The sequence below is a fragment of the Poromitra crassiceps genome (genome assembly GCF_964638095.1).
Source record: "Poromitra crassiceps genome assembly, chromosome: 6".
Classification (NCBI taxonomy): domain Eukaryota; kingdom Metazoa; phylum Chordata; class Actinopteri; order Beryciformes; family Melamphaidae; genus Poromitra; species Poromitra crassiceps.
Genome location: NC_139627.1, coordinates 4,959,635 through 5,101,155, shown reverse-complemented (window position 1 = coordinate 5,101,155; position 141,521 = coordinate 4,959,635). Strand labels below are relative to the sequence as shown.

Sequence of the window (141,521 nt, the reverse complement as noted above, 5' to 3'; positions counted from 1 at the left end):
CCACTGAAAATATACGCTACGCACTTCCGTGCATTGTTGTTGTTTGCAATCAACAAATGTAGCTAAAGAGGGGAATATGTCCGAGTGAAAGATCATGGACTGACAGTGCAGCGCCCCGTGTGGTGATTTTAGTGTTGCAGTGAAAGAGGGGTCCACATGATTTTGTAGTACCCTGGGGTTTATGGGATGATCATGATGGACTTACTGAGTAAAATAATATTCGTTGTAATTGATTTGAGATTGCAGGGGGGGGGGGGGGGGGGTGACAATATCTACTATAAGAATGATTAGAAAATCACCACATGAACTGCCTCCACAGAATGGTGGAGTTCACTTGAATGTCTGAAAGTGTGTGTGTGTGTGTGTGTGTGTGTGTGTGTGTGTGTGTGTGTGTGTGTGTGTGTGTGTGTGTGTGTGTGTGTGTGTGTGTGTGTGTGTGTGTGTGAGCAGAATTTTATCCGGCCACAGCTATGCCGTTTTATGTGCGGTCGGGTTGTGACATCATCAGTGACAGTGGGACAAAAGTTGAAACAGACACGCCCACTTGCTCCCTTTTATATAAAGGATAAATAGATAGATACCCTTATCAGAATAAGTGCTTATTTGTGGTTTTAAAATCTGGGGGAATGTGAGACAATTTAAAACAAGTGTATGAATACTTGCAGTCATACTTCTGTTGTCATCAGATTTACATTGAATGACTGCAGATTTATATTGAAAATCAAGAAAGAAAATGTATATCCAAAATAGGCATATATCCCCCCTAAACATTCCTTTTATATAAAAGGGAGTGAAGTGGTCATGTTTTTGGTTACACTAGTGCAATTGTGATGTCACTCACTGATGATGTCATAGTTGTGACATCATCACTGATGATGTCAGACATTGTGAAATCACATTGTGACATCATCAGTGATGATCACAATGTATAAGACATCATCAGTGATGTCACTCAAGCAATTGTGATGTTTTGATGTCATTGATGATGTCACAATGTCTGGTCACTCGCAAATGTGATGTCACACGAGATCCCTAGTATGTGTGTGTATATATTGTGTGTGTGTGTGTGTGTGTGTGTGTGTGTGTGTGTGTGTGTGTGTGTGTGTGTGTGTGTGTGTGTGTGTGTGTGTGTGTGTTACTTGGAATTATGAAATATATATTATGGAATTATCCTTCTGCTACCCTTTCCTCATATTGTGAGAGTTGGAGTAATGATCAATTGAGTTGACTCCACATCAATCCACATGGTTGTGCTATCTGTAGTGTAAGTGGTAAGCAGAAACGTGACACCGTGTGATTGTGTGACCCCTCCGCTCGCCCTGCCCTTGACCACAGCCAGCCAGCCAGCTGCCCGCCACACCTAAAGATGCTCAACTATTTCAGCTGAGCTCTTCTGCTCATGCTTATAAGTCATAATGTTCTCTGTCCTGCGCGTGGAACCTACATGTTCTGGGTCCTTCTCTGTCCTGCACGTGGAACCTACATGTTCTGGGTCCTTCTGTATCCCTGCACGTGGAACCTACATGTTCTGGGTTCTTCTCTCTCCCTGCACGTGGAACCTACATGTTCTGGGGCCTTCTCTGTCCCTGCACGTGGAACCTACATGTTCTGGGTCCTGCTCTGTCCCTGCGCGTGGAACCTACATGTTCTGGGCCCTTCTCTCTCCCTGCGCGTGGAACCTACATGTTCTGGGCCCTTCTCTCTCCCTGCGCGTGGAACCTACATGTTCTGGGCCCTTCTCTGTCCCTGCACGTGGAACCTACATGTTCTGGGCCCTTCTCTGTCCCTGCACATGGAACCTACATGTTCTGGGTCCTTCTCTGTCCCTGCACATGGAACCTACATGTTCTGGGTCCTTCTCTGTCCCTACACGTGGAACCTACATGTTCTGGGTAACTTATCTGTCCTGCACGTGGAACCTACATGTTCTGGGTCCTTCTCTGTCCCTGCACGTGGAACCTACATGTTCTGGGTCCTTCTCTGTCCTGCACGTGGAACCTACATGTTCTGGGTCCTTCTCTGTCCTGCACGTGGAACCTACATGTTCTGGGTCCTTCTCTGTCCCTGCACGTGGAACCTACATGTTCTGGGTCCTTCTCTGTCCTGCACGTGGAACCTACATGTTCTGGGTCCTTCTCTGTCCTGCACGTGGAACCTACATGTTCTGGGTCCTTCTCTGTCCTGCACATGGAACCTACATGTTCTGGGTCCTTCTCTGTCCCTGCGCGTGGAACCTACATGTTCTGGGTCCTTCTCTGTCCCTGCGCGTGAAACCTACATGTTCTGGGTCCTTCTCTGTCCCTGCGCGTGGAACCTACATGTTCTGGGTCCTTCTCTGTCCCTGCGCGTGGAACCTACATGTTCTGGGTCCTTCTCTGTCCCTACACGTGGAACCTACATGTTCTGGGTCCTTCTCTGTCCCTGCACGTGGAACCTACATGTTCTGGGTCCTTCTCTGTCCCTGCACGTGGAACCTACATGTTTTGGGTCCTTCTCTGTCCTGCACGTGGAACCTACATGTTTTGGGTCCTTCTCTGTCCCTGCACGTGGAACCTACATGTTTTGGGTCCTTCTCTGTCCTGCACGTGGAACCTACATGTTTTGGGTCCTTCTCTGTCCCTGCGCGTGGAACCTACATGTTCTGGGTCCTTCTCTGTCCTGCATGTGGAACCTACATGTTTTGGGTCCTTCTCTGTCCCTGCACGTGGAACCTACATGTTCTGGGTCCTTCTCTCTCCCTGCGCGTGGAACCTACATGTTCTGGGGCCTTCTCTGTCCCTGCGCGTGGAACCTACATGTTTTGGGTCCTTACCAGCTGCCCTCATAAACACACTGGCATGCTAATGCTGCTGAATACTCACGCGTGCACACGCACACACACACGCGTACAGACACACATGCACACACGCGTACAGACACACACACACACACACACACACACACACTCATCCAGCTTAATGTTGGACAATACACGTGCTCGCTCTGTATTTTCTTGAGTCACACAAGTAGTGAGAGGATCATGCTGCTGACAGAGGAAATCTGATCTTATTATCTACTTAGTTACTTTTTCTTTTTTGAGCATGTGACGTAAGGCCGGCAGCCCATTGGACATGGGATATCTGTAGCATTCCATGTCTAGTATCAGGCGATAGATAGATAGATAGATAGATAGACAGACAGACAGACAGACAGACAGACAGATAGACAGGCAGACACACAGAGGACAGACAGACAGACAGACAGACAGACAGACAGACAGACAGACAGACAGACAGACAGACAGATAGATTGATAGATAGGCTTGTCGTTCAGGTCTTAAAGTTTATTGAGTAAATCTTTAGGTTCTTCTCTACAAAATATAAAGATAATATAAAAATGAATTTGCATTGACAATAATGAGTGCAAAAATGGGATTTTCATTGACTTTGAACATGAGCATGGTGTGTTTCCATGTCCTTTTCTAGTACATGAAATACGGTTAAGCTCATCTCTCAATAGAGATGAGTGTTGCATGAATTTGCACCAAAAGAAAATATAAGGATTGACTAACCCACACAATACACACTCCATATAGCCTGCCACCTTCTCCAGTATGCCAGACTCTACCCTAACATATCAATCAGCCCGACACTTCGTACATCGCTCTCATCCTCTGCCTTCAAAACATATCACTAAAATTACATTTTCAATTCCCTTCCCGTGGCTCAGAAAGTCCCAGAGTCAGACTCCCCATCAGCTGTCCAGCGGTGTCAGTCCTCCACCCGCTGCACCTCCTGGTCCTGCCCTTCACTCACAGTTGGAGTCTCCGGCCCCGCTGACGGGTGGGGTTGTTGGGTGTCTGTGTCGGTGTAGCTTGCTGCTGTGGCTCGAGGCCTGACGCTGGGCGGAGCGAGACGGCCGGGCGAAGCAGAACGTCAAGGTGCTGCTGGAGCTGCAGCCGTAGTTTCCTTCCTGGCCGGTGGGAGAGCAGAGGAGGGTGAGAGGCAGCGGGGATCAACAGCAGGTACTATATATTGCCTTAAATAATTTATAATAATAATATTTGCCTCCTTGCCTTATTATTAAATAATTAATAATAATTCATAAAAATGAATGTTGAACCGAATGTAACATCAAATAATATTATCTTAAAACGTTATCAATTTAGGCAGCAGAATTGTGTGTTACGATATCCCAAAATCACCATATCATCACCATAGATCCCACGGAAAGACGATCATTGAATGATTGCTCAGCGCTACTATCCGTGTATGAAAACTATCCACATATCCAACAGTGGAATCAGGGATGTGTGTAGGATTTGAACCGGACCACGCGTGGTTCCACTTACCTCTGTTGTGTTGGTACTCTGGCTGTGTTCCCTGCTGACGGCTGCTCTGGCAGCTTGGTTCAGACTCGCCTTCTCCTCTCTCTGGACACGCCCCGCCTCCTCTCTTTGGACACGCCCCGCCTCCTCTCTCTGGACACGCCCCGCCTCCTCTCTCTGGACACGCCCCGCCTCCTCTCTTTGGACACGCCCCGCCTCCTCTCTCTGGACACGCCCCGCCTCCTCTCTCTGGACACGCCCCGCCTCCTCTCTCTGGACACGCCCCGCCTCCTCTCTCTGGCCACGCCCCGCCTCGTCTCTCTGCTTCATGAACCTCTGGTTGACGATCCGGGTCACGCTGTCGTTCCTCTGCAGCGGTGCGGCCGGAGGTCTGGTGGGAACACGCTCCAGGCTCTTCAGTCCACTCTTCCCCTTCGGCCCAGCCGCCGGTGCCGTTGGTGCCGGTGCCGGTTTCTCTGCCCGGCCGCTCACTCTGCGCAGGAACTCTGTGACCAAACCGTAACGGTTGCTTCCCGCAGCTTTGCTGGGGGGCTTCGCGTTCCGACCCGAAGCCTCACTGCCGAGAGGGCTGTGGTTCTGGTTCTGCCCTGCTCCGCCTGCCCGGCCGTTTGTTTGGCGGGCCCACGTCGCGCCGGTGGTACCTTGATGAGACAGATTCCACAAGGCCCGTTCTCTGGAAGCGGCCACGGGCGACGCCGATGGCGACGACAGGGAGGTGCCAAAAGAGGGGAGAGAGGATGAGCCGGAAGAAGCGGAGTGTCTCCGGTATAGTTTCGGGGAGGTGGAGGTGGGTTTGGGCCTCTCCACCCTGCCCGTCACCCTCTCCAGGGAGGAGGAGATGTGGTGAGTGCGGGCGGAGGCCAAGGAGGAGCTCAGCACCCGGGAAGGGCTGTTTCTCACAGTCTGTGGCCCGTCTGTCTGCAGACCAACACTCACCATCTGTGGCTTCATGTGAGTCTGAGTGCCTGAGCAGGCCACATCCACCCAGCCTCCGTTTGACCTCCCTCTCCTCTCCAGAGACGTGGAGCTGACTGGCTGCCTCCAGCCGGCTGTCATCTCCTTCATGTCGTCGCTCAGGTTAGCAGACAAGCCCAGACAGAGCGGCGAGAAGGAGGTGGGCGGCGTGCACCAGGGAGAGGTGACGGAGGTGACGGAGTCTCCGTCTGTGACCGGGCACTGCTTCAGCTGGGCCAGCCGGACCCGGCGGGCCGACGGGGGGCTGTAATAGATGCGGAAGGTGGTCTTCTCCGGAGCGGTGTGGCTTCTGTCCACGGAGATCTGCTCAAAGTCGAGATCAGGAAAGCTAAGCGGCATGATTAGATGGTCCCAGGTCTTCACCGGGTCCTCTTGGACCAGCTGAGCAGCTTCCCGGCTCAGATAACACCAGTTCTTTCTGTTGGAGCCGCATGGAGAAAACTCTGGCCTCGGTCTTTTCCCTTTGCAGTTGGACGTCCTGTGAAAACAGCAGGTGATATGTGTGTGTAAAGACTTCAGTGACGGCATGGAAAAGGAGTGTGCGGAAGCTTGCGGAGAAGACTGACCTGTCAGTTTCAGCATATCTTTCCTCATCAAAGATGGCACCGACACACTGGGCAAAGGGAGAGAGAAAAATCACTCATTTGGCAAATAATGACTGATCTTGTAAATGATGTAAATTCAGAAGTTATTTATCGTGGAATTTATAAGGCAAACAAATGACGTCTACGAGGAAGAGAGATCGTCAGTCAGATCCTCGTGCCAAGCAAACATCATTCACTTGTTGGCTCAGCTGTTCAGTAGCAACAACTCAAACATGAAATTAAAACTCTTATCTGATGTGAATTAAGAGTTGTTTTTCTATTTGCAGAGATGGAGTTACAGGGGGAGAACCAAGAGCGAAGGATAAGGAAATGCGAGAAATTCACATTCATGAGACAGCACATCAATGGCAATGAGAAACGATGGATGAAGAAGCAAAATGAATATCTAACAATTTCACAACAGTCCGTACATTGAGGCAATGCAGTGAATCGGTGCAGCGTTTGATGCAGTAGATGCAAACTTGCGTGTCCCGTTTGGCTGTAGCCCCGCCCCCTACAAGAGATTAGCCTAAATACTGTGGCACAAGTCACGACTCACGAGTCTCTTCACAAGTCCCTTCACGATGTCTGTTGAGCTGAGTATCAGAAGGAGGCCTTGCCACAGACAGAGATCATCAGCTGGGCAGCCCACTGGATCACATCCTCACACTCAGCGAGGCGAGGCGAGGCACCCACACGCCTGGAGGGTAAACACCTTCCTCACCCACACACCTGGAGGGTAAACACCTTCCTCACCCACACGCCTGGAGGGTAAACACCTTCCTCACCCACACACCTGGAGGGTAAACACCTTCCTCACCCACACACCTGGAGGGTAAACACCTTCCTCACCTCTGTTGTCCTGCTCCTCCGTCTGTCAGCCTTGGCCTCGCGCTCACATTCAGGTCCTCCACCCTGAATCTCTGCTCCAAGATCTTGCAACAGTCCGCGCAGTAGAGACATGGTTTCATCTCCAGTCTGAATTAAAAACAAAACAAAACATAATCTCCATCACTTTCAAATATATTTTTTTAGATATTTATAGAATAATGCTGTTGTCGAGTGTAAAACGTATAACTCCAACTTGATTGGTGATTTTCATGTTTTAACTTGAATTGAAGATTACAATCCTTTACCGGTTGAGAAAATTCTATGATCTGTTGAAACCTTTTAACGTCAAAAACACAAAATATTATATCAAAACCTGTTTTTCTTAGTTGACATCTTGGAGATACAAGGTTTGCACCAGAGATGCTACCAGCAATGATACATAACTTAGTTCTCATAATGCAATGTGTCATTTTATTGGTAAGTCAATTGTCCTTATCTTTGCGTCAAAAGCACAAGCACAGGTTTATTTGAAACTCAATGAAACTCAATGAAGATGTTCAACAAAAGCTTCATTTTTACCTCTTTTCCCTCCAGGTCAGGACATCCTTTAACTTGACACCACCGATGGAGGATCTGCAGAATCTGCAAGGTGAGTCGCATTTTCGGCTCCCTGCAGCTGGAGGGAGAGGGAGGTCCTTGTCTTGTTTGCTTTGCTCCGTCCTGAGCCTCTACGGTGCGGAGATCTTCCACAGGCTTAGCCTCTATGGTGCGGAGGTCTTCCACACTCTCTTGCTTATGTGGTGACTCTATGACATAGTGAGTGTCCACATCACGCGCTGCACAGCCTCCAGAGAGGAAGGAGAAAAGGTACGCATCCCAAGCATGTCCTTCCTTGTGAGGGGAGAGTCTAACTAAATCCCCTCCAGTTAGAAGCTTCTCCACCCTGCCAATGAGAGCTAATATCATGGTCTGCAGCAGCTCCAAAGCCTCCTTCAAAGTCCCCTGCTGGGACAGGTCCTGCTGTGCACGGGACACATCCGTCTGAGAGACCAGAGCAGATGAGGGCGAAGAGCAATGGCCATTTTTGGGCGGTGCCGTCAGGAGCTGGATGGCTGAAGTCACGATGCAGGAATGGTCTCTCAAAGCGAGCAGAGTTTCGTAGTCTTTCCGAGTCATTCCCCGGAGAACTTTAACCACTTTTTTCTCTGCGTCTTTCTCGGCACTGTCTAAAGGATCCCGCTCGCCGCCCACAGGACCCTCTCGAGTAATGTGGCAAACACCGGTCATCCCCTCAGTCTGCGCTTGGTCGTTGTCTCTAAGCAAAGAGGCTTCGACGACCCCTTTATCTGTAGCTGCTTTCTCCTCTTCGCCCTGTTCATACGCCGCAAAGCCCGTTTTCAAGCTCTGTTCCCTTCCCTCTCTGTCCGTCACTTGGCTGGAAGGGAACGGGTTTTCTCCCGCCACTTCCTGTCTCTCCTCTTCCTCATCTTCCTCCTCCCCTCCTCCTCCTCCTCCTCCTCCTTCTCCGACTTTCTCTCCGAGGTCGCTCATTTCCGCTCGCAATCCGCGGTTCTCCACCTCCAGCTCCACGATGCGCCGGCTCAGCAGGGTGGCCTCCTCCTCGACCAACTTCAAGTGAACTTTGACCTCGGCCTCCCTGGCGTGGGCGGAGTTTGCTTTGCCTTCGGGCGATTGGGTGGCGTCGACGTCGCCGTAGGCCGAGTGGTATTTGGCCAGGTCCTCGCGCATGCCCTCGCTCTCCGATACCAACTTGGTCAGCTTCTTGCACATGAGCGCTAGTTCCTCTTTGGCAAAGTGGAGTTGGCACTTGAGATCGGCGCTGTCGTCCTTGGGAATGGCAAAGAAAGCACATTTAATATCACGTTGGTGCCGTCTTTCATGTTTGAGATCAGCCATAAATTATGATCATATCAAACCTCAATCTGTTGAGAGAGCCTCCTCTCAGCCTTACTGGCTGGCGATCTGACCGCTTTCCTCCTCAGAGAGCTCTGGGGAACAAAAGGGAAATAATTAGACCAAATCTGTAACAAATAACCTTCCCAATAACACATGAGAGATCTTCCTATATAGTTGTTGAATATTTAAAATGTGCTTGGCTCATGCCCCTAGTGGCATGTACCACAGAAATGAGTCAAATGTGCAAAATGTCCATGGCTTAGAATGCAAAGTAGACTACAATTCACAAACACACACTCGTGGTCCATTATTGCAGGGAAACGTTTTCACCCTCCGAGCGCATCCCTACCCTCCACGAGTGTGAGAGTATTTGTAAGTCTGAGTATGACAGGAATGTAAGCTGAAGTCTGTCTGTCTGCTGGCATTGTCTCCCTGGTAGACACTAGGCAGGAGGTCACAGAGTTATAAATAGCCGTCTTCCAGAGAGGCTAGGAATGGGAATCATGAGGAGTGGGTTACAGCCTTCTCAATTCAAGGTCTGTGGATGACTGGGCCTAGTGGCCATGTATGTAGATATAGAGAGCCAACGTGGAACATCACTTCCTGCTTCAGCACTGTACCAGAGATTTTCATCCGCCATTTATTTTCCCATAGACATTTCATAAAATGCTTATAAAAATTGTTTGACTTGTTCAAACCAAACGGTTCAGATATATTTAGAAACAGGAGAGATCGCATAACATTTCACTCGGACCAAAACGTTAAAAAAATGCGGGTTTAAAGAAAATATTTTTTCGATCTTGTTTTTTTTAAAGTTTTGGTCCGAGTGAAATGTTCTATGGTCTCTCCCGGGCCGATTCTAAATAAATAAATCTGAACCGTTTGGTTTGACCAAGTAAAACTCTTTTTATAAGCATTTTACGAAATGTCTATGGGAAAATAAATTGAGGAAGGAAATCTCTGGTACAGTGCTGAAGCAGGAAGTGACGGTCACTTTGCCTCTCTATACTGTGACCTGCTATGATATTATTCAGACAGACACTACACCGTATTGTGGCGATGTGTAGTGTTACTGTGCAAGAGCCACAAACAGGGTCACACAGACAGGCTAGTTGCAGCGCAGGACTAGGCTGCGTGGTCCCAGATTAGGTATTGTAAGTGGATTTCCATGTTGGGATCAAAGGGACTAGCAGATGAGTGGACCAAAGTGGACCAGCTCATGCCCAAAGTACCGAATCCTGGATTAAAGCGAGCACGTGTCACGGGACGGCACCATCGCTATCATGACAGGTACACTACGGGCAAAGACAAAGAAAGGCTGGGGATTCAGTTAGAGCTGCAACGATTAATCGATTAGTCGATTGACAGAAAATTAATCGACAACTATTTTGATAATCGATTCAACGTTTTGAGTACAATTTTAAGAAAAAAGGTCTAAATTCTCTGATTCCAGCTTCTTAAATGTGAATATTTTCTGGTTTCTTTACTCCTGTATGACAGTAAACTGATATTATCTTTGAGTTGTGGACAAAACAAAGACATTTGAGGGCGTCATCTTGGGCTTTGGGAAACACTGATCGTCATTTGCCACCATTTTCTGTCATTTTATAGACCAAACAACTAATGGATTAATCGAGAAAATAATCGACAGATTAATCGATTATGAAAATAATCGTTAGTTGCAGCAGATTCACTCACAGCAAGGCTGTAGCAGCGACTGTGTGATCAAACCCTCAAATGATGTTGAGTGATGCTTATACTGTAGGTCAGTGTGTCAGTGTGCAAACCCAAGGCTGTTTGAATACCATAATTAGACATGCTGATCCAGATTTAGCCTAGCTTAAAACCAGAAAGAGGGGAAAAGGAGAGAGCTCTATTTTTGTAAATCTCTCACCCCCACACTTTCCTCTGTCCAGTCTACTGAGAATATCAGCTGTGCCTAGAGTTCAGGCTTCAGCATACCACACTGCTTCACCCCACCCAGGCACCAGTCAGCTGCTATAGCCGTGCCCTCAGCTCAGATCCTTGATCTGCAGCAGGGTCGTCTGTCATCTGACATGGATGAGGGAGACAACTGGCTGAGATGGGGCAGCTGTGTGTCGACTAACGCTGGTAATGGAGAAGGCGACTCTGGACCAGAGCGATGGGGGTTTATGGGGGGCACATAGGTGGCGGCAGCTGATAGCTCTGTCAAGGTGACGCCTGAGGCTGTCCTGCATAATCTAGACCCAAATACGCAGATTTATTATCTCACGTATTGTTTTAAAGTATTGTTGTACCTCTCTGACTTTGTCCATCTCAGTCTGCAAGACCTGCTTGGTTACTTCCAGCTCCTGGGTCTTCTCGCGCAGCTCCTCGTTCTCCCACTCCAACCGGGAACTCTTCTTCTGCACCGACTCCAGCTCACTGTGTAAGCGGAGGGACACGCTCTTCGCGACCTGCAAGCAAAGCCAATAGCTTATTATTATTATTTATTATTTATTGTATCCCTAATGCCATTTCCTTCATTCAGGTCAACTGAGTGCAGTGTGATCTCTGCAACAGTTGGCTGGGCTGAAGCTGAGGAACTTCACAGGGAAACGCTTTTGATAGGAATTCTCCAACTAAGAGGATGGGGGGTGGGGTGGGGGTGGGGGGGGGGGGTAGGCACTTTGGCACGGGTATCAAATTCCTGTCTATGCTGCTGGAAATTCTACCACCACACCCCTTGTAAAGAAACCGAGAATGGCGAATGCCACCACAGAGTCTCTTATAACAAGTGTGAGTGGTTGACCTTCCGTGATGCTGATGGAGATGATTGTGTCTTTTATGTCTCTTTCTCATAGAAAACAACGGACCACATAATTACACCGCGGTATGACGAACCAATAAACAGGACGCATGATGAAGACATTTAGAACTAATAAACTTTTTTTGTGGCACAGAGCAACAGCAGGAGTTACTTTACAGGGCAGCAAACAGCCATGAGTCATGGGGCTGATTACAGTGCTTGGTGCTTAGTGTACTGAGATGAGATGAGAAACGCCATCGGAGCTCCGATCGAAACGCTCGCTTTGACGTCGATGACCGAAAGAGCGGTGATTCACAAAGAAAGCCAATTTTGAGCAAAGGCTCTTTACTGGTTGTCGGTGGTGGTGAGTGAGCTCTATAACAAAACCCACAAGAATGCACAGGGAGAGAGTAAAGAGAGGCCTGACCTTGATGTCATGCTCCAGGGTCCGGACCAGTTCCCCGTCCACCTGTCCGGTTTGGGCCACCCTGAGGCTGCGGCGCTCAGCCTTGCGGAGGCGGTACTGCAGGATGCGGCAGGTCTTGTTGGCCTGCTCCACCTGCAGCCGCAGCTCCTGCAGCTGGTACACCTCGTCCTCCTGGAACATGTCGCGCATCTCCAGCATCTCACAGCGCAGCTCCTCCACCTCATCCTGGTTATGGGCAATATTGAAATACTGATTAATTGACCAGGAATTTGGGCATTTTGATATTAAGCAGATTCTGAAAAGCTTTTGCAACTATATGTTCCTGTAGCCTACATATGAATGTGTCCTCCCAAATAATGAATTGACACATAATACACTTTAGCTTCTGTAAATATGAGAAAAGTAAATCAATTATTATTTCAACTTAAGTTCACTTTTCACCTCAAATTAAAGGCTGAGAACCTCTGTATTTCCATTGGGCTTTCTGTGAGGTTAGTTTCTACTTTGTTGTAATGTTGTTGTTATTTTTTAAACTTCTAACTTACTCGTTTTGAGCAAGAACAATGATTATTTATACTCAGCTGGCATATTAGCTTACCAGGACATGTTTACAAAACAGGCCAAATACATGAATGACAATACAAGGCACAGCCATAACGGTTTACATCAGTATTATGTGATGCAACTTTAACCAATGAATTGCACCAATACAAAATAATTGGAAAAGGGGAATGTGGTTATAAATGTTTCCTCCCGTTTGTTTGTTTGTTTGTTTGTTTGTTTTTCAAATAAATAATCAAATATAAAGTGGATTTTGTAAAGCAAACTTTTATAGACTGAAAATCAGCTCTCTTTAGTCTGTGAGTTACAGCACTGATAAGGAGGATAGGCCTAAATGATGATACAGTATGGCAATTTAAATGCAAAAACACCCTGGATATGAATTAAATCGGACAAATGAAACTCGCTTACTTTTAAATACTCGTTCTCTGATCTCAGGTCCTCCACCTCTTTGACGAGGTCTTCGGTTGTCTCATCCATTATTAGATCCAAAAATGACGAATTTAGCACGCCGAGAGACGCTCCGGGTCGGGGGGAATTGCTCCCAATGCCTGTGTCTTGCGTGGCTCTTGGTCCCGGCTTGCCATCCTCTTCCCCGCCTGTCCCGTCCATCCAGCTGCACTCCGTGTCGCTGCTCTGAGACTCGGGCTTGATTCCCTCCGAGGGGCAGTCTGATATTTCTGAGCTGCTGTCAGAGGAGAGTTTCCCAGACGCGCAGCCGGAGTCCTTGCTCAGGTCCTCTGAGGCATTGCTGGCATCGGACAGTTTCCTCTGCGCGCCCGGGCTCCCTTTGCACTCCGCGGTGGCACTACTTGGCACTGGTTTTCCAGAACGCTTTCCCTCTCCTCCCACCGTTTTCACCTCCCTCCGCGAGTCGCACTGACCGGGCCGCGCGTCCCTGGAGTGGGAAGCACCGCCGAGAGCATCTTTTGACAGTAATGAAGGTGGATCCCTCCTGCTCTTCTGAGCAGCACCCAGCTGTTGCGCCTTGGGTTGTTTCTGGCACCGCAGCGCCTTATTAGCGCTCTTGTCTCCTCTGTTCATCCCGCGTGTCCCTGACTTAATTCTTTCTCTTCTGTCTTCAGGTCGGAAAAGGCAGCTCTTTCAGTTCGGTTGACCACGATGCTCTCAGAAATCTGACGACATTTGTCTTGTTCTAAGTTGACTGACTTCCACCGCGCAGGAATCCTACAGGCTGCTCCCCATCGTCCAAGTCAGAAACTTTGCCAGCATGCCATTGCCAGCCAGAGAGGATAGGGGGCAGATCCCCGTTATGTCAGCAGCACTGCAGCAGCTAGCAGCAGTTTCTAAACTTCCGGTTTAGTGATTTTGCTTTCAAAATAAAAACCCATAACTTATGTGCTGTGTGCTGTGTCCGTGTAGTAGCCTAGTTTTGAAGGTATAGTCTGTCCTTTAAAACCACAAGTACTTAGAAGTAGTAGGTTAGAGAGTCTGGTTAGCTTAGTTGGTAGGGAACCTGACTATCAACCTAGGGCTGTGGGTTTGAATCTCACCCGGAACAACTTTTGTTAGTAATGATTCAGTGCTCATTAACTACTCTGTGATGTTTAACTTTACATTAGGGTACACACATGGACAGGTAATGATTAAGTAATGATTCAGTACTCATGAACTACTCAGTATGATGCACCACTTTACAATAGTGTAGTAAGTAGGCCTAAATGGACAGGTAATAATTAAGTAATGATTAACTACTATAGTCACAAACTGATAATTAACTAACCATTAACTATGATTAACAATGATTAACTATACTCACAAACTGAATTTAACGAATGATTAACTAATAGTAGTTAGTTCCTCATTTGTTCCTCAATTAGTTCCATATTAAAACTACTGTAAATGTTGTGTACCCAGGGGTTAACGGAACATCTTCGTCTCCCAGCTGCGATCTGATTGGCTGGCCGACCTGTCAGTGACGTTGTCCTTACCGCCCACTTCCGCCAAGGTTGTGAAACAAACACTCGATTGTTTATGTTTCCAGAGCATTACAGTGGTCTCACTTCTCAGGTATTGCTTTGTAAATGTATATTATCTATTTGATTCGCGCCTCTCTGTTGATATTTGTGTGTCGGCCCCTGTGTTGATAACGTTAGATAACCTCCAGCTCCATTATACAGCCGTCAGCTGACGTTTTTCACTCAGTGCAGCAGCGATGCTAACGGCTAGCTAGTTAGATAGCTAATAGCTAAGGCTCTTCTGGGAATAAACGAACTGACAACTAACCTAGCTAGCTAGCAAGCACGATGTTTTCCCCCCTGTTATGCATAACAATATTAGCATGCGACAACAGGCAGTGTGTTACCTAACCACCACACCGAGCTGCCGTGTCCTGCGTGCATGGTGTAACGAGCTGTTCATGCATTGCAGGTTGTGTTGTTTGCCTGGCTGTGATGCTTGCAAAGCGGCTGGGGGGCAGTGACAGACAGGCCGATGGTGGAAACATGACTTCTGAGTAACATTGACTTTCTCTGCTCAGTATGAACAGCGAGGAGGAGTTTTACGACGCTGAGACAGGTGAGACAGAAAAAGTTACGACTCAATTAATGAAGGTAGTCAAATAACTAAGTGTGGCTGTTGGGGGGGGGTCATATAACCAAGGGAAGACCCCCCCCCCACTTCCCACAAAGATAATTCCTTCCTTTACTTCCTCTTGTGATTGTCTTTCAGGGCTGGAGTCAGATGACTCCTGTGAGGTCAGTTTTAAAGATGCCCATGACAGCAAGCAGGTAACCGATGGCAGTACGACACAGGAGAACGGAGTATGGAAGCGCAGGTAAGAAACAATGCAAAAGTATGTTACTCACATTATCACATTCCTATACATTATGTAAGGCACATTATGTACATTAGGAACATACATTATCACATTCAAATGAATGTGATAATGTAACTATTTACTATATATTTCTTATCTGCCACAGTGGGCGAGGGCAGCAGGAGTCTGAGCGTTTCATGCATGCACACATTGACATGCATGGAAGTAGACCAGAGCAACAACATTTTTATGCTGTTGCCATTGAGCACTTGAACTGCAGTATTTGGTTATTACGATTATGCTCAAGGGCACTTCGATGGAAGCTGATGAGGAGGGGAGACTGTTTGTATGGCTGTAGTAGACTGTGTTCTACACCATAATCAATATATACATTTTCATGTAGAACAATATATTGTGTGATTATATACTGGTGCTTGTTTGCTGTTCTGAGACAATAATTAACAAATCGGCCATCACAAGTTTTGTGTTTTATTTAAGTTTTATTTTTGAAATGTCTCTGGCTTCAATGTGTGCTAGGAAAGCCCTGCCTGCTGAAATGATCTCCAGAAACAACTTCAGTGTGTGGAGTATACTGAAGAAATGCATTGGCATGGTGAGTGCTCCCCTGGTAGCTACTGTAATTAACTCATCTACCAGCATAGTTGGCTATATGAGAATTTAAGATGCTTAAATTGCAACTGCTCCCATACAAAATGAATCCTTCATTCCTGACCACAAAGTTGCTACAAGCAAGCTGCAGGTCAGGCTTGATCTAGTATGAACTTGGAACTTGACATGGATTTAGTTAATGAATGAATCCTTAAATGTGTCTGCACTCACCTGTCCTCTACAAGATCATTTAGAACTAGACTGGCTTGGTCGAAGCGCTTTTTCTTTGGAAACAAACGGTTTTCTCACATGGCAGTGCAGTACTGTAGCATGAAAGCAGAACCATATAGTGTACACTACAGTATGTGCTTGCAGTTGCAACATTGCTTTGTGGTTCCTTCCTTGGTTGGTCCTTCCGTTTGTTTTTGCTTATTTGTCTGGTCTATTCTTCTCACTTCACTGACTTTGTGTCTTTGTTGTGGTGACACAGGAGCTGTCCAAAATAGCGATGCCAGTGGTGTTTAACGAGCCGTTGAGCTTTCTCCAGAGACTCTCGGAGTACATGGAACACACTCACCTCATCCACAAAGCCTGCAGCATGTCGGACTCCATAGACCGCATGCAGGTATGGATGACAGACCACTCTCACTGTCTAATTTTCACTGAATTTCATCTCATCTTGATTATCTTCTCTAAAGGTCTTTGCACACACAGTCCGATTGTTTTCGTATGCGTGTTTTTTAATCCGTCATCTGAAAACACAGACGGGTCCCAGCTCGCAAAAATCTATTGACTGATGCGAAAAACGCAGAAAATCGAACCTCGTCCGAAAACTTAAATGACGGACGTAATGGGCTACATGCACAACTCCACTACTTCCTGAAATTAGTACAGCTTCTTTATTTCCTGTCATCACTATTGGATGAAGTGATTAATGTCAGGTGTGCTGCAGTCACAACAATGATCAGGCACACCTGATTAATCAGTTCATCCAATAGTGTAGGACAGGAAATAAAGAAGCTGTACTAATTTCAGGAAGTAAAGAAATTGTGCATGTAGTGTATTGTCGGACTCGGTGTGTCAATGATGATTGACACAAATGAGGTCGTATTCTTTCTTTTTTTCGTGCGTCAATTTCGGACGAAAATACGGACTTGGTGTGCAAAAGCCTTTACAAATGCATTTCTTGTGGTTGAACATCATCTAAAACATTTATTTTTGGACATTTTCATCCAACTGGACTGTCTTCAAACCCGCTTTGTTTCTCTGTGACAGGTTGTCGCTGCATTTGCTGTTTCATCTGTGGCATCTCAATGGGAAAGGACTGGAAAGCCATTTAATCCTTTACTTGGAGAGACTTATGAGCTCACGAGGTATTAGAGCAAGTGCTGACAAAAGCAAAATGGCAACTTAAATTTCGGCGGGGAAGTTTTGCCCAGAGGAATCGAATTTGCTGCATTTTATCGATTTATTAAAGTGAGTTTTGTATGTTGCTTTTCTAGAGAGGAAGAGGGATACAGAATGATCTCAGAGCAGGTGAGCCACCACCCCCCTGTCAGTGCCTTCCACGCCCAGTCTCTGAAGCAGGAATTCGAGTTCCACGGCTCCATCTACCCGAAACTGAAGTTCTGGGGCAAAAGTGTGGAGGCCGAGCCCAAAGGCACCATGACACTGGAGTTACTGAAGTAAGTCATGTGCCCCCATTTCTGGGTGCATGTTTGTGCACAGTATTCCACAAGATACAATTTCAATACAGCGCCCTCTTTTTCAGAGATCATTTCACTGAGCAATCTTTAAGATGCTGTGAATCTGTTGCAGACATAAGGAAGCGTACACGTGGACAAACCCAATGTGCTGCGTGCACAACATCATCTTGGGAAAACTTTGGATCGAGCAGTACGGAACCGTAGAGATAGTCAACCACAGGTATGACGACAAATCCGTACGCACACATTTGACAATATTTGAGGTTGAAGTGTGTGTGTGTGTGTGTGGGGGGGGGGGGGGGGGTGGCAGTGGTAGCGCTATCACCTCACAGCAAGAAGATCCTGGGTTCGATTCCCACCTGGGATGCTGTGGGCGCTGAGGGTGTGTCCCCATCCCCACGCTCTCAGTGCCGTACTGCCCAGGTGGGGTCGAGACATTGAAAGGGCCTTTCTGTGTGGAGTTTGCATGTTCTCCCCGTGCTCCCCTGGGGGTTGCTAATAACAGAAAAATGTGTTATGTGTGTTTATTTATGAATTGATTTCTTCTTCCTTCTGCATCTGCTCGGTCAGTACGGGAGATAAGTGTGTGTTGAACTTCAAACCATGTGGCATGTTTGGAAAAGAGCTACACAGAGTGGAGGGTCATATCCAAGACAAGAGGTGAGAGCATGGCTGACAGCAAGACTGTGGCTATGAAGACGACTGATATTAGCACCTTTTATCTGGCTATAATATAGACATTTTGACTGAAATGATTGTTACGCTTTTGAACTAGTAAGAAGAAGCGGCGGGTGATCTATGGGAAGTGGACAGAGTGCATGTACAGCGTGGACCCCAAGGTTTACGATGCAAACAAGAAGGCAGAAAAGAAGGGAGGAGGTGATTCTAAAAAGCCGAAACAGGTGAGTGATGCTCAGGTTTACTGTAGACTTTGCTTTGACAGACTACTGTCTCTTCCACCCAGATTATTAAATGTTGCCTGGGTTTTGTTCTCACATTTGTGCTTGAGAGATGGTACCTCTGTTTTAAGACTTAAAAGTCTGTGCTCATCTTAAAGTTGAGCTGCAATGAAAAATGACTTTTTAACAATTCTAGATCACATCCCTGCCCATAGAGTTCACCTATTTAACAATATATGCAAAACAAAATCCCCAAAAATCAAATTTCTTTCTTTTCACATCAAAAGTCAACCATGCTGTCTTAATTCATAACAAAATATATAGTGTGTGCTGCTTACGTCATCGACTAGTACTATCAAATTTCAACCCAATTTGATAGGACATGACAGCTGTCAATCAATCTTCATGGCTAGGAGCATCATGGGCAGACTTTTCGAACTCCTCCACACGCTATGTCCTGCCTCTCTACCCTGTTTCAGTCGGAATAGGACACGATAAGGAATCGCATACCCCGGGAATGCCATTTCAGCTCGACTTTAATAGTCTGTCCTTGAAGAGTAAAAATCAAGCTAGAAACTTTGGTCTTATCCTAGATTCAGACCTGATTTCAGTAATCACATTAAATCAATAACAAAATCAGACTTCTATCATCACCTTTAAAAATATTGTAAGGATCAGAGACTTCTGTCAAAACATGACCTAGAGAAACTTGTGCATGCTTTTATCTCTAGCAGGCTGGACTACTGCAACAAACAGTTCACAGGTCTAAAACAGCAATCAGACAGCTGATCTAGAATGCTGCTGCCAGGGTTTTAACAAGGACCAAAAAAGTTCAGCATATAACTCCAATTCTCAGATCATCGCTACATTGGCTACCAATTTCTCACAGGATCAACTTCAAAACTCTATTGCTTGTCCATAAATCACTGAATTGTTTAGGTCCAAGTTACTTATCAGATCTCCTGACCCAGTACAAACCTTGCAGACCTCTGAGGTCGGCTGGTTCTGGCTGTTCCCCAGCGTCAAAACTAATTGGCGAAGCTGCCTTTAGCTTCCATGCTGCTCAAATGTAGAACAAATTGCCAGTAGAGCTAAGACTTGAGACAATGCTGACTACTTTCAAATCCAAGCTAAAGACCTACCTGTTTATCATTGCTTTAATTAATTTTCTTTTAAATCAAATTTGTGTTAGTTTATATATATATATATTTTTTTTTTTTATTCTTTGTGCTTTTGTATGTTTGCTTTTACTGTCTTTATTCTATGTGCCTTTGCTTGCTTGCTTGCTTTTATTGTTATCATTTTGTTTCCTGGGCTTTTCTCTTTCACTCTGTAAAACACTTTTCGGTTGCCTTTGGGTATTAAATGTGCTATAAAATACCTTTGCCTTGCCTGTTTTACGACGTAATCTGTGTTTTTACTGATCACTCACTCTACATTTGTTTCTCAAATGGTATCTTTTTCTTTCACGGTAACATACAGTGGCATTAGCGGAAGGTAAGGTAAAAGTGTATTTGATATGGTCTATCTGTACTGTGCTACTGCTGTTGTCTAGTTCCAGTTATGTTAATACATAATGCCTTGCAGTGACATGCATTGTTGCTTGAGAGACATGTCTTGAGTTTGTGGCAACTAGTTTTGTAAGTCCTATGTAACGCATATGAACGTACTGTAAGCTTAAGCTACTTACTCCGTGTCTAATAATGTCACATCATGTGGATGGATGTGTTTGTGTGTAGGAACATAGTACTGAAAGTGACGATGCAGATGAGCTACCAGAACTTCAAGAGACTGTGATTATGATACCAGGAAGTGCCTTACTGTGGAGGATAACGCCGCGACCTGCTTACTCGGCACAGGTAACACACACACACACACACACACACACACACACACACACACACACACACACACGGGGGGGGGCTTTCGCTTTCTGCAATCATTATTGTAATAACCTGAAGAGGAAAATTAGGATTGCCCTTTGTTTGTCTGTTAGCAGGATTATGGAAAAACTACTCTGCCGATTTTCATGAAACTTGGTGGAAGGGTGTAGCATGGGCCAAGGAAGAACCCATTACATTTTGGCCTGGATCCGATTTCGGGTCAAGGGAGGGGGCGTGGCTAGGGATAGGAAAGTCGTAGAGAGTCGGGGTTCAAAGGGTGGGTAGGGGGAGTGGCTAGGTATATCTGGGTGGTTGGAGGGGGCGTGGTCAGGAAAGGGGGCAGGGATAGGGAAAAGGCCATAGGAACCTTCCCATACCTAGGTATAGGAAGGTCATAGAGTCTGGGTTCAAGGGGTTGTTGGATTAGCTGAATAATAGCCCACAAAATCTGGAGTTTTAGATTGCACAAAAAATATGAATGGACAGAAAAAGTTCATTCAGATAATCAGCTCAAAGGCAAAACATTATTTTAAACGTGGCTATATAATATTTGGCCAGAATGATTCCAGACTAGTGTAGGGTGTAGGATAGATGCTGTCAAGCAAATCACTTCTCTTCTATAGGAGAAATCCCCCAAAAATGAACTGGAGATGCTGCATGGTGTCTCCAGTGGCAATGTGAAAGCCTCTTAATTCAATTCAGGAGGCTTGAGTTGACACTGAAAAGGGCCTGAGTTCACTTGAGTGTGTGTGTGTTAATGTCCACTGTAACCTCTGGTGTGTTTCCTCCTTTTAGATGTATAACTTCAGCAGCTTTGCCATGACACTAAACGAGCTGGAGCCCGGCATGGAGAGACTGCTGGTCCCGTCAGACTGCCGGCTGCGGCCTGACATCAGAGCCATGGAGCATGGAGACATAGGTAATGCTCACGCTCATAAATATGCATAATAATAATAATATAATGCTCATAAAACACACACAAGTGTATGTTCTGTCTGGCCGTACATGCACACAGAAGCTAAAACGTTTCCTTTTAGACACACAGCTACACCAGCGCGATCCTCATGATTCTGTAATGACTCCTCCGTTTGCGTTCTGGTCTTTTGTAGACACAGCCAACACAGAGAAAGAGCGGCTAGAGGAGAAACAGCGAGCCGCACGCAAGGAACGCTCCAAGGACGAGGAAGTGTGGTCAACCAGGTGTGTTTTCACAAATCATCCCAGTTTTACTGTAAGAAATGGTCTAGTCTGCTTAGCAGCTACAGTATGTCCCCTACACTTTTATTCCAATTAGATATAGAACCCCCCCAAACTGAATGCAAACTGAAGATGACTTTCAGATGTCAGGTTTTCACAGCATCCTGACAGAACAGAACTGTGCATTGCTCGCACAATCTGATTTCACCAAGTAACAGAGTTGTTCCTGGGCCAACATTTCTTCCTAGTATGGGCCGGGGAAACCCCACCCCCGAAATAATTTGATTGGTTGCCGAAATTGCATCTTCCTTAAAACGTGCGGCAAGGGAAAACATGTGGTTAAGTTTAGGGTTAGGGTGTGAAAAAAGTGCAGCTGTCGGCGAGCTCGATCCTATGGCTAAATGGATAAGGTGCGCACCTTCCAGTCTGAGAACTGGGGTTCGACTCCCAGTCAAACCACACATATTTTTATAAAACATTAGGGTTAGACATTAGGTTTAGGCAAGTACAACAATGTGGTTTGGGTTTGGGTCTGGTCGTCGTTAGATAAGAAAACCCTAATCTTAACCACATCTTTTTTACTTGCCGCACGTTTTCAGGAAGAAGCAATTGCGGCGACCAATCAAATTAGTTCGGGGGCGGGGTTTTCCCGGCCCATAGACCCTTTTAAAGTTTGTAAACAGCATGACGTATTTTGTGGGCAGAGCCAAATTCATTGCAGAAAGTTACAACTTTACAACTAAATATGGAAGATCCCGACGACGCCTCCACGTATTTTAAAGCTTTGTATTCTGGGGATCTCCCTTGTTTCGGCTTGAGTTCTGCTGAGTTGTGCATACCGCTATGCGTGCGCAACTACCCCTGTGACGTCGGCTGTAAAAAGGGTCTATACTAGGAAGAAATGTTGGTCCAGGAACACAACTGTTGCTTGGTGAAATCAGTTTGTGCGCATTGCTCATAATATGCATTGTTGTTGGTCACCCTGAAAGCGTGTTAACCAGTTTCATCTCTACTCAGGTGGTTTCAGATGGGAACAAACCCTCACACGGGGGCTGACGATTGGCTCTACACGGGCGGATACTTTGACAGGAAGTACACGGACTGTCTCAACATTTATTGACACGAGATGCTGAGAGTCCAGCTCACTCTCCGGCTCCTCCCCCGGTAGATTTATTTTATTTGTCTCGGCATCTAAGATTTGGGTCTTCATGGCATCCAAACCGTCACTGGTACTGTTTCTTCATTACATATGGAACGCTCATATCAACATGTCAATTATGTGTCGGATAGAAATTCTTTATCTGCAGTAGACCCGTGAAAGTTTGTACACAAGTGAAGTAATATTGTATTGAAGTAATATTACTTTAACGTCGGCGACATGTCGGCCATCTTTACGTGCCCTAATCGTGATTCTGACAGTCATGTTACTCACCTCACAGATGATACCTACTCTGCTGCGGGATACAAAACTCTGACTTCTCATTTAGAAATTATTTTTGGCAGTTTGAGTTTAGGTACTCCGCCACACTCTCATACCTAGATGTACAACACACTTCTGTCAAGGTACATTCAAATATCAGGGGTTATTTTACACACATCCGCTACTTTTATATAATCTCTTTGAATATTAGATGTCTATTTTTAGATAGCACTAAACCATCCCTAAGGTGTCACAAGTGTGGTCATTTTCTGTGACTAGAGATCTAGAAAGAGAAAGCTGCTTATAACACTGTTTACTTGCTGAGTAAACAGAAATATTGTTGGTAAATTATGTTGTTGACAACTGTAACATAATGTGCTTAATATCTCGGTGCGTGTACGGTTGGTCTGCACTGAACAAAAAATACTGTAAATGCAGTTGTCTAAATTGCTAAGCAAAGGGACAATATGATACAGAGTGCATTGATGGAAATCTTCTTACCCAATTGTTTATAGATGTGGACAATACAGTTGCTCTGACTGTCGTATTTTATTGGCTGAGTTTTTACGAGGCATACTTTGATTTGCTAAAAAAAGATACCTCCTGTGATTGTGCCTCCAATTTGAGCTGCTGGTCTATTTTCTACAAAACGAAACGCTCTGGTGTTGAAATTAAAACAGTGGCAGCAGATGAAAACCAAACACCTTTTTACACATCATAAACCTATGCAAGCAACCATCTCCATTCAGTCTTCCCTCCCGAAATGTGAAGAGAGAAAAAAACAAAAACTGCTCCTTTTTAACTCGTCTCCAATGTGTGCATCAGATGCCACCTGTTGAAATGAATGTTTTCTAGTTTTTTGTGCTAATCATGCTTAACGTACAGTATGGTTGTTAGAGGGTAGAGATGCTCCTTTTTGGTTCCAAGCACTAATTTTGCATCAAGCTGCACATTTGTATGTTCATAGTCCTACTGTATGCACATACCGTGTATAGTGATGATGTATCCTCCATTTACTCTGTAGATTCAATGCACTTTGCAGCTGCTCAGAGCTTCAGGTCCCTGGGTCTCATGGTTCCTCTAATACTCTTTGTCCTCTTGTTATTGTCTGCAGTTCCATTGGAAATGTTTACATTGTATGTTCTTTACCTGTCCTTCTTTTCATTCACCACCCCCCCCCCCCCCCCCCCCGATACAGAGCACCTACACCTTTAGCAACGTACAATAGTACAGAAAGCATACCTCCTGCCATTGTATTGTATAGGCCATATGCATACAAAGTGTATTTAAAAAAAATAAATTATGGACTATTACAATTGCCAGCCTCGTTATTTATCGGCATGATTAGGTTGACTTTCTCACTCTCTCTGTCTACCCCCGTTTTATCGACCTTGCACACGCAGAGTTGTGTCAGATTACTTTGAAATGTAATCAGTTACTGATTACAAAATTACATGACTAATAATAATGTAATCTCTTGGATTACAAAACAATTGTGATCTAATCTAAATCATGTTTGGATTACTTCAAAATCAAACATTGAAAAGATTGCACTTTATACTAAAAAAAGAATTGACGAAGTCACAAAAATTTGAGTTCCACAAATACGATTTCCCCCTCTAAGCATTTCAACATGTGCAAATAAAACCTTTTGCTTATTTAGCATTTACACTTGGTCAAATCAAATTATACTCAAAAACATTCTGGCATAAAAGTCTACAGGTATACTGTAGCCTTTGTTTTGATGAAGTCTTTGTTGCTGATGATTTTAAAGGTCTCAATTTAGTGTAAAACCTTACTTCCTTGATTATAAAGGACTTTGCATGCTACATAAACATGGAAGCCTCAAAACACTGTCCCCAAATGAAGCCACACCAGTTGACTTCCGTGACATTGTGACGTCACAACGCAACATTACATTTGCTTGCTTACAGCACCGACCCATCAACTGAATACGGAAGACAAACGTCTGTAGCATAGCTGTGTAGAATGGAAAAATGTCCAGAATTTATTTAATGTATTAATTTATCTGAGATCACTGCTCTCAGACCAGCCAGAGTGGGGAGGGGGGTCAGAAGATGAGGTGTGGATTGGGACAGTGGGGTCTACTCTATTGAGAAAGGGGAACCAGACTGTCCTGCTGAGCACTCGAGGTGGGGGTTGAAAAGTAATCGAGCTTCCTTGACAAATGTAACTATAATCTGATTACACATTTTACAAATGTAATCTGGTCTGAGTTACTTACTTTTCATAATCTGATTACGTAATCCCGATGACGTGTATTCAGTTACTACCCAACCCTGTCCACACACTTGCCCCTTGTGCATCCTTTTATTAATGAAATCATGATTAAGCATCAGTTTGGTTTGTACCCTTTTAGCTGGTCAGTTTCCCTGAGTTACCAACAGACTGTGCTTCACATTTCCACCAGAAGGTGACAGCACATGTTATAGTGGTGGCTACCTATTGGAGATCTGACAACTAGGCTATGTAGATGCCAATCCTTCTAAAGGTAGGAGGTCAGTACTACATTTTGTATGTCATTAGACCGCCATTAAATTCATATTTCTATAATCACTGATTCATGATGATGACAGTGGTCTGTCTCTTGGTTTCAGTCGGGATTTAGCGGTGGTGGATCTCTCTCTCGCTCTCTCTCTCACCTACCCTCCCTCGCCCTCCATCCTCCCCCCTCCCTCTCTCCCACACGCATGCAGACAGACAGACAGGCTGCACGACCCCCCTCCCCCCTTCCATCATTTTCCCATCTCTCCTACTCACTCTCTTCTCTCTACAACAAACATGGCCGCTAAATCTGATGGTGCACCCGTCTCTCTACGAAACGAAATACCGGCCGAGTCTCCCCAGCGGTCCCCCCGGCGCCGCCCCGCAGAGCAGCGCTACTCCCTGGCGGACTGCTGCTGGACGCTGTGCGCCCTTTTGGTCTTCTTTTCGGACGGGGCCTCAGACCTGTGGCTGGCGGCGGACTACTACCTAAGGACAGACTACTGGTGGTTCGCACTGACTCTGGTCTTTGTGATAGTTCCGTCCGTGGTCGTGCAGGTGCTGAGCTTCAGATGGTTCGCCTACGACTACTCGGACCAGACCGCCGAGTGTGTGGAGGAGGAGAGCGACTTCAGCACCAAGGGCAGCGACGAGCGGGGCGCTGGCCGCTGCACTGCTGCCGCGGCCGGGGTGCTGCTGCCTGGGACGGGCACCAGCAGGGGAGGAGCCCGAGCCCGGGGCTGCTGCAGAGCCTGCATTTGGCTCTTCCAGGCCGTCGTGCACATCTTTCAGCTGGCGCAGGTCTGGAGGTAAGACCCGGTCACTCATAACGGTATCTGACAGACACACCTGTCTGTCTCTGCCTTTCTCTCAGTGTGAGTGTGAGTGTGTGTGTGTGTGTGTGTGTGTGTGTGTGTGTGTGTGTGTGTGTGTGTGTGTGTGTGTGTGTGTGTGTGACACTGTGTGTGTGGGTGTGTGTGTGTGTGTGTGTGTGTGTGTGTGTGTGTGTGTGTGTGTGTGTGTGACACTGTGTGTGTGTGTGTGTGTGTGTGTGTGTGTGTGTGTGACAGTGTGTGTGTGTGTGTGTGTGTGTGTGTGTTGCCCGTGCATTCGTCTTCAAAGCCCCAGCAACACACACACACGCACCCCGTGATTAAAATGGTTTGAAACGTGATCATTCAGAGACTTGTACGCCCCAAAATGCCAGAATGTATTTTGTATTGTTTGATGTCTCCCCCGCTTGGAGAAGGAGAAGTATGCTCCACCTCCCTTTCCTGACGCGCTTCTTCTAGGTCAATAATCTCCTGGGGAAAATCGTCAACTCATCCACACCATCGCCTTACAAATACAGTCCAACCTTTGGGTGAGGGATGAGCTCTATGCATTCTGCTGAGTGGGTAGAGGAGCTATTGGTCCCAAGCCACAATGTTGTGATGTGAGGGAGATGTGTGATGTAGTCATACATGTCAGGAGTGTCACCTCATATTTTGCACAGTGACGGATGATCTGTGTACTTGATTTCCTAATCGCTCTCACTGTTTGTGTCATGTCAGTCCTTAGCCGGAGGCTTGTGCTTTGATGTGTTCAAAACCCACAACATCCTCATATCTCCCCGGCTTCAGTATCTGGAGATGTTTGTGTCTGATCCTGTCATCTGAGAGTCCAAACACGTTTAATTTGCAGGCACACGCTGTGAGGCTGAAAACAAACTCGAGCAGCGTACACGTTCACATTACTCTCACCCGGATGCTAGTAGGTCTGTAGGTCAGCTACTCAGTCAGCGATGGCGAGGCGGCCCTCGAGCTCAGAGTGCGCTGATTCATTTTGACAGGCTTGAACTGCTGCCAGGCAGGAAGAGGCACCCAGCTGAACTGTGGTGGGAGGGAGGTTAGACAAATAATCTGTGTGATATAGAGACTTAGAGAGAAATAATGTGTTTATACAGATACTGTGATGATACAGAAAGATACATACTGTGTTTATACAGATACTGTGATGATACAGAAAGATACACACTGTGTTTATACAGATACTGTGATGATACAGAAAGATACATACTGTGTTTATACAGATACTGTGATGATACAGAAAGATACATAGTGTTTATACAGATAGTGTGATGATACAGAAAGATACATAATGTGTTTATACAGATAGTGTGATGATACAGAAATACAAATAATGTGTTTATACAGATACTGTGATGATACAGAAAGACAAATAATGTGTTTATACAGATACTGTGATGATACAGAAAGATACATACTGTGTTTATACAGATACTGTGATGATACAGAAAGATACATACTGTGTTTATACAGATACTGTGATGATACAGAAATACAAATAATGTGTTTATACAGTTAGTGTGGTGATACAGAAAGACAAATGATGTGTTTATACAAATAGTGTGATAAAACAGAAACACAAATCATGTTTATACAGATAGTGTGATGATACAGAAAGACAAATAATGTGTTTATACAGATAGTGTGATGATACAGAAAGACAAATAATGTGTTTATACAGATAGTGTGATGATACAGGTCTATCTATATGTAGACCTACAATCTCTCCCTCTGTGGTCTCTCTTCCTGCCTCTTTAGACACTCCTATACTTATTGATTCCTTAGAGATGTGTGTGTGTGTGTGTGCGTGTGCGTGTGCGTGTGTGTTCGCTCGCGTGCGTGCGTGCACGTCAGGAGCATGTTAAAGCAGCATGGGCAGAGCAGAATTAGCGGTTAATGCCATCAAAGCTGTCGTCGTGTGCGCTCTGGTCATCGCTGCAGCTCTCAGACCGCCGTGTGTCGGCACAATGAAGAGGATTAGCGACGTGTGTTTTACCCTCAGCTGTTAACTCCGGGAGGATCTGTCACTGATACACAGTCAGTCAGTCAGGTGAACCGGGGATCAATTTGTGCCGGCTATTAGAATTAAACGCCAATGGGATGTGAGCTGTGATGCAAACACAATGGGATTGTGTGTGTGTGTGTGTGTGTGTGTGTGTGTGTGTGTGTGTGTGTTTGCGTGCGTGTGCGTGCGCACGTGTGTGTGTGTGTGTGTGTGTGTGTGTGTGGCTGGATCTTTGATCCTCATTACAGCACGTACGCACGCTCTCTTTTCTCAGTGTGTGATATCCCAAGGCACACTTTAGTGTCGCAGCAACCAGAACAAAAAGGGTTACACAAACGTCCTCGCGGTTCACTGGGCTTATTGACATGGGACCCTTCTTCTGACCCGTCTCCTTCTGACCCGTCTCCCTGAGGCAATATTGCTGAGACATTTTTAGCTTCAGTCGTCGTCAGCGAGCGAGCCCCAGTCTTTTCTCCAAAACACACACAGTTAGGTGGTGTTGTGTGTGGTGATGAAGGTAATGATTTACACATAGTGTATTATACTGTATGTTTGCCTAGTGCCAATAGATGTTACACGTCACTACTTCATATCTTCAAAGCAAACACGTTTATGTGTGTAAATATGTGTGTTCACACACACACACACACACAGTGCCTGGGAATGACTTTGCGTGTGTGTGTGCAAAGTCGTCGTATGTGTTTGCTACACAAGGTCATATATGGATTGCGTTGAGACGGGGGCGGGGCTACGTGCCAGCTGAGCTCAGGAGCAGGTGTGGAGTGCTATCTGGAGAACTGGGGGAGTGCACCTATATGAGGAACAACTCCCCCCCCCTATTTTACTATTGTAAAAAACAAACCTTTGGAGAAAAAGTGTGGGAGCTCAAAACCCTACAACCCAAAGTCCTGAATGAGTGCATTTATATGACGAGTCTGGTCTTATCTTTGATGGCAAAAATGTTTTTGAAACATAATAATATCATGACATAGTATCATGACGTAATATTATGACATATTTCATCTCATGTCTTTCACCCCCTCTCCAAAAAAAATAGCTGAATTTCACAATGCACTTTTCCGAATTCTGCTCCGTTTCTCCATATCCCCTGACGCTGTTCGTTCCACAGGTACGTCCACGCTCTCTACTTGGGGGTGCAGAGCCGCTGGCGTGGCGACCAGGAGCAGCATCACTTCTACTGGCGCCTGATGTTCCAGAGTGCCGACATCAGCATGCTGCGTCTGCTCGAGTCCTTCCTGAAGAGCGCCCCTCAGCTGGTGCTGCAGCTCAGCATCATGCTCCAAGCCAGCCAGGTGCTGCCCCTGCAGGGTGAGTCCTCACAGACACGTCGATAGGGCAAAGATATGATACTGAGTAACTGATATATAGAGATCAGTGTTGGAGTCAAGCCCCCGGTGTTCGAGTCCAAGTCCAAGTCACCAAAGAACAGTGCGAGTCCAAGTCTGAGTCCGGAGTTAATGAGCATGAGCGTTAGAGATGCGCGGATGAGCTTTTATGCCATCCTAATCCGCGTGTATGCATGAACCGTCCGCCCGCCATAAATCCGCACAAATTATTTCATACTATTTATAGATCCGCGCCCGCCATTCACCCGACATTTCACAACTATAAAACGATCGAACTTACGGTTTCTGCTGCCGTTGGTGCGATCGCTGCAGTCCAAGACTCCAAATAAACTTCCATGCTGTACTATGTCCAGTCCACCACTTGCCCTCATGTAGTTTACTCGGCTAATGCTATAGCTTTAAGTTTAGTTTACTTGATTGCCTCATTGTATGGGAAAATATGAACGAGCCTAGCGACCTAGCACATGGCTATTGTTTTGTTTACGGCCATGGGTCCTTTGGGGGATCTACAATAGGCGACTAAGAATGTGCCTGACGAAAAATGTAGCTTAAAATACGTTCATAGACTAGAGACCGTAATTCATATTATTTTTCCTCATTAATGATACATCGTTTCAACTGCCTGCAACCCGCCCGCATTAATCAGAATGTTTATTTTTATGATCCGGCCCGCCCGCGGGTGGGATATCCGCGGTCAGCGCGGTTATAACTGCGGCCCGCGCATCACTAATGAGCGTGAATCCACATGTACGTGGAATACACGTGCCTGCCCTCGCATGAAATTGAAAAATGTCACGATATTAATATAACGATCAATATCTTAATAATATCTGACAAATTATTAGGGGCTATTACACAAAAATGAACAAAAAGAAGAAGAAAAAAACAGTCTTTATCCGTTAAAAAGTCCTGAGTCTGAATGCATGAATGCTCGAGTCCATCTCCGAGTCATAAGTGCTCAAGTCCAAGTCGAGTCACGAGTCCTGAAAATGAGGCCAGGACTTGGACTCGATTCAGAGTCCAATTGGACTGGACTCCCACACTGCCTGACGTCACTCCATCACACATCTCTAGCCCACACTCTGCGCCACTAGTGATTAGGGCCTTACTGAGGCATCCACAGAGCAGGAGAAATGTGTCCCATATTCTTGCTGCACTAAATGGTAAGAGCGCTCCCCCCGAAGTCATTTCCTTCTCTAATTTCTTCCACTCCCTCCCCCTCTCCATCCTCCATCTCTCTCCTCCCACCTCCCATCCTCCTCCTCTCCCCAGGGATCTCAGCCTCTGCCTCGCTCGTATCCCTGGCCTGGATGATTGCCTCCTATCAGAAGGTCTTGAGGGACTCCCGAGATGACAAGCTGCCCATGACCTACAAGGCCGTCATCGTTCAGATCCTGTGGCACCTGTTCACCATCGGCGCGCGCACGCTGGCCTTCGCGCTGTTCGCCTCCGTGTTCCAGCTTTACTTTGGCATCTTCATCGTGGCCCACTGGTGCATCATGACATTTTGGATCATCCAAGGCGAGACGGACTTCTGCATGTCCAAGTGGGAGGAGATCATCTACAACATGATGGTGGGCATCGTGTACGTCTTCTGCTGGTTCAGCGTGAGAGAGGGCCGCACCCGCTGCAGGATGCTCATCTACGGCCTGACCGTGTTGGTGGAGAACGTGGCGCTCACCGCCGCCTGGTACGTGTACCGCGGCCCGCGCACCTCAGACTTCTACGCCGTCGTCATGGTGTGCGTGGTGGCCAGCAGCTACGCTCTGGGCACCTTCTTCATGTTTGTGTATTACTGTCTGCTGCACCCCGACGGCCCCATCTCAGGATGGGGCTATATGGTGGAGAAGGAGGGGGGGGCGGTGGATCCCCTCGCCTCCCCGGCTTCCACCCTTCCCCCCGACCTGGTCGTGGGCAGCCCCCCCAGGACCCTGCAGAGAACTAAAGGGGCGGACAGGGAGCAGGGCTCCGCGATAGACGGGGACGTGTTTAAGATCCGACCGGCCCGGGGGGCTCAGGCGCCGGTGCCCTGCCTCACCCCCAGGACTGAGGGGCCGGTCATCCGAATAGATCTCCCCAGGAAGAAGTACCCCGCCTGGGACGCCCACTTCATCGACCGCCGGCTGCGTAAAACCATCCTGGTGCTCGAAGGTGCTGCGCCGGTCACGCCCAGGATCCAGTACCGCTGTCTGGGTACGGCCAAAGAAATGATGGAGTATGAGACCACCGTGTGATGTGACTCTGACTCAGCTCGCTGAGCGTGCAGGACGTCCCGGCTCTAAACGGCACCGACCGCGACGACACTCCCCGAGTCGCCTATCTCCACTCTGCAGCGACTCGATTGCTCTCTGTACCGTCGAGCACCAACAGAGGGAAGGGATGGTGTGTGGTTTCCTTTTTCACGAGGCGAAATCCTGACATGCTGTCTTAACAGCGGTGTGTATTTAGGTTTCTGTATCATTTCTCAGGTCAGGTGGTGCAGAAAGACGTTGTGGGCCGAGTTGACAGGTTCTGCAGCGAGGCTCGCCCGTCCGTCCAGTGAACTTGCCAGAGGAGCCCCGGGCAGAGGAGTGGAGTTGTACGTTTATCAATCAGAGGTCGAATGTCCTCAGTCAAGGTGCTTCAACACTCATCCTCTCAAGGCAGTTTACCAGAGCCAAGTCTTCAACATGCATGAATATTTATGGCAGCTAGGGGGCAAAGGTGTAGCAGGGTGAGGAAGCCAGGCTCTTGAAGATGGGCGACTCGCGTCCTCATTTCAAACAGGATGTTCACCAAATATAAATAGAACACAGGTACCACCGATCTGCAGCACCTCCATGGCTATTCACTCATGTTGAAGTCGTCTCGAAAACTGCCGTCTCCAAGCCGGAGGGCGGTTTAAAAGCAACATGTATTGAGTTGAATGTAAAAAACAGTAGGAAAATGTGATATTTGTGACAAGGCTTTGAGCATTTTCATGCTGTCAGTGGGATATACAACATTCCTGTGGTAATATATTTGTTTTTGTTTTTTTAAGGTAAGCTAGAAATAAATAAATTAAAAATATATAGATTTGTGCGTTTACAAACAACCTGTTTTTGGGCCATACCATCGATATTATTCTAATAGGATGCACCTTCCTCCAGAATGTGTAATTTATTGAACAATAGTTACATTATTATTTCCATTTACGTTTGTAGGATGTATTCTATCGATATGACTCGGCAGTTGTATTTTCCACACGCATCCGTCTTGCACTGCAAAGGCAAAAGAATGGACGTTCATTTCCACGTAGACCCATTGATACCTGATGCAGCATTTGCGCGACGCGGTTCGCAGTCTTAAAGGGATACACACGCAAATGCTGCATCAGGTATCAATGAATTAAGCTGCACAAAGAAGAGGGGTGGTTACAGAATAACAGCGCCGTCTGTAATTGTACTGTATCCATTATTCTTTGTTGTCTAGAAAATGTGAAAGAAAAAAAAATCGATCGTCTGCAGACTCCTAAGAGAACAGCTTTGATATTATTGATGGTTCAGGCATGTGCTATTTGTTTAATCAGGGTGTGAGGTTGTTCTATAGAATAGTCACAAGAGGGAAGTGTGTGTGTGTGTGTGTGTGTGTGTGTGTGTGTGTGTGTGTGTGTGCGTACGTGTGTGTGTGTGTGTGTGCGTGTGCGTGTGTGTGCGTGTGTGTGTGTGTCTGTGCGTGTGTGTGTGTGTCTGTGCGTGTGTGTGTGTGTCTGTGCGTGTGTCTGTGCGTATGGGTGTGTGTGTGTGTGTGTGTGTGTGTGTGTGTGTGTGCGTGTGTGTGTGTCTGTGCGTGTGTGTGTGTGTGTGTGTGTGTGTGTGTGTGTGTGTCTGTGTCTGTGCGTGTGTGTCTGTGCGTATGGGTGTGTGAGCTCCCATACCAGCATGCACATAACCAGTATGGATGGTTGGATGGGGGGGGGGGGGGGGGGTTGAGAGTGTCTTGTCATGTGCATTTGAGTCTATATGAAATGGTGTCATTGAAATATGACAGCTTTGTACTAAACACTGTCCAGACAACTCATTTTTTCCAGACGGCACTCACTGAAATAAATCACCCACAAAGCACCTCTGCCACCACCACTGTCGCATAACGAGGCCAGAGGCTTTGATCATGGTGCTAAACTGTTGAGTCTATCATGTAACAACAACATGGCAACACCATAACATCTGGTGTTCTGGAAAGAGTTTGGCTGGGCTGTACCTCAAACACAAACACAAAGCTCCAATCAAAGCCTTAAACTGGTCGTGCCAGACTGTTGCTGTTCACAGCACACACAAAAAAGAGGGACAAAGAGGGTGATTTCATTGTTGTTGTTGCTAAAATAAAGAGCAATGTGTTTACCTGATTTGTGCCGAGTTGGTGTCTTTACAACACACAGAATCACCGCAAGACAGAAAGAGAGTCCGAGACAGATTGTTCTGATTAGATCCCATCTCGTTGCAGCGGATTAGTGAACTGGGCCTGCTTGCCTGCAATACCTATCCACAGAGATCACTGACCACCACATGAACCTGTTCTCTAACTTATTTCCCACAAACAGCATTTTTGGACACAGTGCTATCATCGTACTTCACCACCTGTAAGCAATTTCCAGAATTATAGTCTAATCTATTGATCATGACTGAGTCATGACTAAGACCCCACCTGGGACATGCAGAAGCTCTCACACTAACTTCAGCTTTTGTTTGGATAAATTGGCTTCATCAGCCTCATGGTTGCAAGTCAATGGAGTGAAACAAGAATACAAATGGCGCCTTCTGTTGCTGTAAAACAAACAGAACAAGTAGTAGAGCACAGAGCAGTCTGCCAGAATTTGTCTTTGATCTAAATTATTTTATCTCAATTCCCTGATTGCCTTTACACACAGCAGATATGGTACTAGGCCACTGTCGCAAGACTTGTAGACATGCAACAGATAAGAACAACATGGCGAAACTGGTTTTAAATATTATGCCCATATAATGGAACTAGGGATCTCACGCGCTCGATTCCTAGACTCGCCCTGCAGCTCGCTGAGCTGGCCCTGCAGCTCGTATTTGCCTGCAACTCGGCTGCTGTGTGGCCAATGAGACCAGCATCACTGATGATGTCAGATTTATGACATCACTGATGATGTCATCATCAGTGATGATGTCACAGTGGGCGTTATGACATCACTGATGATGTCATCAGTGGGATTTATGACATCACAGTGGGACAATCACAGTGGGACAGAGAAACAAACAAACAGACAGAGCCCCAACTCCCATTTATATACTGATGATGATGATGACACTAGGACCATTTGGAGTGTCTCGTTCCCCTGGATGATCACACAATTTTGACCTATTTTACATAGATGTCGGTTGTGATTGTCTCCTTTAATCTGCATGTTTGTCAGTCGTGTTTTTATACATTGTCTGTGGGAAGTGCTTTGTGTTTTGTATATGTACACAGGTCTGGAAAAGAGCTATCGATCCCAATGAGACTACCTGCATATTAATAAAAGGACAATGGTAGGGAGGGACTATAGATCAGGTGAAGTTGGTAACAATCTGGTAACAATGTATTTTCTTTGTTTCCAGTGCACCGCCCATCTTCCCCACACATCCAATCAACTACCAGCAACACGAATAATTTTGCATAATAACCATCGTATCCAGTCAGCTAGGACTATTCCTCGAAACTACTTTGCATGATGAACACGGGCCAATCAGCTCCGAGTGGGCGTGGCCAAGGGGCTCGCACCGGCCGCTCGTTTCCTTTGCGCTCAACTGCCACATTTCAGAGTAGAATGGCGACCGCTGCTGCCTGTGGTCTCCAGTGCACCAACAACAACAACACCGCGAAGACGCACAAAGAGCAGCAGAGGAAATCCCGGGACTCGAGACGGAGGCAGGCGGCTCTCCTGTTCCTCAACAACATCTCCCTCGACGGACGGCCCCAGTGTCAGCAGCTGCTCAGCAATGGAAATATCGACCAAAAAGCAGCGGCCGAGGAGCCCCGACTCAGCGCACCGGCTGCTGTGCCCCAGCCAGCGGGTATCCAGGGAACGCTCGCCCAGGTGACACCCGCCGCCACCGGGAGCGCTCCTACTACTTTCCCGGGGACCGGAGTGACGAGCCCCGTCCGACCTTCTTTGGTGATATTTCCGGGACCCGGGCTAGCGAGCGCTGTCGTCGGGGCCAGTGAAGTATTTTTGGAGGGCGGTGGTGGTGGTGGCGGCAGTGTAGCAGACATGTTACCCCCCGACAGCCCTCTGTCACCCGTGCCTCCCGGACACCCGTCCTGCTCCTCACGTGTCGTTTTCAGCCCGGTGCCGACCGCTACTTCACTGCCCCAAAGGTGAGCACCTGAGTGGGGGTAAACAGCTGGCTGCTCAGTGCCCACTGTGGTCCTTTCTGCTGCCTAGTTTACTTCCTTGTTTTGTGAAACCATCTGGCCTCTAACGAGTAGTGTGAGTCTATAGTGACACCTTAGCCTTTTTCTAATCTCCTGTGTTATTGTTACAGCATTTCCCCTCAGGTATAATCTAACGTTATAACAAGACACAGTAGCTGCTGCTGCTGCACTCAACTTTTGCTATTATAGTTTAGAAGTATACAATTTAGGCTACTATATTCTTATATATTTGCATTGTTTGTATTATATTCGCTTCTCCTAAACCCTGCTACTTGGTTTCCTGTGTTTAGATCTAATCTGTGTTCAGAATAAAAGACGTAAGTCTTAGTCATATCAGTTGCCAGATTTATAATTTGACAAGATATTTTTGGCCACCATGAGAAGATAATCCATAATCCGTGTCCCTCTTGCATACGGTCAGATGCTTGACCGACCTTGTAATTTGGCTTTGATTCCAAATCTGATGTAAAGGGATTTGGATGTGTTCAGCCGGCTAGTCCAGAACAAGACAAAGCCTGTTAACATCCATTGTTTTGGTTGATGTTTAGGTCAATAATAAGATGGCCTTTGTGTGTCTCTTGATCTCTGCCCAGATCAAGGAATGTCTCTGGTTCCCCTGGACCACCCAGGGTGTCTAAGAAAGTCCACTTCATCAAGAGTATGAGGCAGTATGACACCAGGGGATGCAGGTTCGTCTCATTACATACCGAATGAGTTGACTAATTAATGAGTGGAGACAGTACAGGTTTAGATTCTTATCTTCGTTCTTGTCGGACAAATCTAAAAAAAAAAAAAACAGGTTGTTTTCCTTTTGGACTTTGAAGTAGGCCTTTCATTTACCAGCACTGTTACTCTCCTCTCTCTAGTATATTGTAATAAGCTGCTTGATTCAGCTTGGCTTGCAGAAGCATAACAGTGTGCAGCTGCTGAGCGGTGATTGCAACAGTAGGAAGTTAATCACCCGAGTTGGAACGTTATCAAAAGCCAAAAAGAGGTGCCGTGTGGAAATGCAACACTGCTACCGCTTTGCAACAGCCCTCCTGCAAGACTGAAATATCACACTGAAGGCTGTCCGTCTGTCTGTCTGTCATTACTGTTACATGTGTTAGAAACCAGAGTATACGGATGTATTTGTTGGGCTCTAGACACTAGAAACCAGTCAAACCACGTTAGATTTTTTTTGGGCACTTTATTTAAGCTAAACCAGGATTTTCTAACTCCCCTTAAACTAATTTCTCCTCAGCATTTACAAATATGTCTCCATCTGAGACAAGCTCATGTTCATGGTCACATGGTGTCTGTGTCATGTGTTCTCTGGTCTCTGTGTAAGCTTCACTTTTTTTGCTGATGCGTGCCTTAGCATGACTTAGCAGAAATCCTAAATTAACCCACCGTTCTGAGTGACGTTCCTCTCTATTTAAAGCCATCGCATACGTTCGACTGAGTTGGAGGCAAAAGGTGAAAAATCCCAATTAACATTCAGGCCTTCAGTTATATTAAGCTCGTTAGTTTATGCCGGCAGATATTTAGATATTATATTGAGACATTGTCACACTTAAGATATTTGATATCTCCCCTCAAGGTCTGTCCAGGGTGTTTTCTGCTGAGGGTCCATGCCAGAGACTGCTGACTATATGTTCATATTGATTGGTGTTTTTTTGAAGCCTGAGGAGGACTAGAACTGAGGCCCCTGGTGTTTGTGAAGGTTTCGTTGTTCAAAAGACTACTTGCAACAAATTCTGTCGAGTTTATTGGTTGTTTGTGGTGGAACAATGTAGACCTTTGATAGGTTTATTTGTCCGTGCATGTTTGTGTCAGCAGACTAGAGCTATATTGAGTGTGTCCTGTGTTTACCCGTTGCTTCTCCTCTCAGAGATATCCCCTCCCACCTTTAGCTTAGATCGTCGCTGACCTCTCAGTAGAGTCCGTAGCGACGCTGTTTGCAGATCACCAGGTGTAGCCATGCAGATGAGTGTATAGACGTGGCTCTGTGTGTGTGTGTGTGTGTGTGTGTGTGTGCGACTGATCCCCGTACCGATACCGACGAACGCTGTATGTGGCTTAGGGGTGCTCCGATCCGGCTAAGCCACGATCCGATCCGATTCCTGGGGTCACGATCCGATTCCAGAATCGATTCTCGATTCCAACGATTCTCGAATCTAGAATCGATTCTCAATTATGTAGTTTTATATTGCAATAACACACAAAGGTAAATCTAAGACAAAAAATGACAAATGTATTAATGCTGAACTTCAAATTCAACTTCTGAAGTATTACAGTCAGGGCCTAAATTCATTTTGCAAACTAGGGGGGAATTCTCCCCTTATGTTCTTCAGATAAAATGGATTTATAGGCTGGGGGGGGGGGATCTGTAGACTTTGAGAAGGATTTATAGATTTTGGGGGGAACACATTAACCAGAGTTCTTAAGTGCAAGAGGTGGTGGCACCGTGGCAGTACAGTACACAAATGACATGAACATTTGGACACTTATTCAGCCGGTATCTTGCATGTTGCGTTCAGGTGCACTGTAAAAAAATATTATATATATATTTTTTTTTACAATTTTAACACATTGAATGCCAGCCATGTTTTCATTCCTGTAGGTAAGTTGTGCCAGGGGTGTTTTTGACGATTCTGGCTCATTTTAGAACAGCCGAGGATTCTTTTCTGTTAAGAATTCATGAACATCAATCATCTAAAAATAACTAATAGAATGTGTGCTTTCTCTGTCTAAAAGAGTTAGTTTGCAGAGTTAGTAGTTATGTAGATATTAGCCGTTGAGTACAGCATGGTTTCAGCGTCTGGAAATTTATTCAGAGATAAATGGCTTTTTGTGAAACAGTCACTTTAACCATTCATTTTTGGCATCAGTAAGACCGTCAGACATTCTAAACAATAGTTTTGAACAGTAATTTCCTCCATAACAACAGGAAACACCCCTCTCATTCAAACTCCTCCCTCCGTGTGTCTTCTCCTCCTTCCTCCTGGCTCTAACAGCGGGCGTGTCAGAAGCGCGTTGCTGCTGCCTGCCTGCCTGTCTGCCTGTCGGGCAAGACGAGTCTGAAATGGATTACTGTAAAATCGCGTCGCCATTTCCTTGAATGGCTTGCTTCCGCGGTGTGTGTGTGTGTGTGTGTGTGTGTGTGTGTGTGTGTGTGTGTTCGCGCGTTGCTGCGCGGCTCTGGGGGGAAGGGATCTCTGTCCGTTCTGTGTGTGTGTGTCCGGGCTTCTGACTGTAAAATCGCCAAGCCATTTCCGCGGGAGGCGGCTGCTTTTGTGGCTTTTGGGTCCCGTGGCTGTGACTTCTCTCGGTCTCTGTCGCCACTTAGTGGTCGGTAAAATAGATTACACACATGCTCTTGCTCCAAATAGTTATCTCGAAGATGTAAAAGGGGTTGATTGATGTCCCACTGTCAAAAAAAAAAAATCTTTATGTAAGACGAGTTAGTCCGTCCTTGGCACTTAAGCGCTGGATTATGTAAGACGAGTTAGGTCGTCTATGGCACTTAATGAGTTAAGAATCGATTCTTGGGAGTTTGGAATCGATCCAGGAATCGTGGCATTAAGAATCGCGATCCTTTCAGAATCGATTTTTTGGAGCACCCCTAACCGATCCCGACGAACGCTGTATGTGGCTGTTGTTGTGTGTGACTGTAGTCGTTTGCTTGTAGACCGACTGACACTCCCATTTGTTTTGTCTGCCTGTACTTGCTGTGTCCTGCAGGATTATGCTGATTTGTGCCAAGCGGTCGCTATATGCTGCTTTCTCAGTGCTGCCCTATGGAGAGAGTTATCACCTCAGGTACAATTTAAGCACCGGAACAACTAGAGACTAGTCCCCACTTTGATGTTTGACGTTGTGCTGATCCTGGTGTATCATATCATTCTCTGCAAAGGGACTGGTGTGCAGCGCGTGCTGAAAATGACACAATGTAACTCTTTCTGCCCAGTGATCTTAAGCTGGACCCTCACAGACAAAGGCTTTCATCTGTGGTCACAGCTGACATGCTCCCTTCACTGGAAGGCATGGAGCTGGAGCCTTATGGCAAGGTAATAAATAATATGTCTTCTTGAATATTGGTTATGTGGATAATATCTGCCAAGCCACATACCATACCGGAATATACTAACGTGCTTTCAATGTGCATTTTGATGCAGACGGTTTTCACGAGGAATCTTGTTTGTGTTTACGGCCCCCCCGTTTCCCCTCCCCAGACCGTTTCGTACGCCCAGTTCCTCTACCCGACCAACGCCTTGGTGAGGCCGAAGGGCGGCGGCGAGAACGACACTGCAGCTCACACCCCTCAGTCGCGTTTCCGTGGCAACAACGGGCAGAGGAGCTTCACCACCCCGGCTCGTCTGAACAGCGCCGTGGCACAGGACCTGTGTACGGCAAACACACACAACAACACACACACACACAAACAAACACACACAACAACATGCACTCTCCCTCTCACGCGTTCTTCTTCACTGACTAGACCCTAAAATACCATTTGTTTACCTTCAAATCTTGTGTGTGAACAGGTACAGACGAAGTGGCAGACTATGATCCCAACCTCCTCAGTGACCCCCAGTGGCACTGCGGGAGACACAAGAGGGTTCTGATATTTGCCTCATATGTGGTGAGCGTTTATTTATTCTCGTGTGGCGACAGGGTGTGACTGCACTTATTTGTCGTCGAAATCAGGCGCTTGTTTTGATTGATATTCCAAGTCACCGTAGTCAACTTGAATTGAGTTTGAATTAGCGGTTCCCACACTAAGCTGAATTTGAATTTGATTTTACGTGAGTAGAAGTCAATTCAGACAGATTTCAGATGCATTTGTTTGTGGAAAGAGTTGCAACATTTTAGCATCTGAGGTGTGATTGGAATCCCAGTGACTCACTTGAATTCCCTCCAGTTTCAGTGAAGTGCAATTCTGCTTCCTTCGATGAAATCCAAATTCACGTTGTATTTCCCGTTTGCCCTTCAATTCAAGTTCATTGATTTGATTGACTTTCTGAATTGACACCCAAGCCCGAATAAAGGCCAGTAGATTAGATCACAGCACTCAACAGTAGCATCATTGTGTGTGAAACGATTCATACCGAAAGCAAAACAGTAAAGTTTTATTGCAGCTATAAGTCGTAATAAAGGAAGTTTGTGACACTAGACGATGGCGCCGTGTTGATATGCAGGTGTGTTGTCTTTGTGTGCCTGCAGACAACTGTTATCGAGTATGTGAAACCGTCCGACCTGAAGAAAGACATGAACGAGACGTTCAAGGAGAAGTTTCCCCACATCAAGTTGACACTCAGCAAGATCAGAAGGTACAGAGACATCCAATTGATCTTGTCTTCTCCCACTTGGTTCCTCGAGCTTATTCTTATGCTCGTATAAATGAATAGGTGTTTAAAGGATGGGTTTTCCATGGGGAATATGAATATATATTAAATCTCACGCCCCTAAGGTTTTCGAATCCGTTGAAATTTTTGAAATTGGATATTCACTGCCATGCCTATCAAGCATCTATCACATTATTTCCATGTCGCTCTGACGCAAAACGCGTCAGAGCGACACCCCCCGCCTTGCGGAAGTCGTGCACCTATGAACTACAACTGTTGTTGGCCATGGTCCCGCCTCTAGAGGTCCTCCACGCCCCTTCAGAGGCCTTGACAAAAACAAAAAGGCAGCCATCTTTTTCAACCGCCTAGCCTGCTGTAGCTAATATTAGCTTCCCATAGTTCCTTGCAAAGAGACCATATCTCGGGAACGGAAGCACTAATAGACACGGGACTGGCGGCATTGGAAAGATCGTCAAATTTTACATCTAGTAGTAGGTGGGTTGAAGTAACGAAATCAACGCTGAGCAATGTACCCGTTTTTACACATTTTTACAGAAAATAGTTACAACATCAGATGCGCGTAACTCCTACGAAAATGCCTTAAAATGCATGAAATTTTTTTTATGAAGACATCTCCCGACATATATACTACCGTTTACATTTGGTGCAATTTGGAGGCAATTTTATTTTCGATTTATTTCTTCTTCTTTGTATCTTTTATTGTCGAAGCCTTCTTCTTCTTCTTTGAGTTTTATGGCGGTTGGCAAACATATATGTGCATTACCGCCACCTACTGGAGTTTGATATCAGCCAAATGCCTGAGGGGTGGGCATGAAAACGAAGGCCACGCGAGCCCAGTGCATTGTGGGAAATGTAGTATTTCGAGTCCCCGCACCCGCACCTCCCGCCCACCACCCCCCCCCCCACACACAGAGTGGATTTCGGTTGATATCTCTGTGAGTAAACCACCAATTTCAAAAATTTAAACGGATTCGAAAACCTTAGGGGCGTGAGATTTAATATATATTCATATTCCCCACGGAAAACCCATCCTTTAAGCATGATGGTTTTGACTCTGGTTTGAAGTTTGCCTCCTGTGAACTCAGTCAAAGAAATTCTAATCCGTGACACTTCTCCCGCTGTCCACTAGCCTGAAGAGGGAGATGCGCGCCGTGAGCGAGGAGTGCACCCTACAGCCTGTCACCGTGGCGATGGCTTTTGTTTACTTTGAGAAGCTGGTGCTGCAGGGTCGCTTCAACAAGCAGAACAGGAAGCTGGTGGCTGCGGCGTGCGTGCTGCTGGCTGCAAAGATCAGCAGCGACCTGCGGAAACCCGAAGTCAGACAGCTGATTGATGTGAGTGAAGTTTCCTCGACGACACGCGTGCATGGCAGCTCTACTCCGCTGATCGAGTTTAAAATAGAAACACAAAACAACACTCTACCCCAGGGGCGGTTTTAGCATCAGAGCTTTGGGTGGGCTCAGCCCACCCAAAGGTCATGGACCACTGAACCCCTAGGATGGTCCGGGGGCATGCCCCCCCGGAAGAAAATTTTGTACAGTTTCAAGTAAAAATGGATCAAACTGGCGCACTTTGAGATCAAAATGAAGAGACTAGATCTATGAAGAACTACACACATCAATATCTTCTTTACCGTTCTGTGGTTTTACAGCGATGAAAAAATAATTGTTTCCCTATATATATATTCTGCATACAGGTTACTATATGGTAGAATTATGCTTGCATAAATAATACCAAAATCAATCAAAATCAAGTAAAGTAACATTTTGCTTTGTAGGCAAAACAAAAGTAAAATTAAATCAAAAGGGAACTTCCTAACTTATTGGCTGGAATAATATTCCGACAAGATAATAATATACTGTAAGCACTAAAGCAGGAGTTTGCAGTCAACTAGTTGAAATTAATATGTGGCATTATTTGTGGGGGTCAAAATCTATGTAAACACTGACTATTAAATTGTGTGACTAGAAAGACACCAATAAATCTGAGAAAATGTACTTTAATTTTGAACAACAGCACTACAACGGTGGCATTACAAATGGTATTATGAAATTATTGTGGGTAAAAAACAAGAATGCCACTTTTTTTCATGAACTTTAAGCAGAAAATTAAAAAATAGTTTTAAAGCAAAAATAAATAATAAATAAAGATCATTTTAACAGAAACTGCTACTAATGACCACCATGGATTTGGAGAAGGGGGAAAAAAAAAATTGGGTGGGCTGAAACTATTTTTGGGTGGGCCCACCCAAAAAAGGCCTAGAACCGCCCCTGCTCTACCCTCAACCCTCTTTATAACTAATACCTGCAAAGAAACAAGACTAGGCAAGGCGGTCCTGGACTTCTGCCGCTGCAGAACGGACTGCCTAAGAAACGTCTCGGGACTGACTGACTGACTGACTGACTCATTTACTCACTCACCCAGCGACCCACCAACCAACCATTGTTGAAACATGCATGTGTGAGTGTTGAGCAGCAGTGGCAACAGTCCGGTCCGGCTTAACTAGGCTTGCCACACATACATATTTCAAACAATGGGGGCGGTCTGTAAGCCCCTGAGACGTTTCTTGGCAGAAAGTAAAAATCTATAGAAACCCATGTTGTCACTTATGGAAATTTTTCTTGAAAGGTCTCTATTCAGTTTTCAAATATACTGTGGGTGAGGGCGGACATATTGTTTCCTCATGAGGTTTTGTGAATCGGTGTACTTTAGTGAAAAGCTGAATTGAATTAGTTAATCAATGTCTTCAATATCTTTGATCATATGTATACACATATTTGGATACATCTGATTGAATGGACTGTTTTTCATTATCTTAAAGCCATTTTGATGTGAAGGCTTGTGCTTAAATGCCTCCTTGTAATTAGTGTAGGAAATAAAATAAAAAATGGGGGGGGGGCAACTTTTGCCCCCACTGTCTAAAGAAATGGGGGCATTTCCAAAAATTTGGGGGCACTTTAAAAAAAAAAGTAATTCAGGGTTAGAGTTCAGGGTTGCCACATGTCTGGAAAGTGCTTGGAATTAGATTTAAGAAAAAAGAATCAATGACTTGAAAGTGCTTGGGTTTAGCCTACCGGAATCTGTGATCTTGAGCCTTGTGCTCTCCGTAATCTCCAAATTCACAGATATCATTTTTATATGTCATCAGTAGTGCCGGGCCAGGCCGGTCATTGGCTGTTGTGTTCTCTAATAGGCATTCTTAGCTCAAATATGCAGCTGGTCGCCTAGGTAACCTGCATGATGGATACATTTTTGTTTTAATCTTTTTTCTTCTTCTTTTCCCCCGTTTTATTGCTTGAAAAGTCCTTGAAAACTATCATTACAAAACTGTGGCAACCCTGCAGTTGCTAAAGCGTAGTGTGAACAACAGCGCTGTTTGTGTGAGTGTGTGTGTGTGTGTGTGTGTGTGTGTGTGTGTGTGTGTGTGTGTGTGTGTGTGTGTGTGTGTGTGTGTGTGTGTGTGTGTTCTTCTTCATCGTCTTCTTCTGCCAAACAACTTGCAGGTGCTGAGTGTGTGTTAGAGATGGAAATGGAAATTAAATTAATTTAATGAAAATAAAATTATCCAAATCTTGAGGGCCATTTTTGCTCCTAGATCACGGTTTTTAGGGGCATTCTGAGATTTCTTGGTGGATTTTTGCCCTGGCCCCTGGCTAATTTCCTACACTGCTGCTTGGAATTTGTTTAGACAAATATAAATAGTGAAATGTTTGCCCATGTATTCATCTATTCCCAAATCTTTGCCTTTTCTCTCTCTCCGTCTTGTCTCCACGGCGGAGCAGAAGCTGGAGGAGCGTTTCCGTATCAACAGAGGGGAGTTGATCCCTCTGGAGTTCCCGGTGCTGGTGGCCCTGGAGATGGGACTTTACCTCCCCGAGAGCAAGGTCATGCCACACTACCGCCGACTGGTGCAGCAGGGTTAGCGTTAGCGTTAGCCTGCCGCACCGGTCTAAAGGAAGTCAATAGTGGCGCGTTGAATGCCCCGAGGTGAGTCACGGAGCGTACTGGGACGGTAACTGGGATTTGAATCGGAGCCAGCCGGTGGATGGCCTTTACCTGTGGTGTAAATTGTTTAAAAAAAAAATAATAATAATTCACACAGATATATGAACTTGGTATTATTTATTTTCTTTCAGTCGTGATGAATCGGGATAATTGTCATTTTTACTTTTTGCAAATGTTCTCGACTTGATGGCAATGTGTGTCTTTCTGAATGTCTTTTGAAGCGTTTTGTACGTGTTGTTCTGGTGTTAATCCAGCCAACAGCTCTATGTTAGAGATGTTCAACCGGCACATTGATGGTGCTTTTATTTCATTTTTGTTTCTCCTGGTTTTTCGTTTTTCGTTTTTTTTATCAACTTTCCTGTGCATAGCATTCTTAACTTAAACTCTATTTAAAGGACGTGTTGGAAAACATACAGTGTTTAAATGTATGTTTGCTGTGCTGTGATGTTGCTCAGTTTTGACGTAACTTGTTTGTGTCTGTGGAAGTCATTCACCTGCACTTTTAACATGACTATACAGCCTGTGTAGTAGGCTACTGCTTACAAATGACAGCGAAGACCTGTGCTTTTTTGTTTCCTCTAGACACCAGTAAGCCACTGTGAAGTCAATGCATTTTAGCCATTAGACTCCAATAGCATCATGCTATTATTAGCATGGACTGTGGGTATTAACCATGATTTTGTCTGTTCTTGGCTGCTTCCAGGCTGCCCGAACGTTCCAGTGGGAGAAAGTGGCCTTTAGGTTTATGACTCGTTTGAGAAGAAGGATTTGTACGTCCTTCAATATTCCAGCCACATTGTCTTGTTCCTGAATAGAAAGAAAGAATATACATGCAGTTCAGACATGTGCCTGTGTCACTACTTCCTGTTATAGATGTTGGTTGAAAACACTGTGCTAAATGTAAAACCACTATGGCGTCACGGGCTGGCCAACAGAATTATGGAGGTGGATTATTTAAACTAAACGTGTTGCAAGGGATGTACCGATGTGTGTTTTGAGGTAGATATCAACAATCTGATATTTTCCCACCCATACCAGCTGATATGACCAGACAACAGAAGACCACGCTAGTTTCACTCTGTTGCTAATCTGACAGTTGTATCAAGCGACAAAATCCGTGGCCACAAAAATGCCACAATCGGCCAAATAGCAGAAGTAAAAAAAAAAAAAGTCAGACCGATACCAACATTGCTATTTGTTGATATCGGCTGATACCGATATATCGGCGCATCCCTAGACAATCCCCAGTGATACATTGTGTCAAACTTTACAATGCACTGGGCTGTATTCCTCACTGCATAGTTGTCACATTTTTCAGTTCTCAGGAAATATGTTATTTTTTCCCCCTCTTCTTCCTACTTTTGAATGGCTCAAAATATCTGACCAAAAGAGTTTAAATGTTAACCACCATCTTGGGTGTGATGTTCCATCATCGTCCCTAAGATCATCTGTATCGCATTGTAAGTCAAATGGAAGTTGATTGTAGTGTTGGGGCACAACATGGTGGACTAACACCCTTAGGAGGATGGATGTATAACCGGATGGAAAGTTGCTTCTATATTTACCAAAAGCTATTATCCTAACTGCAGTATTTATGGCGTAGCAAACTCTTTTAGGTTTTGGATGCCATAAGACGTTCAAGTGTGAACAAAAGTGCCTGAAACTACAGTTGCAGGGAAATGGTGAACCATCATTTCACAGTGATATTTCACGTTGACATTTCTCGGGTCTCGCTGCTGTAGAGATCCTTTAGATGTTGAGATCTGGAAAAGAGAATCGCAAACACTTTCTAGAGGGTTCTTGTTGTAGTTTGTCATTTCAGTGATTCAAAGTGACGTGTCTTGAGTGTAGTGGTGTTAATTGTATTATTACAGTACACATCCAAATAGACCTCACAGAAAAAGCCTGTGCAGTTTTGACCTGTATAACTGTGTTGTACTTGTATGGTTGGTGTGTCAATTTTGTAAATAATCTTGTTTTCATACTATAAAATTGGAATGTTTTTGAAATATATTTTCTGATTCTGAAAAAATCCAAGTGGTTTTAGTTGTCTGTTTTTAAGGGGGCTTTATGAACCAGTTTACGGATGCTTTCCAAAAAAATTAGAATATCATGGAAATACCATGGATGACCGTGGGCTTCAGCGGATTGTCAAGCAAAGACGAATCAAACATTTGGCGGAGATTCCGATTGGAGTCAGTCAACTGAGAAGTAACTGCTGATTTTCTTCACACTATTCTAATTTCTTGAAATACTGTTTTGGGGGTTTTCTGGAGCTGTAGGTCAAAATGATGAAAAATGAAACAAATAAAGGCTAGACATATTTCACTTTGTGTGTAATGAATCTATAATCTATGAAAGTTTCACTTTTTGAAAGGAATTATGGGGAAAAAACTAACTTTTCCATGATATTCAAATTGTTTGGAAAGGATCTGTACCGTATATGCAGTGTTGGGGAATCTACTTTGAAAGCATAGCTTAGGAAGCTAACAACTACTTGGAACATGGAAGTAGTTTGAACTACAGCAAGGTTAGCCTGCAGAAAATGTAGTTTAGGAAACTACAAGCTATGCAGAAAAAGTACAAACTACTAAAAAAGCGTAAAATTGACAATGTACATATGTGATATGAAATAAAATATAATAGGCTACGAAAAAGTCAAATGCCAGCAAAAGATATTAGATAGTAGATCATTAGATAGTTGCTGATTAGTCGGTCAATTCCTGAATAGAGTGGTTAATGATTAGTAAATGTGAAAATAATATTAATAATTGAAAACAATATATTTAAAAATATATATATACCCCCCCCCCCTCCCACACACACACATCAATTGGGTTAGGGTATGGTCGTGGTTAAGAAAACCCTAATCTTAACCACATCTATTTGACTTGCTGAATGTTCTGTGTGTTTGAGCTGGGCTGTAGTCCAGTGGTGAAAGACCATGCCTTCCAACCCAAAGGTTTGTGGTTTGAATCCCGGTACGGACACAAAAACCTTTTCAAGTCTTTCATTGGGAAAGCCATAACAAAACTGCCTAGAGATCCATTGTAAGTTACCTAGCTGATGGTCTAGGGGTTAAGGCGGTCACCTTAACAACCGCATTGTAAGCGGAGAAGTGCAGGTTCGATTCCTGCAGGGGATTTGAAGTCGTCTCCCCACCCCTCCCTCCCCCCCACCCCCTCCCTCCTTCCTTCACCCTGCTCTCCCCTCTGGCATCTCCTGGCTTCCTTCCTTCACCCTGTTCTCCCCTCTGCCATCTCCTGGCCCTCCTCCCCCCACCCCTCCCTCCCCTGCCATCTCCTGGCCCCCATCCCCCCACCCTCATCCCATCCCCCCACCCCTCCCTCCTCTGCCATCTCCCGGCCTCCTTCCTTCACCGTGTTCTCACTCAACCACTCTCACCATCTCTGCAGGGACTGTGCCCGCTCCCCTCTCTCCTCTGCGGGTCAGTCCCTGCAGAGATGGTAGAGTGGTTGAGTGCGAACAGGGTGAGAGGAAGGAGGCTGGGAGATACATAGAAAGATGGCAGAGGAGGGAATTTTGTTGGAGGAAGGGAGACAGGGAGTTAGGGGGGTGATGGGTGGACAGGTTGGAGGGGAGGTCAGACAGTGGGGGGTGGTGGTGGACTGGTTTGGTTGTCCTCTCTCCTGCCTTGTCCTCTCTGCCTTGTCCCCTCTCCTGCCTTGAATTCCTCTCTCTCCCTGTCCTCTCTCCTGCGTCCTCCTGCCTTGTCCTCTCTCTCCTGCCTTGTCTCTCCCTGTCCTCTCTCCTGCCTTGTCCTCTCTCCTGCCTTGCCCTCTCTCTCTCCTGCCTTGTCCTCTCCTCTCTGCCTTGTCCTCTCTCCTCCTCTCCTGCCTTGAAGTCCTCTCTCCCGCCTCTCTCCCTGTCCTCTCTCCTGCCTTGTCCTCTCTCTTGCCTTGAAGTCCTCTCTCCTGCCTTGCCTTGTCCTCTCTCTCCTGCCTTGTCCTCTCTCTCCCTGTCCTCTCTCCTGCCTTGTCCTCTCTCTCTCCTGCCTTGTCCTCTCTCCCTGTCCTCTCTCTCTCCTGCCTTGTCCTCTCTCTCCTGCCTCTCTCCCCCTGTCCTCTCTCTCTCCTGCCTTGTCCTCTCTCCTGCCTCTCTCTCTCCTGCCTCTCTGCAGACAGTCAGATGGAGATTTAAAATGGTGAGCAATTTTTCTTTTATTTATTTTTACTACTGTGGGAGCCTGACGCCCCTGAGCCCCCCAATAACTCCGGCAATGCCAACACTTTTTTCCCTCTCTCTCACAGGGACACATATGTCTCTCACCCAGAGGATACCCACGTTGCATTCAGGTACAGTCCGTTAGATTCAGCTTGAGGGTGGTTGCTTAAACCTGCGCCAAACCTCTGGTGTCACTCCACATTTACTCTTTAGGCTTTAGGCAAGGTGCCACAATAGTCTACTTATCAAAACTGTGTGATTTGAAAAAGACAGTTGTGCTTCACAATTAGGAAGTTATTTACCAGACTTAAGAGCCTGAAAATCTTCAGTAAATATCCTGCAGTCTTTTTTTTTAAGATGATTTTTTGGGGGGCATTTCTGCCTTTATTTAGAGAGGACAGTAGGCAGACAGGAAAGGTGAGCAGTCAAATCACCTGGCCTAATGGACAAGGTGTATGGTTTTGGATCAGATTGTAAACTTTTTAGTTCAGCAATTCCAGACTTTTCTTTTAGAGCTTCAGGCATTATAACTGATTGGTAGTAGTTGTCAGTTTGTGACATGGTTTTTCCACGAAAAAATTGCACATAATGCATAAAAGCTGGGAGAGCGCGAGACGAGAGACAAACAACGTTACATCATATTTGTCTGTCATGCATTAAAATTAAAGTAACTAGCCTGTTTTGTAAGGATGTAAGGAGTAGAAAGTACAGATATTTGTCTTAAATTGAAGGGAGTAAAAGTAAAAAGTTGTCAGAAAAATACTCAGTAAAGTACAGATACCTGAAAATCCTATTCAAGTACAGTAACAAAGTATTTGTACTTAGTTACTTCCCATCTCTGTATATACTGTATATATATATATATTTATTTTATTGCCCAAAATTGTAGTTTGAGTAGTTAAAACTACAAAAAATGCCCAAAAAGCAATTGAACTACTTGACTCACTACACAAATCTGAATGTAGTTGAACTACCAGCAAGTTGCTGCAAAATGTAGTTCAACGAAGTAGTTCAACTACATGTAGTTAACTACTCCCCAACACTGTATATATGTACAGTACTGAAGTCAAATGATCATGAGCAGAAACCCCAGACTGCAAAATAAATTCACAACAGAGAACAGGCCACTGTGATTATGAGCATTTTACTGTTCCCTTGTCTTCTCTGGATAGGTTGGGCTATACTGTAGTTGACATGCAGGCAGAGTACGTATTGATTCAGTTACACCAAACTCCATGAGACTTTTTGCAAACATTAACTTAACACAATGTCGGAGGATGAACACGTGGTGTCTTAGTCATAATGTGTATTATTAGTACTTCTAGTGGTCTAGTTATGTATTGAGTAGAGAACATGTACCGTATTAACATAATCTTTATCCTCAAAATGAAATGGTTAAAAAACAAACAACACAAGCAGCTAAATAAATACAAAGAGCAATAATGTTAATTTCCTTGGAACAGTTCTTAGTCCAAACTCATGTCTTCGTCGTCGTCTTTCTTGTCTTTGGTGTCTTCTTCCTGGTCCGATTTGTTCTCTGTCTCCATGGCTTTGGCAAAAGCCTCCACATCTGTGAGGAAAGACAGAAGGGTCTTTCACACCGGCCGTGAAAGCCGAAAAATGCCCGGAAATTAGGGTTCGCGGCTCCGATGTGAAAGGCATGAACGCGCGTTGGTGGGTAATTCTTGTACGCCTTTTATCCCGGCACCAAAGGTTGTCACATCGCCGTATTGGCGGACAACCCGCCTCCACTTGAAAGGTCGTCGTAGCGAGCCGGAAAAGGTGCGAATGGTCAGCTCATTCATAAAAAAAATTACAGGGGGATCACCTCATGTATCAAGAAAGTGATGTGAAAGTAAAAAAAGTAGACTGATAGACAGACCTATCTCCACACACCACACTTTGCACTGTGCGAGGCAGCGCTTCATACGGATCGCTCATAAGATCGTGGTGTTTTTGCAATGTCAGCGTAGGTAATTATTATGTATATTAACTTTATTACAACTTTGGCATGGCAGTATCTGCTGATTTACCTTAACACAGTGTGACTGTTACAGTTACAACAGCCAACTAGTCCGCTGCTCTCGCTTCAGGCAGCCTCGCACTGTCCTCCTGTCTAGTGCAGGCTGCGCTGAACACAGAGCACTGAGGTGAGGTGTCAAGATTTCATCTCTGAGCCCTCTGATAGGCTGTTGCTTGATGTGTAACCAATCAGATAGCGCTGTGGGCGGGACATTGCTCCAGACACAGAACTACTGTAGGAGAGGATTCTTCCAGGTGCAGCAGCCGCAAATTAGCGCATTTTTTTATTAAGTTATGATATCGGCAAACAGCCAATGAAAATGCCGATACAGATCTCCTCAGCGGACTAGGAGAAGGAGGAAAGTCTGATGTTGAATTGAATTCGTTCATCATACAGTAGCCTAGGCTACACTAACCTATGAAAATATTAATTTGGGCTAGGAGGAGCTGGAAATCCCTCTGCTCGCCTTTCAATGCGGGAGCGGGGGATTTCACCTGAAAGTACAGAGCAGCACGGTAATGTGGCCGTGCTGCTTGGCTCGTGTGAAAGCAATTTCTGTGGCGAGGCGGCTCGCTTTACGGGACTCCTAAACGGCAACTTTTCCGCGATCTGTGTATGAAAGAGCCTAGAGAGAGAGCCAAAGTGGAACGTCACTTCCTGCTTCAGCACTGTACCAGAGATGTTCATCCACCATTGATTTTCCCATAGACATTTCATAAAATGCTTGTAAACATGTTTTTACTTGTTCAAAAACAAACGGTTCAGATATATTTAGAAACAGGAGAGACCGCATAACATTTCACTAGGACCAAAACGTAAAAAATGCGGGTTTAAAGAAAATATTTTTGATGTTTTTTTTTTTAAGTTTTGGTCAGAGTGAAATGTTCTATGGTCTCTCCCGATTCTAAATATATCTGAACCGTTTGGTTTGACCAAGTAAAACTATTTTTATAAGCATTTTACAAAATGTCTGGGAAAATAAATTGCAGAAGAAAATCTCTGGTACAGTGCTGAAGCAGGAAGTGACGTTCACTTTGCCTCTCTATTTCCAGAAAAATAAATCAATGTTTGCTTTATCTCTTTAGCTCACAGCGATCAATAGACTCGGCAGACTTCACACAGCAAAAAGGGGAAAAAAAGGCTCTAGAATCTGTGACTGCGAAAATCTGTGAAAGCCTGTGACTTGCAGTTCGATCTCCCGTCTTTATACCACCTCTGGGCTGATGAAAACAGAGAACCTGCACTCTGGAAAGTAATGGCATTATTTACATTTTAAGGAATTCTCGAGCACCGACGCGTCGATGTCTGTCCTGTAACATCTACGTGGGCGAGACACTGACCTCCTTTGTTGGCCGCTTCGACAGCCTCTGCAGGCAAACCAAACTGGTTCATGAGAGGCCCCAACTGTCCTGATGCCAGAGCGCTGCTGAACATACTCATAGCCTGCAGAGAGACAAACACCGGGATCACCAGGAAGAAGAGCTACTCGTGAATATCATTCACTTCACGTGTTATTCTTGTGCTCGTTGTTACAGGCGAATGTGAAATTCCTTCGCAAGTTGGAAATAAGAGAGGCAAGACTGATGTGTTTATCGAGATATCTACACCGGTGGTTCTCAAAGTGGGGTCCGGGCGGGCGGGGACCCCCAGTGGTCTTTGAGGGGGTTCCAGGGGGTCCCCAACAAAAAGGCGAAACATTTATTTTCATGACTCCATCCGTAAGTAACACACTTATAGAATGTAGGACTATTTTGGGTCATGGGTTTCATGCACTCTGTCATAAAACATCTAAAAGCTCAAATATATCACCCTGGGACAAAATCTGATCAAATGGGGGTCTAATTTGTGTCCGTTTAGGGATCCTTGATGTGAAAAAAATTACACTACAACTAAACACTACAATTAAACTACAACTAAACCAGAAACTCTATTCATTTATCTAAAAACAAAACTCCCCCAAGTGCTCTCACAGTCAGAATTTCCACGATTCATTCCCAGTAGAGCTGTGCACCCAGTGTGCACAGCTCTGTTACTTGATAAATTATGCAGTTGGGAAAAAAACATTTCTACTTCCACTAAAACTGCAACGGAGGAAAAACATGACGGCAGAGAGAACGTCCACAGTTTTCACTTCTTTTTCGAATGAAACTGAAATCGCTAAATGTGACAAAAGTGACAGGGAGTTGCAGAGGGCGGTGTGTGTGTGTGTGTGTGTGTGTGTGTGTGTGTGTGTGTGTGTGTGTGCGTGCGCGCGCGCGTGCGTAATCTGCTACCTGCTGAAACTGAGGAGAGCTGAGTGTGTTGTGGAGCTCCTCGGTGCTCTGAGGCAGCGACTCTCCAGAGGGCAGGTAGGGCATCAGCCTCTGCTGCACCTCAGCGTTGGCCAGGATGGGAGTCATGACCTCAGGCGTCAGGACGCTGGACAGGTCCACTGCAGAACACAAACACGGCGGGCGGGCTCAGTCAGCGTGCCGCCACTACCGCTCCAAACAGAAACTATTCTCAGGCTGAACGTGCTTCTGTTTGAGCTGGTTAGTCTGAAAATGGATTTCACTGGTCAAATGGTAATCGACGTATTCCATAAACACAAGTCACAAGTTGTTCTTTTGTTGTTCTTTTGTTTTTGTTTTTTTGTTCTTTTGTTAGCCTATAAACTTTAGGTACTTCTCTGCCAGGCTTGGTTCTCATGATGTAGTTTCAGGCCCGATCCGATACTATCACGATACCTGAGGGCCTACAGTATTAGATAAGTATTGCAATTCGATATTCTCGTTTGCTTCTTTAACACTATAGATCGTGGGAAAAAGTTGAATCATACACTTCTAGAGACTGTATATGAGTCATATTTGCAAAAAGAAAGCACATCGCATGTCAGTCAGTCTTTCTGAGATTGAGCAGCACCATTGCTATACTGCATAAAAGTGATACATAAAATGTACTATCAGGTACCCCGTGGGGTCTTGAAAAGTATTAAAAGTTGATCAATCAATTTAGGGGAAAATAAGGCCCTTAAAAAGTATTTTAAAGTCTTAAATCGCCATTTGATGAGGTATTACATTTTGTAGCTATTGTGCTGATTGTGTTTAACGGGCATATGATATCGTCTCATATGGATCGCAGAATCCTGAATTGATTTGAATCGAAATCTTATCGTGGCAGACTTAGTGATATCAGCAAATATCATATCGTTGTCCAAAAACAATCTATATAATATCGCATTGTGATGAAACTTGTGATTTACACCCCTATCGCTGATGTGACAAAAGTGGCGTTGTGTTAAAATGGTGTTAAAATATATTGAAAAGGTCTGAAAAAATGTGCAATTTAAAGTTTTGTGTAGTGTCAATCCTGAGTGTAGTTTATGACTGCTCCACCCTGCTCACCTCCTTGCCCGCTGGCAGGCACGTTCATGGTGGCCAGGATGCTCTGCAGGTGGCTCAGCTGGATGGGCTGCGTGGGACTGGCGGCCCCCGCCCCCGCCGTGGCCAGAGAGGAGGAGGCTGCAGGAGGGGAGGGGCTAGTGGCCGTGGGGGAGGCGGCCGAGGTGGCGGAGGGAGTGATGGGCGTGGTCGGCACCTGGGTGGAGCCCAGCCGACTGGCGGTGGAGGTAGAGGTGGGGGTGACCGCTGTCGACGGACTGAGAAAAAAGAGAGGGAAAAACAGCGACGGTCTATGTAAGTTCACTGGCCAGGCTAAAAACGCTTTCATGTTCAGTTATTAAAGGACAATTGATACAACTGACACTGTTATTTTTTTAATGAAGTGTTTGAATTTAACTCTTTTGTTGTATCTAAAATCCCCCAAAAAAGTTTGTAAATTTGTGTTTGGTCGGGTCATTTCTCTGTGGTGCCAGGCTGTTACAAGGGAGCGGGAAGGTGGGTGCTGAGGGTGCTGCAGCACCCCCTAGTCAATAGTAGTTCCAGCGCGCCGGGGCTGTTGTGTACGTATTGTTCTTCCACCCGCTACTGAGGCTCCTGACTGTTTGTTCAATGAATAAAGTGTAAAATTGTTCAATCATCAAATCCCCAAACAACTCAAAACAATAGAGTCAATACCAACAGGAGAATACACTGTGTGAAATTGGTAGGGAAATTTGGCACATTTCAGTTGGGACCCCACCCACATAATCAGCTGTGCTGCTCCACCCACATAATCAGCTGTGCTGCTCCACCCACATAATCAGCTGTGCTGCTCCACCCACATAATCAGCTGTGCTGCTCAGCCCACAAAATGCACGATCCTTACAAATAGGACATCACTGTAAAGAGAAATCAAAAGGCGTTCCAATCATTATAAGATACGAGGCTAATAATACAGTAACAACAGAGATATGATTGACCAAAAACACATTTTCCACTTTTTTTTTTGGAGGAGTTGACTTTCCCTCAACCCGCTTCATCTATTTCTTCTTCGGTTACAAATTTCCTACATTTCCCAGAATGCCATTCGACAACCCCCAGAGAAGGGGTCGCCTGGACTTGTGGCATAGCAAATAGCATACAGTAATAATAATACCTTTCATACATACACTACCAACCAGAGAGAACCCGTTTTTCCAGTCGAGTCTCGCCCCCAAAACACAACATGTTCTTGTAGCTACATTGTGTTCTGGTCTGTTCTGGTCTATTGAGGCGACTGTTCCCTTGAACAACACTGGGGCCTTTGTAGTATTAGCAGTCACATTTCATAAGGCATGTGATGTGAGGTGGTGAGGGTTCTCTGTTGATACCTTGTGGAGGAGTTGCTGGCTGCAGGAGCGCTGCTGCCCAGCAGACTGGCCAGGCCCGGGCCGGCCAAGGCCCCAAGCCCCCCTGGATCAGTCAGTCAGAGAAACAGGCATATTATTCTGTGGCTTAGATCACATTCTGAGGACAGCATGTGTGTGAGCATTTATTAACACATTCCTCTCCTTGTATGTGGCCTGTTCTATCATTTTCAGTCGGATGTCACAACGGCACGTTTGTGGATAAATGTTGGTCGGATTCTCTATCCTAGTCTGAGCAGACGCCCTCCTCTCTCACCACAAGAAGAGAGGCATCATTACGCCAAATATTTAGTTGCCATGCTGCCTTGCCATAGAATGTTGCCATGCCACTTGTGAATAAAGCTCGCTTGTTAAATTTTACCCGCTGGTCTCTCATGATTGAAACGTGGTTTTATGAGAAAAGATTGATTCTTGCCGTTTTGGGGTTTCATCAGACTTTTAATCAAATAAAGCCTTGGCTGCCTTTCGATCTGTGTAGAGATGATTGTGTCATTTAAATGTTACACAGAGATTTACAGCTCATAAGGGTAGGGTGACGACAAGCAGAACTACTAGCTAACTGGTTGTTTGTCAGTTGTCAACACAGCTCGCATTCCTCATGTTGCCAGATTTGCGGTTTTTAATGCTTTTTTCCCTCAAAAACACAGCTTGAAAACTGTCAAGACATCAAGGGGTGCATCGCACTCGATCTTTTGGAGTACAAAGATTTTGACATCGCCAGAAAGCTTTACGCTCTCATCTTTCCAACAGTGTGTTCAACTCAAGATGGTTTGAGTGGGGCAATGTGACGGATACATAATGTGTGTCAGATCAGCATGTTCTCAAGCCGTCAGCTCAGGGGAAACGTTGCCACTAATCAGTAGTGTAATGTAACAAAGTACAAATACTTAAGAACAGTACTTAAGCATTTTTTCTGAGTATCTGTACTTTACTTGAGTATTTATATTTCTGTCAACGTTCACTTTTACTCCCCTACATTTCCCAAATAAAATGGATACTTTTACTCCACTACATTTCCCAAATAAAATGGATACTTTTACTCCACTACATTTCCCCCAAGCAACTTAGTTACAAAGTAAAATCAGAAGAAATTGCGTAGCCTGCAAGCAATCAGGGCTCCTAGTTTGCAAGTTACGTTAATCACGATCCACACGCCATTCCATTTGGTGGCTGTAATGCAACATAACGTTGTTTGCCAGCGGCTATAAAAGTCAAGAAGAAGAAATAGACTTCCACTTAAGCCCAGGCATGTCTTTTACTTGATTTTTTTAACAGCATTTACTTGTACTTTTTACTTTCAATACTTAAGTACATTTAATATCAGAAAATTACTTTTGATACCTAAGTACAGAAAATATCAAGTACTTTAAGACTTTTACTCAAGTAATATTCTAATGAGTGACTTTGACTTTTACCAGTCTTTTTCTGGGAAGATATCTTTACTTTTACTCAAGTATGGTTTTCGAGTACTTTATACACCACTGCCACTAAATTGCCACATGCATGGTCCATTAGTCCACTATGTGTTAAGCAGGGACTTACCAAGTCCCCCCAGTCCAGTTGGTCCAATCAGCTGCATGAGCTGGTTGTGGCTCATGTTACCGAGCAGGCTCTGCAGGCCGCCCTCCCCTGCAGAGGAAAACACACAGAGCTTGTGACACCCAGCAGGAGAACGGCGTTGAGTTTCTAAGATTGTTCTTCTGATAAGAGGATCTTATCGTCACATGATTGTGATTATGGTTATGTGAGTATGATGACTCTGATGCTGCTTGGCCTCACCTCCCAGAGCAGACAGGTCGTGGCCCCCGCTGCCTCCGCTACCAAGTGCTCCAGGCATGGGCGGGTTGTTCAGATACTCGTTCACTTTGCGGCAGAACTCCTCGTCCTTCTCCGTCTTGGGCTCCTGATATCAGAAAGGCAGACAAGAGAGTGGAGTCAGGTTCCATCCAGGTCGCGATCAGCTAACCTTACCTAACAGGGCGCTGGTTTCTTGGTAATGACTTACTAATTGGTGGGATTGGTTTTCAATAAAGACACAAAAAAATCCATTAAATTGTAATGGACCTCTAAGATAAAGTGAGACATGCACTACCTACCCATTCTTTTAAAATTTTCCATATACATTCAAGCGATGTCTTGTCAAAGACGCGCCGTGGTCAGCATGGGGGAAATCCCCCATGGTGTTTTGTGGGAGTTCCCCCACACAGACTGACTGTATCTATAACTAATAACACAGATACCACCCAATGCTACACTGAAACAATATTAATCAAATTAAAACCCAATCCCCTTCTTTGTTAAATAGCATGTTTTTATGCATGTATTTATTTATAATACATATTAAGCAATGTTTTTAAATAAGCTTTACTACATTGATCAGTTACATTGTTAGTGAGGCATGGTCTTGTCTTTTTCTGCACTGATCCCATGTTGATCTGGACATTAATCTTAGAGTTGATTAGACTCTACATGTCTGTGGTGAAGACTGATGTCTAAATGTCTGCTGCACAAAACAGTGCTACCTGCTGGATGAACTTTCCACTGCAAAAACCAGACAAAGTATTCCGAGCTACCAACCAGTGCTTTTAATAAAATACCCTCGGAAAAAGCAATAGCTGTCAATATAAATGTTACATTACTAACATAATAAAAGTAAATTTATCGAGTGAAAACCAAAGGAATATCATGCATCATATACACAGTATTAGAAGATCAGTCTGGGTTTGATAGAGATGTGATGATCACATCATCTAGCCAGGTACATACCTGCATCCAGAAGAACAGTCTTTTGGAGCCGGCTTTGAATTTCAGCACATACACCCGCCCAGTGGTGCACTGGTTGACCCGTTTGAATTCACAGTCATCGGGGAAGATGATCAGGTCCTGAATCAGGACAAGAAGCGGGTGAAGATTGAAATGCAAAAGGCAAATAAATTAAGCGAACATAGCTAGACGCTAACGCAGATAGAAGATACAAAACAAGAGAGATGGGGGAGAGAACCAGACAGACAGAGTCACTTACATCATCCACGTTTGCGGTGGTCCGATCCTTCCAGCAGAAGTGGATGAGGGAGTCGTCAGTCTGCTGGATGTACACCTGACCCTTGCGCTTGTCAGGAGTCACTGTGCTGCCCTTCATCGTCATCTTACCGGCCCGAAACTCCACCAGGTACTTGCTGGAGGAGCCCCGGGACCCAGACACCAGGCTGGGGAAGAGCGCTCCAGAGGCCATGCTGAGTGCTGAGCAGGATGGGCTGCTGAACACAGAGACCAAGGCCTCAGTTAAGATCATGTGCCTATATCCATCTAACTCTTGTCTTATACCTGGGAACACTTGGGCTCTGGCCTGCATGAATTGTAGGCTTTTGTTCCAGATATCAGATATAAGAGGCTATTTTTCCCCAATACTGTGACACTCTTCTCTCTGTTTATGACAGAACAGTCAACATTATGTTTTATCTTTACAATGACCTCTAAATTAGACTTCTTGTTTGCATATTAATTCTATAATTCTTTCTGCATTCATTGCTAAAAAAAATGTTTACTGTACCCAAGGGATAATAATTAATTGGCTCTACCACACGCACGCACGCACGCACGCACGCACGCACGCACACACACACACACACACACACACACACACACACACACACACACACACACACACACACACACACACACACACACACACACACACACACACACACACACACACACGAATATATAATCCTGAAGACCGATCTGATCTGGAAACATTAAATCATACAGGAGGAATACACATCCCTAGCCTGATATCCAGACCCCTATATGAAGTGTGCTGACAACTGAGATGCATATGCGGCTGCTGGCTAACAACGCATCCCATGAAGCTGAGCAGCCACTGGGACATGACAGCACCACCATAGAGGCGCTGGGCGGGCGGATGACGGTGCATCCTGGCTGGCTGCAACCAGCAGCTGCGTTCAGCTCACTAGACACACTACACTTGACACTGCGCACACACACACACACACATGCTCTCATGTTACAACCCCAACACGCAGCAAAAGGAAGACATTACTTACATTTCTTTCTGAAATATCACTCTGCTGCAGGACGGCCAAACACAACGAAGAAGGCGAGTGTGATTGGCTGAGTGAGTGCCACCGCTGCCTCACTGTGATTGGACGGACTGTGTGCCAATATGCAGGTCTTCGTGCGCATGTTCGGTAGAGAGGGCGCACCGGACAGCCAGTTATACTTAATACTATGTGCCATAACGTGCGATATTTAGATCTACGTCCTACGAGTGTTTTACAGTGATAAGTAGTACAATTATATGTGGGTATAAATTTGAATCTAATATGACGAAATATGAAATAGGTTATAGATTCAATGAGATCTCATCTTCAAATAAGATCGTCACCTGCAAACATGGAATGTTTTTGACTCGACAGATTAAAACTAACCTGGCTATAACCTAGTAGCCTACAAATGAAGGCAGTGGTTCTTAAAGTGGGGGTACGGGGACCCCCAGTGGCCCTTGAGGGGGTCACAGGGCTCTGATGCTTAATTTAATTAATACAAGAATCGGATGCACAAGGGTTAAACATTCAGTTGTCCAAAATTTATATTCTGCTTTTGTTGCACTCATTTCTCTCTGCTGCTGAGAGCCTGGGCTGAAGCCGTGGACACAAGGCTCTGACCTCTGCTGCAATTAAACTCACCTGAAACTTCTCACACCTGCTGTTTGAAGCTTCACTGTGGTTTATCCCCTTTGACAAGGAAAGCTTATGGCATTTGCTCTGAAAGTTGCTGCTAGGAGAACGGCTTCTTAATTTGCCTTGTTCGATCTTCAGGTTTTTGGAGACTTTCTTGGAAATAAACTATTATTGCTCATCATTGCACAAAAGAGATGGCCTAGTATAATCTGTCGATCTGAATAACTTCAGCCATGCATCTTACAAATAACACTCTCAATAAGGAAAAAACTAAGACCAAAAAATAATGAAAATGTACTAAAATTTAATCATTCATAAAAGCTGGAAAATCATTTATGACAGGGTAACACAAAAAGCAATATTAGAGTTGGTTTAGTACAATATATTTTGAGCCTCAAGACAGAAATCAAAATGCATAATTTCCCCCTCATCAGTCTATAAAATACTAATTTCCTTAGCTTTATTATGCAAAAATGGAATTAGAATATATTATGGGAAATATGAAAGCCTTGCAGCTCTCAATATAAAACAAAGTCACTTAGGAAAGATGTTATCTCACGAATACACATCCTTGTAAGTATAGGAGCAAGAAACTTATGGACAATAATGCATTTTTGTTGACACCGTTAGTGCACAAAGGTATGCCAAGGCCAACATTTCACATGGTTTCTTTTGCAAACGTATAGTCACAATATGCCAAAGATTTCTGTTACTTTCAATAAAACAAGTTTAGTCCCCATATATGGATTTACACCCACGCGCTCTTTTCTTTTAAAGCGATATTTCCAAAAGAAAGACACGTTGGAAAAGAAAACACAAAAACAAAGAGTTGTCATCACACAAGGCTGACAATGGCAAATAAAAAAAAAGGAAACAGGTGGATTTCCTTGCCATTAAAAAGCAGAGAAGAAGATCTTGAAAGTATGTGCCATCTCCTCGCATTTCAAGAGTGGTGAATTATCTGTTGGCCTTTTCAAAATGTTCTGGAGAGGGCTGGGAATGCTGGCACGTTCCAACTGGGCAGCAGGTGACCATTACAAGGTCCTGCACACAGGAAACAAGAATGAGTACACATTAGGGTTGTCAAAAGTATCAAGAGTATCGATAAAAGTAAATACTAAAAATTTGAAACGGATACAATACTTATTTGCAACTGTATCAATCAATATCAGCAGTGCGTTCTCTTAATGAAAAATCAAACATACCACTGATTTCTCCCTCCATTGGTGGGTATCGTTTGCTTCAACAAGTTCAAAACATTCTGAGAGGCTGATGACTAGAGCAGGGGTAATCTGCTATGTTATGATAGGCTGATGACTAGATCAGGTGTAATCTGCTGTGTCAGGTCAAAGTTTTGAATGAGTTTTATCGGGCCTAGATTATGGAGAAGCGTGCATCTGTCTGTCCGTCCATCTGTCTTTGTTTATTTTGTATGCCTCTTGATGTGTTGTCATCCCGCCGCGTGGTATCGAAAATGGTATCGAGTATCGATATTTTCCTGGGTATCGGTATCGAAGTAGAAATTCTAGTATCGTGACATCCCTAGTACACATCACTGAAAATGCTGGGAGCACACTAGCTGTTTGGGGGTGGGGGGGAGTCTTAGTTGGGGGCTTTAATTTGCACGTGGAGTTTATCCCAGAGAGATCACCAAGACTGTGAACCAGACCTCAAAATATTCCAAACCGACAAGAATAATGTCCAGAATTTTACCAACCCCTCAGTGGCTCCAGTACAGTTTGGACAATCTTATTGAACATGTCCACATATATGTTATTATGTTAAATCACTTTGGATATGCTAGTGATAAAGGGTCATATGAATGACTTGATCCACAAGTCCAAAGGCCAATGCACGGCACTGTGACTATTCAAAGATAGGAGTAAATTGAAAGAGTAGACTAGTTTGTTTTCAGTCTCAGTCTGGTAATTAAACATGTTTAGACTCAGCTGAGAGTATTAGACTATAGAGTAGACTATACATTATTTTAAAGGCTATTGAAACAAGAGGCAATGCTACAAGGTTCAACAGCAGATGGAGCCGCAGGATGCAGCAGAGGCTCGCTGGCTTCCATTGAATCAACTCCACATAAAACGAGGCAATGCTTCTAAGCACATTTTTCACTTTCACATTTGACCACAGTTCCTGGGGTTTCCAAAAGTTCATCACTTGATCTGAAACTGCTGAGGGCGCACTTTTCACTATCGTTTCCCGTTTCTCATGAAGTCAATGAAGAAACTGGATAGAGATATAATATAGCTAGGGCATAATTGGTTGATACTTTCAAAAATCCCCTGATGTTTCATGACTATGAAACATCATGACTTCATTTTTTTTAATGTTTTGGCTGTTTTTCAGCTCAGAAAAGGTCTAAAGGGATATAAAACTTGTTGCCACCACAGAGCAAAAATTTACTTTTAATTCAAACTTTGATCACTCTTACCATCTTGTTCCCTACAAATCCAATGGTATTTTCAATCCTATGCACTGTGAATTTACCCTGGCAAACCAAACGTGTCCTTGCTGTGAAGAAGTGGCCGCTGTATGGGGAGAAACAGCTGATGGCCGCTCAATGTGCCGACAAGCTGTAAAATACATTCTACTAGATCCTCTAAAATCCCCCGAAAATTCCAAACCCCGCCCATTCTATGACATCAGATTCATGAACTTGCTTTCCTTATCCACAGATTCCATGAGCAGTGGACTCCCTTGCACATAATCTGGATTACAACCTATTTGACCTGCCACTCACCTGGCCTGGAGCTGCTTGTAGGAGGAGCATTTAGAGCAGTGTGCAAGACGGCTTCTTTTTCGGCTTCTTCTCCATCGGCGTTTTCCTGTTGATCTGCCGCACCAGGTCATAGAAAATCTACAACAGAAGGAGCTCAGTGGTTAGAAGAACATCTCGCTGCAGTAAATCTCAAAACGAATGCTTTGCAGTGTGACGCTAGTAATTGTGTCATTTCTACGCATTTCATTTCCTTTGCATGTGAATTCCATTTCACTTTATATTACCACCTTAATTCTTCACTCAAATCAATGGCATTATGCAGCATTTGGAACATACCTCATTAACATTGATCTTTGATTTAGCTGAAGTCTCTAAAAAGGCACAGTTGTTCCACTGACGGGCCAGGTTCTGGCCCTGCTCCTTGCCAACCACGCGCTCGTCCTCCAGGTCACACTTGTTTCCCACCAGGATCATGGGAACCTGATCAAATAAGAGGGTTAGTGTTAGGAGCTTTTCACAGCAATATCTTACTTTGGTAGAACCTTTTTTTCCCCCATGTTAACCAAAGTGAAATATTGCTTTGACAAACATATACAGGCAGCATCAGGCAACCGGCTATGATTAATAAATAAAGCACAGACTCAGCATGCTTCACATCCTCTCTCTAAATCAGGAGCAAGCAAGAGAGCAAAAGTGAAAGTGGAAGATAGCGTCTAACAACAGCACTGACATTTTCATCCCGTTACACAGATGCTGCCCCCCTTTGCTTTGCCCTCTGTCCCACAGAGCTGCCTCTAATGAGCGCAAGATGAACAGGGATCAATGGCCGCCACAGAGGTTGCACAGACGGGCACATTATATAGTGTGACACAGAAGAAGTTGCACAGACAGGCACATTATATAGTGTGACACAGAAGGGGTTGCACAGACAGGCACATTATATAGTGTGACACAGAAGGGGTTGCACAGACAGGCACATTATATAGTGTGACACAGAAGAAGTTGCACATTATATAGTGTGACACAGAAGAGGTTGCACAGACAGGCACATTATATAGTGTGACACAGAAGAGGTTGCACAGACAGGCACATTATATAGTGTGACACAGAAGAGGTTGCACAGACGGGCACGTTATATAGTGTGACACAGAAGAGGTTGCACAGACAGGCACATTATATAGTGTGACACAGAAGAGGTTGCACAGACAGGCACATTATATAATGTGACACAGAAGAGGTTGCACAGACAGGCACATTATATAGTGTGACACAGAAGAGGTTGCACAGACAGGCACATTATATAGTGTGACACAGAAGAGGTTGCACAGACAGGCACATTATATAGTGTGACACAGAAGAGGTTGCACAGACAGGCACATTATATAGTGTGACACAGAAGAGGTTGCACAGACGGGCACATTATATAGTGTGAAACAGAAGAGGTTGCACAGACAGGCACATTATATAGTGTGACACAGAAGAGGTTGCACAGACAGGCACATTATATAGTGTGACACAGAAGAGGTTGCACAGACAGGCACATTATATAGTGTGACACAGAAGAGGTTGCACAGACAGGCACGTTATATAGTGCGACACAGAAGAGGTTGCACAGACAGGCACATTATATAGTGTGACACAGTAGAGGTTGCACAGACAGGCACATTATATAGTGTGACGCAGAAGAGGTTGCACAGACGGGCACATTATATAGTGTGACACAGAAGGTTACCATCATTAAAGACATGAGAGACTCACTGTACAGATTCATCGAGAATCTAGCTCATAGTACCAATAGGGCCAAAATGAATATCACAATAATCGTAAAATATTCTGATATTGACATATAACTGCTAACATATGCAGAATAATGTTAAACAATTAAATTCATGCTCACCAAATAATTATTCTATAATTTCTGTTAGTATTCTTTAACTTAAAATAATTTCACAGATGTGATTACTAGGGATGGCGAGAGTACTCGTGTACTCGTTCATAACGTTACTATTCGAGTAACGTTTCTACCATTCGGGTACTCGCACACACGTTTCTCCATAACGCAAGCCCGATAAAACTAATTTAAAACTTTGCACTAGTTTACTGACTCCACTGTCGTTTGTGAGAGCAAAAGTTTTACCATTACACGTTTCCCATAACATTAGCCACAACAAATAATGTATGGAGAAAGAATCACTTTTTGGGAGACAATCGCTTCATGGCGACCACTATTTAGCACTGCAGCTAACGTTAATCACTTGTTTGCAGTTAGCACTTTTGGGCAGAACACCAGACGTTGTAATCAGTGGATTTACGTTTCTGTTACAGTGATCATAAAGCAGTATGGATTATACCGACATGTATTGGAAATACCTGAACCTTCTCTTGTATCACAACAACACTATTGTCTGTTCGAACAAGGCAGTCAACCACCAGAGTTACTGAGGCAGGCTAACAGCTGCTAAGCTAACGTCAGATCACTTTATCATGGTCCGTCCGTTTATTTCTCCTCACACAAAAAGTGCTCCAGGCAGCGCTTTTTCCATGAAAAAATGCTAACGTTATGTGTGAACAGCCCCTAGACAGCAGATCACCCCTGCTGTCATTACCATAGTAATAGATATTCTTAGGGGTATATGGCTTATGCCAAATTAACTGCTTAACAGCCAAACTTTGGTTCCGCTTGTGTCTCCACATGGACCCCACGCACCCCGCATTTTTTCTTCTTCTTCTTTCCTTCTTTTGAGTACCCAGTTACTCGATCATAGTAAGAGAGTGCTCAAATATTGAAATAACTTAAAATGTCCATCCCCACTGATTACCAACTAAGACATCAGTCTAGTGCACCTATGCCCAAAGTGGGTCCGTTTTCTTAGGGGTGCGCCCAAAAATGTTCTATATTTCATCTAGATAACCCCTCCTGTGTCATCTGATTTTGCAATTCATAGATTGTAATTTACACATCTGATGAAATCACTTACTTCACTACTTGATTGAACTGAACAGAAAAATAATGATTAAAACAATAAGCAAAAAGTATGACAGCTTTTTGACAGGTGCTGTGTGTTCATTGGAAGTGATACTGTGACACTCACATCCTCAGTGTCCTTTACTCGCAGGATCTGTTCCCGGAGGTCCTGTAGGTCATTAAATGTCGACTGTGCTGTAATGGAGTAGACCAAGGCAAAGCCCTGGCCGTTCTTCATGTACAGGTCCCTCATAGCCGTGAACTGTTCCTACAGAACGAGAAGAAGGGGGGGAGAAGCCACCATCAGCCTGGTTGGTTTTGTCCTGCACGTTATAATCCATCTATAATGGACTTGACTTACTGTTCCGGCTGTGTCCAGGATTTCAAGCATACACTGCTGCCCATCGACCTCAACTTGCTGTTAGAGACAAGGAAGCAAGGTAAATATGATGATACAGGTAAGGGTTCATGAGTTCGCTGCACACAAGTCGATGCAGTTGTATGAAATGTTGAGCACATTTTGTTTTTTTCTGCCTTTACCTTTCTATAGGAGTCTTCTATTGTGGGGTCGTACTTTTCCACAAAAATTCCTTGCACAAATTGGACTGTCTGGAAGGGACAAAATGAAGGGAAGGAGAGCGTCAAAGAGAGACATCACTAATCAACAGAAAATGACACAGACATATTTGTAAATGACAATCGAGCTCACTGCACGAAGAATAGGCACATGAAAAACATGGTATGCATTCAAGTAAATATTTCATCCAGGTCTGCTTCCAAACAAAAACAAAGAATAAAAGACACTTAATAATTGTGAAATTGAATATTAGGATTCTTCATCTCAACTTAACATTGTATAAATTTGGTAACGCTTAAAAGAAACTGATTTAAAGTCATAACAATGGCAATAGTAATTGTTATTGCAAAAATAAAACTTGGTTTCTCTTGAAGGATAATACATATAATAATATAAAATATAATTTAATGTTCTTTTTCAAGCCAAGATACTGCAAATTGCGTAATATCAAATCAATAGTATTGTTCAAATTGTAATAAAAAATAAGATCAATATGGGTGCAGATTATGGGCCACGGGGTGACTCTGAGCCCTACAAGGTGGCAGTCATCACTCACCAGTGCTGATTTCCCCACGCCTCCTGATCCCAGCACCACTAGCTTGTACTCACGCATGGTGGGGCAACTTCACTGGACAGTACAAGGGTCTGTAAGAAGAGAGCGCAAGGATGATGAAGTGAATCTGATGCCAGCACAAGTCATTTCATTTACAATTACAGGAAAAGCTCCTAAGACACAGAAACAGGGCTCTTAACTAACCTTTTTCACCATCCTCCCGGAACTGTCCCGAAATACAATTTGTCGTCCCCGAAATGAATGTGGGCCACCCACAATATAACATTTTTGTTTTGTTTTTCTACATGATCAGTTAGGTATCAATTAAAGTCACCATTGGAGTCTGAAAAGTCGCCAATTTGGCAACACTTTGTGCGTGTGTGCTACACAAAACAAAATGTGCATCAGCTTCATTTTCACCGCCATTCATTGTAACGTTAGCATTTATTTTTAAACTTTCGTCCCAAAATTAATTTATATCCTCCCCAACCGTATGTTTATCGTCTCCCGGGAGGACAGGAGGTCCTAGGGGAGCTAGAGCCCTGACATAAAGCTAAACAACTAGTATACTTTTCCTAAATACTCTGTGTAGATTATTTCTCAAAGGAAAATAACAGTAAAATTATGTTAAATAATACATCCATGAGCTCATTATATAAACCTCACCCATAATTACCAGCTATTACAGCAGGGTTGCATCCAAAACAAGGCATCGACAGAAACGCTTTTCGACCCTCCCCAAGTACAGTATCTATGACAATGAATAATCACTGCTGACATCAGCAGATTAAACTTTCCTTCGTCTGCCAAAAAAATGTGCTTTCTTTCCCACCCACTACCTTGGGACTTCAGCTGTCATGATGGCGGCGCCCCCTCCTCCTCTCTTTTCAAACAAAGAAGCCAAGATGAAGTGAAGGAAGCCAGAGGCACTGAGGCAGGTTCCTCTCAGGTTCCTCCACTCCAGGGATTCAAACCTACTTTTGGCACTGGTGGCACTGGCACCAAATAAACAATCAAGTGGCCCTACTGGAGGGAAAAAAAAGGACTTGCACAGTCAGACCACATGGTCGCATTCTGGAGCGCCGCAGCACTAGATCCTGAATATGGCAGTGCTCTGTGCAGTCTCATTAGGTAAGAGCACAGTGCCACAAATAACTTCATCTCATTACAATATGGAGGAGAAAGGCCACAGAGAAGTCACCAATTCCATCAGTCTGGCCCAGTTTCGAAAACCGCACTGGGCCTCGACAACATCGGCAGTCACAGAAAACTGGTCACAGCCAGGCGGAAATATTTTAAGACAAAGAAGGCACTTTTTTCTTTAAGTGATCCTTCAACTTGATAAGAGACCATGTCCCTCCCAAAGCAACCGAGTGGTGGCAACAACAGATATGCGGGGCAGTCATAATGAATGAATTACTTACATACACTGTGCTAAAAGGTGAAGCTTGTTTTACTAAAGCAACGTAGTGATTTAATAAGCTCTGCTCAATAACATCTAATTGTAAAATGCAAATATGTTCATTTGATGCACCAACGTCAAAGAGGTGGGAGGGGGCGATACACAACAAAATCTCATTTAAGAGCCTCTTTGAATGGACTCATCATGCTGCTGGGGTCTGGCGATCTGTGGGACCTTTGTCAAACGCTGAGACAAACAATACAAAAAGCACTCTGTCACACTCGGTCGGCATTTGCAATTCTAACTAGGACGTATGAAGCCGCAGCAGAAGCCCACAGTGAGAGACGGGCACATGAGGCACTCCACAAAGAGCCATTGTCATGATCCTCCTCTACTCAAGTGCACCATACAAACAGAAAATAGAGATCAGAGAGGAGCATGCATGATCACTGCTCTGAAATCATTACCAGGGTGAGGTGATGCGTCTATAGGTGTGATGCAACATGTGTATTATGCCTTTATTAGCCCACGTAAAGGCAAACCAAATTGATTAAAATGTAAATGTGGGTGTCACAGAATTTGCTGCAAAGCCTTTATATCAGATAGGCCAGAAGCCTATAAGCCTTCCACTGATTAGATATGTACCTAGTAGCCACACACATCTCAAGTATCAAGCACCCAAGCTGACAACCTTGACCAATCCCAGTCAAGAATTTCTGCTAGCTTAGCCGCTGACAGACCTTGATGTTAACAACTAATGATGACCAAACACTTTATTGTACAGATAATGATCAAGAACCAAAATATATTATAAACAAACATTCACCACTGCGTCTACAAATGTGCAAAGCCTTTATTAACACAAGTGTACTTTGCACCATTGTCAAACAGACAAAAACAAACCACTCGGGCTGTGAGAACAGCCTAACCTACCGTGTACACGGCTGCTGTAGATGACAACTCCCTCTACATCTGGCGAGGGGGGGCCAGCAGATCCTCAAATGGACTGATGTCGGCAGGCAGGTGCTGAGGGTGTGTTGGGAGCCAAGGGATTCAAACAGGAAACTGGACCTAAAGCATACCAATATCGAAGCATGTGCATTCAGGTCAACACTACATTATTGGTAAAACTGGAATAATTTACTGCAAAACCTATACTTTTGCTCACCTGTTAAACATAATAATAATAATACAAATTGCACCTTTGGATGAATAGTTTGGCCCCTTTTTTAACATTATTATTATTATTTTACATTTTAGATTATGGATGCAAAATACACTGGAGACCTTTGGTAAAACAGCCAATAAGGAACACTCATCATATTCATACATGGAAGTTTCAAGTTTGCTATGCTGCATGTACAGTCATAAAGTGAGTTGGCCGGGTCATATGCTTTTGGTGATGACTTTATTGGTGTAGCCAAACTGTGTGCTGCATGGGCCTATGTGTCAACAGGTTAGCTCTGTCTAAAACACAAATAAGATAAAATATTGGCTAGCTACATATATAGGGTACAATAGTAACCTAGCATTTATAAAACCTATATAATCTCACTGTATGAAAAATGTCCAAATGTTTGATAATAGCACACAAACCAGTTTCATATCTTAAAACCTAGCTGATCAACCTAAATTGCAATTATGAACATTTAACAAAGGCCCGAATGTTTTCCTTCTTAACAAATGAATAAATTCAATAAATTAATTACAAAGTTAAATGATCCATAGACAGGACTTGCTATGATTGAATGTAGCTACGTTTGTGCGTGCCTGTTGGAGCCAGAAGGGGGCAAAATGCGTTTTAATTTCACTGAAGAGCACAAAATGCTAAACTTCTGATTGAGGTCGATTTATAAAACCTGGAAGCGTTTGATCTTGTCAAAGTATTCTTGAAATTACCTATGTGGGGCGCTTTCGCGTTAACGTAAGATACATTATCAACATCTACACAAAGTTATTTTCATGTCTACTTGGTGCAGTTGATTTCGAAAGGAAGGGTGGGGCTATTAGTTAGTTTCCCAATGGAAGTAGCGTTTTAAGTGCTTGTGGAAGAAACTGTTACAACGTTTAACGATAACATAGACACAGTGAAAGTCGGTATCGTTAACAATGGCTAGATAATGTATATTTGGATAGAAAGTTAATTTAGCAGTTTAGCGTTAGCTAGCTCTTGGCTGACAAACTTAGCCTCCCTACCTAGCGGCTAACGCTAACTTTAGCTGTTTAGCTAACGTCGGCAGGCGAGAAGTTAGCTAGCCAGCTAGCAATTTTTCTATGCTCACAAACCAGCTTTTGTATTTGGCCTGGGGCTCAGAGCAGCCAGCTGGTTTGCCGTTAGCTTGTGTAAGCTACTATCGAACTAACTGACGGCGAGAAAGTTAACGTTAGTCGGTAAATTACTTGAAAAACGAACCCATGTTACGAACTCGTTAGTTAGTCATTAGCTAACATTAGTCAATCCGGGTACGTTAGCTAGCTAACGAGTACGCTATTTTACACCCCAAATTCTTCTGCCACAGTGAACTCGTCATTTTTACCATCTAACCGGAAATAGGCTAATATTTTGTGAACTAATTATTAATTATCCAATGTTACATCTTGGATAATTAGCTTAGCTATCAAAGTGCCAATTTTACACAGGAGCAAAGCTGTACAAGGCACTTACCGTGTTCCGCTATGTGTGCGCTAAATCACACTGGGCGAATGTACGGAAGGGTCGGGACAGCAGCTATTGATTGGATCATGATCAGCCTATCAGAGCTGTCCAGGTTAAGATCCAATATAAATCAATATAAATAATACACCTCTTCAACTCAAACATATCCCACATCTTGATCATAAAGTATTGTTCTGTTCTGCCCTTTGCACGTTTCTTCATAAACTCGGACTACCAGCTACAACATCAGGATATTAGTGTGGATCTCTTTCTCTTCACAGTTTACTGCACTGGTTTCAGTACAACCCCTTTATTTATTTATGTGGATGCTTCAGACTGGTCCAAAGATCCAGTAAAGAGATGATTGGGCTACACTGACTCCAACATACCAGTGAGTTGCATAAACATGATGTGGGACTGGTTTGCATCAACAATGATTTTTGCTCCAACTCTCTCATTTACAAACTCTCTGTATTTTGAATAGTGAATTTCATACACGGCCCCCTATTGCATATTTCAAACAAAATGTAGGCTATAAATTAATTTAAAGGTCAGTGATGAATAGGCACAACAGTGATTGTTAGAAATGCAGCACTAGAGATTAAAGTTTGTGACAACTGGGAATTGAAAGGATGTTCCATTTCCAGTGCTGGGATGTCACCTAATTGGTGAACTTGTCTTCCTGAGGAGGTACACACAGTTCAATAATATAATTTACAACTATCCACACACTGACTGACTTCATTACCCTGTGAGAAAAAGTGTGTATGTGTGTGTGTGTGTGTGTGTGTGTGTGTGTGTGTGTGTGTGTGTGTGTGTGTGTGTGTGTGTGTGTGTGTGTGTGTGTGTGTGTGTGTGTGTTATGGTGCTGATGACAGAGCATGTACATTATATCATAAAGCAGTGGTTCTCAAAGTGGGGTCTGAGGACTCCTAGGGGTTGTTGAGGGGGTTCCAGGGGGTCCCTAGCAAAAAGGGTAATACTTATTTTCACATGAATTCCAACCATAAGTAACACAATGACAGCATGCATGACTAGTTTAATCATGGGTTTCATACACTTTCTGTAATAAAACATCTAAAAGTGTGACGACCCTCCCACTCTCTTGCCTGGTCTTGGGGTCATTGATTGGGTGCAGTGCAGTGCACTTGCAGTCCTTGCAATCTAATCACAGGTATGTTTATGTTCTTGTCAGAAATAGTTCATGAAATTGTTCTGCTCCTGTTGTGTTGTATTTTAGCATGAAAACAGACTGCTGACATCCCCCTTGTATTGTTGTTGAATGGATTATGAAAGCACTGGCCTGGGAAACGATCCATCGAACATGTGGGATGCCACCATTTGGTGTGGACTCACTCCTGAGCTGAAATACGTTGGAACTGCCATCTGAACTGGATCCTTTTCAAGTGCTGTATCTGATAAGGCGGTACATATTTCACTTTTGTGATCACATGGCGCTGGTGAGAGGAAGTGCCTGGCAGTATTTAGTGGACACAGTGATAATAATGCACCAGTTACCAATAAGCGAGATGGTCTCCACCACAGACGTCAGTTCCAGACGCTTTGAAGCTGCATCTGTCTTGCCGGCCTTTTCAGTCTGTTCTTTAACACTGTCTGATAACACATCGCAGAGGGGAGTGTTGACTGCTTAAGCCTTTACACCACCAGGGGGTCCCAACCTTTTTTTGCATGTGACCCCACATTGACATTGCAAAAATCTAGGGACCTCAGACACGAAACGCCACCCTATTATAGTTAGTAGTAGTAAACGCCACCCACCGTATAATGGTAGTAAGATTGTAATTGCTCGAGTGGCATCACTGGGGACATCGTCAAGATGACATCACTCACTGATGACATCACAATGACTCGAGTGACATCAGTGATGGCATCAATTCTACAAATTGTGTGTGGTGTTAAAAAACAAAAACAGGCGACCCTACTTAGGGTTGCGACCCCAAGGTTGGGAACCACCGCCTTTTTGTTTCCTTGCACGAGAGGCTCGAGTGAGCTCAAGGCAAACACAATAATGAATTCTAATAAGAATTCACCCACCTCAGGACCCGTGTGGTTTGTGCATCTGTCCTGTTAGGGTGTGCACCAAGATAGAGGGTTTTACGTGCACACGTATAGGCACCACAAAAGAGTGAGAAGAGTGTCTTCACTCTCATTATTGAGCATTCAGAAACTTTCAACACACTAGATTTGCTGTTTGTGAAGCACTCAAATTGTCGGTGTAACTAAACACCAGATTTTAGTCTCAGAACAGCCAGAAGCCCAGTGGTCTGTAGGCTATAATCGGTCACACCTTAGCCACCATTTTATTTGTTTTTTAAACACATCTTTAACTACTGTATTAAGTGGGTCACAAAATTGGTAGTGTCTAAATATTTCCCTCCATTTGATCTTCCTCTTTTTTGTTGACATAATTTCCACTGGGACTATTCTTCATTTAGGTATCCTCAGTGTTTATCAAGTGAACCATCTCCAGACTGGATTATTTGTTCATTCATAGTTCCTTAAAAAGAGACCTTCCCCCTTTTTTTCATGACATGTTTGTATATAGTTACCAATTTTATAATTACTCCTCCACACGCAGCTCTAGTCTCCTCAGACCACTGTACTTCTCAATCCCAGTTCAGTATACTCTACAGAGGGTCCAAGATATGGAATGCTTTGCCTTCACATCTTTTGGATTTCTCTTCACAGAAGTTCAAAAGTGCATTGAAATCACTTCTCCTAGCTAATACATACAGTATTTTCCATATGGGCTGCCTATACAAACTGTGGTCTAATGGTTGTCTCTAAACATAGCTTGTTTTATTTTTGTCGTCTTTTGTTCATTTTCTTGTCATTTTTTGTGAGTATTTTTTTTTACTCTTCTTATGAAAACTTGAAGCTATACAGCATACAGTAAGTGCCCACTTTAGTGTTTAGCGTTTATTCCACTTGTTTGCATTATGTGCGTGTGTGTGAGTGTGTGTGTGTGTGTGTGTGTGTGTGTGTGTGTGTGAGTGTGTGTGTGTGTGTGTGGGGGGGGGGGGGGGGTGGGTGGAGGGATGAGGGATGAAATACTGATGAAAATCTGATGATAATACGCTACCTGGAGAATGCCACACCTAAGCCCCTGGAGGGTTTTTAGGCAATTCTCCTGCACATTCAATGCTGATTATATATTGTATTTTTTTGTAATTGTTTTTATATGTGTAACTAAACAACAACAACAACAACAACAACTATTCTCTGTGTCACTGCGGGGCTGAATATTCTCTGTGTCACTGTGAGCCTGACTATTCTCTGTGTCACTGCGGGCCTGAATATTCTCTGTGTCACTGTGAGCCTGACTATTCTCTGTGTCACTGTGAGCCTGACTATTCTCTGTGCCTTCTGGCATCACGAAGCCCATGAGAGCGAGACGCCCAGTTGGCTATGGCCCAATAATTGAATGGATTGGATGAGTATACTCTTGCTGCGTATCTTCCTCATTACAATGGCCAAATATGGATATAGCATTCATGACAGATAGGAGGCAGCGCATCACAAGACGACTTATGGTTGTGGGTATCATCTTGATGTGTGCTTAAGAGCAATCTTACTATGTTAGTCAAACAAAATGTTCCAGCCTTTGTTCAAACAAACTAAAGTTGAGGAATGTAATTTCAATAGAGGTCCACAGTCATAAAAGTTATAAACCATAACCTAACTTCATGCACAACATTTGATTGTAACTTCTTTAAATCGAATTGTATCTCTTCTTTTTTCACTTTGTAAACCTTTTTATTTCTCTATGCTCTTTTCTTTTATCTATTTTATGTAAAGCACTTTGAATTGCCTCACTCTGTCTCAGTGTCGGGGGTAACTCATTACAAAAGTAACGTATTACATGTAATATATTACTTTTAGCAGTAACGCAGTAATATAACTTATTACCAATAGGATTTCAGTAATATTATACCAGTTACTTTGTCAAGTAACTCAAGTTACAAATTGAGTTACTTTTTTTTTAATCAAAGCACATATTTAAATAAAGATACAATCATTTCCTAATCAAACTGTGTGTTTTTACTCAAATAACCACTACAGATGACAATAACAAAGGAAAAGAATAACATTTAGAATTTTGGATTGTTTACACTGACTTCAAGACGGTTGACATTATTTTTCGGGACGGTCATTCTGCTGCTGCTGTTGTTTTGGTGAAAGTAATGCAAAAGTAGTGTAATAAGTAAGGAGTTACTCTACACAGACAGTAATATTGTAAAGTAACTTATTACTTTCAGATGAAAGTAACTAGTCATATGCTGCTCTGTCTATGAAATGTGCTATACAAATAAACTTGCCTTGCCTATACTTTCCTTTAACCCATTGATACCTGATGCAGCATTTGTGTGTGTATCCCTTTAAGACCGCGAACCGCGTTAACGCGGTTCGCGGTCTTAAAGGGATACACACACAAATGAGGGATTTACACGCAAATGCTGCATCAGGTATCAATGGGTTAAGCAGCCTACCCTTGTAGTACACACACTTGATTGTGATCTCGTGATCTTGTGCAGATCCAGGTTAACGCACACTCACTCCTATTTTGTTCTCATTCTTCAGAGTAAAAATAAAATGGTGCACCGCAACACAACATGATAACATCAAAGAGAAAGATACATCAAAGAACAGCTGTGACGTGACGACAGACCACAGGGCGTGGAGCGTGTGTGAAGACACTGTTGACTGTCGAGTTGCTCCAAGAGTCATCCGTCCACTCATAACACAAACACAAAACAAAATCGTTGATATTTGCAGACATTTCATGTTCATAAAGTACAGTTAGTCAGGCACGGTTCAGTTGAGCGCATCTCATTCCTTAGCGAAGACGCTTTGGAACATCAACCTGCAGGAGAGAAAGAGACTTACTGATCATTTATTCACCGTTAGCCTACATGTGAAATGTAATTACACCGTACAAAAATCCAATTTACATGATTGAACGTTTGTCTCATTTGCAGGCCCTGAAGTTATAGCCTACTATTGTTAATTGTGTAATACATAATGAGATCATATCCTTTTTCATCAGTTCTTCTAACCTTTTTGAAAGCTTTCAACGCGGTGTTGCGAATGGAGTCGAGCAACTGGCCCTTGGTACTTCTCCCTCCCGTCTGTCGTGAAGTCTGACGGTCCAGTTTGCTGGGTGCCAGGCCTTCCAGCACGGGAGCAGGTGCAGCAGCCGGTGAAGAAACCTGCCCAGACCTATTCGACTTTGGTGCCACCTTGACGCAGGGCCCAAGTGAGGGGTCAGTGGAGGAGGGATTCTGTGTCTTAATGATGCGTCCTTTCTCCTTGAACAGAGGGAGCGTGGTTTTATCCTTGTTGACCTGCTGCACATCTAGATGACTCTTCAGTGTCGCGTGTCTGGATGGAGGAACGTGCTGGAACGAGAGGGATTTCAGGCCAGATTGAGCTGGAGGGGTTTGCTCGGCCTGCTTCTTCTTCTCCAGCATCCGTCGCTGGCGCTGCTGGTCCAGATTGCGACTCAGGACGCTGGTCATCGTCATCCTGGGCCCGGCCAGCTCAAAGTGATAGCCCAGCTTGAGCAGTGCGGTGTTGCTCTTTAACATCTGGGCCATCTCCATCTCGGTTTTCCCCCCACATATGTGCCGCTGGTTGTGGAAGCGAAGCTCGGTGACGTTTGCGTTGTCCTCCATTGCGTGGATCAGAGCCAGGATGCCTTTGCCAGTGAGGTGGTTGGAGTCCAGATTGACGCTGGTCAGACAGGCGTTGCCCTGAAGGGTGTCGGCGAGGGCATAAGCGACACGGTCGTCGGCCCGGGTGTTTGCCAAAGCCAAAGTCTTGACGTGGACGTTGTCCCGAAGTGCTTCTGCAAACTGGACCAGCGTCTGAGTTTGGATGGCGTCCGAGTTGTTGACGTTCAGCTCGGTCAGCGACGGGTCGTTTCTCCTGACCCTCTCGAGGAGCTCATCAAACATACCGGAAGCATCACCCTCGCCCTCCTCTCTTTCACCTGCTGGGGATGCTTTGCTATTGTCGCTCGCATTGTCAGTTTCACATTTATTACCGGTCCCTGTCTTTTCTCTGGACCACGCTTTCTTGTGTGACTTTGTGTTGTCTTTGTGATATTCCTTCTCACTGATCTTATGGTCTTCCACTGCAGATCCCCCCAGTTCACTTTGCTTTTCCTTCTCAAGGTGGAGGCCTCGAATTTTGCTATCCTTAAATTTTTGTCTTTTTTCATGTCTGTCCATCCCCCTCCCATCCTCCTCTTTCTCCCTCCTATCCTCTTTGTCGCCTTGGCCCTGCAGCTTTGAAATGAGTTCTTTGGTTTTGCAGTCAACTCTCTTTCTGCCCTCCTCTTTTCGGCCCTTCTCTGCTTCAGTCTCATGTTTTCTTTGTAGTTTTGATACGAGCTCATGTGTTTTGCAGTCACGCCTCTTCTGGTTTGTCGCCTCTTTGATTTCCTCCTTCACCTCTAGTGTACCCTCCTCAGCCTCTGTTAGCTTTACACTCTGACGTTCTCCTCTGTCGCCGTCTTGAAACACACCGGCAGCAGCACACTCCTGCTGTTTGTTCTCTTGCTTCTCTTTTGCGTCCTCAGATCTCTCGTTCTTATTTATATCCAAATCGGTGGCGTCCGCTTTTACTCCGCCGCTGCAGAGATCTGGCATTGTGGTTGGGGTGTCACAGCGGTCACAGGCTTTCTCCACCTCTGTCATCGGTTGGCTTCCTCTTCTCTCACTGTCGGGGTTTGGCTCCCCCTTCAGTAAGAAGCAGATTAAAAGCAGTGAGTGATCAAGATATTCTAATTGCGCAATAACATTGTCAACAACAACTTCGACAAAATGAATGTTCAGGGGAGGCTACACCACCCATTAGAAAATCCATTTCTGATTGATTGATTGATTGATTGATTGACGTGTCATGCACTCTAGGTGCCCAACCCCCATGGGTTTACAAGACACAAGATCGTTATGCTTAATGAAAAGTCAGGGGGTTATCTGTTTAACCATTACAGAACTTAAAACGGCAAAATAATATGTTGTGCTTGTGAACACTGCCCCGTTGGTCAGTGTTTGGAGTCTAGAAAGCAAGCTGTTGTAGAAAACACACTGGAAGAGATTTACAAGAGTGCGTTGGAAGAAACTCTGACTGTCCAGTCCTTAAAAGGCCGTCTGGCTTGGCAGCAGCCTCCTGCATGAGCAGGAATTTAATTTGTCCTGCACATTACGAGCCTGCTGCAGAGTCCCTGAGCTCCCCTCCATGCTGCTCAACCAAACTCACTTTGGAAGTGAAGGAAATTGAGATTTGAGATATAGCAGTGCAAAGGAATTGTAGTAACAGTGTATTATAACAGAACTTGTTTTGTCAACTAATTTGTATGGTTGGTTTCTATTACAGGTCTTTAGTAGCTCCATTCTGAGTGGCTATGCATCGGATAAACATGCATGCAGGAAATACCTGAATGATGACAAATGTGCTCTGAAATAATAAATAAGTCCTTGCTGTTTCACGTTGTTTATGTTATGGCAGATTAGACAGGGGAGCTTTGCTCTCTTTTATAGGCCTTGCATGTTTTTTTGTTGATTTTGTTTTTGTGTGAGATATGCAACCCATAATGGAGCATTATGCAATAACATAAGTAATGAAAATGGTTGTAGGCTATGTTTGGTTCCTAACAATTGAAGAGATTTGTTCCAAAATTAGACAATGCAAGCAACTGGGCACTCACTTTAGCATCTATCGCATCCTTTTTTGCTTGCCTCAGTTCTATGTAGATCTACACAATATGTCAAAAGAAACACCGCTAGACGTTGCATTTACCCTGCAGATAAAGCATGACTTTAGATCCTACGGGTTACTAATAATTTAGAATGGAATAATTCAAACACAGCTTGGGGATAGGGGACAAACACAACAACAAACCTCAACAGACATTTCCCTCTGAATGAGCTTCTTGGTCTCTTGTTCACAGAAGTCCAGCATGGCCTCCCTGTCGTACTGGACCGATGGCTTCTTCTCGGTCTGGTTCCTCTGCCGGAGCCCGACAGGCACGGCCAGGTCGGGGGCCATCTCCATCAGCTCAGTGCCCAGCTCCTCCACCTCCTCGGCCGACAGACAGGCCAGCAGCAGGTCAATCTCCTCCTCGTCGGCGCTCTCATCATCCTCATGCACTTTGGACATTCTGGACCGGGTTTGTTTTGTGGTGCTATTTGGCCTGATCTTCACTGGAATAAACGGTTGAAGTAATGGACCTCCTTCTGGCACTAACCTCCATTAGCTTTGCCTTCCTCCTCCTCACACCCTATTTTGGAGAAGAGCGGGGCCATTGGTTTGTCAGGTGGGACCATCTGGACCGCCTCTCTCCAGCCACACACGAGTTTGGTGGGGGAGAAGAATCAGAGTGGGAGTACATTAGAGGCTATGGTGTGTGTATGCCTTATGTCTCTAGCATAGACTCCACACAGTCAACAGTTGGGGATATCAGGGCCTGAACACCGCTCCCCCCCCGGTACATAAAGCACCTTCCCAGATTACTGTAAATAGTTCATCACAGTACATTAAAGAAAACTAGAAATGGCAAAATTTCCGAACGAAAATTTAATTGTGCTTGCTGCCCTTGCGACGCCCCGCCCCTTTGTAACGCCCCTGCCCTCGACCCCGCCCTTCCATCCAGTATAAACACAGCCCCAATCGGCAATGTGTAGCTAGGAAATCTCTAGGTGGTCGCAAGCGTGTACTAACTGGTTGCTAGGGTGTTTCTGGCTGGTCACTAGGGTGTTCGTAGATGGTTGCTACGAGGGTGTACTAAGTAGTTGTGGGCAGGAATGGGTGGGCCTATGTGAGTAGACGCAGGAGGAGCCAAGGAAATCCAAAGTTATGGACCAAAACGTAAAGAGGGCTGTTATAGCGCCACCTAGTGGTCAACTAGTGTAATCTTTCCGCCCATAGTGAAAGGTGACTGTGAACCTACCTACCAAGTTTGGTAGCAGCAGGTCTTATGGTTTCTGAGCTGCAGCTAATTTAATGGAAACGATTTTGAAACCCCATTCAAATGAATGGGGGGGCAAATCACACGTTATCACGAAAACTGTGCAACAAAACTCTTAGCAAAGTCTGAGCACACGTGTCGTCAATGAGCGACACGTTTTGATGTCTCACATGTCTATGTAGTGTGAAAAGTGTAGGAGCAATGGCGAACACAACTTTTGAGCAGAAGAAAGGATAATTAAGAAAGACAGAAGAATAAGTATGAGAGATCCCAAGGATTGTGTTTCCAGCAGCAAGCACGATAAAATGGTTCAGCTACATATGGCATGCAGGAAATGTCAACTAGATGTGTAGACCCAAGTAAAAAGGCTACAACTCTAAATGATACTCTCCTGAGGACATCTAGTGGTTTCTTTCTATCATGATCAAGGGAAAGGTTGAGACTTGTTCATAGAACAAAAGGGTTTTTATTCCACAATATAAACTTGCAACGTCTCTCGAGGCCCATCTCGAAGTATCCTAAGCCCACTCACATGCTGTGGCAGCGAAATGTAAGCGGTTTCATTCCTTCAGCCTTCTGCTACATTGTCGCTCCACAGCTGTAAGCCATCCCATCTATTCAGCATTCTGTACACCACACTCCATTTGCTAAAACACCAACACAGTTCAGCGGGAGACCAAGCCATTTAAGTCAATTCAGACAAAAATTATTGCTCAGATAAATAAAGCTATTCTACAAAAATTCAGGGAATAATTATATTAAGATGCATTGTACTAAACACTGGGGTTTCAAAGAAAGAAAAAAAAAGTTGTAATAGTCTTTTCCTTGTAAGGGGAGAAGGGGGGACGGGGTGAAAAACTGTACTTTCTCTCCCCTGATCTCTGGTTTTGCATGCAAGGAGGTTCCAAAGAAGATCATATGAACCCTGGATCTTCACAGGGTGCATCGTGTTCGTTAAGACTCCTCGGCACCAACGTAACGGGAATCCCATGCAGCGCACACTCCACATCCGGGTTTTTCTTTTAGACAACCACAAACAACTCATGGGAAGAAAGAAATATATATAATATATATATATATGTAAAAATACAAAAAAATAACTAAACAGTATAGTTCTGGACAACAAGTCAATAAAGGAGGAGATAGCACCGTTGTTACAAAAGGCTTGGACAGACAGACAGGAACAGGGGGGGTGAAGGATCAGTGACACGTCCAGACTGCTGGCTTTGCTATAACGGGTCGACGGAGCAGAACCTGTGCAGCCATCCTCCCAAAGAACGAAAACAAAAACGAAAAACGTCAAAATCTCCTCTTCACTTTCTCATGTGTCCATCGCTTATTGTACAGCCGACACAAATGTAGTCCTCCTTCTCCGCCAGCTCGGGCGTGACGCCCACGCAGACCTGGTGGAACCACTGGTTACAGCTGCCGTCGCACTGGACCCAATACACCTGGAGGGACACACACACACACACACACACACACACACACACACACACACACACACACACACACACACACACACACACACACACACACACACAAAGTCATTTGCACCTGATAAAGAGGGAACACAGTCTGAAATAATATGATCTGCACACTCCAGTGCTTCCTCTGGATTGAGTCTCCACAAGGTTTCGCAGTGACCTTGATCTAGAGAGGCGCTCGCATTTCACATTTACCCTCCAGATGAAGTATGACAGAAAACGGAGACTAGAGGGGTTGGGGGGGACACCCAGGCGTTGAAGTAAATGGTGCAGGTTTGTGCATGTCGGACCCTTCTCCCCCACCGCCTCCCCTCTCTGTGGAACTGTGTGTGCGTGCGCGTTTCACCGGCTGTGTAGGTCGGACCCTTCTCCTCCCACCCTTCTCTCTCTGGCACTGTGTGTGTGTGTGCGTGAGTGCGTGTTTCACCGGCTTTGTCCCGCCTCCTCCTTGCAGAGCCCGGGGGGAGGGGCCTAGGCTACACATCCCGGCGCACTGCTCAAATCCCGTGCTCACATCTCGGCCATAACGGACGGACAGACGCACAAAGTCACTTATAGAAGCGACTGCGCCGCTTAAAAACGGACTTCCAGTTGACGATAATCATAAGGAAAACAACAGCAAAACCAACAAAAACCTGTGATTTCTGAAAAACGCTTTCAAGACTCTATCCTCAGAAGACATCAGTTTGATACTCCTTACTACGATGTGTATACCATGTATTTAAATCTATGTTCTTATCTATTTAGTCGATTTCAAGTACATTCTGTGGAAAAACACCCTCCACGTGTCATCCCTGCCTACTGATGCGAACCTCAGCGACAACCTGAATAAGGTGGAGAGGAGAGGATGTCTATTTGAAGCCATATCTCCCTCACCTCCTCTCCCTCTGGCAGCTGACACCTCTCCGCCGGACACATGGCCATCTCCTCGTCCGAGTCCGACTGGGAGAAATCGGAGCGCGGGGAGGAGGAGGTCGAGGTCGCCCGGCGCTCCAGGCTCTTGTCTTGATTCCTCTTCTGTCTCTTGTGATAGTGCTGTTTGTCCTTATTTCCCCGGCGCTCCGCCGCGACACTCTCCCTCTCCAGATGCCGCTTGCTTTTCTTTTCAGAGCCGCTCGTAACCTCCTTCACGCCGGAGAGCCCATCCTGAAAACAAGAATAAAGAGGGTCAAATATTCAATTAACACATTCACTGCCAGCCGTTTTTTTTTACTGTAGGTAGGTTTTGCCAGAGGGTTTTTTTGAGGATTCTGGCTCATTTTACAAGAGCCGAGGATTCTTTTCTGCTTTGACTTTGTGAACACAAAGTTCACAAAAGTACTAATAGAATGTGTGCTTTCTCTGTAGTTTGTAGAGTTAGTAGTTATGTAGATGTTAGCCGTTGAGTACAGCATGGTTTCAGCGTCTGAAAATTTATTTTGAGATAAATGGCTTTTTGTGAAATTCGATAGAACAGTCACTTTAACCATTCATTTTTGGCATCAGTAAGACCGTCAGACATCTAAACAATAGTTTTGAACAGTAATTTCCTCCATAACAGCAGGAAACACCCCTCTCCCTTCAAACTCCTCCCTCCGTGTGTCTTCTCCTCCTTCCTCCTGGCTCTGCAGCGGGCGTGTCAAGCGCGTTGCTGCTGCTGCCGCTGCTTGCCTGCCTGCGACGCTCCTTGTGCGAGTCAAGATGGGCCGGGGAATGCGTGGGCGATGGGCAGATGTTGATTCTGGCCTTTCTGCGGTGTTTCAAAGTGTGTTTCACCTATAATCTATTATGCAAATCGCTCTCCGCTCTCTGTGCTGCTGCTGCTGGCGCGGCCGCTCGGGCAAGTCTGGATGACTGTAAAATCGCCAAGCAATTTCCTTGAGAATGGCTTCCTCCCGCCGCTGTTTTTTCTTTGCTTTCGCTCGTCTGGGGGGAGCACTGTCAACACTTAGTGGGTCGGTAATATAGATTATACACATTCAATACCTCCAATAATTGTATAGGAGACGTAAAAGGGATTGATCAACGCCCCACCGTCAAAAAAAAAAAATCAATTTTTTTTTGACGTGTTAACACGTCGTTGGCAGTCAACAGCTGGATTCTGAAAACGTGTTAACACGTCATTGGCAGTGAACGTGTTAAAAATAGTAGCATCGTAGCAGCTTTTGAAATGCATCTCATCAGCCACTTTCAGACGTGAACTCTGGACTACGTCTGTTGAATCATGTCTGGACATTCGCTGGAGTCGTCCTTTCATATAACACACATGAGGAAAGCCTCTGTGTGGTTTAGCCGAGGGGTGTGGCCTGAGTCGAGAGTGCAAGGGGGTAGGGCATGACATAGGTCGAAAATAAGCATAAAACCTGGAATTATCGTGCGTTCCTTTATCGCAAAATAACTGGGATGTGGAGGCTAAATGACGTCACATCCGTTTTGTTAGCGTTCCATTTGCAGAAAAGTTGAGCTGGGAAGTTCACTGTTCACTGGTCAGATCCACTCGCTAGCCATTGTTAGCAATAACAGTTGATAACAAGGCATTTCGTGGCATTTTGCGCATACAACACTGCAGCCTCATGTCCACACAGATAGAAGTAGGCCGTGCTGTGTGTACAGCTGATTTAATGAGACACAAACAAGACAGAAGTGCTAAATAGCATGTATACGATTATAACTACTGTTGTTGCGCGGATCAGCCATCTTGGATTTTTTACATCGGGGCTGCTGAGGCTCCTACGAGTTTGGAATGGGAAATACCAGCTCTAGTGACGTCACGTCCCAGCTCATGAACTTTGAACTGGTAAGATTACCAGTTCCCAGTTATAAAGGAATGCACGATTACTACTCCAAGAGTTAGGGGGCGCTGTGCACTGCAGGCACAGTGTCTGGGATGACCTACAGGTCAGAGGTTATAAAAGCTTGCCCAGTCTAGTGTTCCAGGTCATTTGCCAGCTCAAGGAATAGGAGTAAAAGCAGCAATGTCCCGGATCCGTTTCTAGACTTTTGTGTCTGTAAATAAACCTTTGTTACAATTTAGTAGATTGGACTTATTTAAGGGTAGAATGAAACTTCTCAGCACAAATAGTAGAAAGTGTGCCTCAGAAATCACAGTTTTTTATGCGAGACAGACCTTTAATTATGTTTTTCAACGTAGACTACGTAAGATATTTTTTCCAGAAAGCAATTCTCCATGAAAAAACCTTCAACGCATTATTCTGCCGACAGGGTTAGAAAACGTGCGGTCCCCGCCGGTGTTGTGCCAAAAAAGTGAGCTGCCAAAAAGGGCTATTACATTGCATGAGGTGGCAGGTTTATTATGAACCTCTTTCTGTGGCAGAGTTTTTCCCTGAGAGTTGTCACAGTCTGTGGAGTCGTCTTGCGGCGGCGACATGCATCCGTTGGTGTGGTCGGTTGTGACCCGGTCCAGTAAAGCGTGGTAGAGGTTCTGGATCTCGGGCAGAGACACCTGCAGCAGGAGACCCTCCACCATCAGCTCCTCGAGGTCCCGACTCAAACCTGCCGCAAAGAAAATGACAGAGAATATAATCCTGCACTGCACGGTTAACCAAAAATGCTGTTTTCAAGATGCGTATACTGTATATCAACACTGTACAGAAATGTGTTTCCCCTTTGAGTTACTAGTACAGTTCAGAATAAACATGACACTGACCTTGTAGAGGTATGCATCTCTGCTCTGTGTAAAAGACAGTCTGAGCATGGCTTGTCCTATTCCATTCTGGAGTCAAACAAGGAGCCTGGATCAAAAACATCAAAATATTATTTTTATTATATATATATTTATATATATATATATTTATTAAAAATGTCAAAGTAAATAATATATATGTTTTCAAATGAAGTGGTACAAAAACTGGGACAGGTCAAAGGAACTGCCGGTTGACCTGGGCGTTGTTGTCCGCATTGTGGCTGCCCGACGCCCAGCGGGTCAGAGTCGGCGGGGTTCCGGGTCTCTCCTCGAGCTCCGGTCCGATCAAGGCCTGCGAAACCTGCTGTGCCCGGTGTCGCCAGTCCACCGTCCTCTCCACCACGTAGTGCAGCGCCTCGCCCTCCGGCAGGCGCACCCGCGCGCGCTGCAGGGACGCCAGCAGGGACAGCACCTCGTCCAGGGGGGGCTTTTCGGACCGCTGGCATCGAGGACAGAGCCACGGGCGGCCCGCGCAGCCGGCGTCCGACGACGCGTCCCTGACGCACACGCTGTGGAAGGCGTCCCTGCAGAGCTCGCACTGCAGCATCGCTCCCATGGGCGCCTTCTGGCAGACGCACACCTTCAGGTCCATGCTGTCCGCCGCGGGAAGGAGCTTCGACTCGTTCGCTGCCCTGAGAATGATGAGAGCCTCCATCTCCCTCCCCCGCAGCTCGTCCAGCGTCGCCATCTGGTGAAGAAAAGAGATATTTATTTTGAGGCACTTCTTGACGGCGGACATCTAACTGCTCTGATAAAAAACCCTCGTTACAGGCATGCTCTCGAAGGTGCTGCACTTACAGCCGAGGTCAAGTCCTTGCTCTCCGAGAGCGCCTTCTCCACGTCAGAGAAAGTGTTTAGCCTCGCTGCTTTTTTCACTTTCTTGGACTTTCTCTTTGGAGAAGCTAAATGTCCAACCTCACATTTGGGACACAGGACCTGTGATGAACAAAAACAAACAATACATGTCAAGTCAGTCCGTTGCACTAGCGGGGGACTTTAGATTCATTTTTTCCCCTTTAATTCCAACGAGTTCCCCTCCCTCCGAACAGGCGCCCCGAACGACCAGAGGAGGCACCACTTCAGCGGCCAGGATATTGCATGTTTTTGGTGAGGGGTTCCTATATGAAGGAAACCCCCAGGGGGCACAGTCGGGGAGAACATGCAAACTCCACACAGAAAGGCCCTTTTGACGACCCCACCCAGGCGACGGGCACTGGAGGACATGCGGACGGGCACGCACTCCTTCAGCGCTCACAGCGTCCCAGGTGGGAATCGAAACCCAGGACCTTCTAGCTGTGAGGCGACAGCGCTTACCACTGCGCCACCGTGCCCCTCAGATTCATTATAAGTTGTTATATAAGAGTTACCTCCAGTAAAGTAAAGGGAGAGGATTTCAGCAGGAACGTTGTAGCTGCAGATTCTTTCCATTCCTGCACTTCTCCCACCAGAGACTCGAGCCTCTCCAAAGGCTCCAGGTGGACTTGGATGGCTTGTCCTCGCAGCACCATGTCAGACACGTAGTCCACCAAAGGTATGGGACCACCAGCCTGAAAGACGAAAGCGAGTTATTTCAGCGTTACAAATCCCATTTGGACCAAATCAAAGATCACTTTGAGTTTAAAGCGCAAGAATACAGAGGGCAATAACCAAAGATAACAACAAGACAATAATGCTCCCCCTTGGTCATGCCAGGTCAAGTGTGTCCCCGAACCTGAAGCTCCTCGGTTTCCTGAAGCCACTCTCTGGCTTTTCTGATGGTGTCCTTCAGAAGCAGACAGTTAGGGAGGTAAGCAGGGATGCCCGACGTCTTGTCAGCAGCAGCACTCAGAGTCTCTATGGAGTGTGGTGGTCTGGTGGGGAGGAAAATATCACTGATTTAGCTAATAGGCTTGGAAACAAGCATCTGCACCACCTTCAAGTGAACTAACCATCTATGGAAGATACAGAAATCCTCACCATAAACTTTTTTTTTAAATATACTTTGCACTCATGCAACACCTTCGACTGCAAATATCCCGTGCTATGCAAAACCTGTCTTCTCCAATACCAAGGGTTGGTTAGGACATGTCCTAACCTACACACTTATTCTGAAAACCACGGACCCTTGCAGAGCTACAGCCACATTCTGTGGAGCCACAACTACTAACTGTGAGATATAGAAATAAAGTTCTAAGTCATGAGAAGTGTCAAACATCGTGGGGAAGGGCGGAAATGCTAATAAACGCTATCTCAAGCAAGCCGTGAATCTCAAAATTCAAAGCCGCCGTAACAACGATCATGTAGAAAAATAAAGGCCTGCTCCAAAGTTCAGTAAATTTGAAATATGGAGCGCACAGATGCACATTCCTGAAGCCATGCCATTAAAAGCCTTTGGAAAAGCACTTGTGACAGTTAATACTGAATTGGCACTAAGTGCTGATGGAATGAGGGCAGAACTAAATATGCATGCTCACTTTTTGTTGATCTTGTTGAATATTCTAGCAGCAGCATTTTGCACTAGCTGTAATTCAAACGAAGCAAAATCAGGAGCACTGATGTCATACTACATTATTCAGTTAAAAAAATCAGGGCAAATATTTGGGACAAAAGGTAAAAAATTAGGTTCATTTTGTCTTCTTTTTAAATTATGTTTTAGTTTTCTTATTTTCAGACAAATTAGAGTATGGTGTTATTTTTTTTACCTGCTGACGGTTTCGGCTGTAACTACAGCCTTCTTCAGAGAACCAGCTGAGAAGACACGTCATCACCAGGACGTCAGATGACAGCTCTGAAGAAGGCTGTAGTTACAGCCAAAACCGTCAGTAGGTAAAAAATAACACCATACTCTAATTTGTCTGAAAATAAGAAAACTAAAACATAAAAGGTTAAAAGCTCTCTCTTGTAAAAACAAAACAACAGCCCTGTTTGGTGGTAAAACACTGTGATAACAGTGGACAGTGGACAGAAACATAAAGTTTTACATTCGTTTTCAGTTTGAGGTTACTATAAACAGAGCATAGCAACCTTTTCCATTTTGCCCTTGTGGGTGGTTCTTTCCACCCCAGGCGCTTAAGATACTGCGTCTTGTCCCAGTTGGTGCTGCCCTCACCTGGCTTTGAGGAGGCTGCTCGCCTTGTCCTCCCAGTGCTCCGACACGGTGAGCAGCTCCTGGAGGCGAGCCATGGCTTTCTCCACGGAGGGATGCGCGGCCAGGCCCACTCCCTGGTCGATGAGCCTCCTCATGGCCTCCAGCGTCAGGGCGGCGGCGGGCTGGGCGCCGGCCTGCTGCGCGGCCTCCAGCCAGCGGGCCTGCTCCAGCCTCACCCTCAGGCGAGGCAGCTCGGGCAGCTCCACGTCAAAGTCGAAGCTGACGTCCAGCAGGCTCTGGATCTCGGCGACGCCGGGGACTTCGTCCGCCAGGACCTTCTCGCTGTGCTGCTGGAAGTCTTCGATGCGATTCAGGAGTTCCTGAGAGGGGCAGCCCGAGAAATGTTCAAAACCAGATGTACAAGTATTCAAAATACTACATCAGAGTAAAAAATATGTGGTTGTCTACAGCATTATTCATGTCATTTCATTGTCATAAAATCACATCACATCACATCACATGGGGGCCTTTCTCCCCTTCAGCCTACCTTTAACAAGGGGGCTTGAGTGAGACTGCAGGGAAGATTATAAAGCTGCCTCACAAATGAACTCAGCTCCTCCACGCTCAGCTGGCTCTGGGATTTGCCGCCACCACCACACCGGTACCTAGGGGAGGACGTCAAAACCCATTCAAGTCACCAACACTGTAATACCATTTCCTGTTGGGATGATGATAACTGAAGTATATGGCCTATCTTGACAGTGCGATGGAGTGCTTCCTCTCTACCTGGTCTGCCTTTTGCCAGTCAACAGCTGCTGTGCCACCGAGGAGCACTTCTCCCCGTCCTGTGTGACGAGACGCAGCCGACGCAGGAGGTCGTTCTCGGGGAACGTCTCGGTTTCCGATTCGGCGAGGAGGGAGCGGAAGACTGCCAGGCCTGAGGAGAGGAGAGGAGAGAACGCCTGGCTCATCACAGAGGGAAATCACAGGCTGCCTCCGCTGAAGTTACGAGGAGCTGGATCACCAACTGAATGTAGCATTTACGTACCTCAGCATTCAATGATTTGGCGCCGATGTTTTTTTTGTTACTCGCTTTCACCTGTGATGACTATGAGGCCATTTACACCTGGCGTTAACATGTGGTTTCTGCCATCAGATTGCAATCTGATTGCAATCAGATTGCAGAAATGGTTGTCCTCTCAATCCGCATAAAGTTGCTGTATCCAGATTGAGAGGACACATTGCATTTACACCTGTGTTCAATGTGTACACAATGCATCCCTGACCACCTCCGGAGGTGGTTTGGCCGATCAGATTGCGATCCTTCTTCAATGCGTTTTGGGGGTGTTTACACCTGGCATTTCAAGTGATAAAACACAATCTGATTGCAATCTGATCACAGAAAACGCATGTTAGCGCCAGGTGTAAATGGCCCATTTACATGCCGTCATATTTGCTTAATCCTTCCTTTTCTCACTCGCTCCTCACCTTTCTTCTTCTCCAGTTTGGCCTCGAGTGTCTGCGCCACACGGCAAGCCCATCCATCGTACAACTCAGCTCGCTCTCTCACCGCGTTCATCATGGGGAAGAGGTCGTCCAGTGTAAATCTGAAACTGAACGAGGAAACGCAACAGTGACATGATTGGGGGGGTGGGGGTCACAAATGGTAATCTCATGATGACAGAAGTATTCAGTTTATTAAATTGATCTCGACAGACATAATCCAATGTTGTTCATAAATCTCATGCAGACCCCCATACTCTCGTCTCTGTGTCTAAAGCCTTTGACTTCGTTCTAAATCAGCAGCAGAGAGACATACGTCAGTGTGTAGTTGGAGACGGGGCAGGAGCAGAGGTCGTTGATGTGGTGCGGACAGACCAGCAGTCCCGGACTGCAGGGACACGTCACGGCAGACAGGAAGCAGGTGGTCCTGCACTTGGCACACTGCCGCTCGTCGTCCTGCAGGTGATCGTATTTTGCCTCCTTGCAATGCAGCACCCCCTAAGGGAGAAAGACAATAACACACTGTTAATAATAATCATGTCATAAATATAAAGCAAGCCTACAACCTATTGCAGCAGCATGACTTAACTATAGTACTTGCAAAGCGTATACAGATAAAGTGACTGGCTTACACATGTTTTTACACATTGAGGAGAACTCAATCTTGCCAGAAAACGTATACACAATATTCACCTTATGCAACCCCGCCCACTTGACCCATTTTATCGCGACTTCCTGTTCAAAACGCCGGCTGTTTTACCTGTTCAAACTAGTCTTGACTCACCTGGTCAAACCTAGTTTAACTCACATTATGTGTCAGACTAGGTTTATGAGTCACGGGAAGTGTAAATACAATCGGAACCTCCGATTGTATTTACACTTCCTGTTAAGTCTCTCGAGCCAGACGGTCTCTTCTGAATGAGGTGAATACAGGATGGTACATCAGCACGATCCGAGTCCCACCCTACCATTTTCTTGATGTTCTCCCTCAGTTCCTGCTCTTCGTGGATCATGATGGCCATGTCCTTGTGGACGGCTGATGCCAGCACCACGTCGAGTGTCCCTGCTTTAGAGGCCATGTTGCAAATCATCTCGTCGTGGGAGAAGACGTTGTAGCGGTGCAGCAGACGGTAGTGCTCAACACACTGCCTGCCGAGGGGCATCTGGTATAGTAGAGTGGGGGGGGATGGGAACATAAGGGCAATTCACTTCATATCAGATTTACAAATACTACAGTTTCACAGGAGTGGCTAATCCATCAAATAAAATAGAAAATGGATTGTCCCGGTCCCTCAGTTCTGATTGGATGTCATTGTAAAATATCTGATAAAAAAAAACTACTCTGTGACCACATAAATTAAAATATTGAGGCACTAATCAAAACCACAACTCATACCACAACTTACACTTTATTTAGCTACTGTCTATATTGATTGGTGCAACATTATTATAAAAGATTAATTGAAAAATGGTGCCGTTTCCTGTATAATACAATGATGTTACCGCCGCTTTATAAAAGCAATGAACCACTTTACGGTGGTTATAAAATGGCTAAGAGCTATTTTGTAAGGAACGACACAAACTGAGTGATAAACCAAGAAGAACGTACCCAGTCCACAGTGCAGAAGTTGACTGCTTCCGCAAAGTTGAAGCCCTGGTTGAAGCCGCTGTGGTAGGCTCGAGGAAAGGTAACGACGAACTCACCGGCACACTGGTTTGTTCTGTAAATCTAAAAGGCAGGGGTGGCAAAATTAAGTTCAGTTATTTCCCTGTTACCGAAAAAACTGTCTCTCCAATAATGAATATATCCGGCATCATTACAGTAGTGCCTTACTGTGAGGCGAGAGTAAATTTGAAAGCAGCTAAAGGAAGACGTACTGGGACTCCGTAGGACATCAGGGTGTTGGGGTTCATGATGGTGACCAGCTGGTGGAGGAGGTCAGGCTGGGACTCAAACAGCTCCGGAGCCAGTTTTCTCATCACCTCCTCCAGCTGTTCTGCAGCAAAGCCAGGAGCTCCGTACCAGGTTTTCGGTTCCCCCCTTTGTAGTGGAGCAGAGTTCAGTTCAGACATGCCAAAAATGACCCGATCTCACCTTTCTGCTTTGGTCAAGAAGAGGAAATAAAAAGAAAAAAACAAAGTGTGTCACCAATCTATATCCCAACGTACCAGTGCAGGTAGTTGATGGAGTAGCTCCAGTGGTCCTCGATGTGCCAGCAGAAGGAGGAGAAGCACATGCCAACATAGAGCCAAGGCAGAGTCATTCCACAGATGTCGGCTGTGACATGAGTCAGTACAGACGGGCTCATCATCGCCATGTTGTTGAGGTTCCAGCCACACTTGAGGTACTTCTGTAAGAAACATAGACATTCCCAGATCAATCACACGCGAGTTATTTAAGCAATAGCTCACGACAGGCCATGAGACTGAACTGTGCAACGTAATGACGATACAGCCGTGGTATATGCTCAATATACATGTCACTAACTCAATATGCTCAATATACCGCGGCTATGAACCAATCAGATCGCTTGATTTGAGGTACCAATTTTTTTTTAAATGTGTAATATATAATTGAATTGCTCATTAGACTGACGCTGCCTAATATTGCCAAAATATGTGATTGCCACAACACTGTCTAAGTTCATCTAAGTTTTTCAATGCCTTATTTCAAGAGTATATTTCCACTATGGTGTGTGGTTTACCTCATCCGCTGGGGATAGCTTAAATTTTCCATTGTGAATGGGGAATCCACTCCCAAACTCCTTCGAGGCGATATCTGCTCCGTATTCTACAGTGACATCCTCCTCGATGGCCCCCACCAAGCGCCAGAACTCCTTCTCCACCAGCTCTGTCGGTACCATCTGTAACAGATGCACGACAAGAACGTTCAAATTCAAAGCGGTTGCGGCGGGAGAGACTCTGAAACGACTCTGAAACCGTTTCTACTCACGTGAACTGGCATGTTGAAGTAATCAGACTTGAATGCATCGGCCATTTGCCCAAATGCGCGCAGGGAATAGTCTCTGTAGGCCTGCTCGAAGCCAAATGCCTCTTGAGGTCTGGTGCATTCCTGCTCGCGACATAAAAAAAAAACATTGAACAAATAAGTTATACATCCATTGCAGCATTTGGATAGCTTTCATAGATATTGTTGATGTATTTTGTGTAAACTCTTTTTAGGAGTAAGTGGGACTGTTCCATATCATCCCCGTGGCTGGCTGCATAGATGAAGAGTGAATTTGCACCCAAGGTAGGCAGATACGGTGTGTTATTGTCACCTGAGTCAGACACTTGGGGCACCTCCAGTCTCCTTTTGGGACGTGGTGGAGAGGGGGGATGAGGCAGAAGGTGTGGTAGCTGTCGTCGCAGCCGTCACACAGCAACAGACGGTCCTCCTGGGCGCCGCTGCCGCACACCAGACACACGACCAGGTCCACCTGGACAACAAGGGAGTGGCTGGTAATTCATCTGCTCCAGTGACATGACTTACTGACAAAAGTGGCTTCAAGTGACGTGAAAGTGAATGGACAAAGGAGACACTTTTAACAGCATCACATTAACCGTGTTTAATCTAAGTGATTAAAATTGATCTTGGATTTTGGATTTGGCAGGACTCATGGTGTCCTAAATAGACTAAAGGAGTTTAGACACAGTCCATTTTTTTCGTATGCGTTTTTTAAATCCGTCAACCCCAAAAAAAACCCGTCATGCACAGAAACCTTGCACACTGAATCTGATGTGTTTTATTATGATGTTCGTCCTTCTGTTCGCAACGCGAATACGTCCTCTCCTGTATCCACATTACAACATGACTGACAGGCAGCAGCGGCTGATCTGAGGTCGTATTTATTTGTAAACGTGCAACAATTTTGGACGAAAAATACGGACTTGGTGTGCAAAAGCCTTAAGGTCAATAGATATTTGGCCAAACAATGTGATAACTTGCAGAGGACAGATACTTCTCCCGTCCTACTTACTGGGCTCGGAGGGACTGGAGGCAGGTATTTCTTGTAACGCGACTTGTTTTTGTCAACTTCAATCACTGGTTCCTTAAACTCCACTGGTTCCTGTTTCACTGGAATTGGAATCTCTTTTTCTGCTAGGTGACAGGAATATAGGAATGACCGAAACATATAAGTAAATGCTGTGTGGTCTGTATAATAGTATATCTTTTTGGGACTTTGTGATGTTGAGCCTTACCTGGTTCTGGCTTGGCAACAAAAGAACCCATCCTCCTCCTCAGGTTAGGCTTGTTGTCACCCTCACCAGGCTCGCCTGGTTCCTTCTTCACACAGACAGACTGCAAAAAGAATAAATAAATAAATAAATAAATAAATAAATAAATAAATAAATAAATAAATAAATAAATAAATAAATAAATAAATAAATAAATAAATAAAAGTGAGAAAGAAATGAAAGCGCAGGTAAAACAACAACCATGCATGGCGTGGGAAAACATGGTGATTAACTGAACTTCAACATATTACTTTTTAAATATTTCAGTTTCAGAAGGACAGAGTGAAGTAGAGAGTGTGAAGTATTATTTGGAAATCCGTATCGCTGTTATTTGAAGAGGCTTTCTGTGAGGTTTGTGTGTTTTTAGGCTCTGTTCAAGAACACCCACGTTGCACTTCATGCGCTTGCCTCGGCGCGCATTGGGGCAAGTCTCGGACGGCTGCGCCAGCTGTCTCTGAAGCAGGTCGTGCAGCTTGTACTCCCTGGTGTCCATGCTGTCCACTGGCAGGATTGGTTTCTGAACACACTGAAAGAAACAGGAGCCAGAAATTAATTGTCAGTTATATTCACAGTTCCCTGTCTTAAACAAAGAGAGTGTATCCCTAACGGGAGATCTTTGTATTAGGTGACAATAGAGAGGCAAAGTGAACGTCACTTTCTGCTTCAGCACTGTACCAGAGTTTTTCTTCTGCCATTTATTTTCCCATAGACGATTTGTAAAATGCTTATAAAAATTGTTTTACTTGGTCAATAGTTCAACTATATTTAGAATTGGGAGAGACCATAGAACATTTCACTCCGACCAAAACTTAAAAAAACAACATGGAAAAAATATTTTCTTTAAATCCTAATTTTTTAATGTTTTGGTCCAAGTGAAATGTTATGCGGTCTCTCCTGTTTCTAAATATATCTGAACCGTTTGGTTCGAACAAGTAAAACAATTTTTATAAGCATTTCACGAAATGTGGATGGGAAAATAAATGACAGATGAAAATCTCTGGTACAGTGCTGAAGCAGTTTGGCTAACCACTTTGGCTCTCTATAGTGTGATTAAGGGACACACTGCACTATTGTCCTTTTTAACAGGTTTTCACCATAGGGTTTTTGGCAGAGAGGTGCAGGGAGTTAAGTGGTTAGTTATGCTTTGCCCCAGAAAGGGAGCACAGAAACCAAAAGGCCACATGCTCTTCACAAGTCACACAGATACGGGCCGGAGTCATTTATAGATAAAGAGTGTCTGTTGAGCAGAAAAAGGGGACGTTGCCTTTTTGGTTTGCAGTTTAATTCCTTTCTGTATCACTTAAGAAGTGCTGGGCAATCCATCACAGAAAACTCTATTGCAATATTTGAACTGATTAATAATTATCTACTAATTACCGAGTACTGACGAATTATCATAGTGACAAACACATTGTGTTGAACATTTGTGCCAAGATACACATTTCAGGGTTGGAAAAAGGAATAAAAAAGCTTGCACACGGCAGGGCTCCAAGTTTAATAAAGTGAATTTTATCTTTTTTCACACATTTCAGAGTTCCCACACATTTTCATGGATGAAATTTCAAAACTTTTCCAGGGCTTTTCAAGGACCCATTGTAATTTCAATGTAATGAGAGGCGGTGACGCTGAATCAATGCCATAAATTATTAATACACTGGACAAATAGGACACACCTCTTAATTGGATTTCAGTGCTTGAGAGTCACATTAGTTTGACTAATTCCATGACTTTTCCAGGCCTGGAAAACGAGCTTTTGAAATTCCATGACTTTTCCAGGTTTTCCATGACCGTGGGAACCCTGACATTTAAATGGAGAATGACTTTGGTGTTTGATGCAATCCATTTGCTGCAAATATATAATGCTGCCAATGTCTTTTAGTTTGAAGACTGTCAAAGAATTTTTTTAATGGCTATAGATTCATTTCTACAAATATTGCAACAGCACTAAGCTGTCAATATGCTGCCCAGCCCTTTATAAACATGCAATTTGTTAATTATGAGGCTTGTTGACCATGACACAAACATACTGTACCTTTTCAAGTTCAGGATCAGCTTCAGGATCAGCCTCCAAACCCATCAGCTTGGGAGCTGGCTGTGGTGCCTGAGGCAAGAGAGAGCGTTAAAGAATTTAGAGTGACCTCTTCAGGAGGTCATACAGGTCATACAGTACCAATCCACTCTCCTGGATGAGCTCTCGCACACATTGCCAGTTACAAAATATGAAGTTGGAAACTGCTGTTATCTATCTTGACTAGACACCAGACAATCAATTCAGAGACTCAATATATTAGTCAAACAACAACGTTTAACATCTCAAAAACAAACATCAAGTTATTATGGAACCCAATTTGTCCTCTAAATAAACCAAACCGCTTCCGTCCATCACAGAACATGCATACTACTTATCATAATAATACACTTTCCCCACTTATCCTAATATAACTATAATATAATATAATATAATATATAATATATATAATATAAATTTGAGATTTGAGTTTCGATTCTAATGTTAAAAAAGTTGTTAATAACTAATAACGCAAAGTATTATTAAGCCTACACCTACAGACGAGCCAGCCATTCTGTAACCTAAGTAAGCTCCTCTTTGGACGAGGTATGTTGACATATTGATACACGTGTCCAGCTCACCAGGAGGTTTGTTCCACTCTGAAAGAGATTGTAGGGATAGAGGATTCTTTCATAGTGCCCTCGCAGGTGTGAGCCTACAGCCTTGCCAGGGGCAAAGCCCATCTGTAGTGCAATCTTGGTCCATCGCCTCTCGTGACAGACGAGATCAAATCCACCATCATCTGCTACCAGCTGAAACAAAGGGTCAGTTCAAAGTTACATTAATGATGTGTCTTGTTCAAGGCTTTTTTTAAACAATGAATCAATCAATTAATCAGTCAATTCAATACATTTTATAGCACCAAATCATAACAAGTTATCTATCTCAAGGCGCTTTACAAATAGAGCAGGTGGAAGACCAGGCTCTTTGTTTTAGACTCAACAATTGAAACAATTGTTGCGTCTAAACTCTAAACATCAAAAATAATGATTTGTGTAGTGTTGAATTGTATCAAACATGAACCTTGTTTAGCTTATATAAATCCAAAATCTTCCTCTCCACATGAGGAATCTTCAGGGCACACCCCTGCAAGTCCCAAAATTTTGCAATCTGGTCCAAGAAGTTGAGCTTGACTCTGGTCTGTGCCTGGGGAAAGGGACACATGGACATAATCAATAATCAATAATAATTAATGAAATCAAAAATTTAATTTAATTAAATCATAGTGTTTACATTGTCCCCTGACTGAGAGACTGAAGGGAGAAAAAATGGTATCCACAAAAAATAACCCAAAATTGATGAGCAACTCAAACAATCTTTTATTTATTCAAGCAGCTGGGGGTGGGGTGGTGCATGTGGGCGTGTGTGTGTTTGTGTGCATGTGTGTGACTGCGTGTGTGCGTGTCCCTTTGTGTGTGTCCCTTTGTTCAAGAAAACCTTGTAAATACACTTTCCCTTTATTTATTTTAGCCTGCATTTTGTGAAACTAGGGTATCGGCCCCTTCGGGGCCAAAACCCTAGGCCCGCCCTTTGCCAACTTCGCATCACTGATGACATCGCTGTCACTGATGATGTCACAATGTCTATGACATCACTGATGTCACGATGCCTATGACATCATCAGTGATGTCATAAGATGATTTTGATCAGTGGGACAACAATTGAAACAGATATTGCCCACTGAAACAGAGCCCACTTGTTCCCTTTTATATATAAAAAAAGGGATGGATGTTAGGTGATATCACTAATAATAATAATACTAATAATACTAATAATATAATAGATGATTTTGTAACTGTCCCTTGTTCCATGGTTGTGATAATCAATATAGCCTAAATAGCAATTATGTATACAAGGTAACAAGATGCCATTCATCTGCATAATTATAAGTATAAACGTGCAGCAACAGACATGAAGAGTATGGTAAATTATGTTAATTTGAAGATCAACACAGAAATGAATAATCAAACTCACCTCCAGCTCATTGAGCCTCTGGATCCGAGGAACAAAGTGAAGTTTGTCAACATTGCAAGCAAATGGAGGCTGCCAACCCTAAACAGCCACAAAACAAAACAAAAAACTGTTATGCTACATAATGGCACATTAAGGTCATCATAATGTGTAGCCTAAATAGTTTTGTAGTGGACCATTGTCATGATTTCCATTCTGGGATTAATTAACATTTTTGGAGACTATTTGTATTCTTCTTTCAAGACACTTGGCTTAGGAGCGTTTCTTCTCAAAGCATGGGGCCACATCAAGCAGAATTGCAGAGCCTTCACACATAGTGCCTGACCCAAAAAGTAGGACTAAAAACAGAAATCAGGCTGATAAACACAGCATATGACTGCATGCTTGGAGATATGATTTTTATACTGAGGTTAAAATGTAGTCTGGGGGAAAAGCAGGCCTATTGATATAAAAAGACTACAGGGATCATTTCCTGCTAAAAATCCAGAACACCAATCAATACTTATGTGCCGTTATTACAGACAGCCTAGCTTATAGGATGACAATACCCCATCGGGCAAGGAGAGATCCAAGTTCTTGTTTTGACTCAGTAGCCAACATCCCCCACTGACACACAAAATGGCCAGATGGAACACTCACTCAACCAGCCCAGCTTACCACAAAGCCAACATGGAGGACACCACCCTTACATAGGCTGATAGAACATTGAGTAACACGGCTGATTTTGAAGGAACTTAGGCTAAATTACAATAACGTGTTACAATGTAACGCGATTGTTAAAATGACAGTTTAGAGCACAACTTCAAAAGTCCCGACTTATGAAACAATAATAGTCTATGTAGTTACACAATATTGTTCTTGTCCCACCACGGGGCAATTGCTTTTGACAGCTAAACCATGAAACAAATATATATTTTAGTCTGGCACACAAAAGCGCAAAGAGATCACAAATAAAAGTCGTTCATTAATAAGTAGCAGCTGGCCAAGAGGCGGTGGATCACACACTGGGGGGCATTGATGACCGACCCAACTGCATCATGACATGATGCTCTTCAGCAAATAATGCAGAATAACTGCTCGGGTTTTCGGGAATAAGCGTTAAAAGACAAAATGGATTATTACTGACACCGTCACTATTGATCTCGTCGTCATATTGACGTTATAATATTCTATGCAACCGAATGGCTTCCGCATAGCCAAGTATGTCAATGCCGTGTGCTAAATTATGACAGGTTGGTGAGCTACTAGTAGCTAGCCTAGCGTGCTAGCTAGCTGGTCAGCCTCAATGACCTGACTGAAGCTTTGTTGACACATTTGCAAGCCACAACAACACTCCACATTTCAAGACATTACCGTCTCTGTGTCGCCGCTAACAAGCTACAACTCAACCAAACACGCAACGGCAACTACAGAATGAACACGAATAGCTAGCAACACAAAGAATCAGCATAGCCTTGAATCCGCCATGTTGAAGTCCCTTTAAATCCCCCACAGCCAGCGCTTGCTTGCTTATGCTTGATCCATCTTCAGCCACGATTTTATAGTTAAGATGTGCTGAACTAATTCGGCGACATCAGTGTCTTTATCATCTTTTATCAAACTCACCGGAGGCGGGCGGACTTTGCAGATGCCAGTTTTTTCCGCGATTGGACGGATCTTGTTGATAAAAGCAAAGGGATCTCCAAATTCTTCCCAGCTGGGCTCGAAGACTGGGCACTCCGGAGGCGGCTTGAACTCGTCCGGCCGAGGATGGGTCATGGTTTTTGGACCGACCTTGGAGCTCAAGACAGGGACAAGTCGCAGCAAAGTATCGCCGTGTTTTGATTTGTTTCCTGGGGGTCTACACCTGGTTTCCACCCGTCAGACTCGCTGGGAGATAGCCGACATCAACACGAGAAGCAGCGCACACACTACACGCACATACACACTCTCCACACTCATCCACGCACAGTGAAGCGAATGTTCCAAGGCAGTGAGCACGTCCGCTCAAAAAACTAGACACCGAATAGTTTCTATATCGTTTGTGTAATGTGTCGGCATTTCATACTGTGAAGTGTAAAATACATTTCACAATAAGTAATTAATCCTACATATGGACTGATTTTAATTTGGACTCTTTCATAAGTAAATTTGTTTTTTTTACAAACTACACAATCCAGGCATGAGCAGCAATTTAGAACAAGTATGCATGCAGTACCATCCAAAGATGGATAGCAGATAAGGCTGCCCTGGAGTCTGGTGTGGCTTGTAGGTTTTAAATGTGCTTTATGGATAGCCTATAAGGGGGAAAATTACATTGAGGTAAGGCTGTTGTCATGTTAAAAACTCATTATACCCATATCACTTGCTGGCAGGATGTCCCTATAAAAACAACTGCCAAAATGAAAATATTTGTATGATGCAAATTGAATTGAAAACAGTCTATGAGTGGTTAACAGTAGGCTACCTATCAAATGTAAGAAGCATAGCCTACTTCTGAAATCATCTTGTTAACTGGACGGGACTACTTTAGCTATCAATTACATAGCTTGAAAAATAATCGAAAACTGGTGGCCCATGGTATCATGCTTATGTATGAAATTGTGAATATCAATAGGATAGTTTTGGTCAAACCCTTGTTAGTGAATGTATTATTCACTATCTGTAAAACAACTCCTTTGTAGCCTATCTTGTGTTTACACTTGCGCGGATGGATATTTTCAGGTGACACCTTCACGGGCACCGGGACTTGTTTAAATGGCCAATGGTAAGGGCAATTTGATTGGATGTTATAAGTGTTATAAAGCCTTATGAGGAACATCCTGGTTCCTCATGGCAGGCTTTATAACACTTGCTGCTACACACGCAATGCAATCAAATGCTCTTGTCAACTGTGTTCCTTCCTGCAGTTTATAAACGTGGTCAATGTCATGTTCAGGGTCAGGGATGCAGTGGAGGGTAGCCTACCTCCTTTTCAGACACAAATTCTAATTATGCAAATTCCTAGAATATTTCCTAGTAGCCTATATAAGTAGCATCAACATATGTTGCATGAAGATAGGATATTTTAAGAAATAAATAAAAACAATGAATGCTGATTTTATTATTTTTCATATTGGTGGTTATGGTGTAATTCACTGATGTGAGTAATTCACTGATGATGTCATTTATGACATCACTGAGTATTAGTAATTCACTGATGATGTAATTTATGACATCACTGTGGGACAGGGACAGACAGAGCCCCAACTCCCATTTATATACTGAGGGAGAGGCAACAGCCTCTGTTTCGAGATATCTCAGGAGGATCATCAACTTGAGCTCCTTAGAAAAGGGCTTCGGCTACTGCTGAGAAAAAGCAAGCTCCATTATGGCCAGAGAAGCTGCTGAGGTCGCTCCAGCCAAGAAACCCAAGCATGCTGAGCTTGGTTACACCTGCGCAATTGTGATGTCACTGATTATGTCATAGACATTGTGACATCATCACTGATGATGTCATAGACAATGTGACATCATCTTCTATGACAAAGGCAGAATAAACACAGGTGCAAGCAAAACATTAATGATGGTTTCCAAATTCCAATCATGGAAGTTGGAAACCCTCATTAGTGTTTTGCTTGCACCTGTGTTTACCCTGCCTTTTCGACACAAAATGGCACAATGGTTATTCTACAACAGTGTTTCTCAACCACTGGGTCGTGGCCTACTGGTGGGCTCAGAGTGCCATCTAGTGGGCCGCAGAGGACCTCTCACATCGAGATGGTGGACAGCTCCGGTTAAAATGCTTCTTAAGATCCTTCTTTAGCTAAGTGTTAAGAAAGCTGTTAAGAAGGCGTTTGGGAAACACTTCTTTGGAACCTTCTTAACTCCTTAAGAAGCTTCTTAACTTTAAGAAGTTTCTTAACTCTTAAGAAGCTTCTTTGTTGGGAAACTCAGCCATCATGTGTTAGACTAGGTTTATGAGTCACAGGAAGTGTAAATACAATCGGAACCTCCGATTACATTTCCTGTTAGTCTCTCAAGCCAGACGGTCTCACTTCATATGGTTATTGTGGTTAGTTGTATGCATGCATGCATTCTGTCAAGTCTCACACAGATTGTGCTAAGATGCTTTATTCAGTAGCACATGATTCAAATGCAATATAGTTTGTCTCTCTTACATGACTTACATTATACAACGTAATGATCAAGAAATTCACTTTGGTCTGCTTGGGCTTAGAAGATACACAGTGTAATTATGAAGTAGTTATTACGTAACTCAATATAGGACAATTGCTGTGTAGCTAGTACAGCCCCGCCTGGGCTTCAAGATTCAGTATTCTTGGCCATCTTCGTCATCATCAGAGTCCAGGCTCATTTTGCCCAGCTCTTCATAATCCTTCTCGAGACAGGCCAGGTCCTCTCTGGCCTCGGCAAACTCTCCCTCCTCCATGCCTTCACCCACGTACCAGTGGACAAAAGCGCGCTTAGCGTACATGAGGTCAAATTTGTGGTCAAGGCGAGACCAGGCCTCGGCGATGGCGGTGGTGTTGCTCAGCATGCACACGGCCCTCTGGACTTTGGCCAGGTCGCCTCCTGGAACTGCAGTTGGAGGCTGATAATTGATTCCAACCTGTCCAGCCAAAAGTCAGAGAGGAGTAATCACAGAAAAGGCTGCGTACTGATGTGCATCTCAATCTACACTTTATTATAATCGGTTGTCATAATGTTATTATAGACAGTCCCACACTGTGGACACAGATAATGTTACTCACCTTGAAACCAGTGGGGCACCAGTCAACGAACTGAATGGAACGTCTGGTCTTTATATTTGCGATGGCAGCGTTGACGTCCTTGGGGACAACATCACCTCGGTACAGCATACAACAGGCCATGTATTTCCCGTGACGAGGGTCGCACTTGACCATCTGATTGGCCGGCTCGAAGCAGGCGGTCGTGATCTCAGAAACAGTCAGCTGCTCGTGGTACGCTTTCTCAGCGGAGATGATGGGCGAGTAGGTCACCAGGGGGAAATGGATGCGTGGAAACGGCACCAAGTTGGTCTGGAACTCCATCAGGTCGACGTTGAGGGCGCCGTCGAAACGGAGCGAGGCGGTGATGGAGGAGACAATCTGACCAATCAGTCTGTTGAGGTTGGTGTAACTGGGACTCTCGATGTCCATGTTGCGCTTGCAGATGTCGTAGATGGCCTCGTTGTCCACCATGAAGGCACAGTCGGAGTGCTCGAGGGTGGTGTGGGTGGTTAGGACGGAGTTGTAGGGCTCCACCACCGCTGTGGACACCTGGGGAGCCGGGTAGATGGCGAACTCCAACTTGGATTTCTTGCCGTAGTCAACAGACAGGCGCTCCATCAGCAGGGAGGTGAAGCCCGAGCCGGTCCCGCCTCCAAAACTATGGAACACGAGGAAGCCCTGCAGACCTGTGCACTGGTCCGTCTGAGGAGGAGAAACGTATTCTACATTAAGCCTTAAAGAAATGTTTCACATAATGGAGTTAAAAACAAGAAATCCATATGAACATCACCATTCTGACTGGCCCAAACATCCATAGTGATATAGCAACAAAGCCTCTTTGAATTGATATCACTCGGTCAGAAAATCTAATGCTTTTAACAAACAAACAAAACAGATGTGATATGGGGCCCCAATAAAGTTTTGGTGTTCCTGGTTGCTGATTTCAGGTAGAAATTCAGCTTATAAACAAGACTCATTCTAAATTTGACAAACCTTTCTCTCTCATTTCTGGCTGTGGGAGAGATGACATAGTGAATGTTCATTAACACAGAGCTAGGGAAAACCATGTTTGAATAATGAAATTCACTCATATTCCCTTTTAAAACCTCAACAGTAAACAGTACGTCAGCTTCGGTCAGGCATCAAATTATTAATTATTTATTATACCCCACTGACCATTTTCCGAACACGCTCCAAGACCCCGTCGATGATTTCTTTGCCGACAGTGTAATGGCCACGAGCGTAGTTGTTGGCCGCGTCCTCCTTTCCAGAGATCAGCTGCTCCGGGTGGAAGAGCTCCCTGTATTTTCCAACTCTGACTTCATCTGAAAAGAACGAGGCCGTTCAGATCAATTGAAAGACTTGATTTACCTTGACAGATTGCACAGTGACGCAAGTCTGCCTCCAAAACATAGCCTACACATTTATGTTCAGGTGTGTAGTCATCGTAAATTAATGCAATATATTCCATTCTAAAACGGTCTATTTATATAGTCTTTTTTTCTTGCATTTTCTCCCAAACTGTACTTGGCCAATCCCCCCTGCTGTCCTGGTCGTTGCTCCGCCCCCTCTGCTGATCTGGGGAGAGTTACTAGACTAGCACAGTGGTTCCAAACCTTTTCTGTCTTATGTAGCCGTTGAGCTGTTCTGCCATGCCAGTAGTACCCCCTCACTCATGTCCTATGTGCGTCGATGATTCGCCTAAATTTGCCCTATTAAACTCTTATGAAACTTTTAGTAGGACTATCTAACACATATCTGATTATTAAATGGAAATAATTTGAATGACTCCCCTTTAATACAATTCTGACAGTTTTCAATTGAAAGTCAGTTTGACCAAAATGGGCCTATTATGGGCGTATTATTATCATTTTGGAAATACATTGTAATCCCCAATCTTTCTAAGTACCCCCTGCAAGCTGCTAAAGTACCCCGGCCTAGGGGTACACATACCCCTGGTTGGGAATCACTGGACTAGCACATGCTTCCTCCGATACATGTGCAGTCCCTGCCGCTTCTTTTCACCTGATAGCGATGAGTTTCACCTGCGAGACGTAGCGCGTGGGAGGATCATGCTATTCCCTCCAGTAGCCACCCCCTGCCGAACAGGCGCCCCGACCAACCAGAGGAGGCGCTAGCGCAGCGACCAGGATACACAGCCCGCCGGCTTCCCACCTGTAGACACGGCCAATTGTGTCTGTAGGGACGTCTGACCAAGCCGGAAGTACCGCTGCCGGGAATTGAACCCGGGTCTCCGTGGTGGTAGGCGAGTGCTTTTATCTCCACATTACCCAGATGCCCCATAAATAGGTTTTTGTAAGTGTTAGCATCTCTCGTTGGATAAAAGGTAAAGCAGTCATCACTGTACTTTTTTTTTTTTTTTTTTTTTTTTTTTTGCATTTTTGCCTTTATTTAGATAGGACAGTAGGCAGACAGGAAAGGTTGGGAGAGAGAGAGGGGATGACATTCGGCAAAGGACCTCGGGTCGGGTTTGAACCCACGTCGGCCGTGCGAAGGACTGAACCTCCTGTCGCACGTGTGCTGGTGAGCCACCAGGACCCACCACCACTGTACTTGTTGCTTGGTTACCTGCGTTCCTTTCAAGTACAGTGTGCAGTGAACAATCCTGCGTGACCCCATGTGGAGGGAGATGCAATCACACGTGATACGTGTGACCACACATGACGCATTGATAAAGGGGCGAGGGGAATGATAACGACTGAGAAAAAAAGAGATCAAACAAGTATACACATACAGTTATGAACACATTAAAGGGGCTGCTCACCAACCACCGTGGGCTCCAGGTCTACGTATATAGCTCTGGGGACGTGACGCCCAGAGCTGCCGGTGTTGAAGAAGGTGTTGAAGGGATCCTGACGGGTGTTGGGCTGGGCAGGGCCGTCCAGGAAGACGCCGTCGGGCCCCACGCCATGCTCCAGGCAGAAGAGCTCCCAGCACGCGTTCCCTGTCTGGACACCTGCCTGGCCCACATGGATGGAGATGCACTCTCTCTGAACAGGGGAAAAACTGTCATTAATAATATATGGCACACAAAGGCACCAAGTAGGCATTAAAAAAAATAATAATAATAATAATAATTTTCAGCTTTTAATATTAGTGATTTCTATTTGTGACCCTCTGTTGCAAGCATAGGACGATGAACTTTGGAGTCAAATGAGGATTATTTCTCTTTTTGGGCTCTTAACTTTAAAGAGGACATGACACATTTGATCATATGACCAGGCGCGGCTCCAGTATTGGGCCTGGCGGGCCTAGGCCCACCCACTTTTTCCCCAGGCCCAATCAGATTTTTTTTTTTTTTTTTTTTTTTTTTAATATATATATGTTTTTTTAATTAATTAATTTTTAAAACGAACATTTGAATACAAAATAAACACACAAAAACGTTTCCTGACTCTTTCTAACAATAAAAGAAAAATAAAACTGTTATATTAGACTTCAAGTACTGACGGGAGTTAAATTTGGCGCTTCAGTTGTTGTTGTAATGTACAGTGTAGCTAAAAAAGGTCAAAAAAAGCCCTCAAATCATTAATTTAAATGAGATATTCCTCTAAATATCGCTAAAAATGTAAAAAAAAAGACCTCAAATTTTTTTTTGCCAGCACCCTTCGGGTGCCGCCAAATCGGGTGCCGCCAAGATGGGCCCAGCCTACATTTGTTGAGCCCACCCAAAACTGAAATCCTGGAGCCGCCCCTGCATATGACGCTAGTTCATTCTCATTGAACCTCAGACATGACAGGACACTGCTTTCAAGTCTGAAATGTACCTAGATTTGATAGAAAGATGAACAACATTTCAGCTTTTCGCCACTATAGGGCGCTGCTAGATGATGATGTCACTAGGTTGAATGTACAGTGCAGTAGTAAGGATTTTGAACATTTTTGATGAATCAAAACAACCACAATCCAAGTCAGAAACACAACAGCATGATGTTAGCCTGTTAGAATTCAAAAGCCTTAGTACAACACTTAAATAGCCTGTACTCCACTACTGTAGGCCTACTCTACTGTACTGTACTGTACTGTACTCTCTACTGTACTGTACTGTACTGTACAGTACAGTACAGTACAGTACAGTCAACCTAGTGATGTTATCTAGCAGCGCCATAGTTGGTGAAAAGGTGAAAAGTTTTTTTTCATCTTTCTAGCAAATCTAGGTAAATTTCAGACTTGAAAGCAGTGTCCTGTCTTGTCTGAGGTGAAATGCAAATGAACTAGTCATATGATCAAATGTGTAATATAGACTGCAAACTTTCATCACATTCATTACAAAACCTACAAACCTGTTAATAAATACTATGTATATTATTATTAGGGGTCCAAGCACGAAGTGCGTGGATCCCTATTGTATCTGTTCCGATTTTTTTTTTTTTTCTTCTTCTCCGGTAAAACTGTATGTACAGCAGAAACTGTAAGGCTCAGCATAGCCAGACTGGGCACATAGATTGTAAATGTGCCTCACTACTCAGAAACAAAAAATTACCCATATCGGCCAGATGGTGGCGCTATAACAGACCATTTCGCGTTATGGTCCATATCTTCTGAACCGTGAGGCGTAGAATCAAAATTCCACTTCGGCTGTATTCCCTGGATCAATACGCATCTATCCATATAGGCCACGCCCATTTGCGTGTGCCTAGATTTTCCGCCATTTTGAATTTTATCAAAAACCTACTTTTGCGAACTCCTCCTAGACCGTTTGGCCAAATCACATAGGAATTATTCTGGGTCATCTATGGACTACCCCGACCCAAAGTTATTAAAGGATTTTGGATACGTGAAACCGTTTTGAAATTATAAATGTTTAAACTTTTGTGTATTTACTTTTGTTCTTTTCCTGCCCTAAAAGTGTGTGGATCTCAGAAACCATACACCCCCCATCACCCAAACTTTCCACACAGGTTCACGACATCACCCACTACTCAGAGTAAAAAAATTACACCAATCCACCAGATGGTGGCGCTATAACAGCCAATTTCACGTTTGTCGGTCCATAACTTCTGAACTGCGAGCTGTAGAATCAAAATTCCACATCTACTGGTTTCCCTGGAGCATCATGTATCTAACCCACTAGGCCACGCCCATTTCTGTGTGGTAGATTTTCCGCCATTTTGAATTTGATCAAAAACCTACTTTTGCGAGCTCCTCCTAGACTGTTTGGCCAAATCACACAAAACTTTTTCTGGGTCATCTATGGACTACCCCGACCTAAGGTTAGTAAAGGATTTTGGATACGTGAAACCGTTTTGAAATGATAAATCTCGAAACTTTTAATGAAACACACGCCAACACTAAATTGCCCACAACTCATTAACCGGTCAATTACAACTACTGCTGCTACTACTGCTACCACTCCCACTACTACCAACACTACTACAACTACTATTACTACTTCTGCTACTATTACTACTACTACTACTACTACTACTGGAAGTTGGAATGTAGCATTTTGGGTGGGGTTAATGTGTTTTGGGGTTCTGCATCTGCTGTAGCATAATACATAGTTGGTTTAGATGTCACACAGTAATGCCCGATCCACAAAGACTTGACACCCACGTTTGAATAAAAACAAGTTTATGCCATAATAAGGTTATATCCGTGCCTTGTCATTGCTGTGGAAGGATGGTGTAGGGGTACAGTAGCAGACACCAAAGCTGGAGGTCCTGGGTTCAAACCACAGCCAGGTAACTGTTTTATTTTTTGAAAATGTAGAATAAAGGTTAATCTGGATATAATTATGTATAACGCTGCTGAATACACACTGTGTACATAGCAGAATAACTGAATATGCCTATTTATGGTAACGTCATATTTCGACGTCCTCTTGACATTCCTGTGTAGATGTCTAAATGATCCCCAAATCGGCTGTGATTTGGCCTAGTCCTGGACGTCACTGAAAGATGATATCAGAACATCATCATGATGTAATTGTGTTTGCTGGGAGCCTTCTTTCAGATATATGAAAGGAAAAACATTCCAATACATTATTGTGTCTTCAGATGTGAAAGGTCCAAAAAGAGAATTAAATCTGAATTATCCTTGTCACTCATGTGTCCAGCTCAGTGGCCTTGTGGTCTGAATGTCCGCCCTGAGACTGGGAGGTTGTGAGTTCGATCCCCGGCCGAGTCATAGCAAAGACTATAAAAATGAGACCCATTTGCCTCCCTGCTTAGCACTCAGCATCAAAGGGTTGGAATTGGGGGGTTAGATCATCATATGATTCCCGAGCGTGGCGCACGCTGCCGCTCACCGCTCCCCCAGGGGATGGGTCAAATGCGGAGAACAAATTTCACACATTGTGTGACAATCAGTGGGACTTTACCTTTACTTTACTTCCATTGTAACAGCACAACCCACACCAATTAGTTCAAACACCTCCATTCAGGGCAGACTTTTAATGTAAAGTGGTGGATTATGTGTGTAATACCGACATGTCCTTAATGGTAAATGGACTGCATGACAAGCTGCAATGCAGGGTGCTGGCTATAGTCATCAAAAGCAATTTCAGGGATAAACCCCATCAACCTTCTGTAGTGGACGCCACTACGCCCTATGGTTTGATGTGTGTGTGGGAAAGACACAATGACAACTGAAAATTCTGATTTTAGAACACAAAAGCTCCATCATGAGACAAGAACTAACCTCTCCTGTTGCAAAACACGTTCTTGAACACAGCCACGCAATCTCCAGCTAACATTTCCAAGATATTGAAAAAGTTCATGAAACACCGCAAAATAAGGAGGCAGCATGTGGGGTTTTAATTACTGTTACTGACTTACCTGTCTGAAGTTGAAAGTTTTTCATCCCACGTGGGGTTTGAACTTTGAGCGGCAATGGTCTTTAGTTAGCATAAGTCACGTGCTTTACCAAGTGAGCTATCCAGACTGTTGTATTTAACTTTGTAGACCATATTATATGTATCTGCAGAGCCAGAGAAGTACTTGTCGTATTGACAGTATGTTCTACCCAAATGCCACTTTCTGTCCAGATACTTAAAGGGATATTGTACACAAAAACTGCTTTCTATCCAAGTATTACTTCAAGTTTCAAGACATCACCCACTACTCAGAGGAAAAAATTACACCAATCTACCAGATGGTGGCGCTATAACAGCCAACCACCACTACTACTGCTGCTGCTGCTACTACTACTACTACTATTGGCTACTAGTGGCGGCTGTGGCTCAGGAGGTAGAGTGGGTTGTCCACTAATTAGAAGGTTGGTGGTTCGTTCCCCGGCTCCTCCAGTCCGCACGTCGAAGTGTCCTTGGGCAAGACACTGAACCCCAAATTGCTCCCGATGGCTGTGCCAGCACCCTGCGTGGCAGCTGGCCGCCTTCGGTGTGTGAATGGGTGAATGTAGGCACATTGTAAAGCGCTTTGGATAAAAGCGCTATATAAATGCAGTCCATTTACCATTTACCATTTACTATTCTTAGTACTTCTGCTGCTACTACTGCTACCACTCCCACTACTACCAACACTATTACTACTACTGCTACTACTACTACTACTAGTACTGCTTGGAAACCGTCAGGTCACCGGATCTCAACCAAACTTTGTTTACTTGTGCATATACCAAGTCTGAATAAATGTGCACTATCTGACATATACCCCCCAAGTCACCGGAAGCTTGGACCCCGCATCGCCGCTTGCGGCTATATTTATTATTATTATTATTAATAATTTTTTCAGATTCCATAAATCCTTTTACGACCCCCAGGTTGGGGGACCACAGCCTTATACAAACTTGTAACATTCAACATTGCTGTTGCCTGTTGAGGTGAAGTTCATGGCTTTCAGAGCCCTGGAGCCCTGGAGGGTCAATGTAATCACAAACAGATGACTGTACAAAAAGCTGCAATGCAAAAATGTGTCAGGAGGACATATTGTTCCCTGAAGCCTAATTGAACCCTGCTTTTGCAAAGTGCGAAGAGTAAACAAACAACGCTGGAAACAGGATAAGCTGACATTATTATACTGTTGCATGTCCCAAGTGTTTTCAGCAGTCCTGTTTCAACATGTTGAGAATTTCAGCTTTTGTCCTCCTGGGGGAAACTTCCCCCAAGATGATTTTCTGCTGTTGAGTGACATTGCAAGACGTGAACTGACTGAAGTTTAGGCTACAACATGAACAGTGATTAGAGCTAAGTCAATACAGAACAAACAAAGGGTTGATTTGTTCTGAGGCACCTCTTGTATATAGGCAGATAAACAAGCCTCTGCTAATCATTCACAAAACAATTAAGAATAAACATTGTAATGCTCTGTAATGCAAGGGGACGTGGAGCTTAAAATGATGAAATGATAAAAGCTTAAAAAAATAGTTGTAGATCAATGGTCTAGCTACATGGTGAACCTACTGGCTACTGTAAAACAGCTGCATCTGTCTACATACAATGCACTTATAATGTTAGCATGGGCAACTTCTCACCCAGGGGTTTGTAGGCTGATTGGAGAAAATCAGGTGCTACTAGTGTATTAAAATTCAAGGCCCAACAAGTATTTTGACCATGAACATTCTAATAGTCTAATGCTTTAAAAAAAAGTTAGGCTACATGTTCGAAAGGCAGCAAAATACAAGCATTCCATCAGAATTGTGCGCTGTTCTGAATTGCTGATGGTGCTAATTAAGCCAAACAAACTTCCATGCAATTGCCTCCTTCATTTCAACAAATTTTGAAATTTCTCACCATGTTGCTCCGGATTTGTAAGTGGTGAGTTTTGATAGAAGTTGATGGTCTATGAAGAGGTTTCAGCCCAGCTGTTCTGCAGTGTCGACCGGAGGGGTAACGAGTCTCCACCAACACTTCGCTGCACTGTGTCGCCGCGCCCCGAAGCTGCGCTCTTTATAGCAGTCTGCTCCGGACCGCGGCGCGGCGCACCGGGGCGCTCTCATGGACAGGTAGCATAGGTGGAGAACAGGACAAGATGACAAGACTGCCATGTTTATTTTGATTCATATTTTGCTCTTCTGACCAGGTTTACATTAAAGCCGTGCATGTCCATTTTCGTATTGTAATAATACCACTAGCTCTTCCAGAAGTTATAAATAGGCCTATCTTAACCTAGTCAGTTGTTCATAGTAGTTCATGCGGTATGGATAATTATACAGTATAGTATAATGACTATTTCACTTACAGAGGGTGGTGCAGGCTATTTTTTTTCCAGAATTTACATGTGGGGCACCTGCACCATATTTCTAATTTAAATTAAATTGTAAGGTTTGGCTGCTGTTACATGCTACATGTTATTTCATAACTCTGTCTTCTGCATCTAAACAGAGGTTAGCCATCAAAGGCCTTTTTAAAGGTAGCCTAAAGTCCACCCCATACAAATGAATTGACTTAAGTCATTCCCTTGAATTTGGAAAGTTCAGTGTAGTTATGAATAATAACATAAAGCGCTCTCCAAGAGCTAGAGACACATCAATGGGCTGCTATACACTGATCAACCTTTTCCATATGAAGATAGGTATGGTAGGCTACAGTGCACATTAAGTTGAACGATGATTTGCTTTGTGATGGCTTGTTTTGATTTGATTTGACTTTATTGTAGGACAAAGAAATTGTTGGACATAGCCTACCGTTTATGCTCTGGAGCCAATAGGAAACCGGTAATCAGTTGCTCTGAGTTGTTGATTGGTCCATTAAAAGCTTTTTAAAGCACACCTTGTCAAGTGGTCTACCGTGTATGGGATCTCTGGAGTCAGAGAATATAGTTTACATTTGAAATGTAAAGAAATTAAAAAGAACATCACTTGGCAGAAGTGCTGTCAAGCGCCAGCATAGAGATGAGCTCTGGAGAATGACGAAGGAGTCGGAGGCCTGTAAGCAAGTGGGCGTTCGCTTCACTGAAGATTTATCCACGGCTGATAAACAGGCGAGAGAAGTTCTGTGGCCCAAGATAGAAGAAGCGAGAAAGGCCGGGAAGAAGGCATATTTTCGCGGTCCCTTTGGATTCATCAATGGACAGCGGATCTAAGTTGGAAGAGTGAACATTGATATGTAACTTGAACGGTAAAGACAGTGAATGAATGGTGGAGGAGACGACGACGATTATTATTATTATTTTTATCAGAGGAACTTCTGAGTTTCAGCACACGTCTAGGTTGGTTCTTTCTTGTTGTTGTTTATAACAACGTGTTGCGAAGTATATTATTTCTTTATCAATGTTTTTTCTAAAGTCAGAGATTTCTTTCTTATCTTTAAATGCAAGAGGTTTAAAGGACAATGTGAAGCGCAAGGCCACCTTTTTGTTTTGTAAAGGACTAAAAGCACAGTGCATTTTTCTGCAAGAGACTCATTCATGTGAAGAGGACACTACTTTTTGGAAGAACCAGTGGGGAGATAAAATGTTCTTTTCTCATGGCAGCAATCGATCTGGAGGTGTGGCCATATGTTTACATAGATTCCCTGGGGAGGTAATAACACTCAAATCTGATAAGGATGGTCACTGGATTGGTATGGTTATTAATTTTGAAGGGACGTTTGCTATTCTGATTAATATATATGGGTATAATAATACTGCTCAGAACAAAATACTTTTAAGTACTTTGACAGAAGTGATTGCTGAATATAAGCAAATATATGGCATAGGATTTACTTTAATAGGTGGGGATTTTAATTTAGCACCGGACGAGTGGTTAGATAGATGTCCTTCTCCTTACAACAATCATCATCATAATACTGCATTGAAGGAATTCATGAATGTCAACTCTCTTATTGATATTTGGAGAGAGAAAAATCCACTTTTGAGATTTTTTTCCTGGGTAAAACCTAATGGCAGTTCAAGATCCAGAATTGATTTTTGGCTGGTGACCCCAGAAGTCACTAAGTGTGTGTCAAATGTCTCAATATCTGCTGCTCCCCTAACGGATCACTCTGTAATTGAAATTACACTGAAACCAGAGAATGATCCCAAATACAGAAAAAATTATTGGAAATTCAATGCTGATTTATTAAATGTAGAAAAATATGTGGAAAAAGTAAAGGCTTTATTGATGGAAATTAAAAACGATACAGAAATTGATACTTATTGTAGGAAATGGGAATACTTCAAATATAAGGTCAGGAGTCTTTCTATTACATTTAGCAAAATCAGATGTCAACAGCTGAAAGAAAATGAATTTAAAATGGTTCAAGAATTAAATGAATGTTGCAGGAAAAAAGAGTTATTAGATGAAGATAAAGCAAAGATTCTAAGTTTGCAAGCCAAATTAGATAACCTATTCATCCAAAGGGCACAAGGAGCTTATGTTAGATCTAGAGCCAAATGGATTGAACAAGGGGAAAAGAACACATCTTATTTCTTTGGACTAGAAAAAAGAAGACAAGAAAGAAACAAAATAAATGTTTTGATGATTAATGACAGAGAATGTTCTGAGCCAAAGGTAATTTCTGAAGAAATCCATCGCTTCTACTCTAAATTATACTCCTCATCCTATTCCATGGAGAGCTCAATATCATTTCTTGAAGGTATCAAACAATTCATTCCTCAAATTGACTTTGCATTTAAAGAAATATGTGACTCTGAGATTAGTATGAAGGAACTGGATACAGCCATTAAACAAATGTCAGTAGGTAAAGCTCCTGGTCAAGATGGTTTGACCTCAAACTTTTACAAATTCTTCTGGGAAGACATTAAAGAGATGCTATTTAAGGCTCTTATGGAATGTATTGAAAATAATAATTTGATGTCAACAATGAAACAAGGTATTATAACGTTGTTACCTAAACCTGGTAAGGACAAAAAATACATAGATAATCTGAGACCTATAACGCTATTGAATGTGGATTACAAATTATTTACGCATATTATTGCCAATCGGTTGAAAATGGGCATGGAACAGGTAATTAGTGAAACTCAATCTGGATTTATTAAGGAAAGATCTATACATAATAACATTAGATTGGTTCTCGATTTACTAGATTATAATTTCTTGGTTGAAGATAATGGCTTTATTTTATTTTTAGATTTTTATAAAGCCTTTGATTCAGTTGAACATCCTTTTATATTAAAATCATTAGAATACTTTGGTTTTGGAACAAACTTTATTAAGATTATTGGTATGATGTATAATGACATCAATAGTTCAGTCTCTCTCCCTCAGGGAACAACTAGAAGATTTGAGGTTAAACGCGGGATCCGTCAAGGTTGCGGCAGCTCCCCTTTATTATTTATTTTAGTAGCAGAATTGTTGTCTATTTTCATTAAAAACAGCCCAGAAATTGAACCTTTAAATGTGCTGGGTATTCATTTGAGTGTAACTCAGTTGGCAGATGATACCACCATCTTCCTCAAGAGGGCAGAACAGATCCCTTTGGTAATCAAGAAGATAGATGTGTTCTCTAAAGCATCTGGATTACAGCTAAACTTAAAGAAATGTGAACTTATTGCGATTCATGACCACCCATTAATAGATTTATATGAGATTCCTGTTAAAAATGAAGTGAAGTATTTAGGGGTGGTTATAATGAAAGATTGTAAAGCCAGAGAAGACCGAAATATAGTGACTACTATTAAGAAAAATGAGTCTATTCTTAACTCATGGTTACAGAGGGATCTGTCAATTTTTGGACGTATCTTGATTACTAAAATTGAAACGCTATCTAGGTTTATATACCCAGCCTTTTCACTAGCCATTCCTGACAAATTAATCAAATCAATTAATCAAAAGATTTTCAATTTTATCTGGAGAAATAAACATCACTATCTTAGAAAAGGTGATACGATAAAACCGTTAGAAGAGGGAGGTCTAAATGTGATTGATTATGAAGCAATGAATGGAATGATAAAACTAAAGTGGTTACAACAATTTTTACAGGATATGGATGGTTTCTGGTTCAATATCCCGGCTAAAATCTTTGAAAAGTGTGGTGGAATAGAGTTTGTGTTGAGTTGTGATTTCTGTATAACTAAATTACCTATAAAGTTGTCTACATTTCATCAGCAGGTATTATTATATTGGAAATTGATTTATAAACATAATTTTACTCCACATAATTCACCGATCTGGAATAATCGTTATATTTTATTTAAAAGAAAATCTTTGTGTTACTGTGACTGGGTGGAGAAAGGTATTTGGTCAATTTTGCATTTGATGGATTCAAATGGTAATCTTCTCGAGTATAATACGTTTATTGATAAATACAATGTGAATTGCACAAAAAGACAATACTCGGTGGTTATTAAGGCAATTCCACAAGCAATGGTGAATACGGTTAAAGGGATGTTGTTGTATAATGTTTTCGTGCCTCAGCTACCTTCATTGTGTATTGACGGTATCAAATTTAAGGAGAAAAAATGCACAAACAAATTTATAAGGAATACTCTTACTTCTGTAATCTTCCCTTTACCAATAAAAAGGAAAAATCTGTTAAAAGATTATCCTGAAGAGATAAGAATTAGAATTCGAACTAGATACCTCACTCTCCCCATCCCACCCAAAGCTAAAGACACCCACTTTAAAGTAATGAATGATATTTATCCATGTAATGAGTTTCTGAGACAAAGATTTAACCTTGATATGAATAACTGTAGATTTTGTGATTCTGATATTGAGACTGTAGAGCATCTGTTTTTTGTTTGTAATTACTCTAGATCTTTTTGGGATTTGTTTCAAAATTGGATATCTGAAAAAGACCCTCAATCACCCAATTTAGAATATAATGATATTAAATTTGGAGTTATAATGAAAGATAAACCAATGGAAATGATGTACAATAGTTTAATTATTATGGCTAAACAATTTATTCACCGATGTAGATTTCAAAATGCCAGACCCCTGTTCGTAGTATTCATGAATGAGATGATTAACTTTAAAAAAGCCTTGAAACATGTAAAAACCAAACAAGCATGGAGAGTGTACGAAAAGATGCATATTTTGATTACTGTTTAGAACTCTGACTTAATGTTTTTGCTTTATTTTTTTTATTTTGTTTATTTGATTGTCTGTTCCAATTTTGTATAATGTACTGATTATCAATGCCAGACTTTGTTTATTGAATAATAAAAAAAAAAAAAAAAAAAAAAAAAAAAAAAAAAAAAAAAAAAAAAAAAAAAAAAAAAAAAAAAAAAAAAAAAACTTGGCAGAAGTGCTACTGAGACTCAGCTGTTGATGCATAAGAGGCTGGCCCATTATCTCTCTGCATCATTAAACAGATGTTAACGGACTGGAGAGACTCTTAACACAGATAAACTATCACTTCGTTAGATTTATTCACTTCCCAAGCAACAGTGAACTTGGGACTTGATGACTTACAAAGTACATGTTCAAATGAATAAGCAGAGGACAATCACATGCACCTCATACTCATTATTTAGAGTAAAACAGTACAATTCAGTCATTTCCTAAAACAATATTCATCTCTAAATATATTTTCTATTTTGAGAGCAATGACGTAGTAGTGAAGTAGTAAACAATTTTTATTAAAGTCATTTGATTCTAAAAAGCACTTTATACAGAAAGAATTACAAAAGTGGATTGAAATGACCGACCCCTTAATTAACTTGCAAATGCCAAATGATTATACTTGATAAACAAAGCTAATGTAACAATCATCACAGTCAAAATGGGAGGCAACACGGATGTCCTGTTAGATGTAGGCCAAGGGCACACGGCATAGCAGCAACTGGAGTCTAAATCCGCTCCATCTTTTCACACCCCCCCCCCCCCCCCCCCCGTCTCAACAAGTAAAAATATATTGCACTTTGAAGACACACTGAAAAAATAATCTCACAGGTAACGACTGCAACAAGTACCACCGAAGAGAGTCATGCAAAGTGGTGATGGGATTCTTGGAGTCTACCACGATGAAGCTGAACCTCCGTCGCAAGTCCCTATAGTCACAACGGTTTCACCGTCTGGTAGAGAGAGCAGCGCAAACTGCTGCAATCAATAGTGTTTGAGTGTAGCTACTTCCATACTGGTGACCAAACATCTCCATGTGTGGCTCCAGTCTCAAATTCTAGCTGCCTGTCCTCTTTGACACTTGTCGTCGTCGTCGTCTTCTTCAAATTCTTCTTCTTGGCAAAGATCACTTTTCTCGTAGAACACACAGCGCTGCCACGCAGGGGTGTGTGTTCTACGAGAAAAGTGATCTTTGCCAAGAAGAAGAATGGTAGAGAGAGCAGCGCAAACTGCTGCAATCAATAGTGTTTGAGTGTAGCTACTTCCATACTGGTGACCAAACATCTCCATGTGTGGCTCCAGTCTCAAATTCTAGCTGCCTGTCCTCTTTGACACTTGTCGTCGTCGTCGTCTTCTTCAAATTCTTCTTCTTGGCAAAGATCACTTTTCTCGTAGAACACACACCCCTGCGTCGCAGCGCTGTGTGGCCATGGACGTGACCACCTCCCAGCTGTCGATAACCGGGTCATAACACTCAATACTGCTGAGCAGAGAGTTCCCATCGTAACTACAAAGAGATTGAGACAGAGTGAGGTAGAGAGAGGTTGTGAAATACAGCGGGGAGAGAGAGAGAGGGATTTTAGTTGAATCACACATCACAACAATAAATGACTCCAGAAGGAAATGCTGCTTAAAAGAATAGAACAATAAAAGCACAACGTAAACGAGTGTGCATACTGTACTGGAATTTGCCTATAATCCTGCAGCCTGTTCACTCCCAAGTTAGGGTGTAACGTCTCAATTAAATGTTAATGTTTGAAACTAGTAATGTTTCTAACTGAAGTACGTGATCGTCGATCACGGGACCATTACTCACCCAGCTATAGCATAGAGTCGTCCTCGGAGAACAGTTGCTCCCACATAACATCGAGGAGTGGTCATATGGGCTACAGTGGTCCAATAGTCTGTTCTGATGTTGTACACCTCCACAGAGTCGAGGTGTGAAACGCCGTCAAAGCCTCCGACCACATAGATGTGGTCATTGAGCAAAGCGACACCGGCTCCTGTGCAGAGAAGGAGCATAGAGGCCTCTCAGACAAACGGCACACAATACGCTGCTTAGTAACATTTCGTTCCTCTCGATCTTGAACGTACCCGAGCGCTTGGTTGCCATGGGTGTGACGCTCGTCCAGTGCCCCGTGTGTGGATCATAGCGCTCCACTGAATTCAGTATATTTAAGCCATCGTAGCCACCTGTTGATACATAACAAGACGAGCTACAATATTTTCTGAGTCTGAACCGAGGTGTCAAAGCTAACGTAGACTCCGATGCGACATAATCTGTTCTTACCTAGACAATATATAAGTCCAATGGCCACCACCAAGCCTGCTCCCTCTCTGGCTGTCTGCATGTCTCCCAGCATGCTCCACTGGTCAATGTTCGGGTCGTACCGCTCCATGCTGGTATGGCGCCGGCTGCCGTCGAAGCCTCCGGCAACGTAGATCATGTCTGTGTTGAGAGCCAAATAAGAAAGAATGCCCTGTTGTTGACTTTTATGAAAGAAAACGTTCAAAAAGGTGGCGATTCTGTCTGGATGAACCTGCTCTGACCATTCTGGTGCCGGGGGCAGAAGATCCTTTACCTCCGAGTGTTGTGGCCCCGGCCAGGCCACGGCGTACGTTCATGGTGGCGACGGTGTACCAGACGCCGTCCTCGTCCGCCGTGTAGTCCAGGCATTCCACCGAGCTGAGCCTCGAGCGGCCGTCGTAGCCTCCGATCACGTACACGCGGTCGTGGAGCGACACCGTGGCCACGTAACGCCTCTTCCGTGCAATGTTCTGTACAGAGGGAATGCCGGAGATCAATCGACCGCACGAAGATCGGGAAAAATCACAGCGTGCCAAGTATTGTCAATACTTACAGGTAGGTAGCTCCATTCTTGAGATTTAGGATCGTATTTCTCAACTATGTCTATTGGCGATTGTTGACTGCCAAACCCGCCTATAACCAACAGGACTTCTTTGGCACCTGAAAAGAATCATAAATCACTTCACCGTTTTATAACAACAACAATGTGCTTTACAAAATGGGGCATAATGGGAGGAGCTGATTGCTATTAAAGAGCAGGACTCGTACCTAATCTGGCTTGTGTGCGTGGGCCTTGCATCTCACTCCTCAGCTCTGGTCTTAAGTGGAATTTCTTGGCCTCGTCCACAAGGTCTCGACACGGTAGACTACACCGAATGAGTGGCTGGGAACGTGTTCAAACATCACTTAATTGGGAGCGGGTTACTGTACATCAAAAAGGTAATTCTCTGTGGGAAGCCGGATGTATTATTATGACAACACAATGACTGTCGGGGAGGGACTCACCTCAGAATCGATGACATCTGTAATGTAGCGGGGAGTCAGCAAAGGCAATCGGACAAACTCAAGCATGTCGGATAAATATGGCTCTCTCTCTTTCCGCTTGTGTTTGACCCAATTCAACACTGCTTCAAACACCGGTTCTTCTGAGTCCACCTACATCCAGTGCAGACAGCATATCATAAAATGCATAACTAAAGTAAAGAAATTGAATTCACACATTGTTATTATTAAATAATGAGCTGACAACTGCATTTGTTAGACCTGGGATAATAATCATTCGTGAAACAAGAATACAACTAGCTAAGTTGTGCAGTGATAAGTAATGGTGGTCTCGACCTAGTTTCAAGATGAAGACCAGACACGCTGCCTCACGTCATATGTAATCCTAGTGTGACGACAAGTGTAATCCTAGTGTGATGTCCGCTGTGACGCGTGTCTCATCACCCCATCCTCAACAGCCAATCAGCCCCTCAACTTGCCAATATGACGCCGGTAATGTCGTCAATGCCGAGTCTATGACGTGGCAGTACTTATAGCCATGCTCAGCGTGTCATCGTCCTCTTTCCCTGATCCTTCTGGTCGCTGTACCTGAGCTGATCGCATCCCATTCTCTGAAGCTGTGTTTCGCCCCACCCACCTCCCCAGTCCACCACCAATGTCTTGACTCCTGAAGAATCCCTTATGGGGGATGATTCTCTATCCTAGTCCGAGCAGATGCCCTCCTCTCTCGCCAACAAGAAGAGAGGCATCTTACCACGGAGTCATTACGCCAAAGAACTAGTTGCCATGCTGCCATGCCATCAGAATTAGCTGCCATGCCGTTTCATGCCATAGATCTTATCGCCATGCCATTCTTGAATAAAGCTTGCTTGTTAATTCTACCCTCTGGTCTCTCATGATTGAAATACCAATAACTATTTTTCAGCACTTAATTATTACTTCAGTATTTGCACAGTCTTGTTACATAGAAAAGACAATGTGCTTGTAGCATTAGTGTTAAAGGGACAGCTCACACTAAAATACAAAATGACATGTTTTTCCTCTTACATCTAGTGCTATTTATCCATCATCAGGCGTAGAGATTTCTGCCTTTTCTACAACACAATGGAACTGGATGGTGTGATGGTCCTCCGTGATAGGGGCACTCGGCTTGTGGTGCTCAAAATGGCAAAAACATGCATTTGAAAAACTCAACGGCATTGTCTCTTTCCAGAAATGATGACCCGGGTATCCAAGATAACACAGACCTAGTTGTGAGCAGTTTCATGTAGGAACTAACTAGTAGCTAGTGGGTGTAGTTGGGTCTAAAGAAAATAGTTCCTACATGAAACTGCACACAACAAGGTTTGTGGATTATCTTGAATAACCGGGTCATGATTTCTGGAAAGAGACGTTGCTGTTAAGTTTTTCAAATGTATGTTTTTGTCCCTTCGACCACCACAAGCCGAGTGCCATCCAGTTCCATTGCATTTGAGAGAAGGCAGAACTCTCTAGGGTTGATATCTCCAAAACTCAGGCAACTAGCGCAAAACGATCTAGGTGGATAAATAGCACTACATGTGAGAGGATTTTAGGGTGAGCTGTCCCTTTAACAGTAAAACGGTGCAACTGCAACCTGCTAAATATAAAGCGTGCAACAAATTCTCCCAATAAATTCTTCATGCGAGAGAGACGTTACAAAGAGAAATAGGTGTACCGAGGTCAAATGATGCGTGCCTGTGACTTTCATGCATGGTCTAGCTTCATTTTCAAAAGCAAACAGAAATGACGGGAAGAATCCTTCGGGGGGCTTTGGTGATCTATAAATCATCACGTGATAATAACCATGTTTTCACAAAGCAACGCGTGTGGTTAGAGACAGGAATTTCCTGAGCACAAAGGCAAACTTAAATCAGGTTTCCTTCTCTGCAATTTCATTGTCAGCCAAATCCACAAAAGTGAGAGGTACTGGGAGTAGTGGGGGGGGGGGGGGTGGGGGCTCTAACTGAGATCAGAGCAAGTTGGTACTTGCTTTTCTTCTTTTTCTCCTCAGGGGTTTGTAGCACAATATGAAAGCTGCGAAAGTTAAACACTATAATTCACACTATTAAAATCATGCAATTTTTTTTCAGGCATCACTCTGACCCCGAGAGTTGCTGCAGACAGTGCAGGCAGGTACTGTATACTGATTTATTGTCGAGCAGAGAAGCCATTATTATTACAGATTGATCTCAGATGCATCCACAGTCACACACAAATTGAGTTTGTGTGCTTGAGGTACAACTCCGCGACTCGAAAAATGACATTGAAAAAGAGCAATGTGGCAGTGGTGGTTAGAGAAGCGAGCTTGGAAGGTCGTCTGTTCAATCCCCGGGACCGGCAGGATAAATCTGGGTGGGGAAAGTGAAAAGGCAGCACTTGCCCCTCCCTCATTACCACCACTGAGGTGCCCTTGAGCAAGGCCCTTAACCCCAACCGCTCCAGTGGAGCTGATCAGTGGCCAGCAGATCAGACTGTGGTTGTACTGGTCAGCTTCCAGGTATGAATGTGTGTGTGAATGTGAACAGGGCACTCCTGAAAAAGAGAGCATTGCTCTCAGTGAGACTTCCCCTGTATAAAAAAAAAAAAAATGTAGCAATGCCTCAAGAAATCCAGGTTTTCCTACCTGAATCTCATCACATTTGATAAGCTTCTCCACTTCTGTCTGGCTGAGCAGCATGTACTCCTCGTGCTGGACCACCTCAGGAAAGTGCTTCTGGGAGAAGAGCTCGGCGGCCCCCATCAGGTCGAGGCAATTATGAGTGTCCGCAAAGTCCCGAATCCCCAGACAATTGGTGGGATCGAGCTGACCATCCAGAAAATCACAACATGCTCTTTTCACCCCTGCAGAAAAACAAAAAGGCACATTTTTGTATGTGTGTGTGCAAACAGGTATCAAATTCAAATTCAGCCAAATCGTGAGAGTCGCACATTCATCCAGCTCTGGAAATGCTGCAGACAACTCATTAAAACTGGCGCCATGCCAGTTTTAATGAGTTTTCACACAGCGATACCGGCTGCCTTCAGCACGCGCTATTCAAATCAGGTTACAGCAGGTACTTCGAGACTTTACCTTTGAGTTGCAGCAGGCACGCTGCAGGAAGCAGTTCTTGTACGTTCTCCACCGTGACGAGCACCGTCTCGGTGTAGACAAAGTCGAGCAGGATCTCCATGGTAGTTGCCGTGAGCCCCTGGATGTCGACGAAGGATTTCCCCTTCTCTGCTAGCTGCAGAAGCACAACAGAGACATACAGGTGTGACGGCAAGGAAGGGAACACAACATTAAGAGATTATTCATGGGGATTAATAATCCCTTAGCAATTCTCTTTATGATTGTGTTTTAAGAATGAGACTCAACTCAACTGCCGGAAAGACAGAATAGTATAATTCGGTTACCTCACTGGTAAACATGGCACAAAAGTAGTCGCTGCAGGCGGCCAGGACAATACGGTGAGCTGGAAAATCGGTGTTCTCCACCCTCAGGGTGATATCGCAGAGCGTGTTGCTCTTGCGAAGTGCATTCATGGCATTGAGGATGGATTTGGCATGGGAATTGGTCATGATGTCTTTGGGAGCCATGATGCAGAGTCTTTCCCAAGGACCTCAAAATAATCCAAGACTCTAATAAATAAAACGGACAGAAAAACAACAACATTTGAGAAGAGACAACAAAGTCCACTCCAGACACAAAGACATTCAGCCAGGCTGAGTTTGATCCCAGCTGGGAGAAGTCAAACCTTAGTGTGTGAATAAAATCTTAACTCTATAGTCACTCTACACGTCAACATTTTACAAGCTGAGCATACAAGTTAGAAACCACTTAGTTGATATGGCCTGGACAAGATTGAGCATTGATAAGGCGTCAAGTCTTTGTTCTGCAGCTATTCATTTTGGTGTGTGACTGAGTGACTGAGTCTGTGTATTTGTGTGTGTGTGTGTGTGTGTGTGTGTGTGTGTGTGTGTGTGTGTGTGTGTGTGTGTGTGTGTGTGTGAGAGAGAGAGAGAGAGAGAGAGAGAGAGAGAGAACATTTCTGGTATAACGTTACAGCAAAAATAATGAAATGGAGTTTGGATGTGCTGGTCAGCAAAATGCTAATCTTTTAGACTAGAGAATGTAATAGGCCCTTTTCACACCAGCCGTTTTGAGGTCTCAAAGCAGGGCAAACAGATGTAACCAATTAACATTAACGATAGTTCCACTCTATTTAACGTTAGGTGTTTTAGTGCCAGGGCCCTCGATCATGTTACTTGTTACACCTGCGTTTGTTTACACTGCTCACGCTGAACATGGCTGCTGTGAAAAGGGCCTATAAACATAGCCACACATAAAAGCTAACACAGGTTAGCAGCAGCAGCAAACGTCAACTCAGGGCTACCGTGCACAACATGCAACATATTAGCGTTAGTAAAACGCATGTTAAAAAAAACATGCCCAGAATTTGCATATAACGTTACCTGTCACCGTAGTAACGTTGATTCAGAACGTTTGGATATGTAAACTTGCTAGCTATTAGCAACAGTCTCTCCCCAAGTCTCTGGTAAAAGCCATTGAACTATAGGTAATCCATGATAGCCTCGGCTGGGGTGCCCCACTACGCGAGGGCTCTCTTGGGGTAAATGTGTTTTTGATATTTAAAAATAATGTAATATTATATCCGTCACGATTTGAACTAGCGTTAGCTTCATAAACACACAACACTGTACGTACAGCACGAGCACGTCACAGAGCAGGATTTATCATGTATTCTCCGGCTAGACGTAAACCATAGGACGTAAACAGCGCCCACTACGTCGGTTTACGTGCGCGTTCCACGAGGAAGAGTAGGACGCGTTTCATTCCAGAAGAAATATGCCTTCTGCGCATCCTCGCTCCTCGTTTCCTTACCTCCATAGGGCCTGTAGGAATGGTGAAGTGAATATCTCGTATGTATGAAGCGATATATGTTGGTCTGACGAGGACCTACAAACATTCCCTCATACCCCCAAGAGGAATAATCTATGTTTTAAACACAGTGAGTTTTTTTAGCCACCCAAGGACAGCGACAGTCGTGATAGCGTACATGTAGGAGGAGCCTACGGCGTGTTTCCGGTAAGACCAGGCCGAGAGACAACACAGTAATCTAATGTCGCCTACAGTAACGTTACTTAGAAATACAGAATAGTGGCGGAACAGTTGTCGGCGATTGCTGGACACTGTCGGAGTAGAAGTAGTTGAATCGTCCAGGAGCTGTAGTTGACCGTATCGGGTGAAGGAGTGGCAGCCGGACTGCGATGGAAGCCGAGTTTCGGGAAATCGATGAACTCGGGAGTTGGAGCGCCATTTACCAGGTAGGATCTGTCGGTGTAAATCAAGGTACAAACCGAGTGTTGAGACTGGCACATTTAGGGCACATAATCCGTTATGCCCCGCCGACATAACTGTGTATGTCTGTGATTATCTGCCTTGTTCCTCCTTGTTGACCGTTCTCCTGCTCGGACGAATCCGATGATTGATGTATCTGCCTGGCTCTCATAAGCAGCAGATCTCATCACATTGCCTCGTATATAACACTCGGATGCAAATGTCAAAAGGATACATCTGATGATACAATGATACACACTTGATGTAATGAGTAATGTCCATTTCAACCCTTTCAGCTCGGGCCGACCATTTTTCATTATGGCAGCTCCATGCACAAAATAGCCAGTAATCACTGATAGTGTATCAGTATGATGACTGTATTTTACTGTTGTATAGGCCTACTTGCTCTGTCAAAGCTGCCCCCACACACAAACAACATATGTCACTTTGGGCACTTCACACCATGTATAACGTCTATGAGGATTTGACTGGAGGTGTTGGTACAGTTGTGTATTACAGTTTATCAACAGAGGAAAAATCCCCCTTTCCAAATTCTTATAAATGCTGCCTATTTAAATACATTTAGAGGACATTTTTACCATGTCAATTATGTTTTAAAGCCTGTATCAACCACAGGGTCATGACATGTTATTATGACACTTACCTCTCATGTGGCACCAGGATTTTAATGTAATGCCTTTGTTTTTTGTTTTTTTTTTACAGGAAATTCGTCAACAGTCAAGCGAGCTGCCTTGCAAACTCGCCAAATTACCTGAAAACAAAAGTCGGAACCGTTACAGAGATGTTAGCCCATGTAAGTTACACTTGACTGAATGTCTCAAAGCCATGGACAGAACAATCTTTTTAAATGTTATTTTACAGTGATGGCATTTACATAGAGAGTGGACAGCAGCCTGACACTATAAGCAGCACACCTTCCACACACACATTCTACACACACACACACACACACACACACACACACTGCTTACCCTGCTAGCCGGGCTAGCAGGGTAAGGCTAACCACTGCATCATCGCAGATGGATGAATTCCTATTTGATGGGCTATTCTCAAAAGCAGCAGATTTCCATGTATACGGATGGGCATATTAACTGTAGACAAAGCTCCATGAATGTCTTCTCTTTAATATGAATGCTGTTCAGCTGTCATCTTGGGCACATCGCATCGGACTGTCATGTCAGAATCACCATGCAGCAGTCAGTGTAGTTCAGTGACATAACATCAGAGTCCAACAGCTGAACTGTACAGTTTCCTCTTTTTCAGATTCAATAGGATATGCAAATAATAGTGAGCATGACCACCAATGTTACAACTAATTTATGTACTTTTTTACTGATGTGAAAATCAGTAAGTGAAACAAAACATGTATATTCCAGTCAGTGACTCAGCAGCTGAAGTGTTCTTTCACTTCATATCCACAAAACTGACACAGGCAGTCTTGCTGGTAAAGCCTGTGTTTTTTTCTCAAAGACACACATGTCCTGTTCTAAGCTAAGCTAGGCAGCTGTGCTCGTACGGTGGCATCAAGACAATTGCATTTGTAGTCTCTGTTTTTTTTTTGCATATTGCAAATGCGTGAATATATTTTCACGATTCTTCTTTTCTTTTCCCCAGTCGACCACAGCAGGATCCGCCTGCAGCTGGGGACAAATGACTACATTAATGGCAGCCTAATATCTATGGAGGAGGCGCAGAGGAGCTACATCCTTACTCAGGTGAGTGCTTAGCAAAAGGCTGTGAGGAGGACAAGACGCGTGCCTGGAGAGATGCAGTGATACTGACAGAGTTTGATTTTCCCTCGCCATAACCCAAAAGACCCAAGGAGATTCCGATCATCTTCCTGGACATTTCAGTTTGTTATCATGAACAGCAAAGCTAGAGACGCACACCTGTCATCTGTAACATCAAGAATCACCTTCTGGCTGGTTGACTTGTGGATGTGTTTGAGTTATTGTTTTTTTAAGTGATTTTTTCAAATGATTCTTACACAACAATCTCCATACTGTAGCAGTGAACTTGAAAAGTGTTCCCATATCTAAACAAATGAATAAACCTGGGTGGCTCCAGACGGCGCCGGTGACAGAGATATATACGTTATATCTCTGTGCGCACTGATGCATGGTGTTTGCAGATTGGACTATTTGATCTTTTAACCAGTTTAGTCTCTTTTTCCAAGGAGATGTTTAAAACCAGCATCAAGCCAAACATAAAAGTTGTTGAGCAACATGCAGCAATGTATGAAGTCAGCATATACAGTTACATAACTTACATAACATAACTTACATAAAGGAAGAGCAACCAGAGAGAGAGAGAGAGAGAGAGAGAGAGAAACCCTGATGGGCCAAATCTATTTGAATCTTCACTAAACAAAGCAGCTCAGTCACAAGATCCTTCATTATCAGTTTAAACTCACCAAGACAGACAGACAGCTCCTAACACATTACATCTTAAAATAATAATAATAATAATAATTGCGCAGTATACCGCTATCTAAGCACTGGGCTAAGAGTAGGGCTAAGATAGCCCCAGGCTAACTTAGCCCCTTTCTAACTTAGCCCCTTTTCACACGCACATTGTTAACCCAGGTTAACCTAAAACCAGGGCTATGTGATTCACACTGTCTCTGGCCCTGTTTCACACTGGCAACTTTTAGCCCTGTTTTAGATGGAAAGTCGGGGGTAACCCTGCTCCAGAGCAGGGCCAGCTAGCCGGGCTGAAGTCAGGGTTAGCCCACTTTGGAGTGGGCCAGGAGTGGGCAAGTGTGAAAGCTTTCTTAGCCCTGGGCTAAGAGACTGACTTAACCCTGGCTAAGTGTAGTGTGAAAAGCCCTAATGCTCTTTTGCCTAATTCAGTTCTGACTTTTAGGACAGATGACATAAACAATTCATGAGACTGTGACGAGTCAAGACACGTGGCTATAGAACCACTCCATAATGAATTACTGCCATAAAAGTGAAGTAGACACATTAGAATTCCTATTACATAAATATTCAACTGATTTTGTTTTGAAATAACAGTTTTGTTTTCTCAGCTTTGAAGTTTCAAATGACACACGGTATCTTGCTCAAGAGCAGCCAAACTCAACTCAGTGGACTGGGCGGATTTGAGGGTCTGGGTCTGGACCCAGGCTAGGATAACATTGCTGAAGTTAAAACCATCAAGTTGAGTTCGCTGGAATCTATCAGGAAGTTTACAAACCGTCCTCCCTCACAAGCCTGGGCCAGATCTATAAATAGATTAGGCCACATCATGGTTTCATTCAGGCTTACTGGGAATTCCGCTGTGCTAAAGCACAGGGGACCCCCAGGGGTCTGTGGCACTTTGCCAGGGGGTCTGCGAAAAGTCTTCAGGGAAATATATTATATATATATATATAATGTATAGACGGTTTTCACTAGAGCGCAACCCCACAGCACTTCCTTTTTCTCAGTATTCGGCAAACTGCAGAAATATGAACTCAACATCGTTACTTTTGTTTTCGCTGCTCAGCTGTATAGACGGTTTTCACGGAATGGTCAGTCCTGCACTTGAATGTTTTTTTTTCTTTTATGTCCATAGCAAACACTGCAACAGGAAGTGAGCGGGGGTTCAATTTAGAATGTTTTTGTTGTCACGTTAAAACCGTCTATATATAATTTATTCATTTATTAAAATATGTTATGCTTTAAATCTAAAATGGTTCATGATTGCATTCTAAACAAACCTATCAATTTAAAAGTCAAGCACGTTACCGTGGAAACAATTAAGCTTAGCTCAAAATCACAAATCAGAATGAGGGGGGGTCCCCGGTATATTTTCTATCTTGTAAGGGATCCTTGGCTGAAAAACATTTGAGAACCTCTGTGCTAGAGGCTGGAACACATCAATCCCAACATGAAAGAACTGGTGGCAACAAAGAAAGACTGTTGAGTCGCCTCACGTCGCCTGTTTCAGGGCCAAAAAGTTGCGCTTGAACACACCACAAAGACTACAGCCGACTGCGCCTGCTGCATGAGACCTAGGACCGCAGACTTTCCGAAAAGGCCACGTCGTCGTGAAAATATTTGTGTATTCGAATGATCAGATCAGATGAGATAAAGTTGAGATAAAGTCTCTTCTCCTGCACTGCCTATCTTAACCAGCTGACCAACGCCGATTCAACGCAAGGCCGACTAGAGCCGACGGTGCGCGACACACCGCAAAGACTAGGGCGGCGACAGACGCTCACCGACGGCCCAGACATCGCTGACCGCCGATTACGGGCCGTGTGTGTGTGTCAGGGGTTTAAGACCACATCTGTCCTAGTGTCCTCTAGAGAGAGAGTGGCGTCAGCGGAGGACCAACATGCGTAACTCATTAGCCAATGAACAGCCAGTTACCAGGAAGGGGTCTCGCACTACTTTTACACACAAACGGTCCATTTTGCTGCAATTCGACAGTGCTGCTTAATCAAGGACCTTACTTCCTGGAACTCTTGAGAGTAAAAAACTGGTCCATTGGAGTGAATGGAGATGTCGCGACTCTTCTATATACACGGCTCTGATCTGTCCCTATGTCTTTTAAGGGACCCCTTCCTAACACATGTGGCCACTTCTGGGAGATGGTGTGGGAGCAGCGGACCCGCGGTGTGGTGATGCTGAACCGAGTCATAGAGAAAGGATCTGTAAGCAGTGCTTTCTTTCTTCACAGTAGAAATGATGTAGCCCCCCATGTTGCCCCCCGATATCATGCCTGCTTTCTTCTAGCCCTCAAATGTCAAGTAAAAACGGAGCTTGTTTTTAGGTGAAATGCGCCCAGTATTGGCCCCACAGAGAGGAGAAAGACGCCATCTTTGAAGACACCAATTTCAAGCTTACCCTCGTTTCGGAAGACATCAAGTCTTACTACACAGTCCGTCAGCTGGAGCTGGAAAATCTGTCTGTAAGTATTCTCTCTAGTTTTTGGGCATGCATATGTAAAACCTATGCGTACTGATCTAGGAGCGCTGGCCAGGTCAAATGACTTAGTAAACTTCATAATGACTTAAGAGAGAAACTGGGATATTTAATGCATATGGGTCCCTGGTCTCTCCTTTGGTCCTTCAACTCACTTGTAAGGCAGGATTTTGTTTGCCCTCCAATGTCCCTCTACAGACTCAAGAAACCCGGGAGATTTTACATTTTCACTACACCACCTGGCCTGACTTTGGGGTACCAGAGTCTCCCGCCTCCTTCCTTAACTTCCTGTTCAAGGTTCGAGAGTCGGGCTGTCTCAACGCGGACCAGGGACCCGTGGTGGTGCACTGCAGCGCCGGCATCGGACGTTCCGGGACATTTTGTCTCGTCGACACCTGCCTCATACTGGTTTGTACTCAAGCTCTGCTATTTTGAGAAATCATGATGTTAACCCATTGATACCTGATGCAGCATTTGTGTGCGTACCCCTTTAAGACGGTTCGCGGTCTTAAAGGGATACACACACAAATGAGGGATATACACACAAATGCTGCATCAGGTATCAATGGGTTAATATGGAGATGACCTGTTACCGTAAATGAGCTCACCCTTATCTAGAGCAACCGAGTGAATAATAGTAGAATAATCCTAAATTTGCTCATCATCAACATTACAAACGACCAATAATAAGATTCACGAGGCTCCAGTGATATTTTAGGGGTTGATATTTGATACAGTTCCATTTCATCAGGCACTTTAAACTCTAACCTTGCACTTGCCGTATGTAGTGCATGTATTTTTAGTCTCTATTGCTTTTGTTCAGATTCTTCTTCTTGTTCTTCTGCCGTTTCTGCCCTAAAAGTATCTGGATCTCAGAACCCGTAAGAGCTACAGCGACTAAACTTGGCAGATAGGTCTAAAGCCTCAGCCGCTACTCAGGTTACAAAATCCACGTCAATTGGTCTCATGGTGGCGCTATAGCAAGCAACTTTATGTTTTTTTTCCCCTGCTACTCCTACAGATTTTGTCCAATCTTCACCAAATTTGCCACACGGCATGTCTGGACTGTCCTGTGCACAAAAGTAATTGAGCAGTGTTTTGATAGTCATAGTCGCCACCATTTTCATGTAATTGACTTCCAAAGTTTGGTCAACTGTCACGGCTCGGGGTCTATTTCACAAAAACCATTCATAGCTGTGGAATGCATTGTCGTGTGGTAACCAAACTTGGTGCACATGTGCAGGTATGTACTTTGAGCCAGTGTCATTTCGTCTGTAGGGGGCACTAGAGCAACATTAAAAAATGTAAAAGGCCATAACTCGTTGACTGTAGATCATAGGGATCATAGAATTGTGTCCAAAACAGTTTTTTTTTCTCGGTTCCTCTCCTACATATTCTGTCCAATATTCACTAAATTTGGCTCACAGCACATCTGGACTGTGCTGCACAAAAGTTGTCAAGAGATGTTTGATATTCCATGGCGTTTTGCTACAACTGGCTTTAAAAATGTGTAGGCAAGGCCTAATATACAAAAAAAAAACATAAGTCAGGCCTACCTTAAACAACTTTGGTACATATGTGCACAGGTGAACTGTAACTATTGTAACCATTGTTGACACTATAGTAATATTCTAACTTTAAATGACCACAACATACTGGCTTAGTCTCTGTCTGATGTTGTTAAGTTGTACATTCATAGTCAACATAGGCACTATAATGTCCCCACCCACACCATCATTCACACTTATTTTCCACACACATTTTCCACACCTACGCACAACAAAACCACTTAGAATAAACACAGGACAAAAAATTTTAATTGATTAACTTTATAACAATTCATAATTGCTGGGTGACACACACTGGCCTAGTCTCATTCAGCTGACATTCAACACATTGGTGTCCCTTCCTTTGTCTCCCCATTGTGCAATACCAGCACCAGTGGCCCTAGTGGTTAAAGCACATAACTACAGTACACAGCACCGTCCTTTCACACTGACAATGTTCTGTCCAAAAACCAACATTATTTTTGAAATCAGCATACCTTAATTAGTGAGACAAATAGTTGCCATATCTTCATAACTGAGCGTATGGCAAATTGAAATGATTAGCTGCAAATAGTTTGATGAATTGATAATGTGATATATGGTCAAGATAGTTTCATCGATCTTTATCAAATTAATGGAGCGCACACTCACACCCCTAAGATTTTGATAACTAAGCGTTTGAAAATTCCGGACAAATGGCCATATGAAAAGATGAACTCGACAGAAGTCACGGGCCGACACAAAACCCGGTTAGACCGTGTGTCCAAACTTCACCGCATGTCAGTTTTTGTCTGTGTGTTTCCATGTTTTTGTCTTATCTGTCTGTCTTCTCAAATTGTTATATCGGCTATATTTTCCGATTATATTTAGATGTCCATCCGCAAGGACCCGTCATCGGTGCTCATTCGTGACGTGCTGCTGGAGATGCGGCGTTATCGTATGGGCTTGATTCAGACCGCAGATCAACTTCGCTTTTCCTACCTCGCTGTCATCGAAGGTGCAAAGTGCATCATGGGAGACACATCTCTGCAGGCAAGTCCATTCTCTGTGTTTGTTTCTTTCTTTTGATGGGTTTTAACACACAAAGACCGTAGTGTATCATCTCCCCCCCCCCCTTTTTAAGATTAAGAAAATGCATATGCAGAATCAGCTTGTTCCTTTATGAAATCTCAGTTCCCCCCTTAAATTCAAAGAAAAACGGAAATGTGTTTTGCATGTACTCAAATGTTTTTTTTACATGTTTCTGTCCAGGAATCCTGGAAAGAGCTCTCGAACGAAGAAGATATTCCTCCAGAGTTCACACCTCCTCCTCCTCCGCCCCCTGCCAGAGACCCTCACAATGGCAAAGTCGAGCCATCCTTCTTTCCAGAAGACGACGAGATCATCCAGCAGAATAACATCCACACTCTGGGGTAAGCATCCAAGTCATCTTCAGTCTTCTGTCCAGGAAAGGTTCTAAAAGGGACACGACCGTTCTTAGTTTGCAGAAAAGTTCTCCCGACCGCTATATCACCTCTTCTCTCGATGTTTCCTCGTTCAGGTCCTCGCAAGAGCCCGATTTGCGAAGGAGGAACATCGCCTCCGCCGCCCCGCAGCCTCCCGCTGGCTCTGCTGATCAGCTGGATCTCCAGACAGGAATCCAAGATCAGTCCTCTAAAGCTCTGACCAAATCCCAGCAGCGTGAGGCCGAAGAGCTGGAGTTCACCCGGGCAGAGGAGAGCCGCCCTCCCCCCGGCTCCTGGTCCCCTCTACTAGCCAACGTGTGCCTGTGCACGGCACTGGCCCTCGGTGCTTATGTCTGTTATCGAGCCTGTTTCCACTGATGTCTCTCCTTCCTCCTTCTGTTCCTCCCTCTCTCTTCACTGTTTTTTGCAGAGTGAATTGGGCCGGTCTCGGTCACGGCCGGCCTCCTTTGACTCTGGGTTTACTCTGCGAGCGAGTGGATTATTTGGACTTGTGCGGATTCAGGTTCACTCGTTTTTTAATTTACAAAATGCAGTGCAAGGGGAGGGACCGGTTGGGAATAAGGGGGCTGCTCGTTCCCTCTTAACCCGCCGTAACTCCCCTTCAAACTGTCCGTTCGGACGCTCAGGGCCTTAGTTTTTTCAGGTGTCACATCCCAAACACATGTGCCGACTTAAAAAATACCCAAGTCCACACATGTTTCCCTTTATAGCAGTCCGTCGAGGAAAAAGGGTATGTGTTGTATTAGCGCCTGTGTTCTGTGAACCGGGCTGAATGGTCTGTCAGCCCCGTTTGAACTCGTGTGCCCTCTCTGAGCCTCTCTCCTCCTCATGTACCAAAATGACACTCGTGAGTGTTCTTCCATTTCAGCCTTTAACCAATGTGTCCAGTAGGCTTTCACTGTTTTCTTTTTCTTTTCACAAATCTTTTATTTTTCCTCACACAGACGGATCAGAAATCACAGAGCCAGATTTCTGACCTGCCTGTCTAAAGGCATACCAATAAGGGAGATACCAAACTTTTTCTTTCTCTTGTCTCCTGTAGATGGGTCAGTATTAAAACCCAAAAGTTAAGGTGAAGTGTGCGTGGATGCGAGAGGGAAGCGAACCCTGTCCCCCACCAGTAGGGGGATGCATGCAGGGGGGGGGGGGGGGGGGGCATTGACATCGACATCTTAACTGTCTCCACTAGCGGCCCATGTAGGGCTGCACGAGGCGTGCTGAGTGAGTGTGTGTGTGCGTGCGTGTAAATGTGTGCGAGTGGTAGCCGTCGGAGCTTTCTACTGATTGCTTGAGTTAAATCTACTTGGTGAGAAATATTCAAGCTAATATAATAACCTTTACGTCAAAATGTGAGATGTAATCTAGCGTGCCTCCTGGTTCATTGATCCCCCTTTGCTTATTCCTGCCCCGGTGGCTCGATGGTTAACACGGAACAGCCGCGCTCGTCGGTACAGTAAAGGTTTGAATAGGAAACGGTGCGTTCACCACCGCACATCTCACGCTGTTCTGTTTGACTCTCATCCTCCCTCCGCCTGGCATTCTCACAAATTGGCATCAGCAAAAATCTAAATCCCCTTTCCCCCCCAACTTGGCTCTTAAGGAGTTGCTTCATTATTAGTAGAATCATTTATATGTAGTATGTTTGAAATGGAAAAACCCAATAAACAAATTTGAATAATAATACTAGAATCTTTCAGGGAGAGACATTCTTCAGATGAGATGTGCGGAGGCTTTTGGCGCTGGGAGAAGTGAACGCAGCGTAACGTACCCCGAGTGCGCCTGATCACGCGCATTGCGAAGTAGGTTAACGTGTTTCTGAACCACACAGTTTATACGCACAAGAATGCCAGCTTTAACCAACGGAGACACAAAGTAGCTAATTGCCCCACTCTGTTCGCCAGCAATACAGATACTTAACTAAGTATGTCACCCTTTAAGTTACCAACCTCCTGAATGCTATATACACCATCCTGCCTGTCTGTTAACTGAACAGGGAGCCAGGGACTTTGAACAAACCAAAAAAATCAAACACCAGCACAGGGATGAAACAATACACTGTAGAGATTATCAGTTTTTTTTTGTCATGGCGCGGCCCTGAGCTGGCAATATGGTTTTTGTATGATTACTTTGGACTTTTTTAGCATGCTGCAGTTGCTGAATCAACACGTTTGTCCTAAGAAGAGATTAGTTCAGCTGCTAGCATTCAGTTTACCTTCGTGACTCAAAAAAAGTACACTGCTTGGGTCCCACAGCTGCACCGTTCTCTAGAATGTATAAATGTCCTGTCCACGGACACACCCGTATAGATATATATATATTTTTTTCAAATCAGGTTTCAGTGTGCTGAGTTTTGTTCTGCTTCAGCAAAGGGATTCAATCTCAGCACCTGGGCAGCCATTGCACCAGGTTTTCCTGTTTTTTCTATAGTTATGCTGAGCTCAAAAAACATGTATTTTTTATTTACATTCATTGTTTTCTTTCTTTTTTCTTTTCTTTTTTTTTTAATAAAAAAAAAAGTACTGTTGATTTGTTCTGGTTTTTGGAACAGATTTGTGTTCATCAGCTCCATTCTTAGTCTTAATTCTGAACAATGACGGTGGTAATAAAATGTCACACATCAATGTGTTTCCATCTCATTGTCAGGACTCTGGTGGATATGAAAAAGGCTGATGGGCCACAGCTATCATGAATGAAACGGTCAACCCGTGAAAACTCGACTATATGAATCAGAGGTATTCATTCACACAGCTGAGCTTTGATGGGTATGAAGCAGATTTGAGAACATTGCTGGAAAAGACGGAATGAAAAGCAATTATTTGTCCCAAGGCAAAAACTATGTATACATGTCAGCACTTCATTGAGTTTAATTGGATCAGTCTAGGCCTGACAGTGCACAACACTAGACCGTTTTGGGCAGAAGTGAACAGCACACTGTATACCTTGGTCCTGTCCCAGGTTCCACATTCAGTCTGGCCCAGGATCCCCCGAAGGTGGGACAAAACATTATGGGCCTTACTTAGGACTAGTAGAAGTAACTGTGTCGTTAGTCAATCTATGTGAGCCAGCTGGGCTCAGGACCCTGGACAGCTGGGCTGGTTGTGGACAGTTTAGAGTCTGAGGCTCAAACCTCTGAACCCAGCTGTCTGTGCTGCAGTTAGCTGTTGCTTGGGACCAACAACTGAATTTACAGCTCACCCACACTAGAGAACTCCTTAACAGTATGCAAAACAAATTGTTCTGGATTATTGTTGCACCGTTCTCAATAGATTATTAGGTCATCTATTACTATTATAATAATTCCTAACTGTGGAACGTGGCCATGAATGCAAGCTGATTCCGGCTGTCATTTGACTACGATTACCTATTTGATTTGATTTGCCTGTCCTTCACAGTCGCACACTTTTCGGATGACCCTGCATTTCCTGCTTGGCGGAACAAAGCCCAAGTCCATGACCGTGTGCACTTGCATCACCTCCATGCAAGTATATACTGTATACTGTACCAGGTGTATAAAGATGGCAGCCTCCGTCCCTGCTGTCATGTGGTCCTCCTCGTCCGTTCCACATGTGCATACACAGTGTTTCTTGTCTACCTTGATTGGTAAACAAGTTACTTATAATCAAACAAAATATGTTTGTAATGGACAGACAGGCCACAGCCAATGATCAAGATTTATGACAGAAAGCACACAGGAATACTAATAGGGATATTTATGGATTGTAATGGGTTATTACAGTGAATAATAATAATAATAAAATCAAATAGGATCTGTTCTGTTTTCCTGCACCTCAACGGAGTGGATGTGCATGCTCTTTTTCCCCCTTTTTTATTACAGTGAAGAGACAATGAAACCAGGGAAACCACAATGAAACCAGGGAGGCCGTTCTCTGTAAATCAACGCAAAGGTAAGGTTCTAATTCTGTTTATTGAGTCATTTTAATCTGTTCTGTTGCATCCACTGGTTACTACTAATGTAGGGTAGCCTTAATATATCAAATCCTGATGTCTGGGAAATTTAATTTGAAACGATAGAAAAAGTAATTGTGTAAATAAAAACTACTACTACTCATAAGAATAACTGTAATCATTCTATAATATTTACTACTCATAATAATAACAATAATACAGTAGTAATAATAATAATAAAAATAACAACCAGGTTACAAAATGCTGTAATCAAGGAATGAAATATGTATTGTAAGCAGGGTAGCCCCACCTGTAGACTCATAAATAATCTGAATAATCACAAATATCCATCCCAAAACTCAATCAACCCCAGGAGAATCATCTTCCATCTCGTCTAGAGTCCTATCCAGTATCCCTCCATTATGATGTGACTTCTGCATGTGCCATTTGAAGGACCGAGTCAAGTCTTTTAAAAGCACCACAAGGTGGCGCTGTGGGACTAAAGACTGCCTCCTTTACTTTGATCACTGACTTTAGTGCTTTGGCCTTTTCTCAACACTTTCCTGTTTTCTGCACCTGGGTTTGTTCATCAGTTATCACTCTTTTATTTACAGTTGACTGCCAGTATTCCTCTAGTGGTGGAACATGTCCTTTCACATTTCTAGAGAAATCGTTAAACTACTTGCCAAACATATTCCCCCTCTTTCGCACAATAGTGTAGTTGAAATAATATCTAATCATACCCATGTATAGGAATAAGAAGAATATTTTTATAAACTGGACTTTGAATTCTCATATCTTGACCAAATACCACACACATTACAGATGTCAATCAGAATAAATTGTTTCTTAATAGTTTGTTGTGAAAACGCATTCTTTTTAGTACTACAGTCAGGCTTGTAAGCTACTACTCTGAAATCTAAAGTTTTGTCGTTGTAGTGCAATTTTGTAAATGTAGTACACTTGATTTATTACCTTTATTTGACCAGGTACTCTACTGGCAGCATTTAAAACAAACAAGACACAAGCACACAGACAAGAACATAAAAGGCAACGTCGTATAACAATGTACAATGTAGTTTCAAGTTGACTTTTTTTTTTTTAAAGCCTAATGAGAACTCTTTCCTTGGCTCGTCTCCAAGCTGTTTGCATTAGAAGAAAAGAGTCGTGAACGACCTTTGGTTCATTAGACTGTAAAGACCATGCATAGCAGTTAGGGTCAGTGCATATTGAGGAAGCCTGTGGTGGAGAGACACAGACGTTGGTCCACACTCTCAGGCCTTTAAAAGCGTAAACTGTGCTAGTGTGTTGTAGTGTTGAAAAGATTTGGCAACCGTCCTAACTTCCTGTTTGGGAAATAAGAGGGAGGCACTGGTACACAGTGCACAGGAATGCAACTTATACAGTGAGTAATAGCACTCCCGACCACGAGCGGCTGCTTGACGTCAGCAGCCGCTCGGCAAGATGGCACACGCTGCACTCTTGTACATTGGGAAAACTACTATCAAGGAGTGGCCATGCGGCGCAGGAAGTCATCTTAAAGGCATAGTTCTATTGAGACAAAGTGTACTGTTTTCTGTTCTGGCATTGTTGTCGTGACTCATCACTGTTCTTCGTGCCCATGCAAATTTTCATTCTTGTGTTCCTTCGAAGATTTCACAATCGATAATCGACACATCTGGGACGCGTACTGTGCGTGTGTGTTTGTGAGTTTAATTCACTACCACCGTTGTACTGCCAATTTGCTACGGTCAGTGCAATAGTGGGTGGTAAGTTAAAGTAACAGAAATGTAACAATTCGTGGTCAAAAATAATTTGTGTGATGGCTTTTGGGCAGGCATGTCCAAAGTCCGGCCCGGGGGGCCAATTGCATTGACTGATTTTAAGTGGCCCTCTGCTTCTCTCCCAAAATATACTATGTGCTCCTCCACACAGTATTGGTTGATCGAGCAAGTTCAATTTGCATTTTTTCCCCTTCACCTAACGCACTATCATACAGTTTGTACAAGCGCCAAGTAGGAACAGCACATGCAGAACTAATGTTTTCAGATGGTAAACAAAATATTTTGAGTACATTTGTATGTGATTTTTTATTTGATTTGATTCATAACCCATATGATGTGAGAAGCACCCATGGCCCTCCCCCCGGCATTTTCACATCATCTAATCTGGCCCCCATTCAAAACAGTTTGGACACCCCTGCTTTAGGGAGAGATGACAGGGCTGAAAGAAGAAGTGCTAAGAAACAAAACTGAAATTGACTACAGATTAGCCTACTAGCTAATAGATAGCCTAGGCTAATTACTTAAGTCTAATTGTGCACATTGTTGACAATCAGATGATCAAAAGTCATCAATTTCCCTGCTGACTCTCCCAAATGTGTGTCCTCGGTTTTGTCATTAACCTGGAACTTCCCAATAGTCAGCCAGCTTTAAGGGCGGGGGGGGGGGGATGACCTTTAGCTGGAAGTCTCATTGGCAGACTGCAGATCATTTTCACAGCGAGCCAGCAGGGACCAGGAAATTCCTGAATGTGAAACCATGAGGAGAGTACGATTTTTCCAAAACTATGACTCTGCACTCTGGGCCTGAGTCACCTCACACGCCATACAATGGGAGGTGTGAATCCATTGTGATGTTTACCATGTTTCCTCGTGACCTTATCATCTCAGAAGAGACAGGCTGAGTGATTTGCAGACTGAATGAGACTGGGTCAGCTTTCAGTATTGATCATTTGCTACTGGAGATAGGCAATATCTTAAGAATACGAGTGTTTGCACTGAGCAGTTGTGTTTGTTTGTTTGTGTTTTTCACTCAAATGGAAAAGTTTGTCTCCTGAAACCTCAGCCACACACCCAAGAGGTTGATTTCTTTGGTGACGGTTGTTGTTGTTTTTTTATGACACCCCCGAGAGTTGCTCTCCCTGTTCCTGGTGACAGAAGTGTCAAGTGTCATAGATTGTGACATGCCGTTAGCCTATGGCTGTCACGCATGTAGGTCATGGCGTAAATACACAGGGGCTGGCGCAGGGTGCTTCCCCCTGCTGCGCTAAAGCTTGCCGCATGCTTCCTGTCGCTGAGCGCTGATGACGTCGACGCAGACATAGGTCCACATGTAAACAAAGCGGTCTGACCTCCCTGCCTCACCGCAGATATCAAATATGTTCTTGGTTAGCGTCGATGTTGCCGTGGCAACTGTCCAATGGCTGTGGTGTGTGGATGTGACATGTCGCATTTGATGTGCGACGATTATATTTGAGATTTTCCTGATAGGAGTATTGCAACATTGCCTCCATGGCAGATCACTGACGAGATGGTTGCGTGTTTTTAGAGCACCAACTGGTGGAATGGAGGTGAAAGGTGCCGGGGTTGATGTGAACGTGAGGATGGCCACATATCTGAGCTGGTGTGGGTGGCGATGTC

General features: G+C 44.0%; 11 protein-coding genes and 1 long non-coding RNA gene across 15 annotated transcripts in view; 4 read left to right on the top strand and 8 right to left on the bottom strand.

The window, feature by feature from the left end:
* Positions 1-4, bottom strand: part of LOC310778644 — a 2,171-nt gene extending 2,167 nt beyond the window's left edge. Inside the window, exon 1 of the long non-coding RNA XR_014552783.1 lies at positions 1-4. This exon is cut by the window's left edge and continues 206 nt beyond it. This is a non-coding gene — a long non-coding RNA (uncharacterized lncRNA).
* Positions 5-3,350: 3,346 nt separating this feature from the next.
* Positions 3,351-13,436, bottom strand: LOC310778828 (uncharacterized protein; the record flags this gene model as incomplete). Its single annotated transcript, XM_083639273.1, has 10 exons — positions 3,351-3,951; positions 4,331-5,780; positions 5,869-5,915; positions 6,739-6,864; positions 7,297-8,088; positions 8,248-8,565; positions 8,655-8,726; positions 10,914-11,072; positions 11,832-12,056; positions 12,804-13,436. The coding sequence occupies 10 exons, from the start codon at positions 13,434-13,436 to the stop codon at positions 3,787-3,789; spliced, it is 3,987 nt and encodes a 1,328-aa protein (XP_083495399.1). The 3' UTR covers positions 3,351-3,786.
* Positions 13,437-14,361: 925 nt separating this feature from the next.
* osbpl2a (oxysterol binding protein-like 2a) lies at positions 14,362-24,127 on the top strand. Of its 2 annotated transcripts, none has more exons than XM_083639109.1 (14): positions 14,362-14,423; positions 14,784-14,930; positions 15,084-15,189; positions 15,709-15,784; positions 16,271-16,405; positions 17,056-17,153; positions 17,283-17,465; positions 17,599-17,706; positions 18,057-18,146; positions 18,262-18,388; positions 20,125-20,244; positions 21,064-21,187; positions 21,378-21,468; positions 22,483-24,127. In XM_083639109.1, exons 2-14 carry the CDS (start codon positions 14,894-14,896, stop codon positions 22,583-22,585), a joined length of 1,398 nt encoding a protein of 465 aa, XP_083495235.1. In that variant the 5' UTR covers positions 14,362-14,423; positions 14,784-14,893; the 3' UTR covers positions 22,586-24,127. The 2 variants fall into 2 exon arrangements, with proteins under 2 accessions (XP_083495235.1, XP_083495236.1); XM_083639110.1 differs by having other exon boundaries at positions 14,375-14,423; positions 14,893-14,930.
* Positions 24,128-25,631: 1,504 nt separating this feature from the next.
* On the top strand, positions 25,632-31,844 carry xkr7a (XK related 7a; the record flags this gene model as incomplete). The annotated part of the gene is made up of 3 exons (XM_083639116.1): positions 25,632-26,199; positions 29,373-29,572; positions 30,883-31,844. The coding sequence occupies exons 1-3, from the start codon at positions 25,688-25,690 to the stop codon at positions 31,842-31,844; spliced, it is 1,674 nt and encodes a 557-aa protein (XP_083495242.1). The 5' UTR covers positions 25,632-25,687.
* A 3,557-nt stretch (positions 31,845-35,401) lies between these two features.
* cables2a (Cdk5 and Abl enzyme substrate 2a) lies at positions 35,402-47,587 on the top strand (the record flags this gene model as incomplete). Of its 2 annotated transcripts, XR_014552781.1 has the most annotated exons (10): positions 35,402-35,952; positions 36,603-36,698; positions 39,736-39,813; positions 39,962-40,061; positions 40,227-40,398; positions 40,539-40,636; positions 41,218-41,324; positions 42,490-42,694; positions 45,143-45,347; positions 46,069-47,587. XR_014552781.1 is itself a non-coding variant. In XM_083639108.1 (9 exons), 9 exons carry the CDS (start codon positions 35,402-35,404, stop codon positions 45,281-45,283), a joined length of 1,548 nt encoding a protein of 515 aa, XP_083495234.1. In that variant the 3' UTR covers positions 45,284-47,587. The 2 variants fall into 2 exon arrangements, 1 of the variants encoding a protein (XP_083495234.1); XM_083639108.1 differs by having other exon boundaries at positions 45,143-47,587.
* Positions 47,588-50,720: 3,133 nt separating this feature from the next.
* On the bottom strand, positions 50,721-59,570 carry LOC310778629 (proteasomal ubiquitin receptor ADRM1-like; the record flags this gene model as incomplete). The annotated part of the gene is made up of 9 exons (XM_083639114.1): positions 50,721-51,120; positions 52,914-53,016; positions 53,847-54,004; positions 54,957-55,210; positions 56,303-56,384; positions 57,881-57,967; positions 58,118-58,241; positions 59,105-59,221; positions 59,361-59,570. The coding sequence occupies 9 exons, from the start codon at positions 59,568-59,570 to the stop codon at positions 51,017-51,019; spliced, it is 1,239 nt and encodes a 412-aa protein (XP_083495240.1). The 3' UTR covers positions 50,721-51,016.
* Positions 59,571-61,322: 1,752 nt separating this feature from the next.
* Positions 61,323-71,985, bottom strand: LOC310778635 (ras-related protein Rap-1b). The gene is made up of 9 exons (XM_083639120.1): positions 71,932-71,985; positions 70,200-70,337; positions 67,868-67,956; positions 67,275-67,343; positions 67,096-67,152; positions 66,862-67,002; positions 64,106-64,249; positions 63,791-63,907; positions 61,323-62,082 (listed from the first exon to the last, which is right to left on the bottom strand). The coding sequence occupies exons 3-8, from the start codon at positions 67,922-67,924 to the stop codon at positions 63,821-63,823; spliced, it is 555 nt and encodes a 184-aa protein (XP_083495246.1). The 5' UTR covers positions 67,925-67,956; positions 70,200-70,337; positions 71,932-71,985; the 3' UTR covers positions 61,323-62,082; positions 63,791-63,820.
* A 4,795-nt stretch (positions 71,986-76,780) lies between these two features.
* Positions 76,781-80,109, bottom strand: lmod1a (leiomodin 1a (smooth muscle); the record flags this gene model as incomplete). The annotated part of the gene is made up of 3 exons (XM_083639272.1): positions 76,781-76,807; positions 77,001-78,686; positions 79,852-80,109. The coding sequence occupies 3 exons, from the start codon at positions 80,107-80,109 to the stop codon at positions 76,781-76,783; spliced, it is 1,971 nt and encodes a 656-aa protein (XP_083495398.1).
* Positions 80,110-81,400: 1,291 nt separating this feature from the next.
* On the bottom strand, positions 81,401-100,798 carry kdm5bb (lysine demethylase 5Bb). Of its 2 annotated transcripts, none has more exons than XM_083639563.1 (28): positions 100,540-100,798; positions 98,938-99,015; positions 97,987-98,109; positions 97,545-97,715; positions 96,928-96,996; positions 95,284-95,421; positions 94,860-94,959; positions 94,637-94,758; positions 93,938-94,096; positions 93,610-93,729; positions 93,362-93,520; positions 92,826-93,007; positions 92,535-92,697; positions 92,266-92,385; positions 91,625-91,819; positions 90,973-91,154; positions 90,642-90,766; positions 89,940-90,090; positions 89,701-89,818; positions 89,175-89,533; positions 87,798-87,936; positions 87,454-87,633; positions 86,885-87,022; positions 86,283-86,774; positions 86,051-86,135; positions 85,673-85,896; positions 83,281-83,550; positions 81,401-82,368 (listed from the first exon to the last, which is right to left on the bottom strand). In XM_083639563.1, exons 1-28 carry the CDS (start codon positions 100,690-100,692, stop codon positions 82,231-82,233), a joined length of 4,653 nt encoding a protein of 1,550 aa, XP_083495689.1. In that variant the 5' UTR covers positions 100,693-100,798; the 3' UTR covers positions 81,401-82,230. The 2 variants fall into 2 exon arrangements, with proteins under 2 accessions (XP_083495689.1, XP_083495690.1); XM_083639564.1 differs by having other exon boundaries at positions 85,703-85,896.
* Positions 100,799-103,021: 2,223 nt separating this feature from the next.
* tuba5 (tubulin alpha 5) lies at positions 103,022-112,490 on the bottom strand. The gene is made up of 5 exons (XM_083639134.1): positions 112,360-112,490; positions 106,432-106,657; positions 104,823-104,971; positions 103,668-104,348; positions 103,022-103,525 (listed from the first exon to the last, which is right to left on the bottom strand). Exons 1-5 carry the CDS (start codon positions 112,360-112,362, stop codon positions 103,226-103,228), a joined length of 1,359 nt encoding a protein of 452 aa, XP_083495260.1. The 5' UTR covers positions 112,363-112,490; the 3' UTR covers positions 103,022-103,225.
* Positions 112,491-118,841: 6,351 nt separating this feature from the next.
* klhl12 (kelch-like family member 12) lies at positions 118,842-125,576 on the bottom strand. Its single transcript, XM_083638867.1, has 12 exons — positions 125,362-125,576; positions 124,303-124,527; positions 123,980-124,133; positions 123,533-123,750; positions 120,892-121,041; positions 120,655-120,769; positions 120,440-120,546; positions 120,161-120,356; positions 119,869-120,027; positions 119,673-119,771; positions 119,395-119,581; positions 118,842-119,085 (listed from the first exon to the last, which is right to left on the bottom strand). Exons 2-12 carry the CDS (start codon positions 124,483-124,485, stop codon positions 118,959-118,961), a joined length of 1,695 nt encoding a protein of 564 aa, XP_083494993.1. The 5' UTR covers positions 124,486-124,527; positions 125,362-125,576; the 3' UTR covers positions 118,842-118,958.
* Positions 125,577-126,013: 437 nt separating this feature from the next.
* Positions 126,014-135,288, top strand: ptpn1 (protein tyrosine phosphatase non-receptor type 1). Its single transcript, XM_083639035.1, has 9 exons — positions 126,014-126,234; positions 126,971-127,061; positions 127,883-127,983; positions 130,812-130,910; positions 131,030-131,167; positions 131,380-131,589; positions 133,599-133,760; positions 133,980-134,140; positions 134,269-135,288. Exons 1-9 carry the CDS (start codon positions 126,178-126,180, stop codon positions 134,549-134,551), a joined length of 1,302 nt encoding a protein of 433 aa, XP_083495161.1. The 5' UTR covers positions 126,014-126,177; the 3' UTR covers positions 134,552-135,288.
* The last annotated feature ends 6,233 nt before the right edge of the window (positions 135,289-141,521 follow it).

What these genes read in the sequence shown, in the direction of transcription:
- osbpl2a (XM_083639109.1), top strand. Translation starts at nt 14,894, where the DNA reads ATGAACAGCGAGGAGGAGTTTTACGACGCTGAGACAG. An exon ending in ATTCTAAAAAGCCGAAACAG is followed by an intron (nt 18,389 to 20,124) that starts GTGAGTGATGCT and finishes GTTTGTGTGTAG; the next exon opens with GAACATAGTACTGAAAGTGA. An exon ending in CATGGAGCATGGAGACATAG is followed by an intron (nt 21,188 to 21,377) that starts GTAATGCTCACG and finishes GGTCTTTTGTAG; the next exon opens with ACACAGCCAACACAGAGAAA.
- ptpn1 (XM_083639035.1), top strand. Translation starts at nt 126,178, where the DNA reads ATGGAAGCCGAGTTTCGGGAAATCGATGAACTCGGGAGTTGGAGCGCC. An exon ending in TGGAGCTGGAAAATCTGTCT is followed by an intron (nt 131,168 to 131,379) that starts GTAAGTATTCTC and finishes GTCCCTCTACAG; the next exon opens with ACTCAAGAAACCCGGGAGAT. An exon ending in AATAACATCCACACTCTGGG is followed by an intron (nt 134,141 to 134,268) that starts GTAAGCATCCAA and finishes TTCCTCGTTCAG; the next exon opens with GTCCTCGCAAGAGCCCGATT.
- kdm5bb (XM_083639563.1), bottom strand. Translation starts at nt 100,692, where the DNA reads ATGACCCATCCTCGGCCGGACGAGTTCAAGCCGCCTCCGGAGTGCCCA. An exon ending in CTGATCCTGAACTTGAAAAG is followed by an intron (nt 95,422 to 96,927) that starts GTACAGTATGTT and finishes TGTTTCTTTCAG; the next exon opens with TGTGTTCAGAAACCAATCCT. An exon ending in CAAACTGGAGAAGAAGAAAG is followed by an intron (nt 90,091 to 90,641) that starts GTGAGGAGCGAG and finishes TCCTCTCCTCAG; the next exon opens with GCCTGGCAGTCTTCCGCTCC.
- tuba5 (XM_083639134.1), bottom strand. An exon ending in CCTGGAGCCCACGGTGGTTG is followed by an intron (nt 104,972 to 106,431) that starts GTGAGCAGCCCC and finishes CGTTCTTTTCAG; the next exon opens with ATGAAGTCAGAGTTGGAAAA. An exon ending in TGGAGCGTGTTCGGAAAATG is followed by an intron (nt 104,349 to 104,822) that starts GTCAGTGGGGTA and finishes TCTCCTCCTCAG; the next exon opens with ACGGACCAGTGCACAGGTCT.
- klhl12 (XM_083638867.1), bottom strand. Translation starts at nt 124,485, where the DNA reads ATGGCTCCCAAAGACATCATGACCAATTCCCATGCCAAATCCATCCTC. An exon ending in CATGGCAACCAAGCGCTCGG is followed by an intron (nt 119,582 to 119,672) that starts GTACGTTCAAGA and finishes TTCTCTGCACAG; the next exon opens with GAGCCGGTGTCGCTTTGCTC. An exon ending in CGACTCTATGCTATAGCTGG is followed by an intron (nt 119,086 to 119,394) that starts GTGAGTAATGGT and finishes ATCTCTTTGTAG; the next exon opens with TTACGATGGGAACTCTCTGC.
- LOC310778635 (XM_083639120.1), bottom strand. Translation starts at nt 67,924, where the DNA reads ATGCGTGAGTACAAGCTAGTGGTGCTGGGATCAGGAGGCGTGGGGAAA. An exon ending in TAGAAGACTCCTATAGAAAG is followed by an intron (nt 67,153 to 67,274) that starts GTAAAGGCAGAA and finishes TGTCTCTAACAG; the next exon opens with CAAGTTGAGGTCGATGGGCA. An exon ending in GAGTAAAGGACACTGAGGAT is followed by an intron (nt 64,250 to 66,861) that starts GTGAGTGTCACA and finishes TTATTTGATCAG; the next exon opens with GTTCCCATGATCCTGGTGGG.